We start from the raw sequence: 144,179 nt of genomic DNA on the forward strand, positions 1-144,179 counted from the left end.
AAATGTCAAAATCCACAATTGTTCCACCCCACATTTTCTAGACAATCTTTAATATTGCAGGAGGGATAAAAGTGGCACTATGCACGAGCTTCTCTGCACACTTTCCTACCTTTTCACCATTTAAGGTAAAGTGAAAGGACTCAGACATGCCATCCTCCATGACCCATAGGTGTTCCCCATGTCCTTGAGAGTCCACTGTGACGTGACAGTCACATTCTTGACATCTCCTAAATGAGAACCAATACATAAACTTACCCCCGTATTATCATCATCATTAGAGTCAAGGGGGAGCCAATTGCCACCTATTTTCTTCTAGTGCCTATATTGGAAAGCAAAATATAACATTTGGCGGGAGATGTGGTACTTGACAACCACATTGTCCTTACATACATGGCATTGAAATAGATCACCCTTTGTTCACCTGATCTGCTTCCCCAATTCACCCCAAGCAATTCCTCAAGGGCATTCTCATGTAGGCACTTGCATGACCACATGGTTTTTGTTCTGTGCATCTGGATATTATGAAAACAAGAAGCAAAAATGTGCAGAGGCATAAACCAAGACAACCTTACCCATTTAGAGCCAAATGTAAACTTCATGGCCATGCCCACATCCTTTGCAATCTTTTCCTTGTATGATTGCATTGTTCTTATGTCCACCATGCTGCAATCCATGTCTTCAAGTTGTGGTGTTGCAATGCATTGAAGATGGCCATAGCTTGATGCCATCCTTGGAGTAATGTACTTGGCATTATACCAATAGATATTTATCTATTTCAAAGCAGAGGACTTCTCTCCAGCATGCATTTGCCTTCCTAAATCCTCATGAATGGTAGTAAACTTACATAAGAAGCACTCGACTGGTTCCCACTCCTCAAAGTCTGAAGGAAATACATCTGTTGTGCATAAGTGCTATTTCAAAATACAATTTCAAACTGACTCATTACATTGGTTCTATTTCAAAATACAATTTCAAGATGACTCATTACACTTCAAAATCTTACACAAAATGCAGACTTACAATGCGATGGTATTGTTAATTGATTGGGAAGGTGCATGTCCTTCCCCATGTAGATGTGTTGCACCTTTGCAAGCAATCCTTTCTTCCCAAGCTTGAACTTCATGATGCAACCCTTCCATTCATGCAAAAGATCACCTCTTTTGCTCTTGGGAAGCTTATGTGGACCCTTGGCAGATCCTCTCATGACTATCCAATCATTCAAGCTGTAGGTGCAAAGCACCCATTAACCTAGTGCATTTTTGCTCCTGTGGGACATAGAGTACATGTATGATCTCCTCACCATGCTTGAACAGAGGTCACAACAGCAATAGTGGACTAGAAAGTGCAGCTTGGAGGGAGAGAGCAGCTCCGATAGAGGGAGAGAGAGGGAGAAGGTACAAAGGGTGCAACTAGAGCTTGAGAGAAGCTCCAAGAGGTGCTGTAGCTAGGAATGGAGGGAGAAAGAGTAGAGGGGATGAGCAGCTACTCTAGGAGGTGTTGTAGCTAGGAATGGAGGGAGAAAGAGCAGAGGGGGATGAGCAGCCACTACAGCAAGTACTGTAGCTAGGAATGGAGGAAGAAAGAGTAGAGGGGAATGAGCAGCTACTGTTGTAGGAGGTGCTATAGCTAGGAGTGGAGAGAGAATGAGCAACTACTATAGGAGCTGCTGGAGAGGGAGAAACTAATGGACCAGAGCAGGAGGGGGCATAGAAGATGCCAAATGAGTTCCCACGTTTGAAAAATGGAGGGAGAATGGAGTTGGACTAGAGAAGAGTAGGGGGCAGGCCTGTAACAAGCTGAGAGGGGGGAAAAATTTGCCCAGAAGGGCCCACCGCCTCTTGAATGACTTGTAGGTTTGTTTGGGGGAGGTGCATATGGGAGAAGGGTCAAGCATGGGTTGAGGGGGAGGGGGATCGTTTGAGTGGTCCCCGTTGTAAGAGGAGTAGCCAATAGGGACTGTTTGTAGGTCTGCCCACCCTCCACCTCAACATGGCATTGCCCCACAAAAAGGAGCACTCCCATTGGTACACCTCAAATACCTCACTAATCCCTTGAAATTAGGAAACACTAACTGGGGGCCCTTTGGAGACCCCAATTCTCCCCTAATGTCTACCAATTAGAGAAGCATACAGAGACCAAATTAGTTGCCTACCATGCTATGACAACATAAAAATGAAGAAAGAAGGCATGGTTTGATAGAAACCTCAAAGACAAGGACATCAAGGAAGATGACCTGGTTTTGTTGTACAATACCAAAGTCCATAAGGGCAAGCTCAAATTTCTAGGTCAAGGACCTTATAGAGTCAAAAAAATGAACCCCATTGGAGTTGGGCTGCTAGAAACACTGGGTGGAGTCTAGTTCACAACAATAATACATGGGAGCCGCTTGAAGCGCTACTACATCAACATGCAAGCCATCCCGAACAATAATCAAGATTTGGGGGCCCCAAGTCTTCCATAGTTAGGACTAGATTGTAGCACGAGCACTGACTAGCATATGTAGGCCTTCACACATATAGGTAGTTTCAATCGATTTAAACCTAGGTCTCAAAGGTGATGGCCTGAGTCCTAGCTGCCCTATGATTCCCTTAGCAAATTAAGCATATAGGAGGAATGCCCACCTCACTAGTCATGTATAGCACACCCATACATTTTGAGCACCATGAATAAATTGCACAAATAAAAGCCCCAAGAGATACTTGTTTTGATCCACACACACGGCACCCTCATCACAAAAAGAGTAAAATGCATTAGCCACTCACAAAAGAAATAGGCACTCTTAGCACATGGCACTATATTAGCACTATCAAACTGGGACCTGATTCATGTGTGAAATGCCAAGGTGAAGACAGTCCAATAAGATGGGAAAAAGGCCTACAATGCCATCAACAAGGCGACACCATGCCAAATGGCCCAAGCCTCAACCTCAACAACCCTCCTCAAATTACCAACCTGAAGAAGCACACGATCCAGAATCACTAACCCAGGGGTTAGCACCAAAATGACCACAGCTAGTGGTTCTAAACAGTGATGCTGATGAGCAAATAAATGCAAAGATATGCTACAAAACCTAAGGATCCTAGAGTTAGGAGAAATTGAGGCAGAGCAATTGACTATGCAAGATGCAGGTGCAGAACACCTTGATGACCAAACCAACAAAGAGCTAGCAACCAATAGATGAAACAATATAGCTTGTATGGCCACTAGTCTCAACATTTGCCATGTCACCCAATGCTTATAACTTCTTGTAGTGAAAGGGACTAGGAAGTCTTTTTGAGAAGCTAAAATCCTTCTTACCAACACCTGCTATGACAATACATTTGTCAATTCATAACATCATATAAAAGCAGAGAGTTGGAGAAAGATAAGTATGGCACAATAACATATAAAGAAAAACCCTTATAGATCTACCTCAGTAGAGCCACTTTGTCGGAGGCTTTCTCATTTCCAGAAGCATAAGAAGAATATCCAAAGAAACATTTGGATGCAAGATTCTTTGAGATTCAAGATTTATTTGAAGGCCACCCCTCAGGGATCCTCTCAAGCACCACTAGCATCATATCCCTTTCCCCCAGGCTAAGATTCAGGAAATGTAGCTTTTGCTTCTATGTGTAGTGGATACATAATTGGTTAGCAGCAAGGATATGTGTTGAGCCCAGTCTTGTAGTTTTGCTCTACGAAGGAGTGTAAGAGTTTTTTGGGTTTACAATAGAGCAAGAGGAAGAATCTACACCCCTCTCAGCACAAGATATAGAGGACTTTGAAACATTGATATTATCGCCAGAATAGGAATTAGACCCTCCACCTACTCTCAATGCAGATAACATGGATGGGCAACAATCCGAACAAATTCCAGAGAAGGAAAATGTGGAACTCTACCAAATAATCTTGCAACTCAGTTTAGTATTGCTCCCACAACAGAGAAGGACTCGAGCGTGGAAATCCAAGAGGATACCATGTCACATAATGACTTTGTAAGTGAGCCAAATAGCATGCCTCTCTAAGAATCAGAAGTCACCAACGTTGATGACTCCGTGACTCTAGAGTCACATGTTGAGAGTTCACGCTCAACGTCATGTGATCACGTGTGCATAGCACCATCATGTGATCATATGTGCATATCACTAACCTTATAGAGTGCTATAAAGAAAAGGGTTAGATGCCCTAACCCTAACCCTAAATGGGTTTGTATATATTCTATTTTTCAACTAAATCTAGTGTACAGTTAGTCATTTGTGGCGTGCTCTCTAGCTGTGCCCTCTCTCCTCATCTCCACTCTTCTCCTCTCCCCTCTTCATATTTTGTAATGGTATCAGAGCTTCCTTACCTTTCGCTAAGGCATTGCAATCCATATGTGAGAGTAAGAGAGAGTGTGATAGTTTGAGAGATCGAGTTTTCTCTTTCGTGAGAGAAAAATGCCGTTCATTGATAGAAAATTTCAAGTCATTTGTTTCCATTCTATCATTGAGAAATTGTGAGAGAGTTCTTTAAGAGAGAGATTTAGGTACATTCTGTGAGAATGAGTGTGATTGAGTAACCTTTTTGAAGATTTCGGAGAGATTTTAGTTCTTTCCTACTAGAGAAACGTTCCTACAGCCATTTTTTAGCTTCTGCATCACATATTTTTTGAGGTTGTGATGTCAATGGTCTCATAAGGCACAGCATCTCCAAAGGCATACAAGTAGGTGGCTTCCCACAGTTTGCTTTAGCCTAAACTACAACTAAAGACACAACCAACCTTCAAAGGAGACCTAGTGAGCTTCTACTTATTTAGTCCTGCACCAAACAGCTCCTACAACAGCCGCTTCCATCACCAATCATCTTCAAACGGCCTTTGTCGACTCCATCAACAACTACTCCATGGCGCTATGCCCTACTCAAGCTCATAAGCCTCACAGCCTACTACAAGGCATCATTTTCAAGCAAACGACCACTGCCAAATGCTCCCAAAGCCAACACTCAACCAAAGCTCCTCTGAGTGATTGAGAGATCGAGTGATTAGAGCAACCAGGAGTTAAGAAGTCTGGTGAAGACTGTGCCACATGGGCAACCTTATCCACAGTTAACACATGGCACTCTCATCCTCACCTGTCCAGTCATTTCAGCCACCTCATCAGTCAATAGTTGACCAATCAATATTTGACTAGTCAAAGCTGAGTCATCATTGCCACCTCACCTACCACCTCATCATTGCTACATGGCAGTGCCCTGATAGACTTAGTTATCCATCTGCAAGCACACACAGTGCTCCACAGTCACTGCATGTGACACTCCTACCACCTTAGCATAGGGCTCCACAGGCACACCTCTTGCTAGGCACAATGCCACATCATCACTGCATGTGACCCACAGTGACACATCATCATTAAGCACACACATTTGCACTCCTTTTGCCCCTCCACCTAGATCAAGTCGTATCTCTTGATCCAAGAAGAATTTGAGGGTGCTCTAAAAAAGGAAAGTCGCTCGATTTTTGCTCTTCTCGCTCGTCACATCACGCGCACATTTTAACATAAGTATCACTCACTTTTTGTCCTCACCGACAAATCCACTTCCTACACTCACATCAGTCTCTACATCGATGCATCTGACCCAACACTTAAAAAGAACAAAAGAAAAGGAATTATTTGTTGTTCTTTCATCGATCGACGGTGGTATAGATCTCGATCAGAGTAGACTAGATCACCATAGAGGGGATGCTTTGAATCTCCCCAAGTTTCCAATCTAAGCCATGCTCGAAATTCTCGACTAGTACCTTCTCCGAGTCAATCCATACTCTCACATACGGTTTCACATCATTACATTACCTGAAACCTGATGTACATCAGTTCAGTGAGTAAACTTCAGAGAGTTTAGAGGCATTACCAATTGTTCAGTGGGCAAATATCACATGATTTGATTTCACACACACATGCCATCATTGTAAAGCCTATTCGGCTATTTCACGGCATTGTGCACATCATTTCAGCCTTGTAAAGCCTCTTGGCTATTCCCGGCATCATTTGCCCCAAGCCTTGTAATACAGATCAGATTTTATATATTGTAGTTCTATCTTCACCGACAATTCAGATTTCACTTGGCACAGTCAGTGTTTTGCAATTGATTCATACAGATATTTTCACGACACTTTGAGTACATTTTTTGCACCATGTCTACGACTAGCAACCTCAATCTAGAGGCATCTGCTAAGTTACATCACGCGCACATTTTGACATAAGTATCACTCACTTTTTGGCCTCACCGACAAATCCACCTCCTACACTCACATCAGTCTCTACATCGACGCATATGACCCAACACTTAAAAAGAACAAAAGAAAGGGAATTATTTGCTGTTCTTTCATCGATCAACGGTGGTATAGATCTCGATCAGAGTAGACTAGATCGCCATAGAGGGGATGCTTTGAATCTCCCCAGGTTGCCAATCTAAGCCATGCCCGAAATTCTTGGCTAGTACCTTCTCGGAGTCAATCCATATGCTCACATACGGTTTCACATCATTACATTACCTGAAACCTAACGTACATCAGTTCAGTGAGTAGACTTCAAAGAGTTCAGAGGCATTGCCAATTGTTTAGTGGGTAGATAGCACATGATTTGATTTCACACACACATGCCATCATTGTAAAGCCTATTCGGCTATTTCACGGCATTGTGCACATCATTTCAGCCTTGTAAAGCCTCTTGGCTATTCCCGGCATCATTTGCCACAAGCCTTGTAATACACATCAGATTTTATATATTGTAGTTCTATCTTCACCGGCAATTCAGATTTTACTTGGCACATTCAGTGTTTTGCAGTTGATTCATACAGATATTTTCACGACACTTTGAGTACATTTTTTGCACCATGTCTACGACTAGCAACCTCAATCTGGAGGCATCTGCTAAGTTAGACAACTCCAATTAAAGCACATGGAAATACCAAATGGAGACCATTATTGAACTTCAGGACAAATGGGAGTATATTGATGGGTCTACACCTAGACCATTGGACGATCTAGCCACCAGTAGCTCTACTTCACCTGTTGTCATAGCACCAGTAGTGGGATCTACAATGTGATCTGTAGCTATACAAACAATTTTCGCACCTATAGTAGATCATCCTGCCATTGCTCGAGCTCAAGCAGAATGGGATAAGAAAGACCAGTACGCATATCATCTGATCAAGCAGAATGTGCAAGATGTCATGCTAGGACAGATCAACACAGTCACGACATAGAAAGAATGGATTCTCACACTGAGAAACTAGATCAACCAGAGTTTCCACAACAGCAACAAAACCAGTCATGCTTATGTACTCTGGATAAAAGACTACAACAATCAACTTGCAGTAGTAGAAGAGACCATGAACCCAGTAGAAATGGTTCAAGTCATCTTGACTGGACTAGAGAGGGATACAAGAATCTAGTCTAGAGTATTGCCATTCAACAGTAAATTCTGACACTGGAAGAACTCCAATCAGCAGTCTTACTTAGTAAAGAACTCAGGACTCAGGCCATTCAAGCATGTAAAGGTCATTCTAATGATTGGTTCACAGCTTCCGATAGAAGCAGAGGCAAAGGCAGAGCATTCTAGAAAAGTAGTCATCATCAACAAAGTCAGAATCAGCATCAACATCATCCTTAGCAACATCAGAATCAACAAAGAGGAAATCATTCCAACCGAGAAAGATTCCAAGGATGAGGGAATGCATCCACCAATGTGTCAAACATCTAGTGCAACTACTATCACAAGTTTGGACACTATGAAAGAGATTGTCGCAAGAAGTAGTACGACCAAGGCGGTCAATCCAATAGCAATCGAGGGAATGAGGAAATCATCGTGGTGGACATTCTAGTCATAGTCATTTTGCAAATGAACATGCTCTTATGACTACCATCATGGCTACAGAAGAGCTAGTGTACTTCGAAGATGCAGTAGACAAGCCAGAATGGCAAACTGCTATGAATGAAGAAATGGATGCTTTGTATAAGAATAATACTTGGGAATTATGCGACCTTCCACTAGGAAAGAAGGCCATAGCAAACAAATGGGTATACAAAGTGAAGTACAATCCAGAAGGAAGTATTCAAAGATACAAAGCCAGACTAGTTGCAAAAGGATTTGCATAGCAATATGGTTAGGATTATGATGAGACTTATGCTCTAGTAGCAAAGATGGATTCCATACGCTTCTTGATATCACTAGTGACACTCAACAGATGGAATGTGTACCAGCTCGACGTCAAGAATGCATTTCTCAATGGTTATTTAGACGAGGAAGTCTACATGCAACAACTAGCAGGTTATGTTGAACCAGGAAAAGAGCATAAGGTTTGCCATCTCAAGAAAAGTCTCTATGGCTTAAAGCAAGTACCCAGAAGATGGTAAAGTAGAATTGACAAGTATTTTGCTAATCTGGGATACATGAAATCCAATGCAGATCATACTCTCTACTACAAAGTTCAAGGGGAAGACATTACTATTGCACTTTTGTATGTAGATGATCTGATTGTGACCGAAAGCAAGGATAGCTTCATCAGAAAATTGAAACAAGACTTATCTGCAGAGTTCGACATGAAAGATCTTGGACTTATGCACTATTGTCTTGGAATTGAGTTTTGGAGAGATTCAGATAGCACATTCATGAGTCAGTTCAAGTATGTTGACAGTCTCTCGAAGAAGTTTCATATGGCAGATTGCAAGATTACAGCCACTCCCATGGAACAGAGTTTGAAACTTACTAAAGATTCACAAAAGCCTATAGTCAATGACAGGTACTATAGGAAACTCATCGGATCTCTTATATATCTGACTATCACACGGCCAGATATTTGTTATGCAGTAAGTTCACTTGCACAGTTTATGGCAAATCCAAAACAGCTGCACTGAAATGCAGCCAAAAGAGTCTTGAGATACATTAGAGGTACAAGACAGTTTGGGATAGAATACAGAGGAAGTCATCCACAGTTGCATGGATACTGTGATAGTGACTATGTCAGATCATGAGACCAGGAGATTGACATAGGGATATGCATTTTTCCTTGGTCAAGGTGCTATATCATGGTTGTCAAACAAATAGCCAACTATTTCTTTGTCTTCGACTGAAGCAGAATATAGAGCACTCACTATAGGTGCATGTGAAGCTATATGGCTCACAAGACTATTGTCAGAAATAGACTACTTTGATGAGTCAAAGCCAACAACAATATATTGTGATAATTAATCGGCTCAAGCATTGGCCAATAATCCAGTATACCACTCCAAGACAAAGCACATTGATGTCAGAGAGCACTTCATTAGAGAAAGAGTGTTACTTGGTGACATCACATTGTAGCATTGTGATAGCAATGAAAATGTTGTAGACATCTTGACCAAACCACTCGGTAAAGAGCTTTTCGAGAAACACCGACTAGCTCTTGTTTCGATACAGAGGAAGGACATTCCCATTAGAGGGGTCTGATGGAACGTAATGTTCAGTCTCTCTTCGATTCCCTAGAATCATCATCTTGAGGGAAGGCCTACTTCATGATGTTGATCTTGAGGGAAGGTGTTGAGAGTTCATGCTCAACATCATGAGATCACGTGTGCATAGCACCATGATGTGATCATATGTGCATAGCACTAACCTTATAGAGTGCTATAAAGGCAAGGGTTAGATGCCCTAACCCTAACCCTAAATAAGTTTGTATATATTCTATTTTTTAAACTAAATCTACTGTATAGTTAGTCATTTGTGGTGTGCTCTCTAGCTGTGCCCTCTCTCCTCATCTCCACTCTTCTACTCTCCCCTCTTCATATTTTGTCATGCAACCCCCAAATATCTCTGGTGGAACCTTTCAACAGACTACTGTTCAAGAAATAGATAAAAATTCCACATGGGCACATGGGAGTCAACTGTATGTCCAATACAAACAAGGCCATAACACATTCTAGATCATACAACATCACAGCCAACAGTCATAACAATGGTCTCAATTATTTGCTACCATGGCGTCAGATGAGCAGGAAAGAGAAATGGAAAGACAGATGCTCCCATCACTCCAAACCAAGTTGCAAAGTGCCGATATTGAAATTATTAAGCTCAAGGAAATCATGGTAGAACAAATGCAACAACAACTACTTGCACAAAATGCTCTAGTAGAAAGTAGAAAGGATGCCCTACAAGCCACGGTTTTCTCCAAGAAAAACACCTACAACTATCTAATACCTTGAACCAAAAGGAAAAGGTCGAGTTATCCCTCTCCCAAATGCAAGCCACTTGTGATGATATCAAGAAGGAAATGGTGCACTTAAATGAAAGATTACTACTTGAAGAGGATCAACTCCATGCCACATTAGACACAAATAATGAGTTGCAGAGTAGCCTCAAAGAAGATAAACGTCAAATTCAAGCACTAGAGAAGGAATGCCTAGCATCAAGAGAGATACTTGTGAACACCAAAGCAGAACTGGATGCTCAAGAGCAAAACGTGCTTATTGATCAATTTCCAGGGCATCCAAAAGCAGCTCAGCAATTCAATAGTCTAAAGCTTGCACACACCTCCACACTGGGTAAGTATAAAGACAAGTGCATGAGTGGCAAAATCAAAAGGCAATAATTTCCAAGTTGGAAATTCAACTACTAGGTTAATCTGATGACTATACGGAGGGGTCAGCACAAGATCTTTTGCTACAGGGCATCACTACATTATACCAAGAGCTTATTGCAATCCTCCAGCAAGAGGATCACCTTGAAGGAAGAGTATGCATAATGTGGAAACACTTGCAAATCAAAATGTTACTTGCAGTATCTGGTCTTGACTGGACCAGACCATTAAGCACAAAGACTCTCCGAGATCTATGCCAGCATATGGATGAAGATGAGAAGAATGTGTTCTGTCTCTCAATGCATGCAAATCTCATATGGCTAAAGGCTGATGCAATACTACTATATGAATGCTTGATGGGAAGGTCCCCTCTTTGGGTAGTAGCCGGACTCCTACCCTTATTACAACAATCACCAACAACTTCCATGGGATATAACTCCTAGAAAAATCCAACATTAAAGCTGTCAATGCCTACCGGAAGTGACAAGGATCTACCAGAGGAATATGTGGTCTACCTTCAATCTAATCTCCCTTATCTTGCCACTCTCTATTCTGATCTACTCACATCCCTCCCTAACTCCAGTACTATCTCCATACCTTTCTAGAACTCCATGCTAACCCATTTTCCTTGCCATGCCTCTTTGCCCATGCCTCTCAATACTATCGCCTAATCCAAGAAACTAACTCCTATCATCCACTTACACCTAACTTTTTTCCAAAACTTGACAATCCATCTTGAGGACTATCAAGTAGCTAAATCAATTTGCCCTGCTCTCACTCCACTCTCCATCAACATCCCTACTTCTACCTTCTCAAATTCACTATCTGCTTCGACCTCAAGCTTTTCCACTATAATCTCTTCCTCTCCCCCAAGACCACATAATCCTCCAATCTCCCTTGAGTTTTCAATGGAAGACACCACTAAAGGTTCCATCAATGAGCTTTAAGAATTGGATAATCCAATTTGCGCATCCACACGGGAGTTGCAACAAGATACAGATAGGATTCCCATGCTCGGTAATCCCATTGGTGACTTTTGAAGGCAATACCCAAGAAATGGAGTCAAGAGGAGGATGGGACCTCTCTGGAATTTCAATGAGTATCCGCCAAGCACAAATCACTCCAGACATCAGCAACAAATTGGAGCCACAGCCTGCTTGGCGTAGACCAAAGCTGCTCAATGAAAAGTACCTCTTTGAATACTTACAAGCTCCATCTTCCTGTCAAACACATTCCACATTTGATGTGGTACCCCGTCGCTACCGGTGGGATGCCAATCATCATGATCCAGATAGTGCAGATGCTTCTTGCAATTGGCCGTTAATCAATAGAAACTCTTAAATCAAATGGACAAGCCAACAAACACTCATCAGAGCCTTGGACAAAAACATGCATCAATTATGCAAGGCAGATATGACAAAACACTCAAGCAAAGTGCAAAATACAGTGAAGCCTTAGTAGTAATCCTGGAGGTGTCACTCACCATTGATGACCATTTGCCCAACCTCAACTTCAATCCAAATCAACAGATAGATTCTCAAACAAGAAGTTGCCTCTTTCAAAGAGACATATCTCTTGAAGGGCGTTATGTGTGTTTGTTCAAGCAAATGGTTGACATTGGCTTCTTAAAAATTGAGCAAGCAATCTATGGTGTTCATGGATTACAATGAAATAATTGACAACAAGCTCACTCCATCTATCACTGCCGCCATCTTTACCATACTCATTGGGTGAAGACAACCGAAGCACATCATCATTCGCAGACTCAACCATAACCCAAGGACGGGTAATCAAATCGGTATAGGGGAGTCGTTAACCGGGTGGCAAGTCTAGAACAACAACTATGAGAGTATTGTGTGTGTAGAGTAGCGGCAAAGCTCCTCTTGTAATATCTAAGATGGTATGATAAATCTTTAAGGATGAGGATAGCCAAAATCCTCTCTAGAAAATATCCAATCATACTTGCAAAATCAGAATCTAAAGAGAGAAATACTAAATCTAGAGAAAGAAAGACTAAAAGCCTACACTTTGGAGGTCCCCCCACTTTGTGTAGAGACCCAAAAGGTCCCCCCCAAAAGTGGAGGGACTCCTGTCCAAAAGGTCTCCTACAAAAGAGGTCCCACCACATAGGTACCTACAAATTGTGTAGAGACCAGCATGTATAAATATCTGTCAATGGAATAAAGCTCCCACTCTTTTAGGTTCAGTGTTCAAGCTCACTATTGTGTTCATGTGATTGATCTCCATTGTGTCCATGCTCTCTTACACTATCATGTTCTAGCATGCCCTTACCCTTGTACTCCCTCTTCCTCCTCCTTCCTCCTCCTTTCTCGCTTCTCCTCCTTCCTCCCTCCTCCTCCTCCCTCCTCCTTCTCCTCCTCCCTCCTCCACTCTCATCCCTCTTCCTCCTCCTTCCTTGTCCCTCCTCCTCAACCCTTACCCCTCGAATCCGCGAAGGAGACTAGCTCTCCACTCCTCAACCTTGGACTCCTCCTAAACATTGCAACCCCCTCTGAACCCTGGAACTCCTAGTTAGATCTCTCAACCTTGTCCCCCTTTCGAACCTTGAAATCCCCTTCTAAACCCTTGAACTCCTGTGGAGGCGAGAGCCTCCATCAATCGTTATGATCAAGCTCTCTTTCTCATCCATGCGCACATGAGATCTGTTTTCCATGCTTTAGCCTACACCTCTTTTTGGAACACGACCTGAGGACCTATGCTACACTTGTGAACACCTATGCTACAATGAGCAACGACACGATTGTAGATCACCAACACCCTCGGAACCTACACTTGGGAGAAACAATGACAACACTCCTGGAAGAGGTGGGTCATTGGCATGGAGGCTCCATGCATTGGGCGATAGGGTGGAACTTGTGGGTCCACATAGTTGGTGAAGGTCCATGGCATTGGGAAGGTTGGGGGTCATAAGACACGCCTCCTTGAGAGCCTCTCACATCTCCTTAGCTAAGGTCTTGTCCTTGAAAGTCCCTCATCCATGGATCTTCATCCTCCATGTGCTCCAATTGGGGGTGCCTTGCGAAGGAGGTGGGTCCTGGGTCTACAAAGGTGGTTTGCCTTTCAGGAGCTGGTTGTTGTTGACCTTCCCTTCCCACTGACATGCCGATGAAGGGGTTCTCCATGTCTTTCGACTCTGTTCGGCCTAAACGTCCAAACATATTGGAGAATGTACCTCTTAACCTGGATGCTACCGAAGGAGCAGGAGAGTTGGGAGAGGCCACATTAGTGAAGGGGACTTCGGAAGCCCTTGAACCTGCAGGGTCTTCCATCTCCTCGTCCAAGCTTTTTGTCCCTTTGAAGCTAGATGGATCCTCCTGTCGGGGTCCTATTATGGAGTGGGAGCTGGGAATTGAGCTTCTGGTTTGGACTAGGGCGAAAAGTGGGTTGAGCGTAGCTCAAAGCAGCAAGCCCATTGTCCAAGACCTCCTCATCCTATTTCAGGGGAAGTCTCAGGCCAATAATGTCAGCTTGAGATCTCAAGAAGATGCTCATTACTTCAACCACACAAACAAATATAAGAAAGAGGCAAGAGGGCCTGATCTAGAAATCTAAAACCTCTCCCCCATCCCCTCTAATAAGCACATGGTATGGGTAGATATGTACAATAAAGAGACACCTCTGATCTAAGCATCCAAAAAGCCAAAGCATAAAAGGGTACACTCCATGAAACCTCAATTGGCTCTATCATAAGCTTTCTTGGAATCGAAAACTGGAATGTCTAACCTCTATATAGCCCATTTCAAAGACTTCTAAATTAAAAAATATTAATAGAAATGCTTTGGCCAACACAAACCCCATCTACGTATCATGAATAAGAGAGAGAAGAAGGGGCTGCAAATTCAAACTGATAGTTTTGGCCAAAACCTTCTAAAAAGTGCCCAAAAGAGTGATTGGTCTTCATTAGGAAGCCAAGCTTCTACAACCCCGTTTGGAATAAGATGAATAAGACCCTCTATAATCGAAACAGGTATAGTAGTAGAGTCCCAAATACTATGCAGGGTTGAGGTAACATGGTCCCCAACCATGTCCCAAAAAGCAATGAAAAAGAAGGGTGTCAAGAAGTGAAATCCTAAATTCCACATTGGTGAAAGGTGCATCAAGTAATACTCTCATAGCTAGTTTCACCAATGCTAGAATAGCTTGTCAAACTCTCTGTCTGGCATATAAAAATCAATAACAATATGTAAGACATCATCATGACATGATTTAAAAACCCCATTGGAGTTAATAAGCTGAAAAACACTTTCTGTACCATCAAAAGTAGAGAAGAATTGTTTATTTGACCAAGCATCTATAGGCTGCTTTTGTTCTTCCCTTTGCAGGGCTGCTAACTATTGATGAAGGCCAACCTCCCGTCTGAAAAACAACATGTCTCTTGGTACTAGCGATAAAATGATTATTTCACAAATACCAGAGAGGGCTACTCCCACAATCGAAGGAGATGGCACTCCACCCTACATATGAGACACCCAAATCTTTTTCAATGCCTCTATGAGACCCTCCTCTACATACAAGGAATCCAAAATCCTAATACTATTAGAGCAGCCTCTCAAGCACCAAGGCTCATAAACCATCAATATTTACCTTCACATAGAGATCTTCTCTATTGACTTTGTTGCTTGCATCAGCAGCAACCATTTATTGCTTGATTGAGCTCATTTGATTGGTGATCATATCCTTAACCGTGGAGACAAGTATTGGTGCCGGTAGAGATGCATTACATTTATGCATGACCTCTGCAATAATTTCCTTCTTTCCACTACTCTCCATATCCTACACTTTCCTCCCAAGGGCTGCAAGCGAAGCTTGAGCTCTCTAATTTCTTGTTGGAATAATTTCCTTACTCTCCATATCCTGCACTTTCCTCCCAAGGGTTGCAAGTTGAAGCTTGACCTCTCTAGTTTCTTGGTGCAAGTAATAAATTTGCTATTGTGGGTTTGAGATGATCCTTTGTCTGAAATGAGTCTTTGCATAAGGAGTGGGTGTCAATAATGCAACAATGGCAAAATATGAGGGCTTGCTTAATGGAATTGAAGTGACAAACGGCTTCATCTTGGGAAGCTCCATATTGGCTTGTTTAAATTTGAGTACCCCAATGGTATAACGAACCCCCAAGTTGGGCCAAGGGGTCCAACCCAACCCAAGGTGGGGATGGGAACTTTGAGCTTTGTAGAGCTGAGAAAAAGAAATGCCTTGCAAACTAAACTCGAGAACCTAGAGCTTGTCAAATAGAATTGAACTTTGCTTGTCCTACTGCTACTCGCTTATTGGAGCTTTGTGGCAACACTTTCTTTTTGAACTTGTTTGTATTGCTGACAACTACTTTGGTCGATGACTTTTGTGCTATTTCTATTGCTTGGTGCCACTTGGAGAGGCAGAGTGAGATGAAGGTGGGAGGTGGGTGGGGCAAGTGACTACAAGCTGAGAGAGAGGCAACAAGGGTGGGAGACAGTTGGGTGAGAAGCGTCTGAGGGGCGCATGCACTTGCATGCAAATTTTTGAATTCGAAAAGATTCAAAGACAAGCATGATTGGTCCTTGTGGTTTTCCCAAGGAGTAGTTGGAACTTAAGACATGGTCCTTGGAGGTATCAAGTACAATGCAACATTCATGGGATTTAAGGGCCGACAACCTTGCTTTGTGTTCTAGCCCTATTCTTGGGATGTGCATAATAATGAGCTTATGGAAGCTCCATCACTTTCTCCATTCAAGACTTAAGCCTTAAATAATCTCCAAGAAATCAATGTCTTAAATGCTCAAGTATATTAATAATTTGGAATGCTTAGGGAAATAGAGCTACCGTGTCAAATGTGAGATTTCTGGGAGGGGAGGGTTATTCTCCTTTTACACCTTAATTCTAGCAACACTATCAAGGTCTTTAAAACTAGATTTTTTTTTGTGCTACACTTACTACCTCACAAGATTCAAGGTTTTACATTAAGCTTACAATAGTTGTGAGGATATTCTAAAATACTCATGATGAGGAGGAAAACCTCGCAAGCAACAAGGCCTTGAGTTAAACGACATGGAATTCAAGACGAGGCTAACTACTCGATTAGCAATATAAGGGCCTTTTCCGATCTACGACTATCTATATGTTAATAACTTTACAAAACTATATCGGTTTATTTACTATTAACAACACAATTCATTCCCATTGGTATCCATTATGTCATGCATAAACTTGTCTTAACAAGAAATTTCAGAGCTTTTTTTTTCATAAAATGGTATATTTTATGTTGTGATGTCCATTCTCAAAGCTTACAATTACAATGGCTTCTTCCTTTCAAGGGCTTTCAAATGAGTACCCATCTTGTATAGTTTCTACTCGGTCCCGATCTTCAAAAATACATAACAAAAAGCTTGATTAAAGTAGTGTCCACCTTTAAGTTAATCCCTCCAAAAGGTCCTTAAAGAACGTGTTTCTGTAGAGTTAAATTTCCAAGCATGCCATTAAGAGATTAAACATAACTAGACTCCCTTGAATCCCAATGGGAATGTACATTTCTGTTAGTCCTTAACTATATCTAGTAGCAATAGGCCCTAAGCATATTAGCCACATTGCTAGCACATCCTTAAATAGCTAATACTGCACTACATTGATGCGCAGATTGTAATCACGATTCAAGAACGACCTGGAAAGGTATGCTCATTTGAAAGATCCTTAGCACAAGGTCAATTTGAATCACTTTTTTCGTCCATGAAAATTGTTCATCCCATCAACTAGCTGATGCAATAACTAGCTGATGCAATGTTGACATGGGCCCTAAAACGATCAAGAAACACTGAAAGGCAACATGTGTCTCACAGTGGAAAGAAAAATCCTCTAAACTGCCTTACTATACAGATAGGATTTAATGTTATCCATGATATAAGAATCTCTGTTCATGAAACATGTGCTTCCAACATGTGCTTCAATCATCCAGCCTAGGCCAATTTGACACTTAGCCCTTTCCAGGTAGTTCACATAAACTTTTGAAGCCCTATGTACTCTTGAACTTACTTAGGATTCGTGGATATCGATTTGAAATTAAGATCTTTCAACTGCCATGAAACAAAATCAATGAACTCAGGTAAGCCAACATTTGCGAAGGTACTAGTACTGGCTGAATATGCAGCAAGTCAACGAGTAGATGATACCTTTCCCAGCACACCATTGGCAGAGACTGTACTATCACAACGTCTTACACTCTCCTGAAGAGCTTTTAACTTTACTGCAGAGATGTGATTTTGCTCATTGACCTTGTCAGAAGATACGATTGGATTGATTAACACCCATTATAGGAAAAGCCACAGAGCAAATCGACATTAGTATTACCATAGCTATTGAAACGCAATGCTTCTTGAAAGAGAACTTCACCACAGTACCAAGGATCCGATTTCTACCTTTTCAAGGGTCTGTTTCAGGTGTTTCAACTCATTATGCTTGCTATTGATGGCCTCTTCTTTATATGCGGACTTAATCCTGCCAGAAAATGACACACACAAACAAACGATTATGGAACACATTGATCAACAGACAATTTTCAAGCGTATTTAGTCTGTCGTGTGGTATTTAAAATCATTCAGTTTCCTATAATGCCTTCTTTTCTGAAAGATGACTGAAGTTATGCAAGCAAGTAAATGCCAAAAGGAGGACCGGAGGACACGTGGAGCAGAATTTTTAGTAAGGACAGGAAAGTGGGAGGAGGGGGTGTACGTGCCATAGGGACAGGCAGGGAAATAATGAACTGTGAGGTGACTGTCCTTTCGGATCAATTTGATAATGGAACCATGGTTTTCTGCTTTTTTTGCTTATGAAACTGTGAGCGCAATGGTTTACTTTGCTATTGATGCAGTCCATAATTGGGTGGCAGCCAAAAAGGAATTATATGATCCCGGGTCCTGTTAGAGCAATATGATAACGGAAGCACAGCTCTCTGGATTCATTGTTGCTGATAGTTTTTACTGCTGGGAGAATGACCCAAAAATTACATGGTATCTAGGACTTCCATCAACTTTTAAAAATGGCTGAACGGCATTCAACTGATGAAACGATGCATTAGCATCATGAAGATCTTGTGCAATACAAAGCAGGATTGTTCTAAAAACTAGGAGTACTGTTTCATGATATATTTACTAGTGATCTGAATTACACGTTCTCCATGCCAAGCCAAGTCTTCTGCAGAAACCTGTACTAAAGATAAAAGCAGCTGCACAATGTACTGACATATTAGAACAAGTCTTCCAGTTATTAGAACAGAAAAGCATTCAGCATTGTACCTTTGTTGTATGTCTTCATTGTCTTTCTCTTTCCCAAGAGCAACCCTATCCAGATCGTCCAGAGCGTCCATAATCTGTTTGCAAACAACTCACTTCAACACAAACTGGCACACTTCTCTTAATCAATACAGAAATACTTCTCCATCTAGCCTATCTTGTAGAAAACAGACATAACATGAAAGCTTTTTTAATGAGGAGTCTTTCTCCTTCCTCCGGCCTTGCTTTCATGGACGTAATTCTTAATTGCTAAAATTTTTAGAACTGAAGCGGAGACAACAAAACTTTAACCATTATGTCCGTCGTCGTGCTTTTAGATGACATTTTGGTATTTTTGTAGACCATGGAGTAGCATAGGACCTTTGTCAGGGGATGGGGCTCCTCAAGGCTAACAACTTGTACTTGAATGCTAAGAAGTCAAATCTCTTCATCAAAGAGTTCCACTATGTCGAGTTCCATTTTGCCAACATCTTTCAAGAGCATAGTTTCCAGCTGATCAGACTCTTTTCCCTCTCTTGCACCCACCACAAAAGGATGCAGCAACCTTGAGGGTGCCCAAATGTGACCCATTCGGGTGACATCTAGGGATCCAACCTCTATTAAAGAAGGTATTCCACCTTTTTCTGTACGGCATTGAACAGCTTTTGTAGCACCTATGACAGGCATTTGTCTTCGTCCACTTGTGTTAAATGCATCCTCACACCAAGTCCGACAGCTTTCTTTTACCAAATTTATATCCTTAGTTCCTTTGTTCGCAAAAGTTGAAGGATTTTGATTAGCCTTCTCCTTTAGTGCTAGCCTTCGTCATGGCTGAGTTTGCCCTTCACCTCCGGAGTGCCGACAGAAACTCAGTACGAAGACTTTGTATAAATGGATGCTCAAGTATGTGTGGGTGTGTGGATTTGTATGTGTGAGGGCATATTTTTATACTATGGTCTACACCGATTGTTGGGTGCTGATGACGTCAATGGGGATGTCATAGTAGCTAGTCCTTGCTATGCGTGGAGTTGATGGTTTTCAATATTATGAGTGACTATTGTGAGATTAAAACTGCACTATGTTGTGTTTTTAGACGATGAGTTTGGGAATGTTCCTGGAGTCATCTAGGTATAAAGTTCATCAAGGGCAGGGTGATCTTTGTTTTTGGTGTACTTGATAGATGCCAATAAATTCATCATGAGTTCTTGCATGCTCACTGCTTGTGAAGTCTAAACGATTTCATTTTAGTCTCTCCCAAACGAGCATCTAAATCTAGTTGATAGGGCAACGCACCATTTAAGATAGAAAGAATTATCGCAATAACAGCAAGTCGCAACTCGGACGAAAACTTCACAAGGTGAAATTTGCATGTCCACTAAAACGACAGAAGCATATACCTAGATGAATCCAAGAACATTCCCAAACTCATCCTCTAAAAACACAACATAGTGCACTTTCAATCTCACGATGGTCACACGTACTTGAGCATCCATTTATACAAAGTCTTCGTACTAAGTTTCTGTCGACACTCTGGAGGTGAAGGGCAAACTCAGCCATGACGAAGGCTAGCACTAAAGGAGAAGGCTAATCAAAAAGTAGTCCAAAATCTCTTCATTCAAGCTACAACTGCTCATGAAGTCTAAACAATTTCATTTTAGTTTCTCCCAAACGAGCATCTAAATCTAGTTGATAGGGCAACGCACCATTTAAGATGGAAAGAATTATCACAATACCAGCAAGCCGCAAATTGGACAAAAACTTCACAAGGTGAAATTTGCATGTCCGCTAATACGGCAGAAGCATATACCTAGATGAATCCTCTATCACCAAAAAACGTATTTTGGGCAGTAGAAACGTGAAGTAACGTTTTCGCCCGAAACGTTTCTAAGAAACGTGCAAAACGTGAAAGTTTTTTTGAAAATTTTTAAATAAAAAATATACTATTTTTATTATTTACATAAAATAAACTAGTTTTACACGTTTCTAGATGAAACGTTTGTCAAAATCTCGAAACGCGTTTCTAGAAACGTTTCTTGTGACACTGGATGAATCCAGGAACATTCCCCAACTCATCCTCTAAAAACACAACATAGTGCACTTTCAATCTCACGATAGCCACTTAAAAGATTGAAAACCATAAACTCCATCACGCATAGCAAGGACTAGCTACTATGACATTCCCATTGACGTCATCAACGCCCAACGGTGGGTGTAGACCATAGTATAAAAATATGCTCACACATATAAATCTACACACCCACACATACTTGAGCATCCATTTATACAAAGTCTTCGTACTGAGTTTCTGTCAGCACTCCGGAGGTGAGGGGAAAACTCAACCATGACAAAGGCTAGCACTAAAGGAGAAGGCTAATCAAAAAGTAGTCCAAAATCTCCTCATTCAAGCTACAACTACTTGTGAACGCCAACTCAAGCTCTAGGAGAGCATGCAAGCAATGTAACTAGACTACAGCGAGCAACCCAAATGTTCCACGCCGTGACACTGGCTACTACCTCCCACACACTATCCTCCATAGGGAAATGGCAATCCGGACTAGCAAGAGGAACCGCCTCGTGGAGCTCCATCTTTTGAATGCTCTGACCATGTATCCGGCAATTAAAGAGTTTTCCATCGAGGTTAATTATGATCAAAAGAGTTCTTTTAATGGTCCAAGAATTGACTACAGTCAAAGATACTTGACTCTGGTCAAGCAAGCTTGATTTCGGTCGGGGAGACTTGGTTTCTTACCAAGAGGGTTAATTGCAGTTAACCAAAGAACCACAGAGTTGACTACGGTCAGAGAGTGTTGACTTCGATCAACAAGACTTGGCATGCGCCAAGAGGGTTAACTACGGTTAACCAAGTTGTGCCAACTTTGGTTGGAGAGATGTGCCAGCTTTGGTTGAAGAGACTTGGCCATAATTAAGGCGCCTCGACCATTGGTCAAAGCACCCTTAATTATGATCAAGAGTGCTGAATCCGGACAACCAAAAAAAATATTTATATATATTTATATATTTGTTATGTGAGCACATGTGTTCAACGGGGACGCCCATTGTGACTAGGATTAGTCCATAGTCTATTATTTGCATGCAAAAGCGCTAATAATTAATGGATGCCATGGTGGTGCACTTTAATTAATTGTTGTAGATACTAAAAAGGGTTGATTTCCCAAGCGCTAAGGAGTTAAGCAAGCGACCAGAGGATGTTCGTGTGACCAAGGAACATCTAAGACCCTAGAGACTACCCTTTTGTGGCATGTACTAAATTTTAGTTAATTATTTTGACACTTGGCATGTTGCCAAAATATGGAGCCATGAGCTCTTTGTAAAAATTATTTTTCACGATTGGATTTTTTGGCAGCAATAGCTCTACGCTGAACTTTTGTATTCATTTTTCTCTCGAGCAATAAAATCCTTCGGGGAGGTCCAGCCCGAGTGTTGTCCTGGGCCCTAGTAGTGTGTAGAGTGAGGGAGAGAGAAACAGAGAGTGAGAGAGAAAGAATGGCACAGAAAATCAGAACGTAGTAGGAGGAGTGCATTTGGTATCAGAGCCTGATTCATCTCTTTCCTTGGAGATGACCATCTTGAGTGTAAGGTATTCGTCAAGTGCTGAGAGGATACGTTGACTTCTGATAGTATGACAGAATAAGGCTTTGACCAAAAATTTCGTTGAAGGATCTTACTAAGAAAAATGCAGCTTTCAGATGGGGAATTTCACAAAAGACAGCATTCACCACACTCAAAGAGAGACTGACCACAGAGCCAATCTTAATAGTTCCAAATTTGTATCAGTCATTCGAGGTAGATTGTGATGCTTGTGGGAAATGTGTTGGGGCTGCATTGCATCAGAATGGTCATGTAGTAGCCTATGAGAGTAGGAGACTCCGGGATGCAGAGAGATATCTGGGAATCTATGAGAAAGAGTTGCTGGCTGTGATTCATGCCATCCATACATGGAAGCATTATCTTTTGGGTGCAGATTTTACAATTAAAACAGATCACCAAAGTCTGAGATGCTTCCTGACTCAGACAAAACTCTCCGAGAAGCATATGAAATGGGCAAACATGCTGTCAATGTATCATTTTCAGATTATCCATACTCTAGGAGTTGGGAATAGAGTGGCAGATGCCTTGTCCCGAAGACCCCAGGTCAACAATGTGACTATTGCTTATCATCAGGACCTAGAAGACATGGGGGAGCAATATGCTAATGATCCAAATTTTGCTGAGATTTTACAGCAAATGCAAGAGGGGCAGTCCACCAGTCACTCTTCCCTAAAAGATGGGTATCTAATAAAAGATGACTGCCTATGCATCACCCAAGAGATGAGGAAAAAGATTTTGGAAGAATGCCATGCGCCTCCCTATGCTGGACATAGAGGAATTACAGCAACAACCCAAGCACTAGAGAGGTATTTCTTTTGGCCAGGGATGCGGAAAGATATACATTGTTACTGAATGCCTTACGTGTCAAAAAGTGAAGCATGATAGACGAAAGGCACCTGGCCTACTTATTCCTCTTCCCATGGGAAAGTATTGCAATGGACTTCATTTTTTATTTGCCAAGATCAAAGTTAGGGAATGATGGGATTTGGACTATTCAATAAGCAAGCTCATTTCATTCTGGTTCGTAAAACCATAAAGGCTGATCATATGGCTAAGCCTTTCATGGCACATATCTTTAAGCACCATGGTATGCCTAAGTCCATTGTCAGTGATCGCGATCCCAGAATGATCAGTCTATTGTAGAGAGCTTTATTTGATAATGTGGGGACGAATCTGAATTTTTCTTCTTCTTTCCATCCCCAGATAGATGGTCAAAGTGAAGTAGCAAATTCTACATCATTGGATATGTTGAAATGCTACGTGGGTAACCAAGGTTAAGACTGGGAAAAGTACCTACCATTGGTAGAGTTCGCTTACAATAATACAGTTCATAGCTCTACAGGGAAAGCCCCCTTTGAGGTCATTTATGGGAAGGTGATTCGGCCACCTATCCTAAGGACCAAAGATAAAATATTTGCAGCTGATCAGTTTGTGAGAGACCTCCAGACAGCTTTCAGCTAAGTCCGAACAGCAATTGAAAGGTCTCAAGAAAAGCATAAAAGAGCTGCAGATAAGCATAGCTCTTTCAGAGTTACAGAAGAAATAAATGAGGTTGCATACAGGTTGGCATTGCTAGAGCATTGGAGGATTCACAATGCTTTCCATGTGAGTCTTTTAAAGAAATTCCAGGGGCCAGAGCCTACAGAGCCAATATAAGAGCATCCACCAGAAGTGGATGAGCTGAAGGAGGTCCTTCAGCCAGAGCAGATAGTGTACCATACTACACGCAAAGGCCCTCAGGGCAAGGAGTTTTACAGGTATCTTGTAAAATTCAAGAATTATACGGCATTGGATACCAAGTGGATGGACGAAGACATGTTGTCCGATCATCCACAGCTTTTGGATGTTTACAAGGAAGCTTTTCAATTGAGGTCAACTGATTAGAAGCCGAGGGGATGTCACCACAATCTAAATATCCTAAGTCAAAGTACAATTGACCATTTATTTGATCATAATTAAAGAGTTTTCCATCGAGGTTAATTATGGTCAAAAGAGTTCTTTGAATGGTCCAAGAATTGACTACGGTCAAAGATACTTGACTCTGGTCAAGTAAGCCTGATTTCGATCAAGGAGACTTGGCATGCACCAAGAGGGTTATCTACGGTTAACCAAGTTGTGCCAACTTCGGTTGGAGAGATGTGCCAGCTTTGGTTGGAGAGACTTGGCCATAATTAAGGCACCTCCACCATCGGTCAAAGCCCCCTTAATTATGGTAAGAGCGTTGACTCCGGTCAACCATTAAAAATATATATATACATATATTTATATATTTGTTATGTGTGCACATGTGTTCATTGGGGACACCCACCATGACTAGGATTAGTCCACAGTCTATTATTTGCATCAAAAGCGCTAACAATTAATGGGTGCCATGGTGATGCGCTTTAATTAATTATTGCAGGTACTAAGAAGAGTTGATTTCCCAAGCGCTAAGGAGTTTAGCAAGCGACCAGAAGATGTTCGTGTGACCAAAAAACATCGAAGACCCTAGAGACTGCCCTTTTGTGGCATATACTAAATTTTAGTTAATTATTCATTTGGCATATGTTGTAAAAATATGGAGCCATGAACTCTTTGTATTATAATAATAATCAAAGTTTACTTCAAACATTGGATAACTTCTTAGCCATAAAGTTTCAACATTAAAAATATATACTTGTTTTATAGACAGCAATACAATGCAATCACATGTTTCTGAAGTTTCTGCTCTTATAAATTAGTTAACAATGCATAAACTTGCAGTTGATGGTTAAGACACATTACCCTTGCCTCCTGGCATATATCAGCAAACTCCGCCTTATAAAATAAAATGCAAAAACTTGTGTTAGTGAAATCGAAAACTTTGATGATAGCATGAAAACCACTGAGCCAGACACAACTCCAAAGGTAGGAATAAGTCAAAGCCTCTTATCTATTTTGTGAAACCATACAAGAGATTCAAAGAATTAAGTTGGAGCATGGCAACCAAACTAGAATTGTAAGTTCTATGTGCAAAGTGAACTATTTACCAGCCATTGTTAAAATTAAGCTTTTTTCCCATCTTCCAAGCATAGTCCAACCAAATGTTAGTTTCAACCAATCGGTTAAGATATGATTCATTTGATGTCGGAAGTTTTGAAAAAGCATACGTGGACACACAAAAAAAAAGGAGGCCGTGGGGGAGAGGGGGGATGGGTTTGTTCTCTTGCATGTGCTTTTGATTTTGTGTAAGGTTTTATCATGATTGTTGATTTGCTAGACACCTGAATGAGTTTTTTTAATTTGTGCATTACAGACATGCAATATACCTAGATGAATCCAAGAACATTCCCAAACTCATCCTCTAAAAATACAACATAGTGCAGTTTCAATCTCATGATAGTCACTCACAAGGTTGAAAACCATAAACTCCATCATGCATAGCAGGGACTAGCTACTATGACATCCCTGCTAGACACCTGAATGAGTTTTTTTTATTTGTGCATTACAGACATGCAATATACCTAGATGAATCCAAGAATATTCCCAAACTCATCACAACATAGTGCAGTTTCAATCTCATGATAGTCACTCACAAGGTTGAAAACCATAAACTCCATCATGCATAGCAGGGACTAGCTATTACAGACATGCAAACCTAAGGAAAGATAGTTTCCCAAGCACCTTCAAAAGGAAAGTTGTGTGAAACCATACAAGAGATTCAAAGAATTAAGTTGGAGCATGGCAACCAAACTAAAATTGTAAGTTCAACGTGTAAAGTGAAATATTTACCAGGCATTGTTAAAATTAAGCTTATTTCCCATCTTCCAAGCATAGTCCAACCAAATGTTAGTTTGAACCAATCGCTTAAGATATGATACATTTGATGTCGGAAGTTTTGGAAAAGCATACGTGACACACCAAATTTAAAAAAAAAGGAGATGGGGGAGAGGGGGGATGGGTTTGTTCTCTTGCATGTGCTTTCGATTTTGTGTAAGGCTTTATCATGATTGTTGATTTTTCTAATTTGTGCATTACAAACATGCAAACCTAAGGAAGATGGTTTCCAAAGCACCTTCAAAAGAGATGTTGTGTGTATTAGCAAGTTTGTTTAAACTCAGATCATGACTATTGAATACCAAGACCTCAAAATCAATTATAATTTTACATTAGAAATATTCCTGGACGCCAACTTTCCAATGTCCAAATTTTCAAATTTTGCAGATTTCTCATAGTTACAAACCATGAAGGCCAAAACCATTTGAAATTCATCACATCATTCCACATTCATCCAACATCCTTTCTTGATAATTATGGATTGATATAGTTACTTAAACAAACTGCAAGAATAGATAATGCCCTTGTTGCAAGGTGGGGAGCAACATTCACACCAAAAAAGAAGAAAATATTGGAATCTAAAGAAGTGCAAGGTATGAAACCCCCATAATCATGCATGTATGTTACGAACATTTGCAAAACGTTTGCTTGGCCAACCATACAACTATATTTGAAGTATGCTTCCTGAACAACAGATAGAAAAGTAACACATAGCAAGCACACCCCAAGAGATATCAATGAAGAGACATATTGTATTAAACACTATCGAAAATTGTACCCATCCAAAACGGCCTTGTGTGTGGGAGTAAGCATATGAACCTTAGGCTGAGAAGGAAGGCAATTATATCTCTCACTTAAGAGAACATTATATTATATTAATCCTTATATTATAACTCTCGCTTAAGAAAACATTATCTTTGTCCCTTCCTAGTATACCTAGATGAATCCAAGAACATTCCCAAACTCATCCTCTAAAAACATAGTGCAGTTTCAATCTCATGATAGTCACAAGGTTGAAAACCATAAACTCCATCATGCATAGCAGGGACTAGCTACTATGACATCCCCACTGATGTCATCAGCGCCCAACAGTGGATGTAGACCATAGTATAAAAATATGCTCTCACACATACAAATCCACACACCCACACATACTTGAGCATCCATTTATACAAAGTCTTCATATTGAGTTTCTGTCGGCACTCCGGAGGTGAAGGGAAAACTCAGCCATGACGAAGGCTAGCACTCAAGGAGAAGTCCAAAATCTCTTCATTCAAGCTACAACTGCTTGTGAAGTCCAAAATCCCTTCCTAGTATGGCCATTCAAACCATACTTACATTTATGCCACACACCTTATAGACCTAAAGTAACCACCGATATTTGTAGAAGTGTGTGTGCATATTGTCTCAGACACTCTTGTCTTGGTGGTTCAGGATCATGCCCGCCAAATCATTTCCTATGACCGGATCCACATCACATCCTCCAGCTAGGAAGATGCCCCAACACCCATGGTTTGATGACGAGTGCCAAGAAATGAGATATCACCTCATACATGAGCAAGCTTTGGAGCACCTAACAACATCCAAGGCACAACGAATCTCACGCTGCCTGACACACCGTAAGAGGTGGGCTTTCCTCTCACATATAGGCTGGATGAAGTGATCTCATCTTTCTGAGGAGGGGACCCCACCATTGCATGGGGGCTTCTCTATGAGGGGAATCCACCTATTCCAATCACGAAACCAAGCATCTGACTCTACAATGTCCCGAGATCCAGGCACCACTTGATAGGTCCCAATCCAAGCACCACCACATCTATTTTGTTTACCCCACGCAATGTGCGAGCTACATTGCACCAGTTCCACAACTGAAGAACCCAAGGTCATGAGGGATTGCAAGTTGCGCATTTTGCACATGGATAGGAGGTCTTGGCCATGATCTTAGAGCAAATGTTCATGTTGTATGCCATGGCTTCCCACTTGCTTGGACTATCTCATGGGATCTCCTGCCTTCACTTCACATATTATTGACTTCTCCGTCTCATCACCACCTCCATGAGCAGATCACACTTATCTGTTCTTAGCATTTCCACACCACTACCCACATCACACTAGGAGACCATCTACACACACTACCTACAAATTAAAACCCACATACTCTGCTCGCCTTTCTGACCTACTAAGAGACATTGATCGCATACCATACAATCCCTCCATGAGGCTGCCCTATAAACTTTCCCACACACCACTCAATCCACGTGTCCCCCACTCCTCGGCTCAGTACCTTGCAATTGCAATAGCTGGTACAATGACGAGTGTCGGGCTTTACACCAACAACTTCAACTCAAAACCAACCATCATCTTCCAAGTGAGGCAAAGACGATACACGCATACTGCCGTTCGGTTTGCCAAAAGAAGCAAGCTTTCATCCGCCGGAATGAGGAGTTAATAAGCATTTTGTTTAGTAACAACTCTAAAGACTTCTAGTAGAAAAGGTTCCTTGAGCAGAGAGCCCCATCCCCTCTTACGATCCTATGCAACACACTATATGATGTTCCTAACCGCCAGCAAATGATCTCTCACATGTACCACGCCTCACTTCATGCATGCTTTTCACAGCCAGTGGTGTCAAACACGCAGCCAAGAAGCTTCACAACAGCCGAGCAAAAGACCATGAGGGCCTCTGCACTGAATTCATTGAATACGGGATAGATACCTTGGTCCCGATCTTAGCAAAGCTCTTCAATGAAGCGGTTTGCACAAGCTTCCCATGCACTTCGACCCTTAACACAATCACACCCATACACAAGGCAGAAGATCCCATGAGCCCCGCGAAACTACAAAACCATTATGATTGGACATGTTATCTCCAAGATCTATGCATCGGTACTTGACACGAAGGTTAGCCTGATTGCAAAGCTTGCATACTACAAGAGTTGGGATATGATCAAGAGATCATCTGGGCAATCATGGCACTTTATGAGAGAGTCTTGGATAGGGTTCGGACTGGTGCAAGGTGGATAGAGGAGATCATGAGCACAATTCAAGTCAAACTAGGTTGTCCATTATCAACGACCTTGTTCGGCCTCTACATAGATGAGCTTGAGACCTTCATTGGGACCCTAGGGGGACTAGTTGCTCTCTAGCCGAATCCTTGCTCCAAATTCTTCTATAGGCAGACGATGTGGTCCTACTATCTTCCTCGATAGAGTGACTCCAATGACAACCGGATACACTTCATACTTTCCGTGAGATGCATGATTTGAAGGACAACCTTGATAAAACCAAGGTCATGATCTTCAACACATCCTGAGCAGCCATGCACAAAGAGCACTTTATCTTGGCCAGGTTGCCAATGGAGGTAGTTGCATCCTACACATACCTAGGGGTCCTGTTCTCCGGCCTGATCTTTACGATGCAACCAACCATACAGACCCGACTAAGCACGGGGTACGCTGTGATGGCTAGACTCAAGCGATAATGCTTTCATTCTCACTTCCAAGATCCTCAAACCAAGAATCTTCTCTTCGATTCTTTGGTTCAACCAGCATGTATGTATGGCTGCCCCTGTTGGGGGCTCGAGTTGAGAGGCTTTAGGTACTCATGCTTTCATGAATGATTTGCAGTAAGCCCTCTGTCCTTCATCACATAGTTTTGGGCTGAGTTCGGGGCAGCTTGATGCAGTTTTCCAAGTCATCACATATCTCTTCCACATGAGGCAGCATGGTTTTTGCACCACAGGGCCACGTAAGCCCCCTTGGTTGGCTTTATCCTCCTCCATGGCATTGGCTACAAAGGGTGACTAGAGGTGTTGTATGAACGTACTTACAGATGGTTTGAGAATCTAGGGCTCCACATAGACAAGCTACTCAACTTCCAGTATAACGTCAAGGCCCCCCCTATCCCGTTCACATATCATGAGGTGAACCAAGCCATCCGAGAGGATCTCCTACAGTTACACATTTAGGACTTGGTTGGCACCTCATGAGCTCCCTGTGAAGCTCAAATTCTACAGAGACCAATTCTTACAGTTTTCAGTAGAGGGCTTCATACTGTCCCACCCAGAAGAGAGATGCTTCGCACCTTCATCCATGAGGCTGTACGACACAAGGAGCGGCTGCTCAGGGCATGTAGGGGATATTGTGACACACAACAAGACTCTACTCAAAGCATGATCACTGAGTTCTTCTAGCCAGACAACACTGATCAACATAACTCACAAAGGCAGCAATTGCGTGGACCCAAGCCAGAGTCAGAGACATGCCAGACTTGTCAATGTACTAAGGTAGAGATCACATTAGGGGGCCTCCCCATGCTTACCAAAGCGGATGCACAACCCACAGGACTGACTGTGGCACTTGTTCACCGCACGGCTACAACCAAGAGACTACAACGGGTTGCACATGTCGATAGCCGCCAATGCTGTATCACCAAGTTTTTGCCACCACAGCAGCCTCACACATCAATGCCCCCCTCCTAGGGTTAATGCTCTCGTTGGCTTTCCTTTCATGAGCTCAGGGAGTGTCCTCTCTTCATGTACCAATGCCATCATGATAAACTATGGATCTTGCTCTCTCAGCCTCTCATGCCTAGCCTAGCCTAGCTCCTCTAATCAGCAGCCCCAACCCCTCGTGATGATGAGTGCATGGGTTGATGGACCCACATGAGGGGTGGCAGCCAAATAGATTGTGATGTCCCATGCACCTGGCAAAAAACAAAACAAAGAAGAGTTTTGAATTAGCATTACAAGATGGGAAACGACGAGCGAGAGAATGACAGAGAAAAGGGTTAGGGGAGAAACAAGAAAGATGACAAGATACCAATGCAACTTACTCTAGAGAACGTTAACACACGTGTCGATAGGAGTGGACTTGGTGTGGACAGCAAAGCGAGAACAAAGACTAGTACAATACCTACATCAATGGGGGCACCATCCTCATCATCATCATCAGTATCACCACCTGCATCCGTTTTGGGATCCTTAGCAGTTACAGCAGTATCCTCTACCTCGACAGCCACATCGACTGTTACATTGACGACGGTTCCATCACCTACTTCACAGTCCCTAGATATATATATTGGTTCACAATACTCTTTGTCTTGCCTTTTCCAGTACTCTACTGGAATATCCCCTCTCTGCTCACCTCACTAGCCCACCATCCACCACCCTACCCCACCTTTCTACCGTTGCACCAATCCTCTATTTATCTGAGATCCCGAGAGGTCCGAGCTACTCATTGGCGGACGCACCAGGTCTATGGGAGTCTCTCCTCATAGAGGTATGTAGCATCCGCGCAGGTGTAGCAGAGTTGACCCACTTTGTCCAGGAGCAGGCCCGTTTTACTCCCGAGCACACGATTGTTATTCAGCAGCAGACCAGTCTCATCCAGGAGCTCAGAACAGACATCGTGGAGAAGGAGTTTTCTTCCTTGAGCGTGGCCTCAAGGGGTACACTTGCAACAATAGTGGTGGAGGCTCAGATAGCCACCATGCAATCGGCCATAGCGGAGACTTTTAAATGGGTAAGTGCTTGAAGTAGAAAGTATTCAAAAGCTAGGTTATGTGTCACATTTTCTTGAAATTGGGTAGTCCAAAATTAAGGACTATTTTAACATGACCCCATTTGGGTTGGGCAATTACCTAAGTAATCACTCATCAACATGTGACATAGCACTTTAGTGCATTGAGGGGTATGTTTTTAGGACTTACATGCCGTTTATGTACATGAGGGGATTTTATAAATAACAACTTAATGTAATTTATATATGTAGATTTATGAAGGGCTGTCACAATTTTAAGATTAAAATATGAAGACGTACACGGGCTAATTTTTTGCCAAAACAAAAAGTATCTTCTCACTCGCTCCTATGGGAATTTTAGCTTTAAATTTGGTGAACAAATCAGCCGAAAATTCATTTATGATGCACACAATTTTTGACCTGCCGTTAGGTAGCCTTATTGAAGGTTCAACTTTCAAAAGTCAAAAATAATTTCTAGCATTTTTCAGATATGTTTTTTTCAAATTCTTTGATTGGTTGGTGTTTTGACTATAGAGCATCTCTTTCAAATTTGGGTGTGCTTTTTTGGAAGTGCATTCATTGCCTCTCTCTCCTCTTCCATGTTTTTAGACGTGCATTTATTCCCTCTCTCCTCTTCCATTTCTCTCTCTCTCTCACTTTGGACAGGATTCATCTTTTTCTCCCCCCCCCCCCTCTCTCTCTCTCTCTCTCTCTCTCAATTACTGTCTTCGCATTTTGGAGGAGGGATTCATCACACCACCGGGGTACACTGAGCTTCATATGCCTCACTCACTACGGATCTCCATCGGACAGTTTCGGGTATCATCAAACCGCCTCCGCATAGAGAGCGGCAGAGCAGAGGGGATTCCTAGGGAGCATCGCTTGTACATATTGTGCAACTGTCAGGAGGTTGAGTTAGAGGAGCATTTTATTTAGGTCGCTACTAGTGCCTCTTCAGAGACGGCTCCGGGCTCCTTTCCAAATTCCTTGCCTACCCAGATCAGAGATGCCTCGCGGCCTTCATTCACGAGGGAGTCCGACATAGAGAGTACTCACTCAGGTGACGGGGCTTGGCCACATCATCAGACACCTCTCAGAGCACGATCACAGAGTTCTTCCCATCCAGTGGCATTGATCGTCCAGTCTCTAGCCGCAGACGTGACAGAGACTCCGACCCGACGATCACAGCACGATACACGAGACATCGAGGGGACACACAGATCACTCTGGGAGACCTCCCATCATTGTTTAGACCCGGGATACCTCCCACGGGAGTCACGGTGGCTCTGGTCTTGCATCGAGCCTCGTCCAAGAGACCGAGACGCACGGCACCCCTTGACGGGCACCAACGTCCCATCACCGGCTATGCACCAGCCAAGGCGACATGACATACGGAGGATTCCACTCCGCTCCAGTACTTTTCTTTTCATTGTTACATCTAGATGTATTTGATTATGTATGATCAGACTTAGGATTCAGCACGGGTGATGATGCTCGTTTCAGTAGCTCCACCCTTACTGTGATTTGTATCAGGTTTTCTTTCAGTCTCATAGACCCATCGATCTTCCAAAGACTCTAATAAAATTTCTCTCTCTTTCTTTCTTTCTCTCTCTCTCTCTCTCCTCCTCCTTCTCTCTCTCTCTCCTTCTTTTTCTCTCTCTCTTAGCAGGCCACATGAATGAAATTCATCTTGTTTAGATGGTAAAGGCATGATATCCATCTAAATCATTCCTTGTCATTTGATTTGATATGTAACATTATGCCATTTGGATTTGACAATCAAAAGATGTAGGGATGTCAAAACTCATCTTTCAAGCCAAAAGAACCAAATTTTGACAACTTGTAAAGACATAGGGATGGGAAAATATCATCTTTTGGGCCAAAATAGGGAGTGCGTTAACGCACTCCTAATTTTTGTCCACAAAATGACATTTTTCAATCCCTATATTTTTTTATTTACACTCCAAATGGGGTCATGTTACATATCAAGTCAAAAGGCAAGGCACGATTTAAATGATTATCATGCCTTTTTGCACCATCTAGTAAAATTTCATACACCAAATATGAATTTGTGGTCAATTTGTTGCACTGGTTGGATTAGTTGGATGTAAGAGTGAATCATTGGGGAGGGCTGTTTTTTGTAATAACAAAGAAACATGGGTTTTGTTCCAAGAGTGAATAGAGTTAAAAAAGCTAAGCAGTTACATATGCATGGAATGTATACTAATCCATTCAAGGAGTCCTTGAAAACGCCCCACTTGTGCGGAAGGTTGCATTGATGATCTCAATTACTATGGTGGAAAGAGAGAACTTAATTGTAGTAAGGTTTGTCTTTGATAATGATGACTTGGCAATGAAACATACCAACTCTCATATGGGGGATGTGAAATTAGTGTTAGTGGCTTTAAGTTATATGCATATTTAATCTTTCTAGCATTGAGGAAACATACGGACGGACTTTTGAATACATTATATTTTTTACTACTCAAATAGGGGATTTATAAATCTTTTATTGTTCTGTATATCTTGCTTTTTTTGACTCACTCGCGTTTTGGTAATCCTCGTGTGGAATGGACGTCTCATCGCCGGCGGACCCCGCCGACCACCTGACCGCTCCTCCACATAGGGAGGCATGGTCTATGAGACTCAGAATAATGAGACCCTTGCTTGCACCATTTGGATTTGTAACGGTACCCTTTGGTCGGAGCCTAGGAATTTCTCAAAGTCATACACAAGACGAGACATAGTCTTCTACAAAGAGACGCATCAGAGCCCAGAGCGCCCCTTATCGGTGGTCAATGGATATACTTGGGAGTCAACCTACAAAGAGAAGACAAGGGAGGCATGTGGAGTACGGGGATCAGGTCGAGTAGCAGTCTTATTTAGATCATCTCTTATTGAGGCGATTTCAGTGGAGAGGAGAAATCCACATTCTAGGTTTCTTTGAATCCGACTACAACGCACCACCAATTGCGATCTCTTCATAGCGATCTGCTACTTCCCACTAGAGACCACACATTTTGCTAGGGATTGAGACATCACCATATGCACCCCTCTACCATGACATCATGGATTTCTCGAGCCGCGGAGATGTTCTTCTAGTAGGGGACTTCAACACGAGGACAAGAGCACGCCAAGTGCCACTGCTAGATTTTCGAGAGGATGCTGTCTTACTTCCCAACATAGATCTTGCTGATGCTGACATATCACGACTGTCTGCTGATAGACGGGCCCCTATCACTTCTTACAAACATGCACTATTGGATCTATGTACGGCATACGATCTCATTATCTATAATGGTCTTGAGCGATCGCCCTCCTCCAACGGTTTCACCTGCTTTTCTCATGGAGGGAGGTCTAGCGTAGTTGATTATATCTTGGGATCCCTTGCCTTCACATCACACATCACAGACTTCTCCGTTTCACCACTGCCACCTGGGGCTGATCACACATAACTCTTCTTCAATATCACCACTCCCGCCTTGCTTTACCACTCACCACACCACCCACCTACACTACCTATCACAACATACACTTTGACCACATCCTGTCACCCATATACTCTGCACGGCTCTACACTCTACTCACCTATATTGACCACAAACCCCTTCTAGAAGATAGAGCCGCGTTGATAAGCCAATCACTGCATGAAGCTGCCCTTCATGTCTTTCCGCACACAACACGTTCTAACCGTCCATCGTTGTTAGGGCCCATGCCATGTAATAGGTGGTATGATGATGAGTGTAAGGCTCTTCGCCAACAATTGAGTGAACCAGACACGTTAGCGAGTACCGTTGTCTAGTTCACCAAAAGAAACAAAAATTTGTTCGCCAAAACGAGGATGAATTATTGAACATTCTTTTCAATGTTAATTCCAAAGACTTTTGGGAACGGTTTCTTGAACGACGGTCCCCCTCACCACTCACAATCACTCGAGTTTGGCACTACGCCCGCACACTTTATGGCATCTCCAACTAGCCCACACCTGATCTCTCGCGCATACCACGACCTACCTCTTGCACTCTTTTCACTAAAGGGGGCATCAAAGATGCGGTCATGAAACTTCATAATGGCCGAGCGAAGGATCATGAGGGACTATGCACCGAGTTTGTTGCATACGGGATTGATATCCTAGCCCCATCCTTGCAAAGCTATTTAATGAAGCAGATTGTCTTGGTTTCCCACCCACTTGGACCCTCAACACTACAGGACCATTATGATCGGGCATGTCATGTCCAAGATATATGCTTCAGTACTAGATATGGAGGTCAGTCACTATGCAGAGATTGCAAGGACTCATAGCAGATGGACAAGCAGGTTTTCGACGTGACCACGGGACCATGAATCACATCCTGACACTTAGGAGTGTCATAGAAGAGACCAGGACACGGAGACAAAGGGTATATTTCTGCTTTGTGGATTTTCGCAAAGCCTTTAACACAGTGTCTCGAGCACGCCTCATCAGGCGACTACAGGAGTTGGGAAATGGGCCGGAGATAGTTTGGGCTGTTATGGCAGTTTGTGAGAGGGTTTCTAGCAGGGTCCAAGGCGAATGGACAAATGCGATCTTGAGCACCATTGGGGTCAAACAAGGTTGTCCACTCTCACTGACCTTGTTTGGCCTCTACATAGACAAGCTCGAGTCTTCTATGAGGACACTACGAGGAGCTGGTTGCTCTCTTACCGATTACTTGCTCCAGATTCTTTTATACGTTGACGATGTGTCGCTGGTATCCTCGTCCGCCCTGAGGGGCTCTAGAGACATTTAGATGTACCACTGGCTTTTTGCGAGTCACATGACTTGAAGGTTAACCTGGGTAAACCCAAGATTATGATCTTCAACACCTCCAGCGCAGCTGCACACAGAGAGCGGTTTACTTTTGATGGGGCACCAGTTGAGATTGTTTCATCATACACATACTTGGGAATTCTATCTTCTAGACCTATCTTCACGATGAGACCGACGATGCAGGCACGCTTGAGTAGAGGTTACACCTTCCTAGCCCGCCGACTGGAGAGAGAGTGCTTCCACTCACACTTCCAGGACCCGTGGACCAAGGTTCTTCTTTTCGACTCCTTGGTCCGACCTACGGGCATGTATGGTAGCACCTGTTGGAGACCAAACCTCTCCGATATAGAGTGGACTCGAGTGGAGAGATTACAGATTCTCCTACTCTCGCGGATGAGACGCAACAAGCCATCTATCCCTTATTAGATCATTGAGGCTGAGTTCGAGGCATCCCCACTGTAGTTAGATGCGGCATTCCAAACTATCATTTACCTCTACCGCGTGCACACGTATGGCTCATGTACCACAAGGCAACAGGCTACCTTTGTTGGCACTAGCATCTTCTATGGCATTAGCAGCGCAGAGTGATGAGAGATGTTGGTACGCGCACACATGTAGATGGTTTGAGAGATTGGATTTTCATATAGACAAGCTGCCACCCTTTCAGTACAACATTGACGCCCCATTTGTCCCGTTCCGGGGCAACGAATTCAACCCAATCATACGGGAGGATGTCCCACAGCTACACACATTCAGGACCTAGCTAGCACAGGCAGAGCTCCCTGCGAAGCTCAGTTTCTATCGGGACCACTGCCTGCACATTTCAACGGAGGGTTTTATCATCCCACCGAGGTACACCCAAATCCACCTACCACATTCACTCAAGATTGCCCTTGGAGAGTTACATGTGTCATCACACCGACTCCGTATCGAGAACAGGCGAGTAGAGGGGATACCCAAGGAGAGCCGTATCTACACATTGTGTGAGCGCCATGAGGTGGAGTCAGAGGAGCATTTTTTCTTCTATTGCCCCGTCTACTATGAGATTCATGGACTATACCATTGCCTTTCAAAGACAGATTCGAGGGCCTCTCCAAACTCCTAGACCCAAATCAGAGATGCCTAGCAACCTTTGTTCACGAGGCAGTTCAGTATAGAGAACGTCTCATCAGGTTGAGGAGACAAGAGCAGGGGACCTGCCTGGCCCATCACAGAGTTCTTGAAAAAGAGGCCAAGTTAGAGGCCGGGGAAAATGTGGAGGGACTATATAAGTCTCCATCCACCCCCTACTATGTACTATGCCCCTCTCTCTCTCTCTCTCTCTCTCTCTCTCTCTCTCCCCCCCCCCCTTGTGAGTTGCTCCGGAGAGAGCTTTCTCAGCCTCCCCGCCCACTCTCAGCCTCCTCACCCACATCTCAGCCTCCTCACCCACATCTCAGCCTCCCCGCCCCTCTCCCCCCCCCCCCCCCCCCTCTCTCTCTCTCTCTCTCTCTCTCTCCCTCTCTCTCTCCCTCCCCCCCCCTTGTGAGTTGCTTCGGAGAGAGCTTTCTCTGCCTCCCTACCTGCTCTCAACCTCCCCGCCCCTCTCAGTCTCCCCGTCCCCTCTCAGCCTCTCTGCCCGCTCTCAGCCTCCCCGCCCTCCCTAAGCCTACCACCCCGCTCTCAGCCTCCCCGCCCCGCTCTCAGCCTCCCCACCCTCTCTCAGCCTCCGTGCCTCTCAACCTCCCCGCCCCTCTCAGCCTACCGCTCGCTCAGCTCAGCCTCCCCCTCGCTCAGCCGCCCTGCTCGCTCAACTGCTCAACCCGTTGATAGAGTGTGAGGGAGAGATAGAGTAGGGAGTAGAGAGACTCACTGCACACACAATAGTGGGGATAATCACAATGAGTGAGTGGTACCTCCCCAAGTACACACATATATATCTATTATGGATAAGGTAGTAACCCTTAAGTACATCTAAGTACAAATGTGTACTTAGTGTACTTAAGTGTCCTACATTAAAGTACAACATAAAGTACTATTTACATAGGGTGGCCAGTGCCTTTACCCCAACAACCTCCCACTTAAAGGCAGTGTGCCCTCAAGGAGAGAAAGAATATTGGCCTCAACCAATACCCATAAGAGATCTGCAGTGTGCAAACCTCTCTGCAGCTAACCCTTTGGTTAACAGATCTGCCGGATTGTCATCTGTATGCACCTTAACAAGCTTAATTTGCTTGTTTTCAAGCACCTCCCTGATAAAGTGATATTTCACATCTATGTGCTTCGTCTTTGCATGAAAGACAGGATTACGTGCTAACTGTATGGCACTCTGACTGTCACAATGCAACAATGGAATCTCCAATGGATAACCCAAATCTGCCACTAACCGAGATAGCCATATAGCCTCCTTGCATGCCTCAGTGGCTGCAATATATTCTGCTTCTGTGGTAGACAATGCAACGCATTGCTGCATTCTAGATACCCACGACACTGCACCTCCAGTGAAAGTGAAAACATAGCCGGTAGTAGACTTCCGGGTATCAGGGTGACCGGCATAATCAGAGTCTGTATAACCCTGCACTTTTGCATCTTGACTGCCGAAACATATACACAAGTCCTGTGTACCCTTTAGGTATCTCATGACACCTTTCACTGCATTCCAATGCTTCTTGCCAGGTTTAGCCATGTATCTGCTAACCACTCCCACTGCAAACGCAATATCGGGCCTGGTTGCAACCATAGCATACATGAGACTGCCACAAGCTGATGCATACGGAATCTTTGACATCTCAGCTCTCTCAGCATCTGTCTGAGGGCTGTCCAAAGCGCTGATTTTCACATAAGGAGGTAATGGAGTACCAATACTCTTCCCCCCCTCCATGTGAAATCTCTGCAAGACCTTGCCAATGTATTCCTTCTGAGACAAGTATAGCAACCGCTTTTCCCTATCCCGAAGTATGCGCATACCCAATATATGGTTGGCATCACCAAGATCTTTCATATCAAAGGTCTGGTGCAATCTCTTTTTCAAGGCATTCATTTCCTTATGAGATTTTCCAGCAATTAACATGTCATCCACATACAAAATGAGGATAAGTAAACTGCCATCTGAAGCTTTCTTGGTATATAAGCAGTGATCAATGTCACTTCTCCTGTAACCCTGGGTTCGCATGAATGTATCAAACTTATGATACCATTCCCTGGGTGCCTGTTTTAGACCATAAAGACTTTTCTTCAGTCTGCATACAAGCTTCTCTTTGCCCTTCACTGTAAAACCCTCTGGCTGCTGCATAAAAATTTCTTCATGTAAATCACCATGAAGAAATGCTGTTTTGACATCCATTTGGACCAAATCCATATCTGCATGTGCAACCAATGCTAATACAGTTCTGAGTGTTGTCATCTTGACAACGGGAGAGAATATCTCCTCAAAGTCAACACCATATTCCTGCTTGAACCCTTTGGCAACCAGTCTGGCTTTATGCCTTGGCTTTTCACCAGGTGTGACTTTAAGTCTATAAACCCATTTGCATGGCAGTACCTTCTTACCAGTAGGCAAGGGTACCAATTCCCAAGTGCCATTCTTGTGAAGACTGTCCATTTCAGACTTCATAGCAAGATCCCATTGAATCTTGTCTGCCCTCTGCCTAGCCTCTCTGTAGCATGAAGGCTCTCCACAATCAGTGAGCATCAAATAATCAATGCCTGGAACAAATCTTTCTGGCTGCCGCGTCTGTCTGGTTGACCTTCTAACCCAAAGACCATCATCTTGAGCTGGCTGTCCAGCCTGTTCATCACCCAGATAAGGTGGCTGTTCCATGATTCCTGGCTGCATTTGCATGTCAGGAAGATCACCTAACTGTGCCTCATCCATTGGGATGTTTTCTGCCATAACTGGCTGTCCATTAGGATCTGCTGCAGCATCATTTAATGGCTGATTATGCTGCTGTTGTGGCTGATTTACAGCCTGTCTGTGTTGCCCATGATGCCTGTCATCCTCAATAGTTACTTTTAAAGGTTCCTGCTGTACAACAGGTTCCTTGAACATGATGGTTTCATCAAACACGACATCATTGCTGCGTATAAGTTTTCTGTTCTTGGGATCCCAAATCCTGTAGCCCATCTCACCTTTGTCACCGTAACCTAGGAATATGCATTTAAGAGACTTTGGATCCAGTTTAGTTCTGTCCTCCCTGCGTACATGCACATACGCGACACAACCAAAGACCCGTAGGTGTTTGTAAGACGGAGGCTTGCCCGTCCATGCTTGTTCAGGCACACCACCACATAGTCTCTTGTTTGGTGACCTGTTAATAAGGTGCACAGCTGTCTTTACAGCTTCAGCCCAAAATGTGTGGGGCAATGCAGCATGTGACAACATGGATCTGACTTTCTCTTGAATGGTCCTGAACATTTTTTCAGCTGTACCATTTTGTGGAGGATCATATGGTGCAGACAACACCCTTTGAATACCCTTTGCCTCACAGAATTCTTGAAATTCTTTGGACAAATACTCTCCACCATTGTCAGATCGTAAGGCTTTCAGTTTTTTGCCTGTCTCATTTTCAACCAGTGCAACAAACTTAGTGAAAGCCTTGAACGTATCACTCTTCTTTCTGAGAGTGTAAACCCACACTTTGCGGGTGGCGTCATCTATGAATGACAGTATGTACTTTGAACCTCCTAAAGAGAGTGTAGGCATCTCACACACATCAGTATGTACTAGCTCCAAGAGCTGTAATTTCTGATTTGACCTTCTCTTATGAGGTATTTGTACTTGACGACCGTAGAGACAAAATTCACATTTCTGCAAATCTGAATATTTTAGACTCGGCAAGTAACCAAAGTGAGCCAATTGCTCCATTCCCTTAATACTCATATGGCCAAGCCGGCTATGCCACAATGAAATCTTTGGCAGCTCGGTGGCATTTACATCAGAATGCGGACAATGTCCAGCATGAAGTGAGTACAAAGTATCAACCTTAGGACCCCTGGCAATAGCCATTGCCCCTTTGCTGATTTTCCATTTCTGATTACCAAAGGTGGTAAGATAACCATCATCATCCAACAACCCTGTGGAAATCAAGTTCTTCTTCACCTCAGGAACATGCCTGACCCCTTTAAGCATTAACTGTTGGCCATTTTCAAGAACAAGCCTGACATCACCTATACCAATGATAGAACATGCATGATTATCACCAAGAAAGACAACTCCCTTCTGCCCTCCTGCATATCTGACAAACAGATCTCTGTAGGATGTCACATGAAAGGAAGCACCTGAATCTATAATCCAGGAAAACATATCTGATCCATCACCAGCATGAAGTGTATGAGCCTCGAGTGAAGAGGTGAAACATATCTCATGTCCACTGTCACTGTCACTAACATAAGTAACATTCAGCTCCTCTTTTTCTTTGCCCTTAGACTTGCCTTGAGCCTTGCCTTCTTTGGCTCTCTGGTCATTCTTCTTTTGAAAACACTTTTTCTCAATATGTCCCTTCTTGCCACAATAGTTGCATACAAGATCACTCTTAGAGCGGGACTTGCTCCTCTCTCTTTCTATGTCTTTACCACGTGTTTTGGACCTGCTGCGTGCATTCAAAGCATTTGACTTCCCAATAGCATTGTTCTTTCTGTTCATCTCTTCCTGTAGAAGAGCACTCTCCACATCTGCAAATACCAGAATGGTTTTTGAGTTGCTGGTAGAAGTCCTGAATGTGTCCCATGACTCAGGTAGAGAACATAGGATGAGTGTAGCTTTCAGCTCATCATCGAGCTTCAACCCCTGGTTGATCACCTGGCTGAATATGCTGTTAAACTCAATAATATGAGTGGACATAGCTGTCCCCTCCTTCATTTGAAGACCAACAAGCTTTTTTAGCCAGTAAGCTTTTCCCGTGGCACTTTTCTTGGCATAAGTATCCTCAAGACGTTGCCACATCTCCCACGCAGTAGGTTCATCCCTGATGCCTACAACCAGTGAATCAACAACTGTAAGCATAATGGTCGACCTGGCCAAGCCGTCCATCTTCTCCCACTGCTCATCAGTAATGTTGGAGGGCTTAACACCCTTCTCCTTTATAGGTTTGTACTGGTCCTTCTGCATCAACACATTGTAGCATTGTGTCCTCCATATGTCGTAATTTTTAGCTCCTTCGAGCTTCTTTATCTGAAACAAGGACGACACATCGCTGCCGGAACTCATGGTAAAGAAAATAGAGTTTGACTCCCTGTAGTCGTGCAATTAAGCACTAGTTACTCCAAGAAAATTCCCCCGCAGCGGAAGTACGATCAAAAAATGAACTTGGTACTGTTTCAGTGGCATAAAACCAGCTGAAAGTCTTTCTCCCACTTGCTGCAGAAACAGTACAGCAAGCTGTTCCTGTCTTTTTTTGCTGGTGAAAGTGCGGTACAGCTCCTTCAAAGTGCTCCAGAAAAATCCCAGAACTGTTTTCTGAAAAAGTAGCAGTACTTTTGACCTTTTTTGACAGTGAAATCTGGTCAAACTTGCTGGTTGACAGTCCCGGACTGTCAAAAAACAGTGAATCTCTGATTGTGGATGAAGATCTCTGATTTTAGACCTCCATATGCTCCAGAAACTTCCCCCCCAACTGAATTCACAGTTTGGAAGTGAGATTGCTCAAAAGCCCTTTGAATGCATGAAGAAAATCAGAGATTTCACCTCCAATTAAAAAGATTGACCTTTGACCAAAAAAAAAACTGTAAGTCAAATTTGCACTTTCAAAGCATAGTAGTGCTTTACGAGATAGCCTGATGCATGTAGAGTGCTCCCACTTGACAGATTTCCGGTCAGGCTACAAAAGCCCCAAATTTGACTAAAGTCAAACTTGGTCAAAATCGACCAAATCTGTACCAAAAGTGATTGTACTTTCAGCAACAAGCTAAAGCATTTGTCCCAAGCATAATAGCATCAAAAGCCCCTTGAATTGACAGCACATTCCGTGCATTAACACAGTAAAATGGCATCAACTGCTACTGCTCACAAGGCATCTGACTGCAAATCCATTGAGGTGCATCCAACAAGGTATACACTGCAAGTTTCAAGTACAGATCTGTCCAATGCATACAATCAGTGCCACCACTGACATACAATCACTGGCTAAGTGATAGACCTGTCTCGACACTGTTTGCGGCATAAGCAAAGCCTCAGTGCGAGTGAAAGCCCTGCCCCAAATAGAACACAATGCGTACCTTCGAAATGCTTTGATTGGAGTGCACGCAGCTGTTGCAAGCTATCTTCAGCACATTCTATTTCGATGCTGGATTCCACGTAGAGGAGGAGCCCTACAGCCTTGGCGACGCCGATGCAGCCACGCCTTGAAGTCCTGGCCACGCCGATGCAGTAGCACCTTGCAGCCCTGGCCACGCAGATGCAGCCGCGTCAGGCGCCGTGGCCTGCGCAGATGCAGCCCTTGGCTGCGACGTGCAGCCGCGCCCTGCGACCTGCAGCCTTTGGCTCGCAGCCGCGCCCTGCGAGCTTGCAGCAGCGCCTTTGCGCTTGCCTTGCAGCCGCGTCCGCAGCAGTGGCCTGCGCCTTGCAGCCGCGCCCTGGCTACGCCGCCCGCGCTCCCGCCTTGCTTGCAGCCGCTCCAGCTACGCCGCCCGCGCCATCGCCTTGCAGCCGCGCTACCACACCCGCGCCCTCGCCCTTGGCCTGGCTATCGCGATCCGTCCGTACGGCTGTACGGACGATGTACGGCCGTACGGACTTGTCCGTACGGTAGGGGTAGGCTAGGGAGAGAGGGAGTGGAAGCGGAGGGAGAGAGCCCGTTGGCTCTGATACCAGTTGATAGAGTGTGAGGGAGAGATAGAGTAGGGAGTAGAGAGACTCACTGCACACACAATAGTGGGGATAATCACAATGAGTGAGTGGTACCTCCCCAAGTACACACATATATATCTATTATGGATAAGGTAGTAACCCTTAAGTACATCTAAGTACAAATGTGTACTTAGTGTACTTAAGTGTCCTACATTAAAGTACAACATAAAGTACTATTTACATAGGGTGGCCAGTGCCTTTACCCCAACACCCGTCAGCTCTCCCGTAGCCTCTCCTCCGCTCCCTCTCGTAGCCTCTCCGTCCCCTCCCGTAGCCTCTCCACTGCCCTCTCTCCCACTAGCCTCTCTGCTCTCCAAATCTGTCCCTACCTCTTCTCTACATTGGTATCAGAGCACCGACTTTGGCACCTCTGCTTCACCTTTCACTCCAACTCCTCCACCAGCTCCGATGCCAGACAGGCGCACAACACAACCTTCAGCTATTGGCAGCCATGACTTACGGTTCAGTGACGCTGGAGGGCTAAGCGGTGGATTGCACCTACGCTACTATAACAGCTGCAAAACTAGCTAAAGATGTTGGTTCAATTGCTGACTATGGAGCAAAGCCAGCCAAGAATGCCACACCATCGTTGTGCAGCCATCGTCAACAGGCTGCCAACGAGGAAAGCCCCACTCGCTAAGATTTGAAGGGCTGGCAAATTGCGATGGACGTAAAGGAGCACCAAGAAACGAGACCATTTGAGTCGAACAGGAAGAGCAAACAAGAGATTTGGACAGTCTGCAGGCATCTCCCGTCAGGCCCACACCATGAGCCATCCATCTCGACTGTCCTTGCTCATCCAAAAGTCCGTCCCATCCGACGACGCGTAGGCTATCCCTGCTCCCCCGCGTCCTTGCTCTCCGTCGTCCTTGCGCTCCTCGTTGGACGACCTCCGCTCCAATCCCGTTGTCGCTCGCCGTCACTGACCTGCACACACGCAAGTCTGTCACCGTGCGTCGCCTTTTGATTAATTCTAGGTTAGTTTTACCTTGGCTAGTAGGTTGGGTCAGGTTAGTTAGGTCGAGTTAGCTAGGTTAGGTCCGGCTAGTTTGGTTAGTGGAGTGGGTTAGGTTAGTAGATTGGGTTAGGTTAGGTTTAGTTAGTTTGGCTCTAAGTAAGGTTAGTACTAACCAAGGTTAAAGATTGGGTTAGGTTGACCTAAGACAGTGCCCTAACAATCGTAAAGGTCTTAGGCTAGAACTGTCCTAACTATCCTAGGTGACTTAGGTCTCCCAAAAAAAAAAGAAAAAAGGAAAAGAAAGAGATAAACAATTCACTTTCAACCTCTTTTTAGGGGCCTTTCAGAGCCCGTTTGGAGCCAGATTGGTCAGTAGATCACATCTGCCATTATTATGTAGGATAAGGGTAAGCAGCCCGCACCCCAGCATGGGGACGATTCAGACAGTCAGGATGTTTTGTCTGCTCCACGCAAGGGTTTTATGGCAGACGCCCATCGTGCCTATGAGCATTAGTCTTCTGGACCATTGCATGTACCCCAACTTTGGGATTATATGGACATAAATGATGCATTTTTTGTGCCACAGAGCACCTTCTTGCAGGATGTCGGGCCATCTTTTGGCTCTCAGCTTTCTGCATCTATGCAGGCTGAGCTGTCTCTTTTGGGCCGACCCGTTGGTGTGCATTCGACTAGTGCTCCTTTCACCGCACCAGCGAGTATGCCTAGAGTTGGCTTGGGTTTATATGGCAGCCCACACCCCTGGGAGAGAGGTCAGCCCCTTCTCAACCCTTTGGTATGCCATCATTTCGGAGAGATGCATTTGGCAAAGAGACCCAGTCCGGAGTTTATGCACCTATTGCTCCGCCAGCGTGCAAATATAGCCAGACGCAGCCAGTGCATCAGATGGCAGCAGCTTCTACGCACCAGGAGGTTGGTGGTGGGCAGCAAGCCACTTTTGATGACATGTTGGCAAATTCTTTGCGTTCATACAGGGCCCTACCTGAGGCCATCAGACTTGAGATGCCCTTCTCCAATTATGTGAACCTCAAGCGTGATGATGCCCGCAATTCTGGAGGTTACACACACAAGAATTATGCAGCAAAGGATATCAAGGACAAACTCACAATGCATAAGTTTAAAGGGGACACTCGCACTCCCAATGAGTTGGAGGAGTGGCTCACGAAGCTGGAAGACTATTTCCGCTTCTATCCCAAGTCTGAGGAGGAGCGCATCATTTTTGCAAGTATGCAAATGCAAGACTATGCCCACACATGGTGGCGATACATGAGGGATTCGCCTCAGAAACCAACCACTTGGAGGGGTTTCAAAGAATTGATGGTCACTACATTTGTATCTCCACTTGTATTGGATCAATACTTGGCTGAATTTTATGCCTTGTCATAGACTGGTACGGTCCAAGAGTAATTGCAACGCTTTTGAGGGCTTTCCCTGTTTGTGCAAGATGTATCTGAAAAGGCAAAGCTGCTGCGTTTTATCCATGGGTTAAGTTCTTCTCTCGCTGCAGATGTGAAGGCACATAACCCTCAAACAATTGAGAGGGCAGCTCAGCTTGCAGAAGTATTCGAGCCTAAATATGTTGGCAAGCACTGAAATGCCATGGGCAGCTCACATGCTATGGGGTATGACACTGAGTCGAAGCCTAAGTTTGCTGAGTGGACTGACAAGAAATCTGCAGCAGCACCATTTCCTCGCTTTCCTATTGTCTCAGGTAGTAAGATGCCGTATGCCAGGCCTTACAAGTATCCTGATGCCAAGCCAGGAGGCAAGCCTACTGCTGGAAATGAGCAGGCTGAGATAAAACAGCATACACGGGCAATAATGGATAGCAGAAAGAAAGCCAACTTATGTTTTAAATGTGGCGAGAAATGGACTCCTGAGCACAAGAATGTGTGCAAGATGCGCAACAATGGTACTACCAAGCTCAGCATGATCATTGAGCTCTTAGATGACGAGGAATTGTTTGATGCCCCAGGTTCTTTGCATACGTCTCAGGATGAGATGGCAAATACACATGATGCAGATGAGGTTCCTGACACTAGAGCCACGAAGGGCACTGACTTTCCTTTTGATCCTGGTGGTGCTACTGCGCATGACACTCATGCTTCGCATTCGTATGAGATTCTGCCCACTGGTGGCATGAGAGGCCATAGGCCAACACTCTTTTTTGTGGAGCATCAGGATGTGATACCTTTTTATGCACGTGAAGATGCAGGTGGTAATGCTCCTGTGAACAAGGATGAGGTTTATTGGGATACACAGCCAACACTTTATACTATTTCCATGCATGCCCTTATGGGTGCCAAAGTGCTGATACTATCAAATTAACAGGGATGATTAATGGAAGGATTGTGCATGTGTTGGTGGACAGCGGTAGCACCCACACTTTTGTTAACTGCAAGACCTTACAAAGGGTGGGACTGATTGCTACTGAGATAGACCATGGGCTGAGAGTAGAAGTGGCCAATGGACAGTATATGATTAGTAGATCTTGTTGCCAAGATGCAAGGATTAAGTTCTCTGATGACTATAGATTTGCAGGTGATCTCTTGGCACTTGACATGGGCCCAATAGATGTTGTCCTGGGCTGCGATTGGTTGCAATCATTGGGCAAAATCAGCATGGATTTCAATGCCTTAACACTCAGCTTTGTCCACAGGGATGGATCAGTTGCATTGCATGGTATTGCAGCTCCTAAATTGCAGGTCATTTCAGCAAGACAGTTGGCCAGAGAGCTCAAGAGGGCAGCGCCATTTATGCATTAAATGTGTCAATAACTAAAGAGGGTGGCACTCCCTGTGTTGATGATTGTGATATGTAGAGTTTGCTCTCAGAGTTTGCAAATGTGTTTGCTGATTTGCCATCACAGTTGCCTCCGAGAAGAGATGTAGATCATGCCATAGTCGTAGCACCTGGCAATAAGCCTATCAATAAGGCCCCATACCGACTCTCTAAGGTAGAACGGGAAGAAGTGGCAACTCAAGTGAGGGACTTACTTTTGAAGAGTTTCATCACTCATAGCACTTCTCCTTTTGCATCCCCTGTACTCCTGGTGAAAAAGAAGGATGGTTCTTACCGTATGTGCATGTTGGAATCGGAGTCCTAGTGTGTGTGGTCCTAGAGTCCTAGGAGTGTCCTATAGTTGTGTGAGTGTGAAGAGTCTTGAGGCCACTTGTGCCACCTCATGTGGAAGATGTGATTCCTCACCTAGATTATAGGATCTAGATTCTCTTGTGTGTGACCTCATCTATGAGGTGTCTGTATTGGAAGATAAGGCTTGCCTAGCCTATAAAAGAGGCCATGTACTTGCTACGAATTAATCAACCATCAACATCAGCTATTATGCCTCAGCTCTTGTCTCCAATCATGTGTCCCTCACCCTCTCCCATTTTCAACAATTGGTATCAGAGCCACCTTGAAGCGTCTTGCCCATTCCTCTCCTCGCAGGCTCCTCTTGTAGTTTGTGTGTGACCTCATCTATGAGGTGTCTGTGTGGGAAGATAAGGCTTGCCCAACCTATAAAAGAGGCCATGTACTTGCTATGAATTAATCAACCATCAACATCAGCTATTGTGCCTAAGCTCTTGTCTCCAATCATGTGTCTCTCACCCTCTCCCATTTTCAACAGTGCATTGACTATAGAGACTTGAATAAGGTCACCATCAAAAACACGTTTCCAATCCCCAGGATAGATGACCTATTGGATGAACTCAAGGGTGCTTAGTTTGTCACTAAGATTGATTTGAGGTCCGGCTATCATCAGATTAGAATGAAAGCTGGGGATGAGCACAAGACAACCTTTCGCACAAAGAGGGGACTGTATGAGTTCAAGGTGATGCCTTTTGGATTGACCAATGCACCAACTACTTTCCAGGCACTCATGAACAAGATTTTGCAGCCTCTCCTTTTCAAATATGTGTTGGTATTTTTTTATGACATCCTCATTTACAGCAAGGATAAACAAGAGCACATCAGACATGTCAAGCAAGTGCTGGAAATTTTGAGGTTGCATCAGCTTTATGCTAAAGCCAGCAAATGCACTTTTATGGCACAAGAGGCTGAGTATCTTGGTCTCATTGTGAGCAAGGATGGCATTCGAATGGATCCTGCAAAGGTGAAATGCATTGAGGATTGGCCGCAGCCACGCAACCCTACTCAATTGAGGGGATTCCTAGGTCTTGCTTCCTTCTACATGTGCTTTATTCGCAAGTTTGCCAAGAGGGCAGCCCCTCTGACAGACCTTTTGAAGAAGGATGCTTTTATGTGGTCTACAGATGCACATCGCAGCTTTGAAGACCTGAAATTCGCCCTCACTCATGCTCCTGTGTTGGTATGCCCTGATTTTTCACGTACTTTCATTGTGGAGGCAAATGCCAGTGGCAAAGGATTAGGGACTCTGCTAAGACACGAACACGGGGTATTTGCTTTTGAAAGCAGGAAATTGGGTGCCAAGGAACTAGATTATCATGTGTATGATCTAGAAATGTTGGCTATCCTCCATGCTGTCGAAAAATGGCACCACTACCTGTATGGTAGCAAAATCAAGGTTAAGACAGATCATAGGACACTCAGGTATTTCCTTACGCAGCCCAACTTGTCAATGAAGCAGAAGAGGTGGCTGGCTAAGGTTCAGTCTTATGATTTGGACATCGAGTACAGGAAAGGGAAAGAAAACATGGTTGCAGATGCCTTATCCCATATGTGGGCTTGCAGTTTGTCTGCCAATTCTACCATCTACCAAGAGTGGATTCATGGTATTCAGGAAGAATACACGCAGGATTCTAAGGCAGCTTCCATATTTGTGGAGTTACAGAGGCCATCGAGCCAAGGGCATGCTGAATTTAAGCTGCATTATGGGCTGTTGTGGTGCAAGGACAGAATTTATTTGGTGCCAAATTCAAAGTACCGACTGCTGGTCTTACAAGAAATGCACTCGTCTCCTATGGCAAGACATGCAGGTATTACTAAGACATGAAAAGGTCAAACAGAGCTTTATCTAGGATGGCTTGTGGCAGGATGTAGTTAAATTTGTCAGTGAATGTTTGCCCTGCCAGCAAAATAAAGTGGACAGCCAGTTACCCGCGGGTCTCTTGCAGCCATTACCTATTCCAAAAGGCAAATGGACTCACATTGCTATGGATTTCATCACAAGGCTGCCTTCCACAGAGCGGGGATGGGATAGCATTTTTGTGGTGGTTGACAGAATGACAAAGCAGGCCCATTTCTTACCCACTAAGACCCGTTATTCAGCATCACAGGTTGCTTGGCAGTTCATCGAGCATGTCTTTAAGCATCATGGTTTCCCTCAAGAGATTGTCAGTGACAGAGATGCAAAATTTATGGATCACTTTTGGCAGGAATTATTTACAGCAGTGGGTACTTCTCTTACACCTAGCACTGCTTACCACCCTGAGTCGGATGGACAGTCAGAAAGGGTGAACAAATGGCTGGAGGAGTTTTTGAGGCATTTCTGTCATGACACACAGGAGTCTTGAGATAAGTGGTTGGAACTTGCTGAATTTTGTTACAACAGTACCAAGCACATCTCTATTGGCATGAGCCTGTTCGAGGCTATGTATGGATGCACATCAGCAAGCAAGAAATAACTTGGAGAGTATGGATGCCCTTCTGCCTGTCTTTTGAAGAAGGGGATTATGTGCATTTATGCCTCCATAAGAACCGTTATGCCTCGCTGAAGGGTAACACCAACATGAAGCTTGCTCACAGGTATTATGGTCCCTACAGGATCATCCCGCAAAGTTGGCGAGGTGGCATATGAGTTGGAGCTACCCAGGACCTCCAAGATTCATAATGTTTTCCATGTGTCCTTGCTGAAGCCACATGTCGGACAGCATGTCCAAGTCCTTCCTGAGCTACCAACTATGGATGAGGAGGGCCACATACTCTATGTTCCGAAGCGCATCATAGGTTTCAGGGATCACGTACTCCGAAACAAAGTCTACACCGAGTATCTTATCAAGTGGCAAGGACTCCCTGAGGATGAGAACTCATGGCAGCCAGAGAGCATTGTCCAAGACAACCCCTATCTCCTACCGGGCTGATTATTATTTGCTGTTTGCTGCACCTGTTTAACAGCCCGCATATGAAATTTTGAGGGCAAAATTCTATGGGAAGGGATGGCTGTAATGAGGAAAAAGAGGCCAAGTTAGAGGCCCTTTAGGAAAGAAATGTGGAGGGACTATATAAGTCTCCATCCACCCCCTACTATGTACTTTTTGATGTGACATCTAATCCTATCTACTCTCCCTTCCTCCTTCCTGCCTACGCTCACTCACTCTCTCTCTCTCTCTCCTCCCTACTCCCTCTCAATCTCTCCCTCTCTTTCCTACCCCATTCTCTCCCTCCTACCCTTTCCTCTCCCTCTTCCCCTCTCTCTCTCCCCCTTCTGCTCCTCTATTCCCCTTTCTCCAAATCTGTCCCTACCCCTTCTCTACATTCCAGGCAGAGGAAGTTGCTAGCCCAGACACGGTTAGCAAGAGAGGCAGAGACCCTGAGACCGAGACGCGGCACACTCGACAGAGGATAGACACACAGATCACACTTACTGACATCTCTATTTTTAGACCTAGGGTACAACCGACCAAATTACAGTGGCGCTCGTCAGACATCAGGGAGCGACCAGGAGGGCACGACGGGTTACTCATCCACATAACAGACATCGATCCATCACAGGCTTTCTTGCCTACACCGCCTAGTCTATCTTTTTGTGCTTCTTGACGTTCTATATGCCTATTGTATTGTATTGTATTGGATCATACTACGTCTCCACGTGAGGGTGATGACGCCAGGATGGATGTGTATGATTATAGTGGACATGTACAATGATATCACTGACTATGTCTATACACTTTTCTAGCATGGGTTAGGATGCTCGCTTAGTAGCTCCACCCTTTTGTTCATTGTATCAAGGTTTTCTTCAGTTTATGAGACCCATTGATCCTTTCTTTCTAACTTATGGGTGCTAGTTGCCACTTAGTGGCTCCACCCCTCAGCTCACTGTATCGGTTCCTTTTAGTCTCATAGACTCTTTTTGGTCTTCAGAAGAATGTTAACAAATTTTCTTTCTTTCTTTCTCTCTCTCTAGCGCACTGGCTATCTAAGCAAGTACTCACAGCATAGCAAACTTTGAGTTTTCTTTCACTTGATGTTAATAGTGGTCACCAGTCCCATAGATCTTGAGGGGTATCAACCGGACTTCAATACAATCATATCATATCATCTCTCTCTCTCTCTCTCTCTATCTATCTATCATCTATCTAATGTCTGATGCCTCCTACATGTCAAGCATGAATAAATGCAAAACAATTATACTACAAGAAACAACCCAAAAATACATGACAAAAAGCAATGGAAGGAGCATAGGCATGCCCTGCAACCACTAGTACGACCACGAATGCAGAACAAAAAATAAGGCTTGGAAAACAGTAGACATAGCTGAGAATGCAAACTTAGAGCATACAAACAGGTGGTAAGTCAATGCCTAGTGTGGCCTTGCAGATTTTTCTAAGGATCTCTTCCCTGATGTTCTGTTACATACCGGTTGTTAGGTAGTCCTCCAATCCTCAGCTTCTTTTAGTTGAGTTGCCTTTCAGCATGCTTCTTTACCTCCTTTTGCACCTGTGAGCCTAAGGAGCTCTTCAATTCACCTTTGATTTTCTCTTGAATCTCTCCCTTAAGCTTCTTATGCATCTCTTCCGTTTGTGTAGTGATTTAATCGTCAGTTAACTAAGTGGGGAGCTGAATTCTTAAGTTGAGCTCAGCATTTTTCAGTCTCTCTAGCTTTTGAAAATTTACGCTTCAATTGAATGTTCTCCTTCTGATGGAGGATTTGCTGGTGAATAAGAAGAATGACTTCATTCTGCCTAGTGTTAGGCAAAGATGAAGCTATTGTTGCAGCATAGGAAGGCTGCTTCTCTAGCTTTCTCTCACATATTTTTTTACAGTCTACAAGGACCCCTTCTTGCGACGACGGACACCATCACCAAACAACTTGGAATCTATCTTTGACCTAGAAGACAAAGCTGAAGCTTATATTCTGAGGAAAAGGTTGATTTTTACTTCAGAGTGATCTGAGCGAACCTCGGAAAGATATGGCCATTTATTTAAGAGTTAGAAAACCAAACAGGAGGAGCAGCTGTAGCCCAAAGAGGGAACCCTCTTCGTTCTGAGGCAAAATCATCTTCTTGGAGGCTCCAACCTAAGAGCTAACCCCATGCCAAGTATCGCCACTGTGATAAACTCAGAAGCAAGAGGGGGTCTATATGCACTTTGGTACTAGAGATGATAACAGTGCCAGGAGTATGAAGTACTCCTATCATTTCTAATAGCACAGTGCCAAGTATCACTACTGTTATAGACTTCCTCTTGCTTCTGCCTAATCCTTCAATGCTTTACAGCAAAATCCTAGCATAAACAAGTAGGCCTAATGGTTTCTGCAACCTTATACCTTGGATCTATTCCATATCTTGACCCTTCTTTGCAATCTCTTGTAGTATTCTAAGTTCTTAGGTATGTCTCTATTTTCTATTGCAAAACTACCTTGGTTCTAATACTCTTCTCTACCTGCATCATATACCTTGTTAGTAATAACTTGGTGTCATCTAGTTTTTTATACATTACATGCTTACTTTGTAGATGCATTCCTTCTACCTTGATTTGCACTCTTGTCTTTAATAGGTTTCCTTCCTAACTCCCTGTTGAATTCCAGCCAAGCATTCTAGAATTGCTTCGAGTCAAAGGGGCGGAAGTACAAGAATCCTAGAAATTGGAGAGAGAACAAGCTTGCTTTCCCAATGACCCACTTGCATGTGTTTTGCTTTCATAACTCTGATTCTGATATGTTGAAAGGTTTCAATTCGGGAGAGAATGAGGTTTAAGACTTACCCATATACTTTTCTATGATTGAAATAGAAACTTGATCCCCCGTTGTCACTCCATTTTGCCCTTTGTTTTGGCCTTCCAAGGGAAAGCTTACCATCTAAAGATTATTAATTTCAGTCTCACAAATCCTCTTGTTGATGAAATTGTAGGATCGATTGAGAGAGAGAGAGAGAGAGTACAGATAGCAAAGCGTCGCACAAGTCTTAGCCGTCACGTCAAACTTGGATAATGAAAAAGGAGTACAAGGTACAAGTACCTAGACCTAGGACTAAGTGTCCTAGGTGTCACATAGGACTAAGTGACCTATGTGGCCTAAAAGGCACTAACACTACAAGTGCCTATATTTATGCCTACAAGGCACATACCATGGCCTATAGGGCATCACTAGAACCACCAGGAGATGGCCGACAAACCCCCCTCCATGGGATGGGTTGAAGTACTCTGGAAACGTCTCAGCATACCTGGTATTTTCCGGTTATGGTGGCTAAATCCTGAGTGCCTCTGAGATATCTAAAGACTCTCTTCACTACCTGCCAATGCTGTGAACTGGGCATGTGCATGAATCTGCTGAGCTGAGATACTACATACTGTAAGTCAGGTCTGGTGTGACATAAATAAATAAGGCGTCCAACAGCCTGCTGATAAAGAGTGATATCACATGGTGGGCTTCCATCATGAGCTGAGAATTTGAAGCCAGGGTCCACTGGAGTAGAGATTGGCTTGCAATCCTCAAACTGAAAACGATCAAGGAGCTGTCCAATATACTTGGACTGAGACATCATGATACCCCCCTCAACATGAGCAAACTGAATGCCCAAATAATAGTGGAGCTGTCCCATGTCTGACATTTCAAAAACCTGCTGCAAATCAGCCTTGAAAGCTGCAATTTGCTGAGTATCTGGGCCCGTGATGAGCATATCATCCACATATAAAATCAGCACTAAAAAATCACGCAGACATAAAGAGAGGGTTCTGTGGGGCTATTCTGAAAACCAAAGGATAGTAAGTGTGCATGAATTTTGGCATACCATGCCCTGGGTGCCTGCTTCAAACCATAAAGTGCTTTTCTAAGCCGGCATACCTTATTTTCAGAATTCACAACCTCAAAGCCAGGAGGTTGTGTGACATAGACTTCTTCTTGCAGATCCCCATGAAGTAAAGCACTCTTGATGTCAAGTTGGTGCACTTGCCAATGATGATGGGCTGCAATGGCAATGACACATCTAATGATAGTAATCCTGGATGTGGGAGCAAATGTCTCCTCAAAGTCAATGCCTTGTTGTTGAGCATACCCTTTTGCAACAAGACGGGCTTTGTATCGATCTATGCTGCCATCAAATTTCCTTTTTAATTTGTAGACCCATCGGGTTCCAATTATAAAGAAAATACTTGGAGACAAATAAAACAATACTGAAGACTAATGATAGCTGAAGAAGAAATATATATCACAAACGGAACTCAGTACAAGAGAAGATATGAGAGAGAAGCTTTGGAGGGAGCAAACATCAATCCTCCAAGGAAGGCAACTGTAGTGGACTTTTGCACTAGCTCCACAAGTTGGAACTGAACCAAATCTGAGACAGCAAACTAATGCAAGGGTTGCTGCAGATTTGGAATAGAAAGAACATTATCTTGAGCAGAAGTTGGAGACAGATCTGGAGCGGGATTATTCCCTTAGAACTTCCTCCTTCCGGTCCTCGACGCTCTACTCGAACAACTTCTTCCACTACCACCGCCTCCATTTTTACCACGGCCTATATCATACATTCTGAACCTACCACTTAGCAGGAAGCAGTTCAAAATCCTGCGTGGCATCGTGCCATGGAAAAGGAGCTTGAGAGCATTGATCGCAATGAGACGTGGATTTTGGTCGATCGACCCACTCACAAAAAGGTCATCGGAACCACCATTTCATGCTCCAGAGGTCCTTGCACACCCTGAGCCTCTACTGCCTCCTCTGCTACCTCCACTTCCGCCTCCTGGCTGCCTCCTCTGCTGCCTCCACTTCTGCCTCCTGGCTACCTCCTCTGTTGCCTCCACTTCTGCCTCCTAGCTACCTCCTCTTATGCCTCTCTTTCAGTTCCAGATCTGTCTTCTTCCTGCACCAGATCTGTCTCTCCTTCCAGCTCCAAATCTGCTTCCTTTCTGCTCCAGATCTGTCACTCTTTCCAGCTCCAGATCTGCCCCGACTTCTGCTCCAGATTTGCCTCAACTTCTGCTCCAGATCTGCTCCCAACTTCTGCTCCAGATCTGCCCTCAACTTCTAGAATCCTTCATAGTTTGTCGATACCAACGTGGCAGCGGGTCGTGAGGAGAAGCAATGGGTGGCGAGAGAGAAGTTTTGGGAGGAGAGGAAGAAATTTCGGGTGGAGAATTGTCAGAGGGAACAGGAGTAGATACGTCATCAGCAGAGAGAATAGAGGAATTTTTCAGAACATCTCTTTCATCGAAGACCACATCTCGGCGAACCAAAACTTTGTTTGTGCGAGGATCAAATAAGCGATAAGCTTTGGCTTCTGTTGAGTAGCCAACTAGAAGTAGAAGTTCGGCACGAGGTTCTAGTTTACCGCGAGTATCATTGGGAGTACGAGTGTACGCGCGGCATCCAAAGATGCGAATATGAGAAATAGAAGGTCGGTAGCCATAGAAGGCCTCAAAAAGCGTCATGTTCGGGATGGGTTGAGTAGGGCAACGATTAAGGATATAGACAGAAGTATTCACAGCTTCTGGCCAGAGACGTTCAGGCAACTCGGCTGCAAAAAGCATGGAACGGGCCATGTTCATGACTGTGCGTTGTCTCCGTTCGACACGAGCATTTTGGGAAGGCGAATTTGGAGATGTAAGATGGCATTGGATACCATGCTCGTGAAGGAATTGAGTGAATTCATGGGAAATGAATTCACCACCATTATCACTACGAGCAATCCCGATAGACTTTCCCGTTTGGTTCATAACCAAGCGAGCCCAAGTAGCAAAGAAAGAAAAAGTGTCAGATTTCTCTTTCATGAAGAACACCCATTGATATCGAGAGTAATCATCCACAATTAAGAAAAAATATTGTGAGCCATTCAGTGAAGGAACAAGAGATTTGCCACTAATATCGAGGTGGATTAGACGCAATATCCCATTGGCTCGAGAAGTGGAATGAGAAGGAAAAGGAGTTCGGCTTTGTTTGCCTAATTGGCATGGACGACAAATATCTTTGGCTCGCGATAATTTAGGTAGGCCATCAACTAGATGATCCCGAGACATTTCATATAAAGAGTCATAGGACAAATGTCCCAGACGATAATGCCATAATCGTTCTATGTCAGTTGGATCTTTCAGGGTAGCAATACCATAAAGCCGATGAAACTCAGAGCCGGTATGGGAGGGAGTCTCAAGAAATTGAGTTATGAAGTACAGACCATGAGGTTGAGCGTCGCCTCGAGCTAAAAGGAGTCCCGAGGTCTCATCTATGATGTCGACATGCATCTTTGTAAATAGCACCGTGCGACCAAGAAGGCAAATGTCATCCTGCTTCAACATGTATCCACTTGCTTGGTACTATTTCTTTTTGTTTTTCAATAGTATGCTTATTAAGAAATGAAATGTTTTCCTTCTGTTCAGTTACGGACAATGGGGACTAGGTCTAGCATTTGAGGGTGGACCCCCTTTTGCTTGGGGTTATGGGCATTAGTGACCCATAAGAGTGATGGCCTCTCTTTGAGAGGGACATCTAGAAACAACACCCCACTTGAGTACCCAAACATGGGACCAATCAAATGCACAGATTGCATACCGACCTAGGAACCATTCAAGAGAATGTTCCCTGAGCTTTGGGTGTGGGCCTGGCAGCATGCCAAGAGTAATGGAGATACAAGATAAGACGACAAACAAATGAGCTCAGTATGGCTCAATTATGACCTTAGAGTACGTCAATAGATAGTCTAAGCTGTTAGGAACCCGTGTGTGCGATCAGAATTAAATTCTGACAACTTTGAAATTTTAGGGTTTTTGGGAGTGACGTGGCAGCTGACACGTGGCAGACTGCCACATGGAATCTGAGCTGGCAGGTCAGTCCACCTGTCCCACACATGTGGCAGCATGCATGGCAAGTGGCAGGGCATGCAGGCCAAGTGTTTGGCCCCAAATCTGGTAGATTTGGGGCAGGTTGTGGGCTGTCCTCTTTGGGACTGCAGCCCACCAAAAATCTGGGACAAGTGTCCACCTTCCACTCTAGGCCTAGGAGGGGGGCTGAGCCTATAAAAGAAGGCCTCTCCCCTTCATTCCACACATGAAAATTTCGTCACTTTTCTTCTCCCTCCTTTTAGATGATGCAGCAGAACCTCTCCAGCTCCTTGGGTGCAGCCAGCTTCTCCCCAGGCCATTCTCTCACCTCAGCAGCACTTTCTCTCTCTACAACAGCACATTCTCTCTCTACAGTTCCAGCCCCTCCTCTCCAGAAATCTGCCCCCGGATGGCTATTTATTCATGGAGAACAAACTATGTATCACAAAGCAGCTTAGATCTAAAGTGATGGAGGAAAGCCATAACCCACCCTATGCTGGTCATAGGGGTATTGTGGCCACCTTTTCAGCCATGGATAAATTTTTCTACTGGCCTAACATGAAAAAGGACACTGCTGCCTACATTTTAGCTTGTCTCGCATGTCAAAAAGCTAAGTATGAGAGAGGAAAACCCAAGGGTTTACTTCAGCCCCTACCCATTCCTGAGAGACCATGGGAACACATCACCATGGACTTCATTACAGGAATTCCCAGGACCAATCAAAATCATGACATGATTTGGGTGATAGTAGATCGATTCAGCAAGCAAGCCCACTTCATTCCTTACAGAAAGAATCTCAAGGCACCTGAAGCTGCCCATTTATTTATTAGACACATCTTTAGACACCACGGCATGCCCAAGTCTATAGTATCAGATAGAGACTCAAAGTTCACTAGTAACTTCTGGCAGGCTTTGTTTGAGAACCTTGGAACTCTTCTAAGTTTCTCCTCAGCTTTTCATCCTCAAACGGATGGCCAAACTGAAGTTACGAATAGTACACTCTTGGATTTGCTGAAATTTTATGTGCATGACCAGCAAACCTTTTGGGAGAAATTCCTTCCTCTTGTGGAGTTTGCTTATAACAACACAATTTATTCCTCCATTGGAAAAGCTCCTTTCGAAATTGTATATGGTAGATCTTTACCAACTCCACTCATGCAAACAAAAGAGAAAATCTTTGCCGCTGATCAATTCGTGGAGGATTATGACTCTGCTTATGCCACGGTTCGAGCAGCCATTCAAAAGGCACAGGAGAAACAAAGAGCAGCTGCAAATAAAAGACGGAGGGCGTTTGCAGTGAAAGAAGGCCAATGGGTCTTATTGAAATTTGAGAAAGCCCGGTTAAAAACCAAAGTGGGCAAAAAGCGCATCTACTTCAAGCTATCCTTTCGATATTATGGTCCTTTTCAGGTGTTGCAGGTAATAAATGATGTCTCGGTCCAATTGAGACTTCCAGAGCATTGGAAGATCCACAATGTCTTTCACGTAAGCTTGGTGAAACCCTTCATTGGGGAACCACCTCAAGAGCCCACACTGGACGATGCACCTGAAGTAGAGGACACTGAGATCTTGTTGATCTTTTGCATAACTTCACTACGGGACGTCGAGGCACGACTCGCAAAATGTACCTTTTGAAGTTCAGAGGGCTCCCATCCACCGATGCCCAATGGGTGGACAGAGCTACATTTCAGGAGTGTCCTGAAATCCTGGATGATTATGAGGAAGCATTTCAGTTGCGGACAACCGAATGAAAGACGGAGGGAATGTCATCCTGCTTCAACATGTATCCACTTGCTTGGTACTATTTCTTTTTGTTTTTCAATAGTATGCTTATTAAGAAATGAAATGTTTTCATTCTGTTCAGTTACGGACAATGGGGACTAGGTCTAGCATTTGAGGGTGGACCCCCTTGCTTGGGGTTATGGGCATTAGTGACCCATAAGAGTGATGGCCTCTCTTTGAGAGGGACATCTAGAAACCACACCCCACCTGAGTACCCAAACATGGGACCAATCAAATGCACAGATTGCATACCGACCTAGGAACCATTCAAGAGAATGTTCCCTGAGCTTTGGGTGTGGGCCTGGCAGCATGCCAAGAGTAATGGAGATACAAGAAGATAAGACGACAAACAAATGAGCTCAGTATGGCTCAATTATGACCTTAGAGTACGTCAATAGATAGTCTAAGCTGTTAGGAACCCGTGTGTGCGATCAGAATTAAATTCTGACAACTTTGAAATTTTAGGGTTTTTGGGAGTGACGTGGCAGCTGACACGTGGCAGACTGCCACATGGAATCTGAGCTGGCAGGTCAGTCCACCTGTCCCACACATGTGGCAGCATGCATGGCAAGTGGCAGGGCATGCAGGCCAAGTGTTTGGCCCCAAATCTGGTAGATTTGGGGCAGGTTGTGGGCTGTCCTCTTTGGGACTGCAGCCCACCAAAAATCTGGGACAAGTGTCCACCTTCCACTCTAGGCCTAGGAGGGGGGCTGAGCCTATAAAAGAAGGCCTCTCCCCTTCATTCCACACATGAAAATTTCGTCACTTTTCTTCTCCCTCCTTTTAGATGATGCAGCAGAACCTCTCCAGCTCCTTGGGTGCAGCCAGCTTCTCCCCAGGCCATTCTCTCACCTCAGCAGCACTTTCTCTCTCTACAACAGCACATTCTCTCTCTACAGTTCCAGCCCCTCCTCTCCAAAAATCTGCCCCCTCTCAGCTCTTCTGGAACAGCAGCAGCATCCTCTCTCCTTCACCTAGCCTGGAGCAGCCACAGCCCCTTTCTCTCTCCTGCTGCAGTCTTTCTCTCTCTACTGCAGAATTTCTCTCTCTACTGTTCCAGCCCATTTCCCTTGCAGAAATCTGCCTTTCTGTGCACCTCTCGAACAGCAGCAGCTCCTCTCTTACATCTCCTCCCTTGGGATCAGCATAGGCACTCTCTCTCTACAGCTATCACTCCATAAAAGCTTTCTCTCTCTAGCCTACAGGCTGTTTTTCTAAGCTGTTCTCATTCCAGCCCCATTTCCACACTCTCCTCACCCAAGGTAGCTTCAGAGGCATCAAGGACTTCATCTACAAAAGGGCCAAGTCACGAAGGGAGCCTGTATTGTCAAGTTTATCTCATTTACAGCACTATTTCATGTTGTTTCTACTATCTTTCTAGAAACTAGTGTTTGTCTCTAATGTTGGATGTAAGTGGTGATTGTTGCAGGCTTCTTCCCAAATGCCTCTGCAAAATCCGTTGTTTGAATTGATAGAAAGCACCGAGTAGTTTACATTTTCAGATACAATATACTCCTGGAAAAGAGAATGTAGTGGCTGATGCCCTTTCTCGTAGACCACGGCTTCACCATATTTCAGTTCCTTATCATGATGAGCTAACAGCCCTCAAAGAATTCTATGAGGGAGATGCTGATTTTGCTCAGCCATGGGCACATTTGAAAGATGGAGGCACCCATCATGCCTACCACATCAGGGATGGCTATTTATTCATGGAGAACAAACTATGTATCACAAAGCAGCTTAGATCTAAAGTGATGGAGGAAAGCCATAACCCACCCTATGCTGGTCATAGGGGTATTGTGGCCACCTTTTCAGCCATGGATAAATTTTTCTACTGGCCTAACATGAAAAAGGACACTGCTGCCTACATTTTAGCTTGTCTCGCATGTCAAAAAGCTAAGTATGAGAGAGGAAAACCCAAGGGTTTACTTCAGCCCCTACCCATTCCTGAGAGACCATGGGAACACATCACCATGGACTTCATTACAGGAATTCCCAGGACCAATCAAAATCATGACATGATTTGGGTGATAGTAGATCGATTCAGCAAGCAAGCCCACTTCATTCCTTACAGAAAGAATCTCAAGGCACCTGAAGCTGCCCATTTATTTATTAGACACATCTTTAGACACCACGGCATGCCCAAGTCTATAGTATCAGATAGAGACTCAAAGTTCACTAGTAACTTCTGGCAGGCTTTGTTTGAGAACCTTGGAACTCTTCTAAGTTTCTCCTCAGCTTTTCATCCTCAAACGGATGGCCAAACTGAAGTTACGAATAGTACACTCTTGGATTTGCTGAAATTTTATGTGCATGACCAGCAAACCTTTTGGGAGAAATTCCTTCCTCTTGTGGAGTTTGCTTATAACAACACAATTTATTCCTCCATTGAAAAAGCTCCTTTCGAAATTGTATATGGTAGATCTTTACCAACTCCACTCATGCAAACAAAAGAGAAAATCTTTGCCGCTGATCAATTCGTGGAGGATTATGACTCTGCTTATGCCACGGTTCGAGCAGCCATTCAAAAGGCACAGGAGAAACAAAGAGCAGCTGCAAATAAAAGACGGAGGGCGTTTGCAGTGAAAGAAGGCCAATGGGTCTTATTGAAATTTGAGAAAGCCCGGTTAAAAACCAAAGTGGGCAAAAAGCGCATCTACTTCAAGCTATCCTTTCGATATTATGGTCCTTTTCAGGTGTTGCAGGTAATAAATGATGTCTCGGTCCGATTGAGACTTCCAGAGCATTGGAAGATCCACAATGTCTTCCACGTAAGCTTGGTGAAACCCTTCATTGGGGAACCACCTCAAGAGCCCACACTGGACGATGCACCTGAAGTAGAGGACACTGAGATCTTGTTGATCTTTTGCATAACTTCACTACGGGACGTCGAGGCACGACTCGCAAAATGTACCTTTTGAAGTTCAGAGGGCTCCCATCCACCGATGCCCAATGGGTGGACAGAGCTACATTTCAGGAGTGTCCTGAAATCCTGGATGATTATGAGGAAGCATTTCAGTTGCGGACAACCGAATGAAAGACGGAGGGAATGTCATCCTGCTTCAACATGTATCCACTTGCTTGGTACTATTTCTTTTTGTTTTTCAATAGTATGCTTATTAAGAAATGAAATGTTTTCCTTCTGTTCAGTTACGGACAATGGGGACTAGGTCTAGCATTTGAGGGTGGACCCCCTTGCTTGGGGTTATGGGCATTAGTGACCCATAAGAGTGATGGCCTCTCTTTGAGAGGGACATCTAGAAACCACACCCCACCTGAGTACCCAAACATGGGACCAATCAAATGCACAGATTGCATACCGACCTAGGAACCATTCAAGAGAATGTTCCCTGAGCTTTGGGTGTGGGCCTGGCAGCATGCCAAGAGTAATGGAGATACAAGAAGATAAGACGACAAACAAATGAGCTCAGTATGGCTCAATTATGACCTTAGAGTACGTCAATAGATAGTCTAAGCTGTTAGGAACCCGTGTGTGCGATCAGAATTAAATTCTGACAACTTTGAAATTTTAGGGTTTTTGGGAGTGACGTGGCAGCTGACACGTGGCAGACTGCCACATGGAATCTGAGCTGACAGGTCAGTCCACCTGTCCCACACATGTGGCAGCATGCATGGCAAGTGGCAGGGCATGCAGGCCAAGTGTTTGGCCCCAAATCTGGTAGATTTGGGGCAGGTTGTGGGCTGTCCTCTTTGGGACTGCAGCCCACCAAAAATCTGGGACAAGTGTCCACCTTCCACTCTAGGCCTAGGAGGGGGGCTGAGCCTATAAAAGAAGGCCTCTCCCCTTCATTCCACACATGAAAATTTCGTCACTTTTCTTCTCCCTCCTTTTAGATGATGCAGCAGAACCTCTCCAGCTCCTTGGGTGCAGCCAGCTTCTCCCCAGGCCATTCTCTCACCTCAGCAGCACTTTCTCTCTCTACAACAGCACATTCTCTCTCTACAGTTCCAGCCCCTCCTCTCCAAAAATCTGCCCCCTCTCAGCTCTTCTGGAACAGCAGCAGCATCCTCTCTCCTTCACCTAGCCTGGAGCAGCCACAGCCCCTTTCTCTCTCCTGCTGCAGTCTTTCTCTCTCTACTGCAGAATTTCTCTCTCTACTGTTCCAGCCCATTTCCCTTGCAGAAATCTGCCTTTCTGTGCACCTCTCGAACAGCAGCAGCTCCTCTCTTACATCTCCTCCCTTGGGATCAGCATAGGCACTCTCTCTCTACAGCTATCACTCCATAAAAGCTTTCTCTCTCTAGCCTACAGGCTGTTTTTCTAAGCTGTTCTCATTCCAGCCCCATTTCCACACTCTCCTCACCCAAGGTAGCTTCAGAGGCATCAAGGACTTCATCTACAAAAGGGCCAAGTCACGAAGGGAGCCTGTATTGTCAAGTTTATCTCATTTACAGCACTATTTCATGTTGTTTCTACTATCTTTCTAGAAACTAGTGTTTGTCTCTAATGTTGGATGTAAGTGGTGATTGTTGCAGGCTTCTTCCTTGTGGATTGGGCAAGCCAAGAGCTGAAACCTGAGCTTGGAGTCCTCCTTTTTGTTGTCTACCTTGTACATATGCTCTTGAGTCTTGTATCTAGGTCCTAGGTTTTCACTGAGTTCATCAGTTTGGAAGGTGCATTGCACCTTGGTCTTGTATCTCCATTTTCAAGAATAAAGTGAGCCTGGATAAGGAGGGGGCCCCGTCTTGGCCCCTCAATCATATTGCATTCTCCAATGATGTCACTTTGTGTTTAAGCTGTATAAGTCTTAATTCCAGCTTAATTGCAAACTCTTAAGTTCAAGTATATGTGTTTGGCAACTCGCAATCATCTCATTCAAATGCCTCTGCAAAATCCGTTGTTTGAATTGATAGAAAGCACCGAGTAGTTTACATTTTCAGATACAATATACTCCTGGAAAAGAGAATGTAGTGGCTGATGCCCTTTCTCGTAGACCACGGCTTCACCATATTTCAGTTCCACCCAAATCTGACATGTCAAAGTTGGTCTGCAAATCAGCTTTGAAATCTGCAATTCTATCTTCATTGGACCCTGTGAGCAGTAAGTCATCGACATAAAGAAGGATGACTAAAATTTCCCCCCCATCCATCTTGATGTAGAGGGTGCTCTCAGTAGGACTATTGTGCAGCCCCTTGCTGGTCAAAAAGGCATCGATCTTGGCATACCATGCATGAGGGGCTTGTTTCAGCCCATATAAATCTTTGTTGAGCCTGCATACTTGAAGTGCATTTGCTGTAATTTCAAAGCCCGGAGGTTGTTTGACATACACCTCTTCCAGTTAAGAAGGCTGTTTTTATGTCCAACTGATGAACATTCCACTCAAAATGTGCAGCCATTGCAATAACTGATCGGATGGTGGTCATCCGGGATGTAGGAGCGAATGTCTCCTCATAATCTATGCCCTTTTTCTGAGCATAGCCTTTAGCAACCAGCCTTGCCTTATATCTGTCAATGGAGCCATCTGGCTTCCGTTTGACCTTGAAAACCCATCGTGTGCCAATGGCATGTTTACCCTGTGGCAAGTCTACAACATCCCAAGTCTGATTTTTTGCAATGGACTGCAACTCATCGTGCATGGCATTCATCCAATGCACACTGTCCTTTTCCTCTTCGAATGTGGCAGGCTCCTCCTCATCAAGGAGAGTACCTGCATATGCTGATTCCACTGAATTAGCACCTTCCATGTGCCTTGCTGCACTGCGAGTCCTGCCAGATAACGGAGCATCAATTTTACTCTCCCCGAGAGTCTTTAACAGCCAGTTTGGGACTGTTTTTGCTGCATGTATGTCTGCAATTTGTTGCTGCACCACCTGTTCCACTACCTGTGGAGGGGGCAAGACATCCTGTGGTGGAACTGAAGCATCTGGAGGTTGCTGTAAATTCTGATTTGCATCAGAAAAATCAGCAGGGGAACCCAAGGCAATGGGTAGCAACCCCTCAAAGACATCCTCTGAAGACGAAGGCATTTGAAATTCACCCTGAGTGTGAGCTGAATTTTCAGAAAATATCACATCTCTACTTAACTATGATCTTGTGTGTAGCAGGATTGTAGAGACGGTACCCCTTGCTTTCTGCACTGTACCCAACAAATATGCATTTAATGGCTTTATCAGACAACTTGTGCCTAAATTCCACTGGCACATGAGCATAAGCAAGGCATCCAAAGACTCGGAAGTAAACCACTAAAGGCTTCTTGTCATTCCAGACCTCATAAGGAGTTTTTGTTTTTAAAGCCTTAGTGGGAGCCCGATTCAAAATGTAATTGGCACACATCAAACCCTCTAGCCAGAATTTGTGAAGCATGTGTTTGCTTTTCAGCATACATTTGTCCATCTCCATGAGGGTTCTATTTTTCCTCTCAGCTTTGCCATTTTGCTGAGGGGTCAGCCTGACTGTGAGCTGATGCACAATACCCTTGCCTTTCAGAAAAGCATCAAATTCTGCAGACAAGTATTCCCCACCTCTATCTATGCGCAATGTCTGTATCTTGAGTCCGGTTTCATTTTCAACCATGGCTGAAAAGTGTTTAAACACCGTGAACACTTCAGATTTCTGTTTCAGCCCATAAACCCAAGTAAAATTGGAGTAATCATCAATAAATGTAACGAAGTAGAGATGACCACCCAACGATGGAGTCCTCATGGGACCACAGACATCACTGTGTATAAGCTGTAATTTGCGGACAGCTTTAACTGAACCATCCTTCTTGAAGGGGAATTTATGCATCTTGCCTAAAATGCACCCTTCACAGGCATGTGGAGGAGGTATCTCAAGAGGTGGCAATGCATCAACCATGGAAAACTTCTGAAGTGTCATCAAGCTGTTGTAATGCATGTGGCCATATCTGGCATGCCATAATTCTGCATTCTGCATGGCAGCTGTAGGGGTAGAAACTGCAAGAGCATGGGCTGCTCTTTTCTCAAAAATATCAAGCTGAAAAAGCCCACGCAGCAGAGTACCAGATAACCTTAAGGCATAGTCATCTTCCCTGTCTCGGACAGCACATTTGTCATCCTCAAAGATGACCTGAAATCCACCTCTGTTAAGAGTGGACACTGAAAGAAGATTTTTGGTTATGCCAGGCACATATAAGACATCTGAAAGTCTGAAAATTGAGCCATCAATGGCAGTGAGCTCAACATCTCCTGTGCCACGTACTGAATATGATGAGTTGTTGGCACAAGTAACTTTCTTAACAACGGGAGGTGGATGCAAAGAAGTAAAAAAACACTTCCTAGAAGTGATATGCTTGGATGCACTGCTATCAAAATACCAAGTGTTCAGTGTTTCATTGACACTGAAAGCAGATGCATCCGTAGAAGAGTCATCACTGCAAGTCAAAAATGCATATGCATCATCACTGCAAGTGGTTGTACTATCCCGAGCATATGGAACAGCTAACCTAGAATCTAAAATGCAAGATAAAAAGGCATAATCGTGTCCAACAAAGTTGGCTGCAGCATCCCCACTGTCAGATGCATGAGGAGCTGAATCTGAAACAGCCATTCCAGAGCTGTTTTTCTTCTCTTTTGCAAGCCTTTTCCTGCATTCTGCAATGTGATGACCTGGCTTTTTGCAATAGTGACAAAAACCCTTCTTCTTGGGCTTACTTGCATCATTTTTAGCCTTTTGGGAAAGCTGTCCTGACCCACTCGAAGGCTGATTTACTGATGTGTTTGCCTGTCCCTTTGTTTTTTATTTAAACTTTGAGAGCATGGCTTGTTCACCTGCACGTGAAGCCAAATTTTTCCTGGTCTGCTCTTCCTGAAGCAGAAGTCCTATCAACTCATGAAAAGTGAGAGGATTTGCACCCCCCTTCAATGATAAGTTCAGCGAGGTATGAAAGCTGAGATAAGACTCAGGAAGAGAATTCAGAGTGGTTGTAATCATCTCTGAATCAGGAATAATTTCATCTATGTTTAACAATTGCTCTCTGAGATCCTGTAGCTTTGTGAGGTGGACTGACATGGAGTCACTTTCTTCCATATGTGTATTACTCAACTCTCTTTTCAAGAAAGATACCCTTGCATCATTCCGAGCTGCATACATGCTTTCCAAAATATCCCACACTGCCCTGGAGGTCTTACACGACCGGATATGCGGAATGATAAATCTTTTCACTGAAAGAGAGATGCATGACAAAGCTAAGGCATCCCGTGAATCCCATCTCTTCTGCTCTGGAGTAGTGACTGTAGCTGCACCAACAACTTGTCCTGCAGCTGCACCCTGTGCATGACCTCTTCCACCTCCTTGCTGGGGAGGGGTAGCAAGTGCAATATCTGCTGGTCGGATCTCATCCCCATTGACATAATCCCATAAATTGCGAGAAATCAGAATATTGCGTACCATGAAACTCCAGAGGGAGTAGTTGGTACCATCCAACTTGTCTTCCTATGAAAGACCACCGAACTGGAAGTCATTCTGATTTTGATGGGCCATATCTGAGAAGGAGATTGAAGCAGATACAAAGCTGAATTCCCTTACTGGGAATGAAATGCACAACTCCCAAAAAACACAGCCAAGCACGGGCTGTAAATGCAACTTAGATTTCTGTACTTGCACTATCAAAAATCTGTCCAAGCATCAAAAACTCTCCAGAATCTGCCAAAAGTGCTGCAAAACACTCCAAGAAAGGCAGTATGAACTGAAAACTCTAGAAATTGCTCTCCCAACACAAAAGCCCCAAAATGGGCCTGAAATTGCAACCAGAAAGGGGCAAATTGATCAAAAGCCCCAAATGTTGCAAGAATTGCGCTCTGTCTGCAAAAGCCCCAAATTTCACTGCAAGATTGCACTGTAATTACAAAATCCCCAAATTTCTTCAAGAAATTGTACCGCAAAACTAAAAGCCTCAAATTTCGAGCTTGAAATTGAGTCAAGTTTCACCCAAATAGTTATTCTCCTGCAAAAGCCCCAATTTCTTGGCCAATCTTTGCAATATGCTTGCAATGTGTGCCAAAAAATGGACAAAATCCCCAAATCTAACAAACTGCCCAATTCACAGATTGTGCTCAAATCTGTCCAAAGATTGCTCTGCCAAACAAGCAAAGTGTACCTGCCAAATGACCAATCTTCAAGAGTGCCTGTACGGATGGGCTGCACTCAGATAGTACTTATGTACGAATCTGTACGGACAACTCAGCGCAAGTGTACGAGGTGTACGAACTGAACTTGGCGAGGCTGTACGGCAAAGTACAGATGTACGGTGCAAAGACATATGACGATCTGTATGGAAGCAGGTACGACGATGTACGGTATGTGACGCAGGGCTGGTACGGCGATACAGCGTACGGTGTCACACGTGCAGTACGGCCTACGATCTATATAGCCGTACGATCGACGAAGCAGGTGTACGGACGAACTGTACGCAGCTGTACGGAACTGTACGGCTAACCGTACAGTTTGGCGACGATGTACAACTGGCGACGACGAAGACGAGTGGTAGCGCAGGTGCTATTTGGGACTGTACGGAATCAGTCCGTACGAATTGTACGGACGATCTGTACGGACGGTGAACTGATGGAGCTGGAGCTTACGGGCTAGACTGGAGCTGGAGGAGAGAAGCAGAGAGTAGGGTCAACCCGCTCTGATACCAAATGTGAGAGAATGGTGAGTGAAAGAGAGCAAGAGAGAGTGAGAGCTGGAAGCTTGGAAGCTGAAAGCTGAGTTGCAATAGTAGAGTGTGAGAGTACAACTCAATGAGAGAGAGATAAGGTTTTGTCCTAGTGACAAAACCTTAGTAGTCACTAACCATAGTTAGTGAACTAACTGCGGTTAGGGGGAAAAACCTCTTAAAGAGGGAAAAGTGCCCCTAACTAGCTTATTATATTACATTGGTCACTGCTGAATTATATCTATAATTCTAACATACCTTATAACACAACATATGGCAACCAAAAAGCCCACCAGAAGCCTAGCTCAACACAAGTATTATTCCAAGCAAATCAGCAATCTTCATTCACTTAGCAATGTGAAGATTGAAACAATGATGCTCACAAAATGATATCTAAAAGTAATAAATGCATGGATGTTACCTCTACATTCTCTTGGACAGCTACTACCATCTGCCATTGAGACAAGCATTCAATAACAAGCAAAATCTCAAATCTGCAAAGGTAACATACAAACAGAATGAATTCCATTTCATATCAAATATAAAATGATTTACCTGTGTATAAAATTTGTACAAAGCATCTTGTTGATATGGCTTCAAGAATGAGAAATGACTTTTGAACTCCTGCAATGTACAATTATCATCAAATTTGCACTTGTATGCTGTCTACTACACTTGCATACAATATGACACATACATCATTGGGGATTTATTTCTGTCAGAGATTTGATTCACAGTAACAACGTTTTTAAATGCAAACTTATATAAATGTTTGATATATGAGTGTGCAAATTACAGCATATAATGGCTCCACTATGTGTAACAAAGCTAATCACGCAAGTGTTAAAATGCAGTGGATGTAGCACAAACACAAGAGTTTTTAATAAAAAGAAAACAATCAATCATTTTCCAGATAATTCTTTTTTTTTCCGAAAAGAGACTTCTATTAAGTATTAAAGAAAACCGTTAGAGCAAGCTCCATACGGGATACACCATGCAATGCATGAAAAGCTCAAGAGCCAAAAAGAAAGAATTGGGGCTGATAGTGCCATCTCAATCCAGTAGAAACCTCCGAGAAAAGGGAGAACCCTTCCAAACTCGAAGAAAAACAGTCCTTCTAGAAGAGGCTGCCCATGAAGGGCCCTGCATGCTAGCCCAAATGGCTATCAAAGTGTGAACCGTGTCAGTCCAAATACCCGTGAACACCTGTGAAGGGTGTATCTGAGTGCCATCCAAGGCCTCTGTACATCTGGCTCTCCAAATGTGCCAAGATCTCTCAAGAGGTGTCCACTGAAGCATGAGAAGCCCTGAAGAGAGTAAGTGGTACATCCTGAAGAGAGCAAGGCTCTATCACCTGCCGGCGGACCGAGAGTGCCCAAGAAGAAGGCTCACCGTCATAAAACACATGGGGCCCAGTAAGGGATAACCATGCGACCGAGCCCCAAGTCATGAAGAAAGGGGAAAAATGCTGAGTAATTCCAGATAATTATCACACGGCTAAAAACCATAATACATAGAAAGAGCTTTGATATTACGAGATTCCAATTGATGTCATCAACTGACAACATCCACGTCATTATAGGCCTATACATGAGCATTGAATTTCACATATGGAGCCCCACAAACATAATGGTAGACTCAATTATTTTAATATGGGAATGGCAGGCCGGGTGGGGAACGGAGGGGGGGGAGGGGGTGTTGGAAAGGTCACCTCCCCATCTGTAAGCCCCCAAATGAGGAGAGCGTGGGGGAGGGAGACCTAGGGCAGAAGATGCCCAGAGGAGAGAGAGAGGGGGCTGCCACATGGGCAGCACCTCACAAGAGAAGAAGGCTGCAACAGACGGCGCGAATTACAGTGCAGATGGCGGGGACAGCAAGAGCAGAGGGAGTCTACACACTGTAGGAGAGCATAAGGGTGTAGCAAAGAGAGCTTTGTCTACAGTTCACAGCGCAAAATGTTGCAAGAGTGATCAGCCTTGAGCAGCCACTGAAGCCTACACAGAGGCGCGTGGCAGAGAGGAAGAGTTTACTACAGAAGGTGCAACGAAACAGAGCTTGTGAAGGTACCTTACCTCAGGGGTTGTTTCCGGAGGTGTTGGTGCATACCAGGGCAAGTTTTTGTACTTAAGATTCTATACATATCTTTCTGTTTTTAACTATACATCTGAGTGGATTGCCTTATTATTTCAAGTAAAAACGCATGTTTGAGTTGTGTTCCATGCATTAGTATCTTGTGCGATCTCGGGATTCATCTTCCACTGTGTAGTGTTGGCCTTAAGAAAGCAATCTACCTTCATGTTTTCTAACATATTCAAGCTCCTAAGCAGAAAGCCAGTGAGATCTCCACCCAACCGGAAGTTTCGTATCTTCAACCAACCTCACCTAAGGTCTAGACATGTGTCCCATACCACATGCCCCTTCCACCAAGCGACTATTCATGGCTATACACTTGAGAAATACCCTACATCCCAACAATGATCCCTTAGCCTCTTAAAGTAGCTATGCTTTCAAATCCCATATTCAAGGGTTGTGTCCTCCATAGGTTGCTTTTCTCGAATAGCCATGATTTCCTATAATAGCCTCATTGAGGGATCTAGATCTCATCCCTGCTAGCTTCAGCCTCAACAATAGGTTATCTCTAACCCTCGATTAGATTGTTGTGCCTCTAGTCACAACATCATCCCCGTGGTTATTCTTAAATACTAAATTCTTAGTCAATGTAGCCCTAATTCTATACTTTGTTAAACTATGATTAGTCCCTTTGTGAACATAACATTTCCCACTCGTAAAATAGATTCGTGTCCTCATAAATAACACAATAGGGAATTAAACCATGACAACAATAGCCCGTCAGTACTCATAACTGACTTCATAACCGCACCCCTTCACATGAATTGGTATTCCCTCTCACCTAAAGCTCCAAAGCCTCTTCAAAATGATGGACTACTCAAATATTATGTCGGTACCACATGAACTAAATACCTAAATTTCATTCAAATTTGGTTCCATCTCTTTTTACAATGAACTGTCCAACATGAGAATCGCAATGAAATAAATTATGGCAAACTTTGTCATTCTCACATAAAGAGAATACACCCATCCTTGGTACTTCTAGTTGACTTCCATCATCAATAGGTTCCCCAAATTAAAAAGAATTCAAAAATATTTCAATTAGTGAAAAAATAAGGAGGGGAGGGGTGGAAAGGCAAGGGATGGGGTAAAGAGTGGAGTGATTAATGAGGACATTCCTCTACTTATGAGGGGAAGGCCCCCTCCCCTCTTATTCATGTGGGTGAGAATTTAAAACCCTGATACTCTAGTTCTCTCACAACATCTCCATTTAGCCTAGTGGAAAGGCCTTGTGACTTAGCTTAATTGGGGTATCCATCTTTTCCTCCCCTGAAATCAATCAAACTTCTGAATTGAAAATAAAGCCTTTTCAATTAAATTTCTCCTTAGGTTAAGATATATGTATGGAACAATTTGTTAAGATTAAGGGCCTTTAAAGATGGGAAGTGTTGGGGTAAAGGCACATTGCCAACCCTTCATTAAAGATAGGACACCTATGACTGTCTTAAGACAGTCATAGGGCAAACCTAATCCTAATAAAAACAAATGAGTTTGTGGTGTGGCTCATCACTTCACACCCACACACCTGGAGTCTTCTCTCTCTCTCACTCTCTCACTCTTGCTCTTCTTCCCCCTTCAGTCCCTTTCAACTAGTATCAGAGCCAACAAGAGCCTTCTACCCCTGACCAGCCTACCCACCCCCCTCCGTACAACGCAGTAACACAGTGTCGTACGGACGTACGACGTCCGTACAGACGGACTTCGTACGGATCTGATCAGGGCGCGTGGGCACGGGATCGTCGCGGGCTGTGGCGAGGACACGGGAGCAGAGCGGGTGCGGGCGCGATCATCGAGCGGGGGCGGGCCTTTTTTTTTGCATAGCAGCTGCTAGCTGCAGCTCGAGGCGCCGCATCAAGCCAACAGCCAGCAGCTGCTACTAGCTGCTAAGCCTCTCAAGGCGTCGCGCAGTCTACTCCAAGGGCAGCCGTACGGACGACGCCGCCACACTTTTCGACAATTTTCCCTCTTCTGGAATTCCGTACACGAGCCGTACATCTGTACGGATCTCCACAGCGCAGGTACAGGGAGCTGCTTCCTACTTTTGCAGCAGGAGTACATTTTCTTTGTTTGGGGAAGAAAGAGAGGTGAAAGCGCATTTTGCTCTTCATTCCTCTTGATTCAGGGTCTTTTTTCAGTTCACAAAACTGTGTTATCTTGACAGTACAGCAAGTACTTTCATTCATCTCGTGCTTGAGGTGAAGAGAACCACAGTGTGTGGTTGATTGCACAGCTATTTTGTTCTGGGAAGGTAATGCCTTGATTTTGCAAGAGGACATATGCTTTTACTGGGTTTGAATCTCAGTTTACAGGTAAGCAGATCATAGGGCTTTTGCCCGGAAGGTGATGCATTGTATGCCTTGAGGCAGTGTGGTGCCAGAGAGAGCACATTTGTCTTGATTTCCGCAGTGTCGAGGTGACATTTTCTTGCAGGTCACATTTCTTGTGCCACACTCAGAGAACCTCAGTTGAGCCACGCTTGGCCAGGGCGCATCGAGTTTACTCGGTCCCTAACTGTCCATCGTTGACAGTGCTCAAAAGGTTCCTCATTGAGTGTTTGTACGTTGGGATCTGTGTATGTCATTTCTACACAGGGCAGTATATGCATTACACTGGTGGTTGATTTTGTCAGAGAGATTTTCATCTTGCATGCTACCTCAGTGTTGAGGTGTTCTCCACTTGATTCAGGTGTCAGATCAAGGGGCTTTTGCCCAGACTTTGTTTGATAGCACTTGGGTTACCGACAGAGATCTTCACATGCATTTTCTCCCCTTGGTATAAGGGTGATTGCTTGGGATTTATCCCATTTTCTGTTGCAGGTTCTGTGACAGGCTGAAGTGTCATTTTTTTTCTTGGGTGTTTGCCAAGTGGTTTATGCAATTTAACTCAGTGCAATACCTCATCTGAGGTGGGAGAAGTGATCAGTACAGTCAGTACAGCAGTGTTTACAGCAGTGTTTGTGCTTTGTCAGATGATTATGCACTGTTAAGCACTTGTTGAGCAGCTGCAGCAGTCTGAAATTACTGTTTTTATGCCTCTTTGAGCACGGTACAGTGTGTCAGAAGGTACAGTATTTGCAGGGTCATTTACTGTTTTGCTGCAGATTTTCATGACAGTAAAAACAGCACCATTGAGAGTGCTTCTGGCTCTTGAATAGAGCAGGTTTTTTCTGAGAAATCAGAATTTTTTATTCAGTCCTTTTTACTTCCAGGGAGTCAGGTACTTTCCTTATCTGATATGGCATCAAGGGGAAGTGATTCTTCGATTCTGAACATAAAGAAACTGGAAGGAGCACACAACTATGCATTATGGGCAGAACAGTGCTTGAATGTACTTCTGTTAAAGAAGATTGCTAAGCCCATGAGGGTGAAGGGTGTTAAGCCATCTGACATGGCAGCTGATGACTGGGAAGAGCTTGATTTGTCCGCAAGGGCAGCTATCATGCTCACTATTTCAGACACTCTTGTGTTCAATGTTCAGGCTGAAAAGACCTCTTATGGTCTATGGCAAAGACTAGAAGAATTGTATGCCCAAAAGAGCTCAGCCAGTAAGGTTTATTGGCTGAAGAAGCTGGTTGATCTTCGCATGAAGGAAGGTACAGCTATGACCTCACACTTGAGTGAGTTCAATGCCATCTTTACATAGCTGATTGCACAGGGGTTGAATCTTGATGAGGAGTTCAAGGCTACTTTCTTGTTGTGTACCCTCCCTGAGAGTTGGGACACTTTCAAGACCACCCTGTCTAATTCAAATGTCACTCTTATATATGCTGATGTAGAGAGCTCTCTCCTTATGGAGGAGATGAGCAGGAAGAATAATGCGGGCAGCAAGTCTTCAAATGCTTTGCAGGTACAGGATAGAGGCAGGACTCAGCAGAAGGGGAGATCTGCTAGTAAGTATAAATCCCGAAGTCAGTCCCATGGTAAAAAGGATATTGAATGCTTTTATTGTGGCAAGAAGGGACATGTGAAGTCTAAGTGCTTCAAGTTCATACGGGATCAGAAAGCCAAGAAGGCTGAAACAAAGGATGCAGGAAATGCAAGCAAAGGCAAAGGCAAGGCCAAGGCAGATGATTTGGATGCAGTGAATGTTGCAGCAGAGGACAGTGACAGTGACATACATGATGTTTTATGTTCTTCTGCTGTAATAGCACATGCCTTGGTTATTGATGGTCACGACATGCACACCTGGCTCTTGGATTCAGGTGCCTCTTTTCATGTTACTCCTCATAGGGAGTGGTTTACTTCCTACACAGGTACTCATGGAGTTGTTCATCTTGGGAACAACTATGCATGTCAGATTGCAGGGATTGGCAGTATACAGATAGTATTTCCTGATGGACGCATATTCATGCTTGATGGTGTCCGCCATGTGCCGCAAATCAAGAAAAATCTGATTAGCACTGGCTTATTGGATGACAGTGGTTACCACACCACATTTGGGGATTCCAAATGGGTGATTACTGATGGCCAGACTGTAGTGGCTGAGGGTTTTAAGAGTGATACCTTGTACCCTCTTTATGTTTCCAGTGTGGGTAATCATGTCGTTGCCATAACCGAGCTGCCAAAGGTTTCATTGTGGCATAGCCGGTTGGGACACATGTCTGTTAAAGGAATGCAAGAACTGTCACGTTTGGGTTATCTGCCGCCTCTTTCTTTTTCAGATTTGCCTACTTGTGATCATTGTATATTTGGCAAGCATTCTGTGACTCCTCATAAGAGGAGAACTCCCCAGAATAGAGCACCACTTGATCTAGTGCACACTGATTTGTGTGAGATGCCACAGTTATCACTAGGGGGTGCAAAATATTTTATTACTTTCATTGATGATGCCACACGCAAAGTGTGGGTCTATTTCTTGAAGCATAAGGGAGATGCCTTAGATGCTTTCAAGAAGTTTGTCGCTCAGGTTGAGAATCGGACAGGTCGTAGGCTGAAATGCCTCAGATCCGATAATGGGGGTGCGTATGTGTCACATGCTTTTGTGCAGTTTTGCCAAGCTAAGGGCATTAAACAGGAACTCACAGCCCCTCATAATGCATCTCAAAATGGTGCAAGTGAGCGGATGAATCGAACTATTCAGGAGAAAGTTCGATGTATGTTGTCTTATGCTGCATTACCCCATGGCTTTTGGGCAGAAGCCGTGCAAACAGCAGTTCACATTATTAACAGGTCGCCAAACAAGGCTTTGGAGTTGAAAGTGCCAGAGGAGGTGTGGTCTGGCAAGCCACCTTCATATAAGCACTTACGTGTATTTGGCTGCGAGTGCTTGCTCATGTACGCAAAGAACTGCGCACCAAACTGGATCCAAAGTCTATCAGATGCATCTTTATGGGTTATGGTGACGAAGGTGAAATGGGGTATAGGTTATGGGATCCCGTTAAACGGAAGATTATACGCAGCAATGATGTCATCTTTAAAGAGGATAGTGTACACAAGGAACCCGTGCAACCTGTGGAATACAGGAGGGTTATTTATGATGATGTAGGACAGCAAAGAATGCCCATTTATATGCAGCAGCAGCCTGCTGCAGATAACCCTGTTCAAGAGGGTATACAGGCTGAAGATCAGCCAGATAATTTTGCCAATGATGCACCACTGGATGTGCCAGCAGATGGGGCTGTAGAACAGCCAGATATGGTGGTACAGCCACCCGTCATGCATGAAGAACAGGCTGGACAGCAGCCTAATCCGGAACATTTTGTTAGGAGGAGCACCCGTGTACAACGGCCTCCTGCCAGGTTTGTTCCAGAAGCCAATAATGTGGCTGATTTTATCATGCTGACAGATTGTGGTGAACCTTCCAGCTTCAAGGAAGCTATGGGAAGAACGGAGAAAAAGAAGTGGGAGAAAGCCATGCAGTCAGAAATGGACTCCCTACTTCAGAATGATACATGGGACTTGGTGCAGTTACCTGCAGGCAGAAAGGTTTTGCCATGCAAGTGGGTTTACAAAGTCAAAGTGGATTCAAATGCTTTACCTAGGTATAAGGCCAGATTGGTTGCCAAGGGATTTAAGCAGGAGAAGGGCATTGACTTTGATGAGATCTTTTCCCCTGTAGTCAAGATGACTACTTTGAGAGCAGTGTTGGCTCTTGTTGCTCATGACGACATGGATTTATGTCAGATGGATGTGAAGACAGCCTTTCTTCACGGAGATCTCCATGATGAGATCTATATGAGTCAGCCAGAGGGATATGCTGTTAAAGGGAAAGAGCAACTTGTGTGTAAGCTCAAGAGGAGCTTGTATGGACTCAAGCAGGCGCCAAGGGAATGGTACAAGAAGTTTGATGCCTTCATGCAGTCCCAAGGGTATCATCGGTGTGAGACCGATCATTGCTTGTACACCAAACGGGCAAAGGATGGCAGTTTGATGCTACTCATTCTATATGTGGATGACATGCTTATTGCCAATAAATCTCAGCATGAGATTAGTGCTTTGAAGAAACAACTGCATAAGTCTTTTGACATGAAAGACTTGGGTGATGCAAATCATATTCTTGGCATGCGGATTACTCGTGACAGGTCCAAGGGACTTTTGTTTCTGTCACAAAAGGAGTATATTGACAAAGTACTGCAGAGGTTTAAAATGGAGGGGGGGAAGTCTATCAGTACTCCGTTGCCTCCACATTTAAAACTCAGCAGTAAGGACAGCCCCAGATCAGATGATGATAAGGCTGAAATGGCCAAGGTTCCGTATGCATCTGCAACTGGATCTTTGATGTATGCCATGGTTGCCACTCGTCCGGATATTGCTTTTGCGGTGGGAGTCATCAGCAGGTATATGGCAAATCCAGGCAAGCGGCACTGGGAAGCAGTGAAAGGTGTCTTGAGGTATCTCAAGGGTACCAAAGACTTGTGCATATGCTATGGTAGGCAGGATGCATTGGTGCATGGTTTTACAGATTCAGACTATGCAGGGAATGCAGATAACCGGAAGTCTACTACCGGTTATATTTTCACATTTGCAGGAGGTGCTATATCATGGGTGTCTCGGTTGCAGAAATGCGTTGCACTGTCAACCACTGAAGCTGAATATGTTGCAGCCACTGAGGCCTGCAAGGAAGCAATATGGCTTACTCGGCTGGTGGGAGATTTGGGCATTACAGGAGATATGCCAGTTTTGCATTGTGATAGTCAGAGTGCTATCATGTTGGCAAAGAATCCGGTCTTTCATCAGAAGACCAAGCACATAGAAGTGAAATATCATTTCATCAGGGAGGTACTGGAAGACAAGCGACTTGAGCTTGTGAAAGTGCATACTGATGATAATCCTGCAGATTTGCTCACTAAGAGCTTGCCTACAGAGCGGTTTGCACATTGCCGCCACATCATGGGATTAGGATGAGACCATTCTTATTTTATGGTCTTGTATACAGTAACTGTATATTGCTGTAATTTTTATTCTTTTCTCCCCTTTAGGCACATTGGCCTTTAGGTGGGAGGTTGTTGGGGTAAAGGCACATTGCCAACCCTTCATTAAAGATAGGACACCTATGACTGTCTTAAGACAGTCATAGGGCAAACCTAATCCTAATAAAAACAAATGAGTTTGTGGTGTGGCTCATCACTTCACACCCACACACCTGGAGTCTTCCCTCTCTCTCACTCTCTCACTCTTGCTCTTCTTCCCCCTTCAGTCCCTTTCAGGAAGTATAAACGGCTTCTCTCACAACATCATCATTTAGCCTATTGGGAAGACCCTGTGAGTTAGCTTAATTTGGGTACTCCATCTTTTCACCTAAGAACTCAATTGAATGAAAAATAAAGGCCTTTTCAATTAACTTTCTCCTTATGTTAAGATATATGTATGGAACAATCTATTGAGATTAAGGGCCTTAAGACTAGGTAGATGGAAAGTATAAATGAGCAAAATAGTGGAGAACTAAGTAAGGTATGATACTCATTACCACCATCAATATGGTGCCTAGATAATATTTGCTAACTGATTTAGTAAGCTGGAGGTTTCTCTCTAAAGGCCTTCGACCACTCCTAATGTCTTCCTAGAATGGAAAATGGAACGGTCATTCGCTACTCCTTTGAAAACTTGTATCAAATCACCTCAATCTTTTGAGGAAGAAACCAAACTTGACCACAATTAGATTGCATGAGTCTTTGTACAATACCCATGTTTTCCTTGAGAGAAATCCATTTGTCATGCATTCTAGTCTAGAATCTGTAATGTTCTTGAATGATTGACTCCTATCATCATAACTTCATAAAAGATTTTTTGAGAGAATCTCCCCTCAAAGACCATATATTTTGGTATCCCAAGCCTGTAAGATATATAATGTGGTAGATCTATTAATAACTTATGTTCAATATATGCTTTTAGTTGTTAGCCTTGGTTTAGTGACTCAAAGAGTCATGCCATACTAGGAAACTAGTTTAAAAACAAACTTAGAAGACCGTAACTTCACCTTAGTTCAAGAGCATTTTGGATGTATCACTTGAGATCGATTCACAAATATGATGGTGATCACATTTGTAAATCCGCTCGTCTTGGAGATTTACTCCTCCACTACAAACATTGTAGAAGAGGGATTTGATGCATTACATGTCAGAAATCGACCAACAGAGGGTACGCACACCAGAAGACTGATAGAATAGCCCAAGAGCTCATACACAATGTGTGTGGGAGTGGAATCACAAACTTCTTTACTTAATGTGTGCATCACATAGATGTGCACATCAGGAAATAGACAACAGACATAGCCAGATATAGAATCCACCATAACAATATATTTTCGTCCAAAACTATGGACACAACAAAAGAGATAGATTCAGAGTCCCACCAATGAGGTGGTCCTCTGATCTTACCAAAGGTCCTTCTCTATCTAGTCTCTTCTAGAACCCTAAGTCCGCGTGCTCCACCTCAGTCCTCAAGCGTAGTAGACTCTCTGTCCAGAATGTTCTTCTCCACCTTGCTGCCTAGGTACAGCCTAGATGGGCAGCCTCCTGTGAGCTAGGTCTGCAGAGGTCTCTTCCTCCTCCTGTACATAGGCCCAAAGATAGCCATGTTGCTGCTCCTGCTGGTGGACTGGCTGCTCCAGAAGATGATTTGTGAGGGCTGAATGGCCCTCTTTTATAGGCCCAGGGCCTGCTTGCAAAAACCGACCAGTCAACCTAATGGCCGACTGGCATGCTGGCCGACCTTTTTAAATTGCTGGCCGACTTGGTTGGCTGGTCCAACCAGCCCTATATAAGGGCCTATGACAGGCCCTTTTGGCCTGCTGCCTTTGACACTGTAGGAGACTCTTGCAGGCCCTTTGCCTGCCCAATGCCCCCGTCTTTTTGCAGCCCTTGTGCTGCCCTCTGCAGGCACCCTTTGGCCCACCATGCTGCGCCATGTGCCAGCTTTGTTCCGCCTCCTGTGCGCCTATGTCTGCCCACTGGCCCTGCCTTGACAGCTGCCCACATGTCAGCCTGTGTGCTGCCCATGTGGCAGCCTTGCCCTTTGCTGTGTGCTGCCCACATGACAGCCATCTTGCTTCCATGTGGCAGCCCCTTTTCTTCACTCTTTTCTCTAGGCCAATACCCTAGGTCTCCCTCCCCCATGCTCTCCTCGTATGGGGGCTTACAGATGGGTAGGTGACCTTTCCAACACCCCCTCTCACCGACGCATCTCGGCCCAATGCCAACACGTCGATGGCAATGCTCCAATAACTCCCTGGTCATAGTCCTTTGGAACATTTCGATGTCGAAATCTTTTCCTAGCTTTTCATCCAGTGGCTCCTGCTCCACCAGGTCTAGTTCCGCTTCTGCACACCATCCTGGTACACAGGTCCATCTCTAGTAGCACCTCCTAGCACCACCACCTTCCGCCACATTCCCGCCTTCGAACTTAAGCAATCCAGGCGCCACGATCTTGCAGTTGTCCCCCTCATAATGAGTGAACAACCTAGAGTCTACCAGGCACCATGCTCTGAGGGTTGTTTTCAACCCATCCTTCCTTTGGCAAGGTCCGGAACAAATGAACCATCTCGAGAAATGAAATCCCGAAAATATCTCCAAATAACCTGGACCACGAACTCTCACTGAGCTCTCAAGCATATACTCTTTTGGCTTCAGTACACCTTGTCCATCACCTTCCATCAATATGTGTCCAAGATTTGAAGAAGCACCCACACTTCCCCTTCTGCCTTCGAAGAAGGATAATTCCTCCCAATCTCGCATTACCTGAGACAGATGAAGAGCAGATTCTCTCCACAACATGCTATAAGGCTCAAATTAAGAACATCAAGTACGTACAAGATCGTCGTACTGCCTATGTGCTTGCTCTGAAAGCAAACCATGCACCTCATCGAGACACATATCAATAGCCTGTGCAATCCTGTACTATCCCCTTCTGAATAACACCATCCATCTGAACATGAAACCCTAGGGCACTCCATGAAATCCACCCTCGTGTCAGTATCAACAACCACGCACTTGGAAGATACTAAGCACTCCATGTTGTCCTTCACCTTCACAAAGGTCTCTGACTCACCTCTCAATGTCAAACATCATCACTGTGGTTTCTAGGTCGGCATATCTGAACTCAGTAACACACGAAGATGTCACCAAGAACAGCTCTTCGATTACCACATTAGCTTTGACTTTTGTGTCACTCTTTGAATCTGAGTCGAACTCCTCCTTCTTGTTTTTCTGATCCGCCTTCTTCTTTCTGCAATCTTTCGCAAAATGGTCTGGCATGTCACAATAGAAGCACTTCTTCTTCTACTTCCTCTTGGAAGTGTCCTTGTCATCAGAGTCATCCTTCTTGGACTGGCCACTGTTAGGCTTGCCCTTTCCTATGCCAGCGTAATCCTTTGCCAGCAACGCCTTGTCTTCTTTGTCATTATTGTAGAGCTTCTCCCTAGCTTCTTCATGGAGCAATAATGGACCCAACTCCTCAAAAGTCAGAGGTTTGGTCCGCTGTCCTGCTATCACAATCGTAACAAAGCTTTTGAAACTCCGAGGTAGCCTCCTTAGTACCATCAAGGTCAACTAGCACGAGTCCACCTTCTGATCAACCGATGCTAGTTGATCCCTCACTACCTTGACCTTTGTCAAGTGGTCATGTACCGAATCTCCCTCATCCATATCCAAGTTGTAGAGCTAATGCTGAAGAAGCAAGATTCGCGATGTGTTATTTGTCTCGTACAGATCCTTCAAAATGGCCCACGCCTCCTCTAATATCTCGGCCATCTTGATGTGAGGAAGCACAAAGTCTGCCGTAGTTCCTATGATTAATGCCAAGGCCATGCTTCAAGTTCCTCTCCATCTACTGGTATGAGTATCTTTCCCTTGTTGTCCACCATATCCTTCGGCTTCTCTTCCACTCCCGTTGTCAGTTTCCACAGCTTCCAAGCCACTAAATGACTCCGAATCTTCACCTTCCAGATAGGGTAATTTGTCCCATCCAAGTTCCCGACTCCCCAAATTTAGGGATGGTGAAAGAAAGAAATCTCTAGGAGGAGGAAGGGAGACAAGGGGTTGAAGAGGCTTTTGAATCGACATCTCTGATAACTAAACCACACAGCAAAGTTGAACAAACTCGATCTTCCGTAGACCAAAACTCTGTATATGCACCTGACTGAACCTGAGTCACCCTCCTTCTCACAAGGGCACTATCCTCCAGTCGTGGAAGTCGATTCCCAAGAGCTTCTGAATCAGGGTCGTCCTTTAGCAAGGTCCCTGCTTTCAAGCTCCCACACCTGTGAGCCTCCTACTTGGGCTCTGATACCATGTTAGAAATCAACCAATAGAGGGTACCCACAGCGGAAGACTGATAGAATAGCCCGGGAGCTCACACAATGTGTGTGTGGGAGTGGAATCACAAACTTCTTTACTTAATGTGCATCACATAAATGCGCAAATCAGGAAATAGAAAGTAGACATAGCCAGATATAGAATCCACCATAACAATATATTTTTGTCCAAAACTATCGACACAACAAAAGAGAGAGATTCAAAGTCCCACCAATGATGTGGTCCTCTGATATTACCAAAGGTCTTTCTCTATCTGCTAGTCTCTTCTAGAACCCTGAGTCCGCATGCACTACCTCGAGCGTTATAGACTCTTTGTTCATAATGTTCTTCTCCACCTTACTGCCTGGGTACAACCTAGATGGGCAGCCTCCTGTGAGCTAGGTCTGCAGCTTCAAGGTCTCTTCCTCCTCATGTACATAGGCCCAAAGATAGCCCTGCTGCTGGTCCTTCTGCTGGTGGACTTGCTCCTCCAAAACATAGTTGCCAGCCGAAACGAAAACGGAAGAAACAGAAGAAACGGAGTTTCCGGCTCCGCCGAAACGGAAACGGAAGAAACAGCAATATGATACAATTTATGTATAAAAATTTATTTTTTATACGTTATATAATTATCAATAGAATGCAAATCATACATAATACAATTATCTATACTTGAAGCATCATGCATGCTTCTATGATTCTAAATACCTATGATGATTGATCTATCTCGTATCATCTATTATCCATGAATGATGCTTTAACAATCCACATGTGTCATGAACTAAGTTCTAAGTTCCAAGTTCCAAGTGTTGGAAAGGTCACCTCCCCATCTGTAAGCCCCCAAATGAGGAGTGCGTGGGGGAGGGAGACCTAGGGCAGGATGTGCCCAAGAGAGAAGAAAGAGAGGGGGCTGCCACATGGGCAGCACCTCACAGGATTGGAACCTGCAGATGGCGTCAGCATGGCGAGGGTAGTGGGCAGGTGAAGGGCCTGCAACAGACCCTGATGATGGCGCGGTACAGGCGGGTCAGGACAGCAAGATGTACAGGTGTACAGCGCAGGACACGTGGCTGGGAAGAGGACCTGGCAGAGGCGCAGATATGGCAGGATGTGCAGGCCCAGATATGGAGCAGCATATATGGCTGTCAGTGGGCAGAAGGCAGGCCTTATATAGGCTGGATACCTGCCTTGAATGGAGGGCCAAAGGGTCCTGGAAGTTTGGGCCAAAAACCCTGGGGTGTGTGCCCTTTTAGGGCTGGACCAGCCACAGACTGGTCGGCCAGTCTGTAGCAGGCTGGTCAGTTTTTTGCCAGCCCCCCTTGGGGCCTATATAAAGAGGCCATTGGGCCTCATTCAATCATCACTTGGTGCAGCAGTTCAGGGAGCAGAAGGAGCAGCAGATCAGCCACTTGTGGGTCTCTATCCAAAAGGTGACAAGAGAGCTGTAGAGCTGCAGACCTAGCTCAGAGTGCTGCCCACCTAGGCTGGTGCAAAGACAGTAAGGTGGAAGGGATCTGGACGGAAAGTCTACAGAAGCTCCAGGTGGAGCACGCGGGCTCGAGTCTAGAGATAGCCAGCAGAAAGGAGAAGGACCTTGTGGTAAGATCAGAGGACCACATCATTGGTGGGACTCTGGATCTGTCTCTTTTGTATTGTGTCCATAGTTGTGGACGAAAATATATATTTTGGTGGTTTCTCTATCTGGTTGGTTCATTGTCTATTGATGAGTCTGCACACCTATTGTATGCACATAAGTAAAGAAGTCTGTGATTCCACACCCACACCGCACACTGTGTGAGCTCCTGGGCATTACTATAAGTCTTCCGCTGCGTGTACCCTCTGATGGGTATTTTCTAACATGGTATCAGAGCTCAAGTAGGAGGCTCACAGGTGTGGGAGCCTGAAGGCAGGGACCTTGCTGAAGGACGACCCTGTATCACAAAAGGCCTGAAGTCCATCCAAGTGTCGTTGAAGACCAGTAGCAGAAGAGGATAGTAGTACTACATCGTCTGCGTATAGAAGAATCTGGATGGCAGTCCCCGCAAGAGAGCAACCTGCACCTCCGAGTGTCCTGATGGTGGTCTCGAGCTCGTCGATGTAGAGGCCAAATAGAGTCGGTGACAAGGGACATCCTTGTTTGACCCCGAGAGTGCTCGTGATCTCTGGGGTCCAGCTGGTGCCAATCTTGACCTGCCCCGTCACCCGCTCATAGAGAGCTACTACTGCCCAGATAATCGCCGAGTCGTAGCCTAACTCCTGCAGACGTCTAATGAGTCGGGCGCAGGGAACGGTGTCGAATGCCTTGCGGAAATCCACAAAGCAACAATATACTCTCTGTCTCCTGTGTCTAGCCTCCTCAATGATCCCTCTAAGTGTAAAAATGTGATCGTAAGTCGAGAGATCCATCCTGAAGCCGGCTTGTCCGGATGCCCTGAGCCCCTGTATCTCTGCGCGAGCACTGACCTCGCCATCTAACACTGATGCATAGATCTTGGACATAACATGTCCAACCATGATGGTCCTGTAATCCCCTGGATCCATGGGATCTCCTGCTTTGTGGATGGGTGTGATAGTGTTCAGGGTCCAGGCTCTGGAGAACCCGTGACAGACAGCTTCATTGAACAACGTTGCTAGGATGGGGGCTAGAGTTTTGATGCCGTAGGCAACAAACTCTCTGCATAGGCCCTCATGATCCTTAGCTCGACCGTTATGAAGCTTATGTGCTGCGTGGGTGACTCCCTGGGTTGTGAAGAGGATACAAGAAACGGGGCAGGGGGTGGCTGAGAGGTCGGGGGGGGGGGGGGGCTGATCAGGGATATCATAGAGTGTGCGTGCGTAGGTGTGCCAGAGGGAAGTGTCCATGAGGGGGGAGGCGGATCGGCGTTCTAGGAATTTCCTCCAGAAATCCTTGGAGTTGCTACTAAACAGAATGTTCAGTAGTGTATCCTCATTCTGGCGCAGGAAGGCTAGCTTCTTGCGACGGACTAGTCGACGATAATCCCTGGTGAGACGTGGGTTGGCCCTAGCGTTTCGTTGGGTTGTGAGTCGGAGTGTGCGGCGTAATGCTTTGCACTCGTCATCATACCATCTGTTGCAAGGGGTAGAGCCAGCGGGTGGACCGGGCAGTGGAAGGGAAGATGTGGCGGGCTGCATTGTGAAGGGAGTGGGTGATAAGGGTGGCTCGGTGATCTAGAGAGGGTATGGTGCCTATGTGCCTGAGGAGGGAGGCTAGGTGGGCTGAGTAATCAGGTGAGCGGTTATGATCGAAGTGTATATCATGATAGGTAGTATAGTGCGGGGTGTGGCTGGGAGGGGCTCGGGACGCAAGTATATGAAAGAAAAGGTAAGTGTGATCGGCTCCTGGGGGTAAGGGTGTAGTGCGGAAGTCAGTGATCTGTGGGGCTAAAGCAGGAGATCCCAGAATATAGTCGACGACACTGGCTCCTCCGCCATGTGGGAAACATGTGAAACCAGAGGAGGCAGGCCACCGATCTAGTCCATTGTAGATGACCAGATCATGTATACGTCCTCCAAGGTCCAAAAGAGCCTGCCCATACCCAGTAACGGGAGCGCGACTGTCAGCCGAGGAGCGAGGGAAGCCCGAGTCCTCTGTGTCCATCTCAGGTAATAGGACCGGATCTGAGTGGAAATCCAGGAGTGATGTCTGATGTGCACCTGTCCTTCCATTGAAATCCCCAACTAGAAGGACCTCTCCGCGTCTGGAGAACTCCACAATGTCTGAGTAGAGATCTAGATAGGGGGATACCCCCGTGTCCTCGCGAAGCATCCGTGCGAAATGTGACGTCTCAGGAGGAAAATAGCAGACTGCAATAAAGAGGTCGCGTGTGGAGGGGCGTCGGAATCGGAGCCAGGTAACGGGCATGGGCATCCCGTCTAACCACGGATGTCAAGCTCGCGAGCGCTGAGCGAAGGAGTACTGCAACTCCGCCTGACCCTCGGACCCCCCCAGTATATCTGGTCTCCTCACGGAATACTGACTCCCAGGTATAGCCACTGACCAAGGGGAGAGGGCGCTCGGGGCTCTCATGTGTCTCTGTATAGAAAGCGATGTCGCGTCCAGTGTATGACTCTGAGAAGTTCCCAAGGTCAGACCAGAGGGTACCATTACAGTTCCATACGGTGCATGCCAAGGGTACTGTGTGCTGAGTCTGAGTCTCATAGACCATGTCTCCCTATTTGGGGGGGGAGTCTGCTACCATGTCTGGATCTGTATATTTCCGCGCCAGATCTACGCCAGATCTCCGCTCCAGATTTGCGCACCATTTCTGCCAAGATCTGAGCGCCAAATCTGCGCAGTTCAGCCACAGATCTGAGCGCCATTTCTGCCAGATCTGAGCGCCAAATCTGCGCAGTCCTGCTGTCGCTCCTGCATCAACATACCTGCTGTCCGTACAGATCAGCGCCGTCCGTACGCCGTACTCCATACATTGTCGTCCGTACTCCGTACTCCGCTGTCCGTACAGTCCGTACGACTGTACGGAATCTGTACCTGCACAGGCCGACTTCTCCAGCTGCTGTTCGAGATCTTCTCCATCTTCACGGAGATCTGCGCCATCTGTTCGACCTCCTGGACTGCGCCCCTTTTTTGCACCTCTACCTCTGCCTGGGATTAAGGTACTGTGCTTTGCCTCTTTCAGTTTGCTGAGCAGTCTCTCTTTTTTGCTGGTTCCTCCTGCTTCGATGGGCTGTCATATGCTATGGCCTTGACAAAGTGGTGAGAGAACCGGCTTCTTGGATCTCTCCTTTCATTTATTTCTGCAATATTGTAAGGGAATAGACACTGCCCTTGCATCCTAGCAAGAGGTAAGACCTTCCCACATGGCATCTTCCTCTCATTCTCTCATATCTATCGACAAATTCAATGGGTCCAACTTTCATACTTGGCAAATCAAAATCAAGTGCCATCTTATGAAAGGAGGTCTTTGGGACATTGTTCACCGTGCTACTCCTGAAGGTCCCTCTGAGCAAGTTGTCACCGCCAAGAACGACAAAGCCTATGCTATCATATTGCTCGGCCTTGGAGATGATTACATTCATCACATCTCTGACATACAGTCTGCTCCTCAAAAGCATGGATCACTTTGGATACCCTTTTTGGAGCCCGATCTAAAAACTCTAAGATTGCACTTATGATCTCATTCTTTGATCTACATATGTAGGAAGGAGCTACTATAGCCTCTCATGTCAATAATCTTCGCAGTCTTATGGTTCAGCTTGCGTCAGTCAAATCTCCCATCTCAAAAGATATTGCTATTGCTGTGCTTCTCAAAAGCTTACCCGACACCTATGCTACTCTTGTCACTACCTTCAAGTATCATAATAATCCTTCTCTTCAGGGTATCATCAATGCTCTCCAAGAGGAAGAAAGAACTCAACAACAAAAGGTAAATGACACTGCATTTTTAGCAAAGAAAGGAAGTTCTAAGGTAAGAAAGCCTTGCACCCATTGTGGCAAAACTAATCATATGGAGAAGGACTGTTTCAAGGCTTATCCATGCACCATTTGTGGCCGTGATAATCACCGGGAGAGGGACTGCTACTCCAAAACCTCTACATCAGCCCCTGCATCTACCTCAGCCCATGTTGCTGCAATATCTCCATCAGCTGATCCTGCTATTCCTTCCTCACATGATGAGAAGTGGGCTTTCTGATTACTTCTATTTCTTGTCTACCACTTTGACCACCGATGATGTAGGTCAAGGGGTTCTAGTGTCTTGGTCTTTCTGTTTGTCTACAGTCAGTCTTCTGTCTATCTAGTCTTGTCTGTCTGTCTATTTGTCTATCAATCTGACTGTGTTTTGTTTTAGATCCATCTTGTCCCTACCCTTGTGGACCCATATGAGGATATCACTTGAGGAGGGGTGTCTCAGGATCTTTTGTCTGTCATGTTTTCTATCTTGTCTCTCAGTCTATTAGTCTTTATGTCTGTCTTCTAGTCTTGTCTTTCTGTCTTACTCCTAGTGTCCACTTAAGGAGGGTGTTGGAGATAAGTGCACACTAAGTGTACTATTTCCTAGTCTACATTTGTCTAAGTCTAGTCTAGTCTTTATGTCTTGAGTGTGTGCCATGTGGCACTTCTACAATTATCCCATAAGCACTCTTGCTTTATGTCTTGTACTTTGGCCCATATATTCATGGGTCACATCATTGCAATCTATCTGTCTAGCTTGTGTCTTGTCTACACTCTTCTCAAGGTATTTCTTGTCTTACAATCTTGTTATTTCATTTCTAGTTTCTAGTTCTTGCTTCCATATTCCAACATTAACTTCCACGACTGGAGGATTGTGCCCTTGCGAGAAGGACGGTGACTCAGGTTCAATCAGGTGCGTTCAGAGTTCTGGTTTACTGAAATTGAGTTTGGTTGGCTTTGCTGTGTGGTATAAACAGCACAGATGTCGACCTCTACAGCCTCTTCAGCCCCTGCTTTCCCTTCCTCCTCCCCCAGTTTTCTCTTTCACTATCCCTAATTTTGGAGAGTCTGGGAACCTGGACAGGACTAATTACCCGATCTGGAAAGTGAAGATCCGGAGTCATTTAGTGACTTGGAAGTTGTGAAAGCTGACCACGGGAGAGGAGTCGAAGCCAGAGGACATGGTGGACAGTAAAGGGAAGGTACTCATGGCAGTAGACAGAGAGGAGCTTGAAGCTTGGGAAGAAAGAGATGCCCATGCCCTGGCAATAATCATAGGGACTACGGCGGATTCCGTTCTTCCGCATATCCAGCTGGCCGAGACGTCAGTAGAGGCGTGGGCCACCCTGAAGGATCTGTACGAGACAGACAATACCTCCCGGATTGTGCTTCTTCAGCATCAACTCTACAATCTTGATATGGAAGGAGATACGGTACATAGCCATTTGACGAAGGTCAAGGTGGTGAGGGATCAGTTGGTAGCAATTGGTCAGAAGACAGACTCATGCCATTTGGCCTTGATGGTACTGAGGAGACTGCCTCGGAGTTTCAAGAGCTTTGTTACGGCTGTGACAGCAGTACAGAGGACCAAACCTCTGACGTTTGAGAAGTTGTGTCCATTACTGCTACAGGAGGAAGCTCGGGAGAAGCTCTACAACGAGGATAAAGATGACAAGGCGATGCTAGTGAAGGATTCCGCTGGCAAAGGAAAGGGCAAGCCTAACGGTGGCAAGTCCAAGAAAGACGACTCTAACAACGAGGGGACTTCGCAGAGAAAGCACAAGAAGAAGTGTTTCTATTGTGATACGCCCGGACATTTTGCAAAGGACTGTAGAAAGAAAAAGGCGGATCTGAAAAATAACAAGGAGTCTGACTCAGATTCAGAGGGAAAGGCCAAAGCAAATGTGGTAATTGAAGAGTTGTTCCTGGTGACATCACCGAGTGTTACCGAGGTCAGATATGTTGATCCAGAAATCACAGTAAGGATGTCTGACATAGAGATGTGGGTCGACGAGGAGTCAGATGCTTTTGTGAAGGTGAAGGACAGCATGGAGCGCTTGGTACCTTCCAGGTGTGTGGCTGTTGACACTGACACGAGGGTGGATTCCATGGAAGGCCCTAGGGTCTCATGGTCAGATGGATGCTGGAGTTCAGAAGGGGACAGTACAGGATTACACAAGCGCTTGGTGGGTGCCTCAATGAAAGTTTGCTTTCAGAGTGAACATTCAGGCAGTACAACAGTCTGGTATGTATTTGATATTTTGCATTTGAGCCTTTATAGCATGCTGTGGAGAGACTCTGCTCTTCATTTGTCTCAGGTGATAAGAGATTGGAAGGAATTGGCCTTCTTCGAAGGCAAAAGGGGAAGTATTGGTGCTTCTTCAAATCTTGGACACAGATTGCTAGAAGGTGATGGACAAAGAGTACTGAAGCCAGAAGAGTACCTGCTTGAGAACTCAGCGAGAGTTCATGGTCCAGGTTATCTGGAAATATTCATTGGTTGCAAACCTTGCCAAAGGAAGGACGGGTTGAAACAGACCCTCAGAGCATGGTGCCTTGAAGACTCCAGGTTGTTCACTCATTATGAGGGGGACAACTAGAAGATCGTGACAACTAGATTGCTCGAGTTCAGAGGCGGGAACGTGACTAAAGGAGGTACCAGGAGGTGCTACCAAAGATGGACCTGTGTACCAGGATGGTGTGTGGAAGCGGAACCGGACCTGGTGGAGCAAGAGCCACTGGATGAAAAGCCAGGAAAAGATTTCGACACCGAAAGGGTCACCTCCCCATCTGTAAGCCCCCAAATGAGGAGTGCGTGGGGGAGGGAGACCTAGGGCAGGATGTGCCCAAGAGAGAAGAAAGAGAGGGGGCTGCCACATGAGCAGCACCTCACAGGATTGGAACCTGCAAATGGCGTCAGCATGGCGAGGGTAGTGGGCAGGTGAAGGGCCTGCAACAGACCCTCATGATGGCGCGGTATAGGCGGGTCAGGACAGCAGGATGTACAGGTGTACGGCGCAGGACACGTGGCTGGGAAGAGGACCTGGCACAGGCGCAGATATGGCAGGATGTGCACACCCAGATATGGAGCAGCATATATGGCTGTCACTAGGCAGAAGGCAGGCCTTATATAGGCTGGATACCTGCCTTGAATGGAGGGCCAAAGGGTCCTGGAAGTTTGGGCCAAAAACCCTGGGGTGTGTGCCCTTTTAGGGCTGGACCAGCGACAGACTGGTCGGCCAGTCTGTAGCAAGCTGGTCGGTTTTTTGCAAGCCCCCCTTGGGGCCTATATAAAGAGGCCATTGGGCCTCATTCAATCATCACTTGGTGCAGCAGTTCAGGGAGGTGCAGGAGCAGCAGATCAACCACTTGTGGGTCTCTATCCAGAAGGTGACAAGAGAGCTGTAGAGCTGCAGACCTAGCTCAGAGTGCTGCCCACCTAGGTTGGTGCAAAGACAACAAGGTGGAAGGGATCTGGACGGAAAGTCTACAGAAGCTCCAGGTGGAGCACGCAAGCTCGAGTCTAGAGATAGCGAGCAAAAAGGAGAAGGACCTTGTGGTAAGATCAGAAGACCACATCATTGGTGGGACTCTGGATCTGTCTCTTTTGTATTGTGTCCATAGTTGTGGACGGAAATATATATTTTGGTGGTTTCTCTATCTGGTTGGTTCATTGTCTATTGATGAGTCTGCACACCTATTGTATGCACATAAGTAAAGTCTGTGATTCCACACCCACACCGCACACTATGTGAGCTCCTGGGCATTACTATAAGTCTTCCGCTGCGTGTTATCTCTGTTGGGTATTTTCTAACACCAAGTTCCAACAAGTTTGAAGTTATCACAATCCGAAGTTTGAAAGGAAGGATGGAGAGGTGAGAGGGAGGATGGAGAGGTGAGAAAGGATGGAGAGGTGGAAGGAGGATGGGGAGGTGAGAGGGAGGATGGAGAGGTGAGAAAGGATGGAGAGGTAGAAGGAGGATGGGGAGGTGAAAGAGGATGGAGAGGTAGAAGGAGTCGGAGGAGGAGGATGAGAGGTAGAAGGAGGATGGAGAGGTAAGAGACGAGAGGTAGTGGAGGGATGGAGAGTAGGCTGAGGATGGAGAGCAACTGCCAGCCTGCAGGATGAAGAGGATGGAGAGCAGGCTGCAGCCTGTAGGGTGGAGAGCAACCTGCTGAATGGAGATATGGAGAGGAGAGCAGGCTGCGGGTGCCAAGGCCCAGGAATCAAAGATGGAGAGGCAACCACCCCCAACAAAACAACCCCGCCCGCCCCCCCCCCCCTTTACGCAAAGCCACCCAACAAACAAACCGACACCCACAAAACAAAAAAACCCAAAAAAAAAAAGGTGCCGTTTCCGTTTCCTGGCAAGAAACAGCCGTTTCATGCAACTATGCTCCAGAAAATGATTTGTGAGGACCCAAGGCCTGCTTGCAAAAACCGACCAGTCAACCTAATGGCCGACTGGCATGCTGGCCGACTTGGTTGGCTGGTCCAACCAGCACAGGCCCTTTTGGGCTGCTGTCTTTGACACTGTAGGAACCTCTTGCAGGCCCTTTGCCTGCCCAATGCCCCCGCCTTTTTGCAGCCCTTGTGCTGCCCTCTACAGACACCCTTTGGCCCGCCATGCTGCAACATGTGTGCCTCTGTCTGCCCACTGGCCCTGCCTTGACAGCTGCCCACATGTCAGCCTGTGTGCTGCCCATGTGGCAGCCTCTGCCCTTTGCTGTGTGCTGCCCACATGACAGCCATCTTGCTGTCCATGTGGCAGCCCCTTTTCTTCACTCTTTTCTCTGGGCCAATGCCCTAGGTCTCCCTCCCCCATGCTCTCCTCATATGGGGGCTTACAGATGGGGAGGTGACCTTTCCAACATTACATTGCACCCTCAATTGGTATCTCATGTGAGAAAATGAGAAATCCCAAGCCTCATTTGGTATTCAACCATTGCACACTCATTTGGTATCTCATGTGAGAAAATGAGAAATCCCAAGCCTCAAACAATTAAGAGGAGTCCCTCAGATTACTAGATTGGACTCAATATCAACTACCATTATCAAGCCTTATTCCCCATCTATAAATCTGGAGTTGAGATCATATCCAATCTCATTGCATGGCAAATATGGCAGTCCAAATGTACAAAGGCTATATATGGCACTCAAACCTTGCCTCGATCTTTTTCTATGTCTAGCCAGACATCATTTATACCCTCTTGCACACCTAGGGCTGGATTTAGGGTTCCTCTTGTGCCACTAGGGCCAAGACGGCATCTTTGAAGGAGTGCAACCACGGTAGAGCCATTCTAAGGCAAGAGCAAGCAGTGAGAGCAAAAATTTTGATTGGAAAGAGTGCACTTATCATGTGTATAACCAAAAAAGGTTGGCAATCTTACATGCCTTTAAGAAATGGCATGCATGCAATTAAAAATCAGTCAGAATTTCCTTGAAGGAAAAAGGGCAAAAAGCGACACTATGAGAAAGCGTGTGAGGGCCTTGTACCTTTGGTGAGAGGCAAAGAAAATGCATAAGTTGGATAATGGCCTATTGTGGTTTTGGCGGACAAATTTGGTTTTACAAGTAAAATGTGCTACAAGAAATGTCTTCTTCTTTGATGGCAGAATTAATGGAAGTGACCAGGTCAAGCAAAGTTTCTATTGGGAAGCCTTTGGAGAGATGTGGTGAATATCTCACAACACCAGACAAGTTGAACGAAGAAGACAACAAGCTCACTTCCTCCTATAGGATCTGCAGTGAGTACACCGATTTCATTCCTACCAAGACGATATTTAGCATGTAGCAACTTGTTGATCATGTGCGTAAGCACCATGGGTTTCCTTGGACGTTGATAATGATAGAAATGTGAATATAAAGGTCACTTTTGGCAGGATTTATTCACTCATGACTTGGTATGTGAAGAACTGGACCGGATTTCAGGGACGAGCTTGGTACGAGCGTCGAGGACACTCACTATAATCAAATTGCCCACCACTTCTGGGTTAGCTATCAAATTGTTATTTTTTAGTGCACTTCAAGTCCAAACAATCTACCGTGGCACTCAGAGATCTCACGTTAAATTGGATCTTAGGAGAAGATGGTATTAACTTAGGGAAGATAAGACGATCAGAGAAGAGATTTATCTTGTGAAATATGCATTAGTGGATAACAGCAGTAGTTCCCAAACCTCACGAAATTCATAAATGCTCCAGTTCTTGGATCATATCAACTGCGGGCAATGCTATGTCAAGCGCACGTATCTGCACTTCATTCCTTTAATTATGAAACTAGCCAAGCTCCTACCATCGCGTCTGTACTGCGGTTTAGACTAAAGGAGCAAAACAACAGCATCTTCGCGCGTGGCACAGAAAGTGTTGGCACCCGCGATCTCTAAAAATTATGGGGAGATATTGACCAAGGATACATTCTGAACAAGGCAAATGGAAAGTTTGTAAATGCAAGCGAAGGAAGAGATGGGGTACCTGGTCGGGGCAGGCGGTGAGCAAGGAATGAATGGCGACGGAGAAGGCCAACTGGAGATTGGCAAATCGCTTGCCTGTAGGGCATTCTGTTGTTCCATCTGCAGATGATGCACCGGACGCCATGCGAAAAGATTTTGAAATTGCCGCAAAGTTCATACTACAACTTTAGGCTCCAAAATCCCCCAATCTATTCAGGAATGGCCGCTAGCGAGACCATTCTCGTTTCCAACATTCCTCTAGGAGGAATGGCCCCTAGGTCCACCATTCTCGTTTGGCCTCACCCAAGGTTTTACGTGACCGGTCCGCACTTTGAGGAATATCCCACTTCTAGTCTGCAACAACCGCTCCCCGCCGGGCTTTCACTGAAATAGCAAACCAACAAGGGTCATTTGAAGAGCCAACCTCGTAGAACTCGTCGAGCCCGTCGCAACGGTTCAAGAAACGCATCAATCCGACCACAATCCCTCGTGCACGTGCAGTGAAGTGCATAGGGCGCCCCCTTGAGACGACCTCCCAGCTCAACCCAGCCCACTCTCGGAGGTGCTCCCAACCCCAGTTCTCCCACTTCCACGTGCATGCAAGAGTTGGCAAAAAGGGACACCGAATACCAAAAGAGAATTGGAACTTTGTTTGAAAGGACGTACAAGCTAAGATGCCAGAGCCACCTCATGAGTTGTATTCTTAGTCCATACCCAAGAAAAATGCCTCTTTCTTATGTGAGGCACTTTCTTTGTCCATACCCAAGAAAATGCCTCTTTCTTACAGAGCTTGTTCCAGTTGCGTGAAGTCACGTACTTGCCAAGGAACGCCTGAATATACCATTGCAGAAATCATTCCCTCGTGAATCCCATGATTGTAGGTGCCAAATCTTTGGCCCACTAGAGACGAGACTTTTGGGCCTCTCTGCCCTAGCATTATGGGGCTATGAGACATCTGGCCATTCATAGCTTCCACAGCCATCTCCATCATGCCAAAACAACCTAATTTCACTAGGAAATGAGCAAGCATGGCATAAACGAAATCATGGGAATCATTGCCAGGCTTGGTTGTCAAAGCTGAACATATTTTCTAGCTTGGCCTCCCATGGGAAAGGCCTATGTCGTAGGCCCGCCTCCATTCTACAAATTCAAATGCAGAATGGTCAACAACCCCAAGCCATTCCTTATAATGTGTCACCACCTCCATTCTACAAATTTAAATGCAGAATGGTCAGCTCATTCCTTCACATGGAGGATATTTGGGAGTGTGCATGAGTTGAGGTTCTTTCTTAAGGTCTTCACAAATTGCCAATGCCCTTCCAAGTTTGCCCTTCCCGAGAAGAGCAAGAGAGAAACTAACCTTCGAAAAAAATTCTTATAGTGCCCGTTTAAAATGATTGAAAACATACTATTACACTTCAAAATGAAATTCTAGGCTACCCTTCAAATTTGAGACCTGCAAACTGCCAAAAGTTGCCCAAAGAGTGCCCATTGTTGGGACATTGGAAAAATGGCCAAGTAGGACACAAGGTATCATAAGAGAGTAGGACACAAGGAGAAGAGTGTCGCAAGTTTAAGCCCTCAATGCTGACCATTTGTTCCTACTGGCTATGAGGAGTGTGTATGGCGCACGAAGCCTCAGTGTATAAAGACCCTCATTAACAATTTTTGTGTTTGAGTTGTAGGTTACTTCTAGTTGTCATGAATGCCTAGTTATGGGGCTGAATGGCTAGTTATGGCGAATCAAGAGATTTTACATGGGTTTTGCCTGGATTTTGCATTGTGAAGAAGATCTGCCTAAATTTTATTGGAATTCTCCTAGACTCAACTACCTCTAGTCCTTGGTTCCTAATCTACCCAAAATTCCTTGTAAGTATTGCTTAGATTTTGCTTGGATTTATTCTATTCAAATTCTGCTTCTAGATTTATACAAATTCATTTGAATTTGTTTTATGGGCTAGCCTCGATTAGCTCAAATCCATCTTGCCCCTACATCATCTTGCTCTCACATTGTTGTGCTTCTTGGATCATCTTGCTCTCCAAATCCTCTTGCAATCACATCCTCTTGCCCCATATCATCGTGCCTAAATTCTTCATTGGATCCTTCGGCTCCCAAATTTTGTTCTCATCCTGGATCCTATATGGGTTCTCAAATTATTATTATATCTTGGATCCATATAGACCTAGACTTTGCATTGAACCTCAAATTTTTTATAGACTCTAGGATTTATGATGCATAGCTTCTAGGATTTTTGAATCACTATTTGGGGTTTTGTTGATAACTTTTGCAAGGAGCACTCAAAAAAGAGTTGCATTAAGTTAGCATTGGATTTATTTTACTTGATTTCGAGCCCTCATGCCATGAGGGTATTTGTTTGCATTTAGTGACAATTGTCTAGTCAAGCACTGGCTTGTTAAGACATAGCATTTTGTTGGACTAGAAATATGTTGACAAGAAACCCTGATGTTCTGAACAAAACTCTAGTAACTATCTCTATTGATCATCAGTGGATGGATGTCAAATTTTAGAATGCTTGAGCTAAGTATCCATAGATTGCCACATGGTGGTTCGAAAAGTAGAAAGAGATCTAGGATCTCTGTCAGAAACACAGGAGGTAGGAGACCAAAACATACCCAAAAATGCTTGAAGAATAGTTTTGTTGCTTGCACCACATCACAATCCTTGGTAGTAGGCATAAAGGTTGCCACATTGGAGAATCTATCAACAACCACAAAATGCAATCATGTCCCTTCTTAGAGGAGGGGAGGCCAAAAAGAAAACCCATGGAAACATTTCCCAAGGTTTGAAAGGGACCAAAAGAGGAGAACATAACACTTGGGGCATCTTCATATGCTTGTTCTATTTGTGAGAGACACAAGATTTGATGATGCTTTCAACATCATCTCTCGGATGGGGCTAATAAAAATACCTCTATAAATGCATGATAAGGGAAGAATGGTGCTCTGTGACTTTCACTAATTGTAATCTCCAGGGGCCATAAGGCATATAGAATTTGTCCACCTTATAGATATAAGGTTATTTGCCTATGCAATCTAGGAAGCGCTAAATGTTACCTTAACTAGGATGTTGAGCCATTTAGTAAATATGGGTTAATGCATGATCGAGCGTAGCCAATCGCATAATATCTTAGGGGTAGCTTTGGAGCTGCAACACGATGCACTGGTGGGCAATATTTTGAATTTCGAGTGGACTCGTGCTCTCGCCAAAAATTTTCCCAACATAATGATTGCCTTACTAGTATAATAATGAGACGCAATCTATCAAAACTTGTTGTTTTGAACATCGTAGAGCTTGATACATGTCACTACACAAGAAAGTTCTACCCTCTTATGCACAATCTTTGTGCTACATCTTTGTGCATCAAAGTATCCATGCTTGTCGACACCAATGCGCCCTCTAATAAGATGAGAAACTCCATAATGATGATGTCAAAGCACTGGCCCTCTCTCACTAAGGTGACGACCTCTAGGTTCTCCCCTCCCCCTCACCGCTCCCTCCCTCCCCCTAGCCCCCCTCACTACTCCCTCCCCTTCCTCTGGCTGCCCCCTCCCCCTAGCCGCTCCCTCCCTCCTCTCCCCGCTCCCTCTCTCCCCTCCCCCTTGTGGCTCTCACCATTTTGCTCCCCTCCCCCTCATAGTAGCGACCCTCGGGTAACCCCGTTTCCCTCTCCTTGCAACCCCCCCTGTGTGTGTGTGTGTGTTGGCATATCAACAACATTACTAATGTGTCTAATTCATTAAAGGAATACATATATCTCAGTATGGATCAATTGCAGCTCAAAAAGGTATCATATACCCTTCATCTAGGAAATGCCTCTAGAGAGCCTCTAGAGAGAGAGAGAGAGAGAAGGAGGGGGGGGGGTGTCAACAAGGAAAGGGGAAGGGGGTTATTAGAGGATCGCTATGAGGGGGAGGGGTGCAAAGGGTCCCAACGAGAGGCAGGGGAGCAGTGAGAGCCGCGAGGGGGAGGGGAGGGAGGGAGCGGTGAGGGGAGGAAGGGAGCAATCAGGGGGATGGGATAGCCACAGAGAGGGGAGGGAGAGAGCGGCAAAGGGGGGGGGGGAGAGTGGCCAGGGGGAGGGGGAGCGGCTAGGGGGAAAGGAGAACGGGGAGGGGAGGGGAGAATGGCGAGGGGAGGGGAGGGGCGAGGGGAGGGGAGGGAGGGAGTGGCCAAGGGGAGGGAGCGTCCAAGGGGAGGGGAGAGTGGTGAGGGGGAGGGGAGGGGAGGGAGGGAGCTACTAGGGGGAGGGAGGGGAAGGAGCGACTAGGTGGACAGGGGGAGTGGCGAGGGGGAGGGGAGGGGAGGAGCAGTTCAAACCCTAGTAGTTGTCACCTTAGTGAGAGAGGGCTAGTGCTTGTGGGTGTGCGAGTAGGCATTCCTCTGTGTGCTTTTAACTCATGCTATCTTGTGCCCAGTATGGGTGCGATACTTTGTATGCACATCAACAGTGTGTGCAAAGTATCAGTCCCATCGGATAAGGTTTGCATGATCAGGGATGCATTATACCATGTTTTCCACCAAGTATGATGCACAACTGTCAAGAAAGACGCTCCGGGGTGTCTTATTGGAACACAAAAGTATCAATTGGGTGTGATAACTTTCACATACATCAATATCATCTATATTGAGGCATGTGCAATGTATTGTGCATGGTTTGCATGGTCTATATCGCATTATACCATGTTTTACACTAAGTATGACGCACAAGTGTTAAAAAACACACTTTGGGGTTTGCCATTCAAATGCGCAAGTATTCAATGGGAATGATACTTTGCATGCTTCTGAATACCACCTATTTTTAGGCATGTGCAAAGTATCTTGCTCATCAGATACGGTTTGCATAATCGAGGACGCATTAAACTATGTTTTTGACCAAGTGTCATGCACAACAGTAAAAAAAACCACACTAGGGTGTGTTATTCAAATGCAACATTGTTTGATGGGCATGACACTTTGCACACACATCAAACCCACCTACCTTGGGGTGCATGTAAGGTATCATGTACATCAAATATGGTTGGGGATGCATGTCACCATGTTTTTAACCACGTGTCGTGCACAACAATCAAAAAACATTATTTGTGTTGATTTATTTGATTGTGCATGTATTTGATGGGCATGATACTTTGTACACAAATCAATCCAATGTATCTTAAGGTGCAACAAATAAGTGTTCCCATCCTCTTGGATGCATTAGACCATGTTTTTTACCAAGTGGTAGGCACCAAGGATGATGCCGGTGCCGATCTCTATCCTAAGCCATTTGAGGCTCAAAACCCGTAGGACTCATAGGTACAAAACGTGCTGGCTTCAAGAGCATGTTGAGCACCTCATCCAAAAGGTCGACAGGATCGTTGGAGGAAATGGACTGGGAGGTCTTGTGCTATGCGGAGCTAGTGTTGGAAGCATTAGAGGAGTATTCCGGGAGGTTTGTGCGGGGGAGAGGGGGCAAGATAGGATTGGTGGGTTGGGCGAGATCTGTAGGGGGTGATTGTGGAATTTCGGCAGGGGGGCGGTAGAGTTGAAGATGGCTATGGCTTCCTACCCTTCCTCCTTGGTGACATCTTCGAAGTAGGCTACATGAATTGTTTCAAAATTGCTAACTAGGGACTCAAGGGAGTTCTAGAGAGCCTATAGCACCCGATTATACAAAATGATGATTCCAAGGGGATGGTAGGCTATGGAGTGGTATGTAGCTAGGTGTCCTTTTGCAATTGGACGGTGGAGGCTCCAGCCATAGGTTTGCATCCAGCTTATGTTGGCTTGGAGGTTGTTGGGAGTGCAAACCCATGGGCTAAGTTTCTTGGGCTTTGCTAGTTGCATCAATTCATCGTCCTATGGATAATTTGTGGACTCTGTATGATTACCCAGTACCACGCCTTGAAGTTTAGCAGGATGGGTTGGGCAGCGAGGGTTTGAATATAGGAAGGATGGAGGCCCTGAGAGAATGGTGGGTTGAAATAAATAAGACATGGCAAGGACAGGGTGACAGTGGTCAGGATTGCAGTGGCGGAGGATGGTCTGGAGTGTGTTGGGCAAAAGAGGGGTGGTGAGATCTATGTGGAAGATAAGATTTAGTGCACGGAGTGCATCGAAGGGCATTTGGAGTGTTGCATGGGGCAAGAGTGTAAGTGGCGAGTTATGCGAAGACCTCTCGATACATTGAGAACTCTTGCTATTCTCTGTTTTCCAATGTCGATTTCTCTGGGCGGCTAGAGGTGCGCAGGCTCTCGTTCTCTGCATGTTGACTGTAAGGGTGTTAGCTATTTCCCATCGCTTCTGTAGGAAGAGCATGATATTCTCAGTATGCAGGGTTTCGAGGCTTTTTGTCACCTACATATATATCGGTGTCGTCGTTTGTAGTATAAGTGTAGCTTAGGATCTTGGGTCATATTTCGGTGAGAGACGTGGGCTTAAGTTTGGTAAGCAAACATAATGCAAGCATGTGTGAAAGGAACGTGCATCATCATGATTGGGGTAATGAAGGCTTTTGCCTTCATTGGGGGTTGAAGGGTTTAGGATGAGTTTAAGGGCTAGAGGGAGGTTTAGGGTTCAAAAGGAGGTTCCAAGGTTTAGAAGGAGGTTCCATGGTCTAGAAGAAGTTCACGGTAGAGTACGTGGTGGAGAACTCGTCTCCCTCATAGATCATGGAGGCCAAGGGTTGAGGGACTAAGGGTTTATGGGAGCATAGGAATGGGAGAGGAAGAGCAGAAGGGAGGAGGAGAGGGTGGAGAAGGGAGGAGGAGGGTGGGGAAGGGAGGAGGAGGAGGGAGGAGAAGGGAGGAGGAAAGGGAGAGGGGAGGAGGAGGAGGGAGGAGAGAGTGGAGAAGGGACACATAAGGGAGGAAGAGGATGGAGGAGAAGGGAGGAGGAGGAGGAGGAGAAGGGAGGAGGAGGAGGAGAGGGAGAGGATGGGTTGCAAGGTTGGAGGAGAGGGAAGGAGGAGTTGCAAGGTTAGGACATGCTTTTGAACATGGAGTGCAAGGAAGCATGGACACTTGGAGACAATTGCTTGGAATACCAAAGAACTCAACACAATGCCCCAAAGAGTGTGGGCTTCATTCCATTATGGGGTATTTATACAAGTTGGAGAGCTTCTCTCTCTACAGGTAGGAATTGTAAGACATTCTCTCCCTACATGTAGAACTTGCATCTAAAAGTTGCATGTAGGAGTTGCATATAGGACTCACATGTAGAACATGCATGTAGGAGTTGCATGTAGGACTTGCATGTAGAACATGCATGTAGGAGTTGCAATGTACACACTACATGTAGGAATCATATGTAGAACTTGCATATAGAACATGCATGTAGGACTTACATGTTGAAGATGCATGTTGAGGATTCTTAAGAGAGATGATTCCTAGCCTTATGCAAGTACAAGCGGAGCTTTGCCGCTACTCTACACACACATTCTGTGCTACCTAAGTCCACGTTGGCACAAAGACAACAAAGGGTGTGCTTCTATGCTAGGTCCTAGAGGGTTTGGATCTGTTTGTCGGAACCCCCCCTGAGCCTCGCGTACTATTCCTTAGTGTGTTCTTCTATGACACAAAGGTTGGATTTTGCCTTATCCAACTGGTTTGCACTAGGGATTCAATGGAGGAAAGCTCATTCTTGAGCTTGGTGAGTGAGACTTCCAGCTCTTCGGACTTGGCCTAATATTCCTCTGCTCTGTAGAGGGTGGTTTGCTCGAGAGCTTGTGCAGCGACCATAAGTGTGTGGTTGTCACGTGCTAAGTTGTGCTCATAGGAGAGAGGATGAAAGTTGGGAGGCGTGGTCTTGTCTCCTCTACAAAATTGTTTGTGCCACTTGCAGGAGCTAGGCCATCACATCTAATAGTTGGAGCTCCATATGATCGGCTTGTGAGAGTTGCTCTATTGACATGGCACTATAGCCGCCCAATGTTTAGTACTATGGTGCACTACAAAATTATAGGGCTTCTATGAGTTCAGCCCATGGGAACGAAGAAGATCCAGTGGTGAAGGAGGCAGTCTCTCAGGGTTGGACGGAAGTTCTGGCCGTGACTTAGGGAGTAGAGGGTGTGGCCAGAGTGCCTTGGGCTCTAGGGTGGAGGCCAATCTATATAGTATCATCCCCAAGGAAGTCTTTGATGTCAATGGGTCCTCACTATAGTGGCCTTGCCCTTAGAGTGTGGAGGTGAGTGCTCGAGACAGTGCTGCCTTCGTAGGAATTCCCGCACTTTATGATCTTCATATTATGCGTGCAATTGGCTGTCAAGTGGTTGTTGAGCGGGACCGCTGGAGGGGGTGGGGCTTGGATCTGTCCTTAGTCATTTGGGGTTAGCCACCATCTCCTCTTCTTCTATTGGAATGGGTCCTGTAGTGACTGCTTTGTCGGCTAGCCCATATCCAATAGGCGGTTGTTGCCCTAGCATGTGGTAAAGCATGGGCATATATAGCATTGGATTGCCTAGGACCTCACTGTGCATCTTGAGGTCTTCCATCATCTGCATGCAGGAGTAGTCAGCCTAGTTGGTGACCTATGGCGCTGCCAACCTTGTGAGGATCGATTGGTGGGGTCCATGTGTTTGACTTGGGTCAACCATTGAAGCATGCGTGCTGATTTCTCCAACTCATGCTTTGTGATTTTGGAGAATTGAATGTGGCCCTTGCTCTTCTTCCTGTCATAATTGTTGATCTTCCCAAGGGCCTCGTGCAAGGATTTCTTGTAGGAGTACTTATCTACAATGACGAGGAGCCTAAAGGCAGTGCGCACCACATCCACATGGAGATGGTAGAAGTGGGGGGTGTCTGTTGCATCACTGTGTATGCCAACATTGGAGTTTGAGTTGTAGGCATTGAGGAATTCCCAAACAGCTTCATGTCAAGGTGACATGGCAACCGGTCCACAATGGGCTTGAGGCGTGTTATAGCTAGGAGGCTTGTACCTCTAGCTCCTTGAGATCTTAGTACACGGCTACGTTGTGGTTTCATAATACCTTCCAATTGACTTTCTCTTCCAGGCTGAGGACCTTGTACCATTGGCTTGCCTTGCCACCATCAAGACTGAGGCCAAAACAATTGTCCATTTCTAGATCTCTGGGAGCACCAAATGCTTCACATATTTGCTCTCCTCCCCAATAAATTTAGTTATCAATTTGGAGATGCCTATGGGTCGACTCCTAGAGGGATTGGTGATCCCTGCTAGAAATATGGGTGCGGTCAGGGATGGGGCGGCCTTCCTTCCTATTGCATTCACCAAGATGCACATTACCTCATCCAATAGCACCGTTTGAGAAGCTAGTGGAGGCGGTGCTGTCATGGGACTGGTAGCCTCAAGTCTTGCCTGGTGGCGGGATCCACTGGGTTACCGGTACCGACATTGGGGTTGTGAAGCCTACTCCCTCGTACATCGGGGCTGCAGTTGCGGGAGTAAATTGTCGACCTCCAAGAGGAAGCGGTACCAGAAATTTGCATGGAGAGTTTCCCCCTTGGAAGTCTCATGCATTTCCCCAACCAAGGTTTCTCCTTGCAAAGTCCCTCATCCATGGGTCTTCGTCATCCATGCACTCAGAGACAAGGTGCCTTGTGAAGACTATGGGTCTTGAGTCCACAAAGGTGGCCTCAATCCCTACCTATGGCTCAAGGGCTGGTTGTTATTGGCCTCCCCTTTTTGTGGACATATGGCAAAAGGGTTCTCCATATCTACTGAATCTGTTTGGCCCAACCGTTCAAACATGTTGGATATCGTACCTCTCAACCTGGAGGCTACGGAAGGAGCAGGATAATTAGGTGGAGCTAAGGTAGTGTAGGGGGCTTTAGAAGCCCTTGGGCCCACGGGGTCTTGCATTTCCTCATTCATGCTCTCCAACTCGTTAAAGCTAGAGGGGTCCTCACGTCAAGGCCCTAACATTGAGTGAGAGCTAGGAATGGAGCTCCCAGAGCCAATCCCAAACTAGGGCAAAAAGCAGCCTAAGCGTAGTTCAAAAGACTATCCTCGGGCTCGGGTTCCTTGGACAAAATTCTTCCAGACCTCAAGTGCATGTATAAGATCTCCGCAGAGATACACTCTGTGAAATCTAATTCTGTATTTTAACAGTGGGTTTGTCCCCAGAGCTATCCCCATGGTTGTAGGGTTAACTGTAAGGTGACGGGTGTAGGGATAGAAGTATGGCGATGGGCGTAGGGATAGACTATTGAAATGTGTCAGTGGGTTGGGGGTGAGGATGGTATGCCCAGGGTTGTGGGGTTAGGATTAAAGCAATAGGTGGCGGGATGATCAGGTCGGCGAGATGTGAGTATGACGATGGTCGGAGGGTTGGCCGTAAGCCGATGAGTCATGGGAATAGACCTAAGGTGATAGTTGGCAGGTTAGTTACATAGGAGGGATTCCAAAATGACAACGGTCATAGGGTTAATAGTAAGCCGATGGGTCATGGGAACAGGCTCAAGGCCACAGATCAACGCCTGTCAGATCAGTAGGATAGCAAATTCTGACACGTATTAAATAAGGTGGAGGGTTGGTCAGCGGAACCATCGACGGATTGAGATTTTTGTCGAGATGGATTAAAATTTCTGTCAATGAAAATTTTAATCCGTCGACGAAAATCTCAGTCCGTCGACGGAAACTTTTCTTCCGTCAATGGAATTTGGGATCCAAATAATGTAAGATAATAAACGTCTTTAGATAATATTTAAATCTAAAAACATCTTTACATTCAACAAACCTCTTCTAAAAACATCTTTACATTCAATATGCATTCAACAAACCTCTTCTATGGCCATGAACTACATATAACTACCTATGCTAATATTAAAATATTCTTAAATTCAAGAATTTGATTAACATTGTATAAAAAGAAAGATTTTTTAAAGACAATGCATTCCTATAGGTTTATGGATAGCACATTACATATAACATGGAGTTTGAAAACATATATTGGTACAAAACCTATACTTGAAGGCACTATTGTTACTTCTATGGAAGTAATTGGTATAAAACTCTTTTAACAAAAGTGCTTAAGAGAAAGTTGATTCAAAGATGCTTTGAAAAAAAAGAAAAAAAGAAAAGTGGAATTCATTAGAAATGTTTAAATTGCAAGTTGTAGAAATTCTTGTTTATGGTACCAATAAAAATTTGGACAATTAAGCACTGAAAAAGAATTGATATATTAAAGCAAAGGTCCAAGGACTTTCCCAATTGAATAGAATAGTTACTTCTCCTTTGTAATTTGTCATGTTTTCCATATTAAAGGTTAGAACACTCTTTCCAATTCGTTATATTGGATGTTTCTAGGTTTTAGAGTAAGATGTAAGTAATGCTTTTTTCATAAAAGTAGCTATTTTTTAAAGATCTTTGACATAAAATTATGTATTTTGTCAAGAGACACTTTTTTGGGTTTTTTTTCAAAAAAGGACTTGTGTTCTCATTTGCATGATTTTGTTGTCATTTTTTATGACTCCCTATTATAGGAGTCATGCTGCATAGCTTGAATGATGTAGGGTTCATGTTGAAGGGATGGTCATGGAGCTTGGCTTCCTGTAGCTCTTGTTACCCATCCGTCCCTCCCATCTCCAGGCGGCCAAAAGTCAATCATGTGCAAACCTTAAGGAAGGCTTTTCGATGGAGTCAGACATACTCCTCTTTGTTAATCCCATACACCTCCCTCTCTCCCTCTCCCTCCCTCTCTCTCTCTCTCTCTCTCTCTCTCTCTCTCTCTCTCTCTTTGTGCTTTTATTAGATGTCAGCTTTGTATTTGGGTGCAAACCTAGGATGGTTCAAAAGGTGATTGAATGTGTATCGGAGAGATAAGTTACAAATTCTCTCCTTCAGTTTAAGAGACTGCGTTAATGCATTTAGTACTAACAAATTTGCCACCACAATGGCCCACAAACTGTGTAAATATGCCGAGAACCCATCTATCTCAATGGAACCTTTGCTTGAAGAAGGTCACAGTCAAAGAAGCTCTATAGGAGCATGATAGAGGTATAGTCTGTCAGCCCGCTCTTATATAAGCCTGTGGGGCTTCAGTATTTCTGAAGGCTAGTGGCGGAAGAGGTTTAATGAAATTTGGTTTGGCTATAAATTGGGCAAACCGAGTTTCATTGCATGGCACAAATGGCTCTTGGTTCGAGCCAAACTGGCCAAATTTTTTTACAGTAAACTCGATCTGTCCTCTCTGTCTAAGATCGATTGAGGATGTGCTTCATTTGATGTGGTCCTGCCCTAGCATCGAGGAGTCTCGAATGCAGTGGGGAGAACAGTTCCTGATGGTGAAGTTCCATGCAGACTGGGAAACTTGTATTTTGTGAGATACGACGAATTGCCCATCCACGTTAGTCTCTTGCTAGCCATTTGTCAGAGCTGCTTTGCTGCTTTCGATCTGGCTAACCAGAAATAGAACAATGTTTTAGAATAGGTCTACCCTGGGTTATATCGAGAAGTCACTAATGGTTGCCACGAGGTCTTGCTTATGGGATCTGGCTAAAATCATTGAGAAAAAGGATGCGGTATGGTTAACAAAGATTGTTGAGAATATCTGACTCGCCTCTCGACTCCCTCGATAACAAAGAGACAAGGTCGAAAGATGATGCATCGAATACATATCTTATTGTAACCAAGTGCAATGCATGGACTTGCAAAAAATGCCATAAGCCATAATAGGATCTACCTGGGTTGGAATTTTTAATTGGTTTTTTTAGCAAACCCAAAGGAAAGGAGTGGTTTATGTTTTTGATCACACAAAGTCCCACATTAGAGTTTGACTTGATATGCATGATTTCTATCATTTTGTGTGTTAATAAGTAAAGATGGCCCTTGAACCCAATCCTAGTAAAGTATAATGCATAAAATTTAGAAACTAGCGTGCATACAATCATGCATAAAATTTAGCCTTTTAAATGAAGATAACGCGTTAATGTGAACCTTTAAGAGATGCAAGCGTTGATTACTTTACCTTGACCATTGAGCCGTGTGAAGGAAGCTTGCAATAATGAAGATAACTCAACATCCTAAAAATTTGTGTTAATTTAAACCTTTAAGAGATGCTTGCCGTGTCAAAGCAGAATGCCATGTCATGAACGTGCAGTGAAAGTTCGTTAGCTTGTTGTGCAAGTGAATATGGTTGTGTGCCTTCGCCATCACGCTTTCAAATTTATATGTATGCCTTCCCTCGCATTTGCAGGAGCCCATTGGCCTCATCGCTTCTCTCCTTCCTCTTCCATCAATGGATTTGGAACTCTCCCGAGTCCCTCCCACGAGCTTCCATCTTTATGACCATCTACCTTGCTCAATATCTTGGGTTCTTCTCGCCTTCTTGCTTCCATTTGGGCGTTATCTCTTCTGAGCTTTAATTACCTTGTCTCTACTTTTGAATGAATGCAAGTCCTTATTGGCCTCGCACTTATTTTCATTGGTAGTAGTGGGCAGTACCGTTCTTCTCTGCATTGGCCTAAATTGCCTCTCCACCAACCCACCGCTGTCTCTAAAAACACTCTCCTTATCTTCATCATCCTATCACTCCTGAGCTTTCGTACATCTGGATTTTGGAGTTTCTACTGCGCAGAAGGAAAATGGACGTCCTTTTGTTTGCTTTCCATTGGAACGAAGGGAGATCCGGTTCCCTTCGCGCTCCAATTCCAACGCATACTGTGAAATAAATGCGACGCATCAGCTTCTGAGAAAAAATCAGGAATATGTTTAAGCAGAGGATTGATAAAAGTACAGCTATTTGCGTACTCCGTTGAGGGGTTACAAATTTATATTGCCGTCTAAAATGTACTTCGTTCCACTTCTCTTTACTTAAATTTACGAGTAATAAACTTCTGAAGCTATGAGGGGTAACATATGTGTACAGTAGAACTCAGATGTTATGAAATGCGTTTTCTTAATCCATAGGGATTACAATGCATGAATCTAAAAACCTTTGTTGAACTCTGATTGTGTTGAGTAGGTGAGGTGAATGGAAAGTGCCTCAGCCTTCTCATGGACTTAAATTGGGCACTGGCGTCTGATCCTTTGCTGCGACAAGCTTGATAAAATTGCTCCCTAGCTTTGATGTTCTCCAATTGCATCTTCTCTAATCTGCCTGCATCTTTACTCCTTTCGCGTTCCTTCCTTCACGAAGGTTGGATGTTCTTCACGGTCTCGTGTTTAGCACTAAGGCTACCTTTCTTTTGTATATTTTTTCTCCCCGTGCATGTACATTCGTGATAAGTCTGGATATCTGAGGGAGCGGTCTCAGTGGAGCTTCAGTTGTAAAGGTAGATATTCACTCTAGTTGAAAGTTTTTACAACTTTCCCGGCGGAGGTGTCGGATGCTACAATCTGCGAGCTGTGTGTTTGGCGGCTGCGGAGAGTTGGAGGTGCTACAAGAAGCATCAAGCTCATTATACCGAGTCCTAAGCTCGATTCGAAGTCCTATTAATTCATAGCGTCCATTAATTTCAGTATTTTTTCAAACGTAAGTTTTTGCTGATTTTCAAAGACACACATATAGAAAATCTATAAAGAAGTATGTATATTCCGCTCCTTTGTTGCATCATCTTTATAGATGAGACTAACTAGATCTGGGCAGGTAGCTGTATTAACACACAATATATCTTGCTAAGAATTGTTGCAGTCTAACATGGAAGAACACTACATATTCAAGTGGACAATCTCTCCATGTGAAGTTATTATTGAATTGTTTAGCAATGGTTTCTATTTGATCGATTTCACACCATCTTGTGGTTGATACCTCATCTGCAGTAAGTGTAAGGAATATATTGGGAAGGTGCCATCTGTCAACCATTGCCATTAGATCTTTTAAGTTTCTACGGTGCCATGAAGGAGATCCAGGAATAGAACTTGGTATTTGAAACTTAAGAATACGTCTAATTATCTCTTGTTCAGATATTCTTGGATCTTGTTGTCTTTGTTGGTTAATATCTCTTTGTAATACTGTAGTTTGAGTAAAATTTGCCATTATAATAGATTGACGTATTTGGTACATCAATAACAAGTATGGTTTGTAAAGAGTAAACACGGAGAACAATGTTGATATTCTCATTTTTAAATATATGTTGAAGAACATCTTGCCATCATGAGCACCATATCCGAAAGGATAGAGAAATGGGAATAATGCATACTCAAGTGTTAATTCATCACATTGTGACAGACCTTCCATAGATATTATGGGCTGACGCTCAACAATTCTTGTTGAATCACGAAGTACAATTGTGCCGACTTCTTGCGATGAAATGATGAGTTATAGGTAGCATGTTAATTTGTTCTAGTAATGACAAGTAGTTGTCCTCATGTGCAATTTTCATAAGATCGAATGGTGAGTCAGCAGAGTGTCTTTCAAGAATATCAGAAATAACTTCTGAAGAAAGAACATTTACTCCTAGTTTTGGATGCGGTCGTTCATACATTGTCAAGTATTTTTTAAATATGAGATTTGTTCTAGAGTTAAACGCTAGAACGTGTTTTGTTGTTGATAATAAGTTTGTTGAGTTAGTACAAAATCTTTGTTGGCGATTCCAACATATTAGTGGATTATCCAACATCGATCTTCTTTGTAGTATACTTATTGCTAAAGATGTAATATCTTTAGAAACGTTTAGGGATATATTGATTATAGAAGGCATTTGCATTTGAAATATGTCTACACCTAATACCTGTAAACAATCATTTTGCATTTTGCACATAGTATTTTGCATATAGCATGTTGCAGTTTGAGTTTGGGATATAGAACATAGCATTTTACATTTTGCACATGGTACTTTGTTTTTCGAAATGTATGATTTTGTGTTTTGTACATAGTATTTTGCATATAGCACATAGAATTTACTAACTAGTATTTTTGCATTCTCACCGAACTCTTTGTTGTCTTGTTGCTGCATGAACTATTTTGTCATTCTTGTCTTACATAGTCTATCTTGGTAACCTCGATGAGGAAAGGAGTACTAAAAAATGGTGAAATCATGGTAATGACAAAAAGAAACCCACTACTGGAACATCAAGACTTTGCATTCAATCCCCTCCCAAGCGTAAAGATTCCAACCCAATCGGGAGACTACCCTGTATACATTAAATATTGCAAAGTGACTCTACTAATCGTTGATGCGAAGTTCAAAGGATGCTTTATGGGGATGTCAAGAAAACTCTTTGCTAAGAGTATAGACCTACTAATGAAGAAAATGCAAGCTCACACTTTATGCCTTTGGCCAAAGATAGCATGGCCATAGCAATCGAGCAAGAATAAAGGGCAGCACAAGAAGCACAGCTTGTCATTGTTCAACTCCATTTGGAAGTAGTCGCTTAGTGAGGCACACTTCCTCTCCAAAAATGATAAGACCAAGGAACATGCCCTTTCTTAGGTTCATAGTGATGTGCATTTAGCACATAGCAATTTGCATATAGCATATAGTAGTTTGAATTCGGCACAAGCTCATAGCATATAGTAATTTGAATTCGCATATAGCACATATTGATTTGCATTTGGGATGGGACTCCACCTAGCTTGTCCTTAGTAAACTCTTGGTTGAAAAAAATTTCTCCAATAACCCACCCTAACCAAAATGTCTAGAGCTAAGGACTACCCAATTAACATGGAAACACCTCTAGTTCTTTCCACTATTAGGAACCAAATCTCTAATACTCCAGCTCACACCTTGGGAGAAGAGAGCCCCTCTTGCAAATATCTGTTGCTACAAAAAACATGTGCTCTTAAAGCATAGATTCTACCAACAAGGGCTTGCTGTAATACATGCCTAAGGATGAGTCTCTATAGTACTCAAAATGTATATCCTCATGTGGAGGATGTGATATGCCTTTGACCACAACTCATGCACCGAACCATTCACCTCAATACAACTGCCACCTGGCAATTCCTTAACACTATCAATCATTGTGTTCTCAGTTTTGCTACATCATCTGGCATAACTGATATTTGCTAGCAATAGATACAGTGAAGCATTCCTTGGATCTACCTTGAAAGCAAAATTTGCAGCACGGACAGCCCATTCCATATCATTGTGGATTTTGCATGATGAAAGCAAACTTAGCCATGGTGGAGGGACATGTTGAAATGGCATACTTAGATCATGTCCTCTGCCTCTTCTAATAGGCCTCTTCATTCAAGAAGATCAATCATACACTCATAATGATCCACTAATTCCATTATGCCATGGTCTCTATTCATAGAGGAAAAGCATTCTCCCATCAGCAACTAGACTTGTATGAGTGCAAGCAGTGAGAATAGAGATGAAGGTGATATTTTTTGGATTGAAGCCTTTAACCTACATTTCACCAAATAGTTGTAGGGCTTCCTTACCATGCCCATTCTGCCCATGGACACTTACCATACATATCAACAAGGGAATTTACCAGAACAACATCTGACACTCATCTATTTCTGGCAACAGTAGCATGGATCAATCAGCCCTCTTACACGTATGCCAGGCCTAAGCCTCAAATCTGAATTATTAAAACCTAGAAATGACCCTCTATTGAGACCTTGTCAGCCAATTACTAAGAAAGGACTTCCTATAAAGTAGGCCTTCACCCCCCCCCTTGAGCTTCCTCATTCACTTGTACACTCCTCCTGCAGTTAGGAGGACTAGTTTTTTTTTTTCATGAATTAAGAGGACTAGTTTGGTGAAGAAGGGGAAACCATAGACACAAAGAAGTTCATCTACATTCTTGATCTTGCAGTTCTTGGACCATAATTGAAGGTCTCCTTACTAGCTCTAATCAGCTTATGCACTTTTAGCTTTGTCTTACAGTATTGATAAATACTTTCTTTTGGGAGGAGAGGGTGGCATTGACATTGATATCCCTCTCAGTATTTCCCATGGGAAAAGAAACAATAGAGATCCACTGAGAGCACTTGGATCTAGTAGTACCAGAATTGAGAGCCTTGAGGAGGTCTGATTGATGTCAAAGAAAGAAAAATGGTAGGGATTATCAAAGAGAAGCAGAACTACTCTACACCGCTTCCTTAGAAAAAGAAATAGCCTTTTTAAAACTGAGTAAGGCTTCTTGGTCGTCCAGGAAATGCTACATTTGTTTTGAAACAAGAAAGAGTTCCTAAGTTAATTTAGCACAGCATGGAGAGCACCATCCAAAGAATGGAGCTTACAAAGAAACTTAGGCAGCCAATCAATTGGCGAATTGAGACCTTGTCAGCCAGTTACTAAGCAAGGACTTCCTATAAAGTAGGCCTTCACACCCCCCCTTGAGCTTCCTCATTCACTTGTACACTCCTGCACTTAGGAGGACCAGTTTTTTTTTTCATGAATTAAGAGGACCAGTTTGGTGAAGAAGGGGCAACCATGGACAAAGAAGTTCCTCTACATTCTGTACCCTTGATCTTGCAGTTCTTGGACCATAATTGAAGGTCTCCTTACTAGCTCTATGAGTTGGGTATTCCTTCTATTGTTACACCTGGAGTAAGGAAGACAAGGGATGTTATGAGAGCACCTGGTAGTGAGCCTATTTTGCATAGGTCTACTAGAGCTAGGTATCCTGTGGATAGGCTGAAATATGATGGATTTATAGCCATTCACTATGCCTATATGGTCAAAGTGATACATGAATTGGAACCCACTTTTTTTGAGCAAGCCATGGGAAAAGAAAAATGGGAGAAAGCCATGATACTTTTAGCTTTGTGTTACAGTATTTATAAATACTTTCTTTTGGGAGGAGAGGGTGGCGTTGACACTGATATCCCTCTCAGTATTTCCCATGGAAATTATTCTTCAGCATGTTGTTCTACTTGTCTATGCAAGTTAGCTTCAAGCAAGTATGGAATAGCAGCATGCTATATCCATGCTTGCTATATATCCTAGTCTAGACAGGTCATATGCAATCACTACCTATAAAATCCCCAAGAACTTACATCCATGTTGTTGCCTTGACCCAATTATAGGGACATGCTACTAATCTAAATAGGCAAAAGGATACACTACAACTGAGCCTAAAGAGTTGCATACTTGCCCAAGCTCCACAACAACACAAATTTAAGACTATTTTTCCTTTTTCTTTGAGCTCAAATATTCTATTACAGAAAAGGGGTTTCAAAAATGAGCTGTGTAACAGGACATCTAATACAAAAGTAGTGAGCAACCCTTACTCACGCCAAGCCCTTATGTATGAATTGTAGATGGATAAATCCACATGAGGTAGAATATAAATAATCTTCACCCACCATATGATTGGTAGCAATTTCACATGACATATTGATGAGTGGCAGCCGAACAACCATCCACAAGCCAAGACACTTAACAATACTAGATTTTGAAATGTGTTATTCCTAGCACATGACAACTCACAATACATGAGCTATAAATTGTCTTAAATGATCACCACTCTAGCATGGAGCTCTCCCAAGGTTCATTATGTCATGTGGATGCCTACTTTGCTCCGCTGCTACTCCGTTTGCTTTGTAAGATGGATCTCTCTCTATTAATTTCCCCTTTGACTAGTCCCTGTACTTCCTTCTTGGCAGCTGCATTGGGTGTGTCAAACCCATAGCTCAACTTGTCTCCCTGCCACCTATTAGATCTCTCCAAATCACCCAATTTGACAATACACTTGATCTAAGTGCAAACAATTTCTCTTCTCTATACAACTCCTAATGCGTTCATTCTTTGAATGGCTTTCCCTGCCCGATCAAATCCACTGTGCTACTTCACCTTCTTCTCTTCCAGCTCCAAACTCTTCCATTGCAAGACTCTATTCATGAGTTGCTATTGTATTGTATGCACTCTAAGCATTTTTGGTCATGCTCCCACTCCTCTAGACCCTCTACGTTTATCCTACCAAATCTTCTCTCTCTCTCTCTCTCTCTCATAAGCCCTAATTGGAACTATTTGTAGCAATTAGAAAAGATGCAAAATTACTCACTCCTAATTTTGGGACAGTGTTAACAATTGCAAGGCCAATTGCTTTACCAATGGTCTAAGAAGCGACATTTGCTTTCTCCAACTTTAAAAAAGCCTACCCCATCATGTGTAATCCACAAACATAAATGGAGGCTGTTAGTGTGGCCATGATATTATTCTTCAAGCAAAGCTTGCACATAGCAAAAAATCTAGGAGTTAGAACAGATGACAACTTTTTGAGCTCTGTTACCATTCTAAATAAAAAAGACAGTGGTCTGGGTTTATCTAAGAGGGAGTCATTTTCCATTATCCAAACGTGAGAGTGCTCTCAACGGAAGCAAGAACGGAAGAGGGAGAGAGAGCGAGAGAGAGAGACAGACAGCCACACAAGTTTTGGTGGGTGCAGAACCACCCTAATCTTCTTTTTCATTCATTTATATATGTGTTTGAGTATTGTACATAACTGGGGTTAAGGCACAGTGACCTTTAACCCCCACAACCTCCCACTTAAAGGACAATGTGCCTTTAAGGGAGAACAACCAGTGAGCATACTATCCAATGCCCATCAATACACGACAATACTCAAACCGCTGACTAGGTAGACTCTTCGTCAGCATATCTGCAGGGTTATTATCTGTATGAACCTTGACAAGCTCTATGTGCTTGTCCTCAAGTACCTCCCTGATGAAATGGTACCTGACCTCAATGTGTTTGGTCTTTGCATGAAAGACCGGATTCCGTGCTAGCTGAATAGCACTCATGGAATCACTATGCAATGTCGGTACACCTGTATGAATCCCCAAATCTCCCACTAGCCGATCAAGCCATATAGCCTCCTTGCAACCCTCTGTGGCTGCAACATACTCAGCCTCTGTGGTAGACAAAGCAACACACTTCTGTGCACGAGACATCCACGACACTGCACCACCTGCAAAGGTGAACACATAACCAGAAGTGGATCTCCTACTATCCACATGCCCTGCATAGTCTGAATCTGTGTACCCAAGTACACGCATGTCTCCTTTACCAAAGCAAATGCACATCTCCTTGGTACCCTTCATGTACCTCATGATGCACTTAACTGCCTCCCAATGCCTCTTTCCTGGATTAGCCATATAGCGGCTAACAACTCCCACTGCAAATGCAATGTCTGGTCTAGTAGCTATCATAGCATACATAAGACTCCCAACTGCTGATTCATAAGGAACCTTGGCCATCATGGCCCTCTCCTCATCTGATTTGGGACTATCTGTATGACTCAGTTTCACATATGGAGGCAATGGAGTACTCACTGCCTTCCCCCCCTCCATATTGAAACGCTGCAATACTTTTGTAACATACTCTTTTTGTGAAAGCCAAAGGAGTTTCCTACTCCGATCACGCGTGATGCGCATACCAAGAATATGACCTGCAAATCCCAAATCCTTCATATCAAAGGCCTCATGCAACTTGGCCTTTAATGCATCTAGCTCATAAGTATTCTTGCTAGCCAATAGCATATCATCCACATATAGTGCCAGGATTATCAGGCTACTATCCTTAGCCCTTTTAGTGTAGAGGCAGTGATCAATTTCACTCCTTCTAAAACCTGGGACCGAATGAAAGCATTAAACTTCTGATACCATTCTCTAGGTGCTTGCTTAAGACCATAGAGACTCTTTTTCAGCTTGCAAACTAAATGCTCTTTGCCCTTTTCTTCAAAACCTTCCGGCTGCACCATGTAAATTTCCTCATGCAAATCCCCATGCAAGAAAGCTGTCTTGACATCCATTTGCATAAGCTCCATATCCTCTAATGCCACTAGTCCAAGCATGCATCTAAGTGTGGTCATCTTCACAACCGGAGAGAATATCTCATCAAAGTCCACACCCTTCTCTTGCTTGAACCCTTTAGCAACCAAACGGGCCTTGTACCTAGGCACATCATCACCTGTGACCTTCATTTTGTAGACCCATTTACATGGCAATGCTTTCTTTCCATGTGGCAAAGAAACCAAGTCCCAAGTCTTATTCTTCATAAGTGAACTCATCTCTGATTGCATAGCATACTCCCACTTGCGTTGATCCTCACGCATCATAGCCTCTCTGTAGCAAGAAGGCTCCCCGCAATCAGTAAGCATCACATAGTCTATCCCTGGAACAAACCTATCAGGCGGTCTAGACACTCTAGATGATCTTCTCAATGGCATTTCAGCTTGCTGTCCCACTTGCATATCAGCCACATTTGGCTCATCATTTCCACCAATAGATGATCCATCATCTACCCTTGATTGTATACCTGTAGGAGTACTTGGTGGTACCATTTCTTGCACATTTGGTGCATGGACAGCTTGCTGTCTATCAACATATGCAGGTGGATTCACATCCTGGAAAGTGATTCTCCTCATTTCCACATCCCTCATGGGTGCCTTATGCATCTTCTTCTCATTGAAGACCACATCATGGCTGCGTATGATCTTCTTTGCTTCTGGATCCCAGAGACGATAGCCCATCTCTCCACTTTCACCATAACCCAGAAAGATGCATTTCCTAGACTTAGGATCTAGCTTCTTTCGAAGCTCTTTTGGCACATGTGCATATGCCTCACACCCAAATATATGCAAATGAGAGTAAGAGGGCTTCTTGCCACTCCATGCCTCTTCAGGAATACCACCATCCAAACTCTTACTAGGTGATCTATTGATCACATGCACTGCAGTCTTCATTGCCTCAGCCCAAAAACCACCAGAAAGACTTGCATTGGAAAGCATGCATTGCAACCTTTCTTGAATGGTACGGTTCATCTTTTCTGCAACTGGATTTTGCTCTGGAGTACGAGGGGATGTAAGCTCCCTCTTAATCCCACGAGTATCACAGAAATGCTGAAAGTCATGAGAGAGATACTCTCCACCATTGTCAGTTCGTAGGCATTTAAGCATTCTACCTGACTGATTCTCAACCAAGGCCAGCCATTTCTGAAATACCTGGAACACATCACTCTTCCGAGCTATAGCATAAGCCCAGACTTTCCTAGTTGCATCATCAATGAATGTCACATAGTATTCAGCCCCGCCTAATGACCGTGTAGGCATATGACCACATACGTCTGAATGCACCAAATCAAGCATTTCAAACTCTTTCTTTCCCCTTCTTTTATGGGCTGATTTAGTCTGCTTCCCATAGAGACAATGCTCACAAAATTCAAAATCAGAGAAACTCAAATGCGGTACATAACCCAAATGGCATAAGAGTTTCATTCCATTCTGGCTCATGTGCCCCAACCTGCAATGCCACAAAGAAGTGCTTGGCTGCTCGGTTATTGCAACAACATGATCAAATACCCCTGATACATGTAAGGGATACAAAGTCCCACACTTGGCACCCCTAGCCAAAAGCATAGAGCCCTTTTGAATTTTCCACCTTTGAAAGCCAAAAGTGGTGTGAAAACCAGCATCATCTAGCTGACCCACTGAAATAAGACTCTTGGTCAACTTAGGCACATGTCTCACATGTTTCAAAACAAATGCAGACCCATTTGCAAAAGAAAACTTTATGTCACCTGCTCCCACTATGTCACATGCATAGTCATTTCCAAGATGCACACAACCTGTCTTTCCACTGTCATAAGTGGAGAACCATTCCCTATGGGGAGTCACATGGAATGAAGCACCAGAATCCAAAATCCAATCCTGGGAATATGCATCATCTGAAGTGGTAAGCAACTCTGCAGATAAACTAGACATGAAGAGAACATCCTTGTCACTATCACGTGTGACTGCATTGATCTCCTCGATCTTCACTTTTCCTTTGTCCTCCCTTGGACTCTCTTCCTTTTGATTTGCACCCCAATTTGCATTCTTTTTCTTATCCTTTTGCTCTCTTTTCAACTTGTAGCAATCCTTTTTCATATGGCCCTTCTTGCCACAGTGGTAACACTCAATGTTCCGTGCGCTCGATTTGCTACGAGACTTTCCTCTTTCTTGGGACTTCCCCCTGAACTGTGATCTACCCCTTTGCACATTTAAGGCTGCATTCTGCTTGTTGCCATCCATAGACTTCCGTCTAATCTCCTCGGCCAACAAGCTACCCACAACATCATCAAATTTCAGTACTCCACCAGGTGCAGAGTTACTGACAGCTGTACGGAAGGTATCCCATGAGGATGGCAATGAACATAAAAGAAATATTGCCTTAGTCTCCGCATCAAAATTCATTTTCTGAGCCTGAAGCTGGCTGAAAATAATATTGAATTCATTCAAATGAGAAGCAATGGAGACCCCTTCCTTCATCTGCAGCTCAAACAACCTCTTCATGAGGTAAACTTTATTAGAGGCAGTTTCCTTCTCATAAGTGGCACACAGTTTCTTCCACAAATCTTCTGTAGTCTGCTCATTTACTACTGTGAAATAAACTGACTCTGCAAGATGAAGTCTAATAGTAGACTTTGCTAATGCATCCAACTCATTCCAATCATCCTCAGACATATCCGCAGGCTTAGCTTCAATACCTGCCAAGGGTTTAATCTGCTTCTTTTGAATAAGCACATCCCTTATCTGTTCTTTCCACAAAGAAAAGTTTGTCCCATCAAACTTTTTAATGCTGAAAAACTCCTTTTCAGGCATGGAAGAGGATGCCATGATGCAAATAAAGCAAAATCCCAAATGCTAGTGCCTGCAAGAGAGAATCACACCAAATACCAAGTGCACCCAAATGTGTATGCCACAATAGAGTGAAATATTACCAAAAGCTCAAAGCATCTGACTCATGTGCATATACTATGCATCCATATGAGCAAATCTGGCCCAAAAGAAAATGCCAATAAGTGCCAAATGACTCAAGCATAAACACTGTCCACTGGCATATGCATTAATAATGTCTCATCCAAGAGAGCATAGCACTATCAGTGCATCACCTGCAATGTTTCAAAGCTGTCCCTTAGCATAAAATAGCATCCATGTGCAAAGCGTCCATAAAAAATAGCATCCCACAAGGCAATTTGGGCCTATCAGCGCATCCAACAAGGACCGCAATGCATCCAAATGGCCTATAAATCATCCATTGCAACCCAATGCATACCACGAATGAGCGCACACTGCTCAAACTGCAACCAGAGTGATCTGCATAAGGTATGCTCAAGAAATCATAGTCCCACGGTAATGAGCGCTACCCATTTAACCTCTTCAAAGTGGGCTTCTATAATCCTATAACCCTTACAACTTTGGTAGAATAATGCTACTTAATTTTGTGCATTTGTGTATGAAACATAATCTTTAAAATTGACAAAATTCCTCATACAATTCAAGTAGTAATAATGTTTGGTATTCAAAGGCATAAATGATTGTGTTATGATTTGGCTAGAAATGAGTGTATTGGCACGTGAGTTTTGTAATAATTAATCTCACTTGTCAATGCTCTTGTAGAACAAATTCAAACTTCTTCCTACAACCCTTAGAACCTCACTAGCATAATGGTACTAAGTTTTTTACATTTGTCTGTGAGACATAATCTTTAAAGTTGACAAAATTCCTAATGCAATTCAGCAATAATGTTTGATATTCAAATGCATAAATGAATGCGTTATGGTTTGTCTAGAAATGAGTGCATTGTTGCATTAGTTTTTGTTAAACGAATGCTATAGGCAAACCATTTTCTCAAAAATATTTCTAGCTATTTGTTCTTGGCCTATCTCACTTGAATTCACACATTTCCAAATTATTATGCATGTCCCTTTGTTTTAAATAGGGATAGGCTTTATTTTAAAATAGGATCATTTCCTTGAACTCCAGGCTCATACTAAGCTACATAAAATAAGATTTTTTAAAAATGGGCATGGATTTTCTATGGCAAGATATATCTGATATAGGCATAAAGATAATGTGTAGGAAAAGATGAGGAAGTTAATAACTTAATCCCACATGAAAATTGAGCTACTCCAATGATGTGTAAGAAATATAAGAAAATGGAGCACTCAATGCCATAGGAAACTTAATAACTTGCAATATGTTTATCCATTAAAAAATCTAGACTTTTGATTAGGGAGTTTGGAAAATCCACATATTCTAGAAAAAATGTAGATGTTAGGTGTGTGCATGAAATTAATTTTGGTAGTTGCTTTTTTCTTTGTGAAATTTCATAAAGTTTGGTTCTCATCTACAAGGATGTAGACTTTAAGAGCATGTACAAAAACAACAAGTATTTGCAATTTAGGTCATTACATCATGTCATGAATTGCATCATTCCATCACTCTATAAATCCTATAATAGCACTATATCAAGATTATGGATAATGAAGTTGATCAAAAGCATATAGGTGCTATTTATAAATACCCTTGACATTGAAAACTAGGACACCCTCACAAGTGGTCATAGAGGCATCAATAGCACATTGGAGAAACCAGAGCGCTACTTTTACTAGCCAAAATGCAAAAGGATGTGTACAATTATGTCCTCTATTATTCTTTTGCTTATCCAACGACAAATTTATATTTTGAACCGTCTTCTCACTATTCCATGCAGTCCTACTTTTTGAAAAGAAAAGGTAGCCATCCCTCTGCTATAGCGCATGCAAACACCTTGTAAAGAGAACTTTACCACCATTCTTTAGCCGTAGCTTTATTAGAAAAGGACTGACCTCCCTATGGTTCCTTAGTGACCACATATCCTTGTGCCATTAAACCATTCCTTTGCTACTAAGGCTCTAAAAGCACATTTCCCTTGGCAATCTTCACTCATTTCACCATCCACTCCAAGGGGAAAATTCCAAGGTCTGCATTTGAGCTTCATTGGTCATCTAATCATCAAATGTGGTAGCAAAGTCTCATGTCATTATTTCATGCAATCAGAGCTCTTCTACAAAAAATATATTAGTTATGAAAACATAGACAAATACAAAGCAAATCACCAAAAATCAAAGAGGTCTTTGTTGCTACTCCCTAGCTATCATATCTTATGCTATCTATACTAGCTTACAAGTGTGCCTATTAGTGTTAGTACTACCCATGCACTGGTGCTTCTATACATGGCATTTTCATCGTTTACATACAATTATTGGCCTCACAAAAAAAGCCCATCATATTTTTTCCTTCCTGCCGCGACTATTAGGACATTCATGTACAATAGCTGATAAGAGAAATGTTGCTAGATCCTAACCTTAAGGATGTCATTGAACCACTTCATCTAGGACAATAGTCATCGAATGAGCAATATATTTTTTACATGGAAACCACTCACCCTTAATTTATGGTCTTTTCAATCTAGGTCAGTTAGCTGATATGGGGGACGAGCATTTTCCAAGCAAAAACGTACGAGCGATCTGAGCAGTGGACCTTTAGTGAAGTCTAATTTGATACCTTCAATATATATATTTTTTCAATAAACATCATGTGCAAAAAAATAAAGTAAAAATAATATTTCTTCCAAACAATTTATAGTCAAATGGTCTAGAATCTCAGGAAGATTGAATTGAGAGACATGGATAGATTTCTATAAAAGGACCATTCAAACACACCAAAAGGTCACCGAAAACTATAGTGTGGTGAGTAATACATTGTTCATACACAACTCTTAAAGAAGCTGTGGGCAACAAAATACTATTTACATACATATAGCTATATTGTGTCAAGCAAATGACTATCAAAATGCACCCAAAAAGTCAACACAAGCTACAATGGTCATACAATATTTGTATGCACCTATGCAAGTTCCTTTGATATAACCACAAGTAGAGATAAACGCCCTTCTTAGCAAGCAGGTAGAGCTTGGTAGAGTTCTTGCCTACTTAGTGCAGATTGGTGAATGAACATGTGTATCTTCTCATCTAGACCCAAGTATTGCATATAAATGTAATACAGATGTTTGCATGGGATATATCTGTTTTGCCCTTGAGAATGGCCCATAAAGTCCAGACATGTGCATGATGGAAACACTGAAACCACAACATTGTACTTGCTCCCTTTTCTACGTGATCCTGGAGTGGAAACTAGGTACTCCACATGCTCTCTAGGGACAACTATATTAACATTGTGAACAACACATTCCAAGGAAATAGACTTAGCTATCCTTGTTCTCATTTCACATGTCACCTCAGTTACCCATTCCACAACCATGCCATCCCTTGTGCTCGGTCTACTTGTTAAATCAGCAGATTTGGCCCTAGTGCATTGCTTTTTTAATCTAAATCCTCCAGCTACTAATAACCTCATTTCTTCCTCATCCAGGCTTGTCCCCTTCTCAATAGGCCACTCCCTCGGCACCTCAGGTGGTTTTCCTTCAATGCAATTTGATGGTGTCCATGTGTGGTCCATGTTATCCCCACAAAACCAAATCAATTGCCTTCGAATGCCTGCTTTGGTGTTGATTCTCCCAAAAAAGCTAGGTGCAGGAACACCTCTCTTTCCCGTCCTACCCTTGTGATCTATCAATTTGTGGCATTTGATTCCTTTGTCCTCTAAGTATCCTTGACACCTCACCTCACTACCTGCATTAGTTCTTCTTATAGCCCACATAGTCTTGTGTACTACCTCTTCTTCAACATATTGATTTGTTTTCAAGATTGGTGTGGTATTTTGTTTTCTCTTTCTTGGCTGATTTACATACTGGTATTCTGGACGATGTGAATCATTTGCATACACTGCTTCTGAGAAAGATTTTGACCGCTTCCTTCTCACAGTCTTCAAATCACCCATACAATCTTGACCTCCAATAGTTGCATCCACCTTGCTAGCCACCTCATTACTGAGATCAATGAACTTGCATGAGTTGCTCCCTATGTCCCCATAAGAGTGCCTTCGAGATAGCTTTTCCAAACTAGGTCCACAACCCAAGTGTAGTCCCTTTAGATATTCTGTGTATCTTGCAGTTTGCAGCAAAGCACCCGTCATATCTGTCTCACAAGCATTTTTTAGTGTGACATATTTCACTCCGTCATTCGATGCCAACCAACTTCCATGGACTGACTCTGCAAGGTTGGCTCTAGGAACTAAAAACTGGTCAGATCCCTCCATGCCCTGTGCCACAACATAGATTAGTTTCCAATAATCAAAAAACAATAAAGTTGTGAATGAAATAACAATAGACCTACCTTGAGAATGTATTCTCCCCAATGAGCCACTCTTGCATGCCACCACACAATCCATGTTTCTAAAATGGAGATGTCCTTCTTATGTGCATGATGCTTGAACCACGAACGGAGGTTTTTCAACTCGATGTCTGCAGCTTCTTGAGATGGAGCATTCTTCCACTGTCTACACCTTAGCTTGAACTCCTCACGATCAAATGATGGAAGGAACTTAGCATGGTTTTCCAAGCTTTGCTCCCAATGGAATAAGCAAGATCTCTCTTTTTCTTTGAGCACCTTATTGGCATCACCATTGAATACCATTCTAATTGCATGCCAATTTGCTTGTGCCTCATCAGCCATAAACCCTTTAAATTGAGGCTTTGGGAATCCCTCCTTCTCCATGACTCTATTTAACATTTCCCAAAAAAGGATCTGGGCTTCTGTATCCTCAACCTTGAAATCCCCAATAGCAATAGTCTGTAGCTCTTGAACAAAAGGGTTGTAAACATGGCATGCCATTGTATTCCAATCATGCATACGTTTGACAAAATCAAAGCAAACCCAGCACGATCCTAACTCTCCACCTGGCCTCATCTTGTTCACTAGATCAACACCACTACCATGTCCCTTGGTAGACATCTTGAAAACATTACAATGTCCATAGCTTTTTTGAGTGCACTTCTTGCAGGAAGGTTTTTCAAGAGAGGAACCAAACTCATGGTCTTATCGGATTGTTCATCTACTTGTTTTTTATTCGACACTTCCTTACTGATTTCTGTCAAAAGCTTTACACCTCTAACAATGAAGGTGGTTCCAAACTGAGTGTCAAGATGAAACAAGGACTCCTCACCTACAAAGGGAACCTCAAAGGACAAGTCGTCACACTTGCTATCAAGTAGTTGATGCAAAGAGATTGAGCTCGGTGAAAGTCCAAATGCTAAGTGAAGGTATTCCCTACTAATGCGTGCAACACCATTAGTTGTTGCAACTTGCAGTGTCTTCGACCTATTGTCATTGGACACAATTGCAAAATCCATGGAGCTTGTGGAACACAATCTCCCTTCCTTCAAGTGAAAGGAAAATTAGTCATTACCAGTTTTGAGATCTATTGCTAGCAAACGAGGCACAAGTGAGTAAGCATGTGAGCAACAATAGTTCACGCACTTGTCTCCTTTCGAACTCTATACTAACCAACTCTGCACTTGTAGTGCAAAAGCATAGAAAGAGGCCATCATTGTTCTTTGATACTAAATCAGCTAGACGATCAAACTCATTATACAACCACATTCATTGCCACCGCCACGTCCCAAGCACACAAGTCCTTGTAACCGCCAATTCAAAAGAATCTACTCATATAATCTTTGTCGAAGAGGCCTTAAATGGGTGTGTATCCCTAGTATAATTTTTACTCTAAAAACAATCATACCAAAGGATGGAATAGTTGCGAGAGAAAAATCATGGACATGATGCCATCATTAGTTCTAATGAAATAATAGAGCTCAAGAAGGTTAATGGATTGAAGGTGGTAGGAAAAAGTAAAGACATCATAGTTTCGCTGGCGAAACACTATTGGAGGCCATTTCATTTGGAGTTCACAACTATAGTTTCGCTGGCAAAACTAAACGGGGCGGAAAAAATGAAACTAAGCGAAGGAGGAAGGTTGAAGGGAAACGGAAGTGGAAGAAAGGAGGGTGGAGAGGGAGAGGGAGAAGAAGAGGCAGAGGCAGAGAAAGAGAAACTAGTTCAGAGAAAGAGAAGGGGAGGCAGAGCCAGAGAAAGAGGCAGAGAAGACTAGTTTCGTTGGCACTAGTTTCGCTGGCGAAACTAGTGAACACGCCTATGCCTACGCCTACGCCCACGCCCATGCCTACGCCCACACCCACGCCTAGTTTCGTTGAACACGCTCACGCCTACGCCTACGCCTATGCCCACGCCCACGCCTATGCCTACGCCTACGCCCACGCCCACGCCTACACCCACGCCTATGCCTACGCCTACGCCCATGCCTACGCCTTCACTAGTTTCGCTGGCGAAACTAGTGAACACTAGTTTTGCCAGCGAAACTAGTGTTCTTTCGCCAGCGAAACTAGTGAACACTAGTTTCGCTGGCGAAACTAGTAATAGGCTGCCTTCTCCTCTCCTTGGAACTAAGGATTCATAGGTTACTTTTCACCTTGCTAATTCTTATTAACTACCCCCCCTCCCCTCTCTTAGATCTCGAAAAACCCTGTCCCCTTCTTTTTTTACAATCCTCCCTTCTTCTTACTTTATGTAAACTGATTTTGCCTTGCTTTGCTTTTATATAAATTTCATTAAACTCTAAGCTCCCCTTTTTTTCATAACATATGTCCTTTTATAATGTTTTAATTTCTTTTCTATATATTAGGACCTTAACCCTTAGTTTTAGCTTACTTTGCGCTATAGAGTCATGCCCCTCCCCTCCCCCCTTTTTTTCATATTGTTAGTAATTCCCTTATTGATAAATCTATACCCCCTCCCTCCCTCTTTAAATCCTTTACTTTAATTCCTTTATTATAACCCCTCCCTCTTTTTTAGATTTGCTATAACTCTAAGCTCTATTTAACCTTTTTAATGTATTATTGGTCTTTCTCTAACATGAGCTTGCACCTTAGTTAATTCTTTTTTTATTACTTGTTCCAAAGCGCTTTTTAATTTTACGCTCTCATAGAAGCTGTCACTCCCTTTTCTTTTTTCGTTACTTTTGCTAAAAGGTAAAATTTCCCCCCTAGTCTTTAAAGAAAAAAAAAAGGAGTCTTTTAACCTTTTTTCTATATATTTTTACAACCTTGTTTCCTCTTCTTAATATTCCCCCTTCTATATGGTTACATCTAATTCCCCTAGTTTCGCCAGCGAAACTAGTGTTCACTAGTTTCGCTGGCGAAACTAGTGGCGTGGCGAACTAGTTTCGCCAGCGAAACTAGTGTTCACTAGTTTCGCCAGCGAAACTAGTTCGCCACTAGTTTTCGCCAGCGAAACTAGTATTCACTAGTTTCACTGGCGAAACTAGTTCGCCACTAGTTTCGCTGGCGGAAACTAGTGGCGAACTAGTTTCGCCAGCGAAACTAGTGAACACTAGTTTCGCTGGCGAAACTAGGTGATCCAGTCCTGCACCTAGGTTTCATCTCGCATATGACTCGTGACATCGAGATTGATAAGAGCTATGCCACAAATGCTCCCTCCACAGCTCGTGCGCACCTTTGATCAATCGACCTCCATTCAATTGCACAAGTGGTAGTTTCGCCAGCGAAACTAGTGTTCACTAGTTTCTCTCGTTGTCTCCCTCTGGCTGCCGCCTTCATCACTCAGTCCTTCCTCTTCCTCTTCATCACTCAATCCTTCCTCTCTCTCCCTCCATACTCCCTTCATCACTCGTTTCGCTGGCAAAACTTATAATGGATGATTTAGCTAACTAAAAATTATTTATTTATATTTTATAATGTTAAAACCTTCAATAAAAATATTTGGAAATTTAAAAACCTTTGTTATTAAAATTGTTCGAATAGTATTACGTTCAAATCCTATTTGTTCCCTTAAAATAACTCTAGGACCTTAAAACTTTCAATTTCTAGAAACCTTTTGAAATTACAGGAACCCTTGAATCCACCATGCAAACAATTCCATTATAAGTTTCGCCAGCGAAACTAGTGTTCACTAGTTTCGCTGGTGAAACTAGTGTTCACTAGTTTCGCTGGCGAAACTAGTTTCGACTCCGGTTGCGCCCACGCCTACGACTCCGGTTCCGCCTACGCCCACGCCTACGCCTTCACTAGTTTCGCTGGCGAAACTAGTGAACACGTAGGCGTGGGCATAGGCGGAACCGGAGTCTACGCCCACGCCTACGCCTAGTTCTTTTTTCGCCTACGCTTCTTGTGAGTGTTATCTCACGCCTTCACTAGTTTCGCTGGCGAAACTAGTGAACACTAGTTTCGCCAGCGCCCACGCCCTCTTTTTTCGCTTCTTTTTTCGCTTGCATGCTCTTTTTTCGCTTCTCTACCATAGCCTCGGCTTCCTTACGCTTGCAAGACATCTTTGCCTTCACTTCGCTAGCTCCTACTTCCTTCCTTCACGTCTTCAAGCTTGTTCGCAGGTTACTCTCTTAACCTTCCTTCACGTCTTCAAGCTTCTTACCTGTTTGAAGGTCACTTCTAGACATCTTTGGGGTGACTCGCTTTCACTGCATCCCAGGCCGGCACCAACACCACCGCGGGAATGCCCTGTTTCTTCGCACTTTTTGAGCAGACAGGGCTTTCTAGTTCAGGTGAGAGCCATGAAGGAGGTCTGTGAAAAAATCGGCTCAGCCCTCTTCCATGCTAGACACAATGGGCCGGTAGGATACTCTGCTCGTGTAGGAGAGGGCACCCTGAAATAGAAGCACAAGAATAAGATTAGCGCTCTTCAAAGCAAGCTACGTCCCGCAGAGAAAACCCTGAGGCATTGCGGAAACAAAATCAGACCTTAGGGAGATTTCAGGACAAGAAAATAAATGACCAAGAAAGCTGGGCGTGGCAAGAGCCTGGGAAAGAAACACGACTCGCACTTGGTCTAGAACTCACGCAAGCGAAGGGGAAAGAAACACCACTCGAAGTTCATCTAAAATCTCAACTCTGTCCCGTCCCAAGAACCTGTTAGCCGGTGTCAGGAGGCAGGCGAGGACGGCAAACAGTCTTAACGGCAAGAAAAATGGGTCCTTGAGGCAAGCAAAGTTGCTTCTTGTCGCTCCTACTTGCCTGTTTGAAGGTCACTTCTAGACATCTTTGGGGTGACTCGCTTTCACTACATCCCAGGCCGGCACTTACCTTCAAGCTTCCAGCACCTGTGAATGGACTTGAAGTGCTTCTTACCTTCAAACAGGCAAGCAAAGTACTCTACTTACGGGAAGTTGCTTCTTGTCGCTCCTACTTTTCGGCATTTCGAGGGTATTTCCTGCCTTCATGGTTCACAGCTCCTTGACATTCTTCTTCTTAGTATGGTTCGGCTCCTTAATATTGTTTTCTCTTAACTTCTTTGCTCGCTACCTTCATGGTGTCTTGGCATATTTACTAGCGACGGATTTGTTCCTGAGCTCCCTTTCAACCTTCTCTGCCTTTGACTGATTCACCATCAGGATTCTTCGGTTGCTCTCATCCACTTCTCCATCTTTAGTATCACTCCTCCACTTCTCCTTCTTCGCCCACGCCTACGCCCACGCCTCCTTCTCGACCCTCCTTCTCCGCCTACTTCTCCTTCTCCTTCTTGACCCTCCTTCTCCTTCTCCTTCTCCTTCTCGACGGAAAGCGGCCAGTTCAGTCCTTTGGAGAAGAAAATCTTGTCTCATGGGTAAAGCTTCTCTCATCCTCAAGATCTTTGGAGCTCGTTGATCTCCTGCTCATGGATAGGGATTACTAGGGAACTTCAAGCTTCATCATTGATACGACCCTCCATCTGTGAGACGAGTAAAGGGACTTATCGTTCACCTTTCATTAAGAGGTCGGCAGAAAGTTCTCTTACTCTATGACGAAGAACCACTTACCTATTTATAGTAAGAACAAGTGGCCTCTCGCCTTCATTTCCATTCCTGAGCTGTTGATGGACAAGAGTAAAGAAACCTTACGCTGTAATTGTTTAGAGATTTGCATAAGTTTTCCCTTTCTCTACGTAAGTGACAGATTGCTCACGGGCTTGTTCGCAAGGATTAAAGGGAACTAAAGGAGACTCCAGCTTTAGGATGTGCGCATAATTCTGTGCTATCTCTGATATGTTCTGCAGATTTTGTCTTGTTTGCTCTTCATAATCTCGCTCTTCGCGCAGCGTAAATCCTGAATACTAAGGCACTTCATTGGTTTCAAATCTTTAGGCGAAGGATCCTAACCTGAAGGGCTTGTATACCCCTCACGAATGCAAAGAATGCTCTGCATAGCCGCCCTCTGTGTTCATCCGCCGATTGACACTATCCGGCCCTCTAGCATGGCCCCTTCCCCCTTTGGAGGCTTGACAAGCCTTTGCGCAAATTGGAAGAACCGAATGGCCCCTTCTCCCTTTGGAGGCTTGACAAGCCTTTGCGCTGGGCGCAAACGAGTGTTGGAAGGACCAAATGCCATATATGGATAGTTTGGCGAAGGGAGGACGGGGCCATTTGCGCAGAGCGCAAACAGCTCAGAGCCCAGAGCCAAACGGAGCCCAGACTTGGGACAGGCTAGCCAGCATCATGCGAACATATGCATCTCTGGCCTTCGAATAAGCATCACGGGAGAAAGGGCAACAATACGAAATTTGGGAATCAGTCTGAATTTCCATGCTTTCTTCTGTTCAGCAGAATTTCTCCCGTGCCTTCACTCTGTCATTTTTCAGATGGTTACACTCTGTCATTTTTCATTTAATCATTTCAAAGATGGTTTCACTATGTCATTTATTTGTTTTTCTTCTTGTGCAGGTGAGCTTATTGAAAGTTGTGCAACAAATGCCTCCAGTAAGTTTGGTTTCTTTTTCTTTTTCTAGTTGCATTTCACCTTTGCATTTTTGCAAATCTTGTAATTGAGTTCTTCAAACGTGTAGAGAAAGAAACGTGATGTGTCTAGTCCTATCACAAGGAAAGGTGGCAAAAGGAAGAAGCAAGAGTCAGAGGTCAAGAATGAACTGAAGGAGCTTGAGCAAGTTGACATTGAAAATGATATTGAGGATCCTGAGGACAACAAGGATAAAACTATAGATGATCCATCCAACAAAGTAGGAGTTAAAGATGATGTGGAGGATATCATTCCAGAGTGTGTTGAGAGACCTTCAGGTGCAGATATTTTAGAGCTTCTTACAGTAACTAAAGAAATTCCACCTCCTCGAATTCCCTTGTGTCGTTGTCTCATAAACCCAGTTGTGCGTCAAATTAGGAATGATTTGACCATTTTGAAAAGAGCATTTGAAATAGAGGGATACATTCCGACAAAAGGATCTTTTATTCTATCTATCAAAATGCCTGATGGGTCTTCCAAGGATGTTGATGATGTCACAAGAGAACGTTGGGACAAGAATTGGAGCTTAGTTAATGATGAGTTTGAATCAGAGATAATTGGCACACCATGGAGCTTTCTATCAAACAAAATGTTCTTTGTGTGGGAAGGAAATCATCGTACGGCATCTTGGATGGAAAGCATAGAAGAGCTTTACACAAATATCAAGTCTAGACACATTAGAGTGCAAGCTCAAATTATTGAACCGGAAGAAAAGGATGAGCTTAAGCTTGTTGTTGCTCTGCAAAGATTTAACTTGTAAGCCTTGTTGTTTATGTTTACTATATTGAGATGGTAAGTGCTTGTAAATGAAACCAATTTTGATCCATTTAAGTCAATGGTTGCAGGCTTAATGAAGATGCAATTGTTGTTACTAATCTCAAGGATTATTTGTACCACACAAGCACACTCGTATCCTGTGATGCTCAATATTTTACTCAGGATTTTAGTGAGGAGGAGAAAAAAGCTATTGAGTTAGCAAGACAGAAAGAGGTTGGAAGTGGACGAAGGGTGTGGTATCCCCTCACCCAAACTATTCTTGGGAGGATGGTATTTGCTGTAAGTATTAGTTCTTTAGTTTATATATTTTCTTTTTTTGTGACTTTGCTTTGTGTTCCAATAACATTATGATGAGATTATCTGTTTATGTTGAAAGGGGAAATGGAAATCAGATTTTGAGGCTCAATGCAAGAAATTGCATTCTTCCATGCCAAAGGATGAGAGAGAGTCCAAGATTCATGAGATTAAAAAGACTGTGGGAGCAACATATCGAAGAAAAATTACACGGGTAAGTTTTCAATTTACTAAATTTTGTATTTATAGATCACAAATTTGAATTTGTAGTCCACAAAATTCTACGTTTTATATCTCAGATATTTGAATTTATAGTTTGCAAATTTGAATTTATAGTTTTCAAATTCTAATTTTACAACTCATAAACCTTAATATATGGTTTGTTGTGTGTATCAAAGTCTCTTCTAAAACTTTACTATTTGGCAGATGCTTTTAATAGTCAATCCTTCCCATGGCAAGGAGTGGTTTAATATCCTTTGGAATTTACCATTTGAGGATACATCAATGAAGATCACTTTGGAGAAGCTTTACCAAGTATCAATTGCAACCTGTTCCAAGGCAAAGCAACTATCTATTCTTTCTCTTCTTGGTGCAGATGACAATCTAAAGGAGAGTTATGGGATGCCTATGACTGACCATGGTTTCATACCTTGGCTTGCAAAAGAAGTATGGATGGACCATGTGTTGGCAGATGCTGGGCGATTGCTTGACCAAGTGATGAAATCATCAAGCATTGAGGGTGCAGCTACACTTCCAGACAGTCCTTCTATTCTGGAATACTTTGATGGCATTATAGTGAGACACAGGCCTTTTTTGTTTGAGCCTTTTGCTTCATTGATGACAGTTGCTGTTGTTCCATCCAAGCAAGTTGATCTTATAAATGCCAGCAGACGATTGGTTTACAGGTGCGTTTTGGCTTTCGTTTTCAATGGAAAGATATCTTTGTAATACCTTGCATTCTCTTATATTATTCTAAAAATCATTTAGGTATCTCCATTATCTGGCTGCAAATAAGAGTCTTAAGGTGGTACCATCCATTTGCAAGGCTTGGACTATGCTTGCACCTGCTACTTATTGCATGTACACCTCTCATATTTTTAGAGAGAATAAGCATAAGGATGGTCATATATTGCTTACAGAGTGGGAAAGGAAGCACTGCCCTTGGTGGATTGAGATGAAGGCTGGAACATGTATCGAGGAAGAGAAGGAAACTTATGATCGCCATTTAAAAGGTGAGTGCAAGTCAAACTCGGGTTCGTCGGGCAACATGGATGAGGCACAAAAGAAGAGGCTTGAAGAGGAGCAAAAAGCAATAGTAGAAAAGCAAAAGGCAAGTCATGTGACTCCAAATAACAAACGAGGTGGAAGACCTAAACCAACAAGCACTTCTAACACAGGTCTATTTTCTTATAACTCTTTCTTTCATGTTTCAAAGTGATTAGAAGCTTCCTACAAATTTAATTTAGGATTCTTTGTTATTGTAGACAATGATCCACGAAAGGAGGAGTCTCTTCTTAGCAAGAAAGTGTGTAATACGGATATGGTTTATGTTCCTTTGTCCACTTTCTCATCATTTGCAACTCGTATCATCTCACAAGAAAACTACAAAGTTTGGCAGTATGATTATGTATCACTTGGAAAAGAAGTTAAGCAATACAAGTACGATGGGGCTTTTCAAATCATAAGAAATTTTTACCATGAACTTGGTGGCATGAAGAAGTCACGCAATGGAAAAAATGCTGCATGGAGTGTGGATTTTTGCTTGATTGACCTTCCTACAGGATCTATAGTGAGTGGAATCAAGGGTGGAATCCCTGGATGGAACATTCTAAATGAGGAGCATATCTCATGCTCACTTGCTATTGCTTCATCTGTGATGGATGATTATGGATGGACATTGGTGATGTGTTCACCTGTATCCACTTCATTCGTTGAGCGTTTGGCAAGACAAATGAGACTAGAGGTTTCTTGTAGGTGAGCAATATATCACAGTTGATAATGTCTGTTTATGTGAATTGCATTCAGCTATTGGTATCTTATAGTTAGTACATGTAGATGGATCGTGGAGATGGGAGATTGCATTGATGTTGTGGATAATGTTGGCTTTGGTGTCAAGGTATGTCATTTGGCTATTTACATGATTGTCATGTTCTTGTTTGTTCGTATTTTAGCATTCTCCATTAACTTTTTCAATCTATGTTTTATGTAGATTACTGCCTTTCAAATCCTATTGTTCTCTAGGATTGGCAAGAAGGCACATCACTATCTTGATAGGGCAAATAAAGTTTCCCAATCCCTTAAGGTGTGCATGGACAATTATTTCATCACTCATTACTTGCCTTCAAGTGTACAGTGCATAAAAGAGGGAAAGGGTGGACAGTGGCGTGGTGGGTTGGAGAAGAGTAGCTCCATGATGTTGATGTTCATGGAGTTGTTGTGTCCGATTGGAGGCTCTGTGCTTGAGCTTGGTGCAGGTACAGCACCTGGGATGAAAGCAGCAATTCACTCAGGACGTCCATGCATGGCAGTGGACAATGACAAAGAGATTTGCACAGGATACTTAGAAGGCATGCTTAGAGACAACTTCACAGAGGCAGGGCCTTCAAGTGTGAATCAAGCAGTCCTCATGATAGATGATGAGGAGACAGACTATGACTTTGATGCACCTCTTGATTAGTGAGTAATTTATTTGATCTATGTGTATAATTTAAGCATGGTTAGATACTGACTAATTGAGCTTAGTGTTCTGCCTTGCTATGCAAAAGATGTGGCTACCCAAATGGCAGGAGATAGCACATTCAATTATGAGTTGGTGGAGAGGCATCATGGACATCTAGACTACATAGATGACTTGGCTGATGAGGTCTAGAGAGCATGTCCTGGCTTTTTATTGATTGATGCAAAACTTAATTTCTCATGTTTTCATTATCATCTCATGTAGACTTGGTTTCTTATGGATGGATAGCCATTACCTTCTTATGCTAACCTTAACTTCTTATGGATTGATAGATTATGGCTTCTGAATCATGTGATTTTAATGTTCTTTGACCTAATAATATGAACATGTCATAGTTGTTTTGGAAATGTATGGCAAGTTGCAATTTTTAGGTTTGAATTTTTAGGTGAATTCATAATATATATCCGTCCCTCTATTGAGTTTCGAAAGACTAAAAACAAATAATTGTTGGCAATCTCACAAGCTTGGGGGGAGGTATTAATAAGCATATCTACTTAAAAGTGAACAATGCCACTAGTCCTAATTTTGTTGGCATGTTGAGGCTTATAGAAAATACAATGAATGTGCAAATATAATACACACAATTGCATCATGAGAGCATTCAAACCAAGGGTATATGTCTTTGGCTCTTTGTACCTTGGTACATGCATGCAGCTAATATGAGAGCTGTCGATTGAGGTTTTTAAAAAAAGATATATCATAAAAAAACATTCATTCAAGTATAACTCCATTGAGTGCTGCTCGGATAATCCGCTCAAGGGTTTCCGCTCATAATATGTACGCACCTGCTGATATGTGCCATTGGAAAACCACGTAATTACCATGAAAGGCCCCTCCTACCATATCTAGGAAGTTGTTTGGAAAGTGTTATCCAATGGAAATTCATAGCAAAGAACCAAATCATCTTCCTTGATATCCTTGTCTTTGACTTTTGCATTTGCAATGGCTTGGTTCTTCTGTAGCAAACAAAGGTAATGCTCATGAGTTTGCAATTGATCTAGCTGTAATTCAGCCATATTGCTTTATAATCAACATTAAGGGTTGTAACGATTAATTAGGGAGAGTAAGAATCTCTCTCATATTTAAAGGATGAGAGGTTACCTGTTATTCATAACTGATGACTTATTCCCATAGTATGTTGAAGCAGCACATAATCAACTCTGCACCCTCTTTAGCTTGTTAGAGAAGGTCATCATTCGCAATAGCTTAGGGTGAGTAGCAATAGCTAGCTCTACAAAGGCTATGATGCTATGGGGGGTATAGATCATGTGTTCTAGATGAAAAATAAAGCAATGATATGCTTAAGCAAAACCACATGATCCACATTGTGACGGATGGTCTTCATCTTTAGCATCCAATCAAAGACCCTAAGATTCATTATCTTTAACGTTCCATCTAGTGAAAATTATTGATGATGGAAGACCAAAATGTGTGGGCCACTTTGTCGATGTAGTGACTTATTGAAGCCATCACTACATCCTCCGCTTCCACCCTCAGTGCTGCATAGCATATTCATCAAGCCACAAAATATCCTAGAACCAGCCATTGTATTTTATGGTCATTTTGTGCTTGCTCTTTGACAATGGCTCAAAATATTAGCTTATTTAGTGGAGCTTTGTGTCAAGAAGATAATATTGAGGCACCAAATACTCCTTATGGAGTTTCATGATGAAAAAACTGTTGGTTGCCAAAGGTTGATGGTGACTTGTAAAGGGGGATGAACCTTGTCCCATAGATGTTGCTCCCAATGAACCAAGCCAAGCTGTAGTGGTGGCTAGATCTACACCTGTAGCAATTGCACCTACCATAGTTGAACAAAGAAGATGGAATTACTATGATCCATAAGCTATTTTCTTGACTTCTTTGTCAATCAAGGGATTCATTACTCCTTAGATTAGGTCTTGCATGACTCCTTTACATGATTGGCAGACAATGCATCAAGCTAAGAATGAGGCAAGCATCTCATTTCTCATGAAGGATCTTTAGAGATAGGTGAGATAGTATGTCAAATCATCTACCTAAGGTTCAAGACCTTAGAGAGCAACTCCTCATACTAATGAGATCATTTCTTAAAAAGAAATGACCTCTAGGACATTACAATCAATGTTGGAGTCCTATCTAATCTTCCACATTTCTCTCACACTATCTTTGATAGTCAACTCTTAGCCTTTATAGATTGAGGAGTTTGTGGGTTTGTTATTATAGTAGGAGTAGATAAGGAAGAATAAGTCTTTCTCCACTCACAGCAATAATCAATCACTTGCAACCCATGAGATAAGTAATGGTGAGCCTAAACGTGGTTCACAATCTAAGATTTGCTCCTGGACAACCATCTTACAAGCAACAAGCAAAGAAAAGCTAAGAAGAAGAAATATTCCATTAGTATTACAAGCCAAGTCTAGAGAGAAGACATAGAAGCTGGAATTTTTGTCTCAATTTCTAATGCTTCCAAGGCTAACAAAGATAATGCTTTAGCAAGGTATGTGGCTAAAGAGTGGTTCTTTCTTGTATGTAGTTATGATTTCAATATTAAGGATACTTCACTTAGTGTGAGTGAAAATATAAGTGCAGTTTCATATTTTAACAATGGTGCATCAAGATGCATAACATCCAAGAAATACTTGCGTCTTGGTTTGTAGCCTTCTTATCCTATGAAAGGAGTTGGGAAGATCATTTTATCTTCAATAGATGGTAAAGAATTGAGTTCAAGACGTCCTTTATGTTACAAGCATAAAGAATAAATAAGTATATGTTTCCTCTTTTAGTGGAAAGGATATGCTATTACTTTTGAAGATGATCAATGCATGTTAAAGATAGAGAAAAATACTACCAAATAGTCAATACAAGCACTCTTCATGATGGTATGCATCACTTGGATACATGATTGCATGGAAATAGTAACATCTACAATGAAAGATGTAGAATTATGGCATGCTAGATTTGGTCATGTGTGTTAACATCCATTGAGCATGTTAACGGATCTAGCCTATCCAAACCGTACGAGATTTGAGCCACAAATAGGTAAGGATAACACAAGAGCCATATATGGATAACACATGAGCCATTTGGAGACAAAGGAGGGTTGAGAGAATTAGCATATGCCTTGGTGCCATATAGGCCCAAGTGGTTGTAACAAAAGAGAGAGAGTGGTACATGGAATAAGGTTGGCCCTCCCTTCAAAAGGTGACTTGTATAAAAGGCCAAATGTTTGACTTTGGTATTCATTGTGTACTTTCAAGGAATGGAATAGAAGCTATCTTTTCCATCATTCTCTTGCATTGAGTTTCCTTCTTCTTCCTTGTTACTTGTCTTGTGATTGCCACTCTCCCTTGCTCCCATCCCCCTTCCTCATGCTCTCTTCTCCCTTCTCTCCCCCTCTCCGGTCTCTTCCCCTTTCCTCGTGGAATCACTTGCACATGATCTAGTAGACGCTTGGGTGACACAAGTGAGATTTTTGTGCATATGAATCTCCCACAAGCAGTTGTTCAAGAGTAGAGGCTTCGACAACATTCCTCAAGATCCCCATGACACGTTAGTCCCATCGAAGATTACACATTTTTAGCGCTGTTGCTAGGGAGTTCGAGGTATGATTCCATAATGCAAACTCCTAAAATGGGAACTATGGTTGAAGAGGTAAGAAATTCACTCATTAGTATTCTAATTATCGGTCACGAAGTGTGTCCCTCTATCGCTCATGATCTTGAGTGGGAAACCAAAGCGAGATATCACAATTTTCTACAAGAACTTCACAGTAGCCCTTACATCTACCTTCTTGTGGACTTGGGCTCTATCCATTCAATAAAATAATATGTGGCCATGATAATATAATGGGCTTGGGGTCCTTTCATAGCGGCGACAGGACTAATAGGACCAACAAAATCAATTCCCCACTTTTCAAAGGGTTGATAAGTCAGGACCCCAGTCAATGGCATGTAATCCTGGTTATGAGGTATGGAGATGTGTTGGAAAGGATCACAATGCTTGATAAAATTAGTGGCATCTACAAAGAGACCATAACCTGGCTTGTAATACCTTGCAGGTTGTAAGTTCTCCAACAAAGTGGCCCACCAGCGATGCCAGAATGAGCTTCCTCTAGGACTTCCACAAATTCATCTTCCCAGATGCATCGGTGCATAATACCATCTTTACCCCATCTAGTAGAGTTGTTTAGCTATCCGTTGTGGTATGGGGTAGTATCCTTGATGAGTTTTCTAGCCCTATCCTTATTGAGTGCTTTGTCTTGGGGGAAAACCATTTGTTAAGAAGTGTCAGATTTCTTGTGCCCATTCAGGAACTAGATCTACTAAGAATAGTGGGGCATTTGGGAGATTGTCTTCCACTCCTATAGCAAGCTCACCATTAGGGATCCATGACATGTGATCTGCCATGAAGTGTGTACGTCTATTTTGGACTGCTATCATAAAATCAAATTCCAAAACGATATGCATCCATCGAGTGATGCAATGCAACTTGTCATGCTTGGTTTATTGACTAAGTAAAGGAGGGCTTGGTGATCCATGAAAAAGTCAAACTTGTTTGCTAACAACAAGTAATGCCTACATATACCACATGGCCTTCACGTCTAGTGGTGGTGTAATTCATCTGGGCATCGCTCAACTAATGACTAGCAATGTATATGGGATAATTCAAATTAAACTCGGTTGTGCCAATACACACCCTATTGCAAATTTCAAGGCATTGATGTGAACATGAAACTCTTAGTCCCAATTGGACGCCTGCAAAATAGGGGCTTGATGCCAAGACCAACTTAAGGGTCTCATAAGACAATTGAGATTCTTATGTCAAATGGAATATAATCAACAATTTGTACAGAGGGCGGGTAGCAATCTCTACATAATTGTAAATAGATCAACGGTAGTAGCCCGTATGACCAATGAACCATTGTACACCCTTTGCCTTTATGGGTGGGGATAATTCTAGAATTAGTTTGATTTTGTTGTAATCAGTGGAGATCCCATTCTTGGATATTACATGTCCGAGTATTATCCCATGTTTCACCCAAAAATGACACTTCAAGGGATTGAGGGAGATTCTATGAAGATGACATCTTTTTTTGAATACCAATCTAAAATACTTAAGATGATCATCCCAATTAGAGTCAACACATAGATTATCCATGAAAACTTCTAAAAAATCCCTCAAGTATTCCTTGAATGCTGTGATCATTAGCTGCTGGAATGTTGTGAGTGCATTATGAGTCTAAAGATCATCACTTTTGAAGCATAGACTCCCCATTCCGTGGCAAAGGTAGTTTTATGCTGATCTTGGGGTGCTATGGACGGATACCCTGAGAACCCATCCAAGAAACTATAAGCTTCCTTGCCTACGACTCTTTCAAGGATGTGCTCTATAAAGGGCAGTGGTGGGTAATGATCCTTATAGGTCATGGCATTTACCTTCTTGGCATCAACTCATACTCTAACCTTGCCATCCCTTTTGAGTTCTATAATGATGGGAGAAACCTAATCTATATGCTCAATCTCATATATGAGCCCTGCATCGATCTGCTTTTGTATTTTGTCTCAAATAATCATTGCATATTTTGGATTCATGGGGTAGGGTCACCGTCGTATTGGTCTAATTTTGTCCATCATAGGGATGGCATGTTGCACTACCTTCTATGGCACACCCTTCATGTCTGTGTAATTCCAGGCAAAACTATCTTGAAATTCATGCAACAAGGCAAGCGAGGCATGTTCTTGCTCGGAGGTTAGGTCTTTAGCTATGTAAACTGGCTCAGGTTCCTCTTGACTAGGTTCACTTCTTTGACCTATCATTTTGGTCTCCATTCTCAGAAGACCTCTTAGCTTGTTCTAGTAGTATCTTGCAATCATGTACTGTATCGGCTTTAAAGTGTTTGGGAACTAGAGTCTCTTCCTCATCCTTGCCATTTTCTACAACTTCTAGAACAATTTGCCTTCCCTTACAGGATTTCTTAGGGTCCTTAGCTATTGAGGCCTTGGTCTTATGGGGTGGTTTATTCTCTGCAAAGGGCATTTCCATAGGGGGTGCCTCCTCCGCTTTGAGGGAATCTAGGGGGGACTTAGCCTATTCAATCGAGCTCCCTAGTTTGATGAGAATTCGTGATGTGCTGTAATGGCACCCACATACCCTATTTTGACTTTCCTTACCCTTTGATCTTCTGTGGAGGCTCTCAAGACATTTATCATATTAAGGGATACCACCATGCTCAGCCCCTTAGGATCAAGCCCCGCCATCTTGGTTCCCATCTTTTTGACTACATCTATGGTTGCCAAGACATGCCACTATTTTTGAAAGAGCTTAGGCTTTGGCAGTGGAGTGTACCAATGCTCATCCCAATCCTCACCTTTATCTTCTTCATTGTAGGCTTGAAAAACATTCACAGGGAGGTTCTCTGCTGATGCTGACTCAGTTGCAAATAGATTGCCAATCATAGGGTGTGCCTTCCAAGTCTGTAGGTTGACCCTCACAATTTGCTCATCCTTGCATAGATAAATCTGATTGGAGGCCCAACCATGTACTAGGCGTGCGACACGCATGAAGGGTCTACCTAGGATAATATCATAGCCACTCGGTTGCTTGTGGAAATCCATCATCACTCTCAAAGTACTGACCCAATTTATTGACTAGTATTTTTAGCATATTTGACTCTTTATGCAGGGCCTTAATGGCATTGGTGTCCACCTCTTTTGGTTTGACCATCCACCCATTCATCCAATCCAAGAGATCCCTCCAAAGATGGGATTTCCTTTTAGCAAGGCTGTTATGGGCATCTTTATTTCTGTGGAAGAGAATGTAACAAGCCCAGCCACATCCCATGGTTAATTGGTTCTCTACCCTCGGATTGGGGTTCTTTAGAATTTCAATATATCTGATCACGAGGGAAATCCAACCATTTGTAGCATGAATTATAATAGGTATGGGCCGTTCGATAGGCCCATAGTGCAACAGTGAGTTTATGTTCCCAATCGTTGTGGCTGTCTTCAACCATACATGTCATGATTCGACACAAGAACTTATTTGAGCTCTCATCCTATTTGTTTGCTCGGGGGTAGTAGGGAGTACATTTCTAGTGCATTATAAATCAGTGCAAAAGAAAATAACAAGACAAAATAAAACAAAGAGTAATATTTGGAGTTAGCTAATGAATGGTGGTGCTAGTAAATGAATGTGGAAAAAAGCTTTGAGGGTCATAAGAAACTCATCCAAACCCATTTTGGTGTCATCAAATTCACCCTACAATCGAGTTCATACTTTGGAGTTGGTATAGAGCCACTTGTTGTTCCATGTGTGAACTAGCGCCTTTGTTAGTCACATCCTCCCGCATGTTCCACTTCCAATGTACTCACCATAATAAACAGAGATATGTTCTATGTTTCAAATGTGAGTAGGATTGCAATGCCTCAAAGATCTTTTATTTTTGTTGAGACAATGTTGCTGTTGGGAAAGTTGTCGGTGAAGATAATTCATCATTCACATTGGAAGCCTCTTGTTGACTTCCATTGTGATGGGCATAATTGGTATGATAGGATTTTATGTATCTGCCATGAAGATTGATGTCAAATTTCTCACTAAGAAAGGTCCTTCTATAGCTTCGAAAGTAGATTCTATTTTGTCTTGGCAGCTTCTCTCCTTTTTCAAGACAAGAAAGGTGGCAGTGGAAGGGGGGGGGGGAGGTGGTGGTGGTGGAGGGGGCTCGGAGGGGGGGTGGAGTGGGAGGTGGGGGGGGGGGGGGAAGTGTTGGTGGAGGGGCGAGGAGGTGGGGGGGGATGTGGGAGGTGGTGGTGGAGGGGGGGTTGGGAGGTGGTGGTGGAGGGAAGGGGGGGGTTTGAGATGGTGGTGGGAAAGGGGAGGGGGGGGGGTTTGAGATGGTGGTGGAGGGCGGGGGTGGTGGTGGAGGGAAGGGGGGGTCGGAGGTGGTAGAGGGGGGGTTAGGAGGTGGTGGTGGAGGGAAGGGGGGAGGGTTGGAGGTGGGAGAGAGGGTGTGGGGGGGGGTGGGTGGTGGAGGGAAGGGGGGGGGTTGGAGGTGGAAGAGAGGGTGGCGGGGGGGGTGGTGGGAGGTGGTGGAGGGAAAGGGGTGGGTGGGAGATGGTGGTGGAAGGGGGGGGGTGGTGGTGGTGGAGGGAAGGGGGGTGGGAGGTGGTGGTGGAGGGGGGGGGGGGAGGTGGTGGTGGAGGGAAAGGGGGGTGTTGGAGGTGGGAGAGGGGGGAGGGGGTGGAGGATGTGGAGGGGTTGGTGGAGGTGGAGGTGCAGGGGGGGAAGGGGAGGTGGAGGGGGAAAAGGGGAGTGTAAGGAGATGGGGGGTGTAGAGAGAGGTAGACAGATGGTGGAGTGGAGGGTGATGGGGGTGTAGAGAGAGGTAGAGAGATGGTGGAGTGGAGGTGGAGGGGGAAAGGATGATTACCTTGAGTGGGAGAGATGGGGGATGGACGAAAGAAGTGGAGGTGGTAGGGAGGAAGATGATGGGGGGGGGTGAGAGATGGAGATGGAAGGGGGGCTGATGGAAAAGGTGGTGGTGGAGGGGGGGTTGATGGAAAAAGTGGTGGTGGTGGTGGTGGAAATGGTGGACAAAAGTTGGAGGATGAAAAATAGAGATAGACCTAATTATCGAGGCTCAACGGAATTTGGATATGAAAGTAGCTTGGAAAAGTGTGGGGAAAGAAGTGAGGAGGGGTTAGTGTTGCTTTTATAGGATGTGGGGGATTAAGGGTTAATTTTTGGTGTTGTGTATTAATGTGATTATGTAAGTCAACATTATCCTTTTGCACCATTTGGAAGCATTTTTTCACTCCTTTGCCTTGGGGGATGTATCCTCGATGTATCTTGAATGGTTTTTGGAAGGGTGTTCTTTTTCACACATGCAAACACGTGCTCCGCTTTTGCTTCAGGCGCTAATCTCCCCGACAACGATGCCAAAATGTTGTCACTGTTTCCCCCAAGTCCAGGTTCCAAGGGTGTTGGTCACCTATAGTTGTGTCATTGCTCGTAGTAGCATAGGTGTTCACAAATGTAGCATAGGTCCTTGAGTCGTATTCCAGTGAGAGGTGTAGGCTAAAGCATGGAAAGTAGATCTCATGCACACATGGGTGAGAAAGAGGGCTCGATCATAAGGATTGATGGAGGCTCTCACCTCAATGGGAGTTCAAGGGTTTAGAAGGGGATTTTAGGGTTCAGAAAGGGGACAAGGTTGAGAGAGCTATCTAGGAGTTCTAGGGTTCTGAGGGGGTTGCAAGGTTTAGGAGGAGTCCAAGGTTGAGGAGTGGAGAGCTAGTCTCCTTAGCGGTTTTGAGGGGTAAGGGTTGAGGAGGAGGGACAAGGACGGAGGAGGAAGAGGGAGGAGAGAGGAGGGAGGAGGAGGAGAAGGGAGGGAGGAGGAGAAGGAGAAGGAGGAGGAGGAGGAGGAGGGAGGGAGGGTGGAGGAGGAGGGTGGAGGAAGAGAGCGGTGGAGGGAGGAGGAGGGTGGAGGAATAGGAGGGAGGAGTAGGCGGGTGGAGGAGTGAGGGAGGAGGGTGGAGGTAGAGGGAGGTGA

General features: G+C 44.0%; 2 protein-coding genes across 2 annotated transcripts in view; one reads left to right on the top strand and one right to left on the bottom strand.

The window, feature by feature from the left end:
* Positions 1 to 17,080: 17,080 nt before the first annotated feature.
* Positions 17,081 to 95,624, bottom strand: EMB3006 (embryo defective 3006). The gene is made up of 8 exons (XM_087399831.1): positions 95,469 to 95,624; positions 70,261 to 70,329; positions 70,127 to 70,156; positions 25,200 to 25,232; positions 18,852 to 18,925; positions 17,976 to 18,054; positions 17,730 to 17,831; positions 17,081 to 17,633 (listed from the first exon to the last, which is right to left on the bottom strand). The coding sequence occupies exons 1-8, from the start codon at positions 95,622 to 95,624 to the stop codon at positions 17,589 to 17,591; spliced, it is 588 nt and encodes a 195-aa protein (XP_087255957.1). The 3' UTR covers positions 17,081 to 17,588.
* Positions 95,625 to 133,978: 38,354 nt separating this feature from the next.
* LOC147883383 (uncharacterized) overlaps positions 133,979 to 144,179 on the top strand; it is a 17,085-nt gene continuing 6,884 nt past the window's right edge. The window contains exons 1-2 of the mRNA XM_087399479.1: positions 133,979 to 134,026; positions 134,120 to 134,518. Of these exons, the coding sequence (XP_087255605.1) occupies positions 133,979 to 134,026; positions 134,120 to 134,518 (447 nt within the window). The remainder of the gene's footprint in view (positions 134,027 to 134,119; positions 134,519 to 144,179) is intronic.

The sequence above is a fragment of the Dipteris shenzhenensis genome, chromosome 28 (assembly GCF_047967505.1).
Source record: "Dipteris shenzhenensis isolate YYH24624 ecotype China chromosome 28, Dip_SZ_1.0, whole genome shotgun sequence".
Classification (NCBI taxonomy): domain Eukaryota; kingdom Viridiplantae; phylum Streptophyta; class Polypodiopsida; order Gleicheniales; family Dipteridaceae; genus Dipteris; species Dipteris shenzhenensis.

Excerpts from the sequence above, each read along its gene's own strand:
- EMB3006 (XM_087399831.1), bottom strand. The coding sequence starts at position 95,624 with ATGAACTTTGCGGCAATTTCAAAATCTTTTCGCATGGCGTCCGGTGCA. Across the intron at positions 70,157-70,260 it reads TGTACAAATTTTATACACAG|ATGGTAGTAGCTGTCCAAGA; the intron begins GTAAATCATTTT and ends TCTCAATGGCAG. Across the intron at positions 18,055-18,851 it reads AATGAAGACATACAACAAAG|GATTAAGTCCGCATATAAAG; the intron begins GTACAATGCTGA and ends ATTTTCTGGCAG.